We start from the raw sequence: 130,414 nt of genomic DNA on the forward strand, positions 1-130,414 counted from the left end.
CCCACCAAGCCGTGATGACCCCAGATATCTCCAGATGTTACCGAATATCTCCCGGGGAGGAAAACTGCCCCTGTTAAGAATCACTGAGATTATCAGGCAGGGTGGTCTGAGGTGCTTTAACACACCAGGTGGGTTAACGTGGGATCCTATTGTTTGCCTCATGGGATGGTGGGGAGGCTGGGGTCCAGGGCCACACAGCAGGTAGAGATGGGCCCGGACTCCAGGGCTCTTGTGCCTGTCGCCTCTCCACAGGTCCCTCAGAACAGGTGGGCAGAGCCCAGGGGACAACCAAGCTGGGGCTCAGGATGCCTGGAGTGTCCCCGCTTCCCCCATTGGGGTCTACTTCCTCGACCACTGCCACACGCCTGGCAGTGCCCGTCAGAGTCTGGGCTCACCTTTCCAGAAGCTCCAGGGTGGCCAAACCAAGCAGGCACCTGGTGCCAGGTGCCACTGAAGTGGGCATCTAAGAATGCAGCCAGGGCTGGGGTTGTCAGTGTGGAGCTCGCCATGGCCCTGTGGGGGAGGGGGGCATCAGCGGAGTGGACTGTCAGCCCGCCCGCCGGGGCCATAAAGCTGCCACCAGAGGTGAAAGATGGGTCCCCCTGCCACTGGGATGCAGAGAGCTGTGGAGACGTGGTGACAGGGCTGATTTAGCGGGGGAGGAGGGAGGATGAGAGACAGTCAGAGATAAAGAGCCAGAAACAGAGGCAGAGAGACAGGGTGACGAGAAGCAGAGAACAAGATGAGACAAAGACGGGAGAGAAGGACGTAAAGACGCAAAAAATGCAAGAAAACAGATCAGAGACGCACAGAGAGATGCAGTTAGAGACGCAGATCCAAAAATAGAGGGAAAGAGGAGAGTCAGAAACAGACACAAAGATGAGAGGGAGCTGCAGAGGAGGCCGGAGTCACAGAGAGGGAGGAAAGAGAGCTAGAGACTTGGACGCAGAGAAAAGAGGCTGTGAGGGAGACACGTTCAGCCAGAGGAGACAGGACGGAGACATCCAGAGACGCTCAAGGGGCTGACCTCTGCCTCTTCTCTGTGACTCATGTCCTCTGGGCATGTGTGTGTATCTCTGCCCACGTGCACATTCACGTCTGTGCTCATGTGTCACACCTCCCGTGGGAGCCATCTGTGTCTGAGAGCCCGGCAGTGCTTGGGTGCGTTCATCTGCTAATTCACCACTGGCTGCCTGTGGGGTGCAGGGCAGTGGGTATCAGTGAACAAGGCCCCTCATGGAGATGCTTGCTTATTCATAGAAAAAGTACACACACAAATACCAGAGCTGTGCAGAGATGTGAAACGGAGTCATGTATTAGAGGACGACTCAGGGCTCCTCTATATGTGGTGGTCAGGGAAGGTCACTGAGGAGGTGACTGGTGAGGTGAGACCTGGATGTCAAAGAGCCAACCTGGCAAAGATCAGGGGCAAATCCTTCCAGAAGGATGACTTGGTACAAAACTCCGAGGAGAAAACCAACTTGGTGAATGCAAGACTGAGAAAGGAGGTTGGTGGGGCCACAGCTTCAGGGGGTGAGGTGGCTGGACAGGAAAGCAGAGGGCAGATCATGAAGGATTTGGTAAGGCCAGGGGAAAGATGTCGGGGCTCTTCTAGGTGAAATAAAAGCTGGAAGATTGAAGCCGGAGAGTGATGCCAACAGATACAGGTTTGGAAAGCTCTCTCTGGCTGCTGGGTGGGAAGTAGGGGGTTGCGAGGCTCCTGCAGTAGTCTAGGCAAAAGAGGTGGGTGGCTTGGGTGAGACTGGGGAGAAGTGGGTAGATGCGGGCTGTGTTTTGGGTGTAGAATCAACAAGATAGTGGGATCGCAGGGAGAAAGGAAGGAGCCAAGGATGACTCCTGGGTGGTTTGCCTGAGCATCTGAATGAATTATGGTGGTGTTTACCAGCATGAGGAAGACACGGAGAGGCGGCTCTGGGGGACCAGTGCAGGAGTCTGTTTCGGATGAGTGATGTGCCTGTGTGTGTGTGCGCCTGTGTGCACATCTGCTAGGGCCCAGGTGTGCACGTGTGCCTGTGTGGGTTCAGACCACCTCTTGCTTGGCCATGTGGGGGCTCCTGGGCCTGACCTGGGACCAGGCCCTGTCTTGATTCTTCGCTTCCCCCAGCCCCAGGTGCTGCCCCTGCCAGATGGGGATTCCCCAAGGGCCAGCAGGAACAATGGGGTGGGCAGGCCCTTGGCGCTGCTGACATCTGGGCACACAACCCCAGGCCCAGGAGGCCCGGGAGCCCCGCCCGGCAGCAGCAGGCAGGCTCCGGGGCAGCTGGTGGCGATTAGCAGCGTTGATTACCTCGTGGCGATGCCATCTGGGGTGAGGGCACTGAGCCCAGCCCCACGGGATACCCTGCTTGCTGGCATGCAGGGCTTTCTGGGGCTGAATGCATGTAAATGTGTCAGTGTCGCGGCCTGTGTGTGTGTGGATGCCCGCTGGTGAGTACATATCTGAGCAGGGGTTTCCGTGGGAGCCGAGTCTGTGTGGCTCCCTGCGTCTGTGTCTGCATGTGTCTGTGCTGCAGGTCTGCAGGTTTCCCTGTGTGTGTATATGAAGAATGATACCTGTGGGCACGGGTGTGTGTTTCTACATGTATGTATGTGCACACACATCTGCATGTGTTTCTTTGTGCATATCCAAGTACATGAAGTACTGTATGTGTGCATTCTGAAAATGATGCACCTGTGTTTGAGTACACCCAGGGATGTATTTCTGTGGCTTCATCTGTGCTCACACGTGTGTCTCTGTGTATCTGCTTATGTGGAGGAGTATCGAGTGTATGCACGTGTCTGTGTAAACCTGTCTACATTTGCACATGGAGTCTATACACACGTGCTGTGAGCGAACATATCTAACTCTCTGCTTCTGCATGGGTGCATATATGTGTCCGGAGCAGGGAGGGGCACAGGCTCATTTCTAGACTGTGTCTGTGATAGTGTATCCAGGCATAGGGTGTGCCCCAGGCTTGGCTGTTCTTATGAGCACCCTTAAGGAGCAATGGAAAGGGATCTGGACTCCCCCTTCTCAGGTCCCTTCTGCTCTGGGTCCAGCCATCCCCTCCTGCCTAGGAGGGTCTGGGGTATGAGTGGGGGAAGGATTGGGGGTGCTCAGGGTGGCACAGTGGTTAAGAGCATGTGCAATGGGTCCAGGCTAGCTGACGTGGGCCCCTGCCCCACCACCCACTAACTATGCGACCTTGGGCAAGTTGAGTCACTCCTATGCTCCGGGTTTCTCCATCTGTAAAATGGGGTTAAGCATAGAATTCTCTTTCTGGGGCTGTTGTGAGGGTGAAAGGAGCTAGCCGGTGCGAAATGCTAAGCACAGAGCCTGGCCTCTGTCTGGGTGTTGTCTATTCATTCCCAAGTGCCTGCCGCTGGGGCAGCACCCTGTGGAGACGGAGCCTGTACCTACCTACTCCTCAGGCCAAAGCTCCCAGAAAGCCCCACCCCCTCCACTTCCCGCCTGCTGAGCTCAGCGCTTCCCAGGCCCTGCCACTGTCATCTGGGCCGGCTCTGCACAGGGACCACAGTGGTGCGCCTCTGTGGCCACGGCTTGGGTTTCCGCTGACTCAGCGCCTCAGGCTCTGGAGGCGGGAAATCCCAGTCCTGCCCACCTCCCCCTCCCACCTCAGGTTACATGGGGCCACAGGGCTATGGCTGTACAATGTTGCTTTTCCAGGAAGCCCCCCAGCCCCAAATCAGGAGACTCCAGTTGCTCCCCCCACAGGCATTTTTATGCTCAAGGACTTCTTGAACCTACTTCTCAATAGGTCGTTATCCTTGGGGCCCAGAAATTTGCTACCTCCCTTAGGAGGGTCACCTTGATCATCCCCCTGCCTCTGCACAGAACTAGACACTTTACCTGCTTCCTTCTCCTCGGAAGTCCAACCTTCTCCTCATCCAACCTCAATTCCCCTTGCTTCCTTGCATTCTGAGCATAAAGCAAAACCCTCTCCATTGCTGGGCTGGCCCAGTGTCACCCCCTCACCCCATCCTCCATCCTCAGATCCTGCCAGCATTCACCATAATAATGATAAAATAGCGAATATTTATTGAGCTCCTCTTTTGCGCCCTTGGTAAGCACTTTTACAGACTAATTTGTTTTCTGCTCACAAAGTATATGCAGTCATTATCCCATTTTACAGATGAGAAAGTAAAGTTATCATTAAATAGTAAGTTCACAACTCGAGGATAGGGATTTGAGCCCTTCTAACCTCAAGGAGTTAGGAGGAATAAGGGGACCCGCTGGGTTCCACTTGTCTGGAATTGAGTCCTGAGAAGAAGGGGTTAATTTAGCACCCTCCCCAACTCCTGGAGGGAGCCCCCCTTCCCCCAGTTCAGACGGTCAGAGAACAGAGTCACAGGGAATGTCAAGCTCAGAAACTGGAAAAAGCTGACCAAGGAGTCTTGGGCAGCAGCCACGTCACGGGTGCCGCGGAACTGGGGAGGAGGGTCTTCATTCCCCCTCCCCCAGCCCCACCCCCACCCCGGTTTCTGGAGGCCCAGCCGGGGAAGGGGAAGGTGATGGCAAAGGGGAGGCCTTTCAAGCTCCAGGCCTGGCTCTTAAAGGGCCGGACTCCTCCCCACCCCACCCGCCTGCAGCCAGAGCCCCCTTGCAGGGCAGCTCCGGGCACGCAGGGTCCCGCCTAGCTCGCTCGCTCACCTGGCGGGCAAATGGGAGGGGCGGGCCTGGGACCGCAGCCAGGCCAGCGGGGCCGCGCGTCCCGCCGCCTCTGCCACCGCTGGAGCCCCTTCCCGGTCCTCCCTCCCTCCTCCAGCCTGGCGGGCGGGTCCAGCTGTGTTCCATTAGCAGCCCTGGCAAGTCCCCAGCCCCCTGGAGCCGCCCCCTATTCCCCCACCCGGAGTAGCCGGCAGTCCCTGGCAGTCGCGCGCGCGGGCGCGCGAGCGGGACAGTCTTCAGCCCCCAAAGCTCGGGACCCGGGAACTTGGGCTCCCCGAAGCCGGCCAGAAGTGATCCAGGACCTTCCAGCGGGCTGAGGAACCCAGGCCCTGCTTTCTGGGGTTGGCTGCATTGGGCTGCCTGGATTACTCAGTGAGGTGGGGGCGAACCCCAGCCAAGGTAAGTGAGGGTGGAGGGGATTGCCTCCCGGCGCTGGGCTTGCTATGTGATCTGGGGCAAAAGGCGTTCCCCCTCTGGACTTCAGTCCTCTTCTTTCCAGCCGGATAAGCTCTACCTCCACGGCAGTTCTGACTCTCCCTGACCCCAAGTCTGTGCCTTCCTGTTGGGATGGGATCGTTTCCTCGCGGAAGCATCTCTCCTATCTCTGTAGTGCCCTGCTCTGGCTGGGGCTAGGTGAGTGGAGGCCAGAGGTCAGGAGCGGGAAGGGGACAGGGAGCACATGGACGTTCACGCCTCCACACGCACGCAGACGCCTCTCGCAGCTGGCAGTCCTTCCACTGACTGGCAGGAGGGGGAGGTCAGGAGAGGGTTGGAGGGATACCGGCAGAATGGGGGATGAGTAGGGTGGGGGAAACAGTGTCAGACTTTATTTTGGGGCTCCAAAATCACTGCAGATGGTGATTGCAGCCATGAAATTAAAAGACTCCTTGGAAGAAAAGTTATGACCAACCTAGATAGCATATTCAAAAGCAGAGACATTACTTTGCCGACTAAGGTCCGTCTAGTCAAGGCTATGGTTTTTCCTGTGGTCATCTATGGATGTGAGAGTTGGACTGTGAAGAAGGCTGAGCACTGAAGAATTGATGCTTCTGAACTGTGGTGTTGGAGAAGACTCTTGAGAGTCCCTTGGACTGCAAGGAGATCCAACCAGTCCATTCTGAAGGAGATCAACCCTGGGATTTCTTTGAAAAGAATGATGCTAAAGCTGAAACTCCAGTACTTTGGCCCCCTCATATGAAGAATTGACTCATTGGAAAAGACTCTGATGCTGGGAGGGATTGTGGGCAGGAGGAGAAGGGGACGACAGAGGATGAGATGGCTGGATGGCATCATGGACTCGATGGATGTGAGTCTGAGTGAACTCCGGGAGATGGTGATGGACAGGGAGGCCTGGCATGCTGCGATTCATGGGGTTGCAAAGAGTCAGACACGACTGAGCGACTGAACTGAACTGAGGGTGGGGGAACAGTTCTGCCTCAAGAAGAGGGAGATTGGGGTCCTATTTCCAAATATATGGAGGCGAGGGGTCCTTCCTGCTCTCGTTCCCCATCCAGAACTGAGGGAGGGGGAAACAGAATTCCTTTACAGCTGGAGAGAATGAGGTCAGGCTTGCATAAGAACTTCCCAACAGGAGGGCCTGCAGGAAGGGTAGTCATCGCCTGCCCTTGTGCACGTGTATGCGTACAAGCTGGTGTATCTGGGTGGCCCCTGAACACATGTCTCTGTGAGCCTGCCTGTGTGTAGGTAGGCTTGTGTGCACACAGTGCACAAATATGCCTGCGTGTATATATGCCTGTATATCTGTGTGTATCATGACTGTGTGCGCATGCGCGGGCTGCCTGTCTCAGGGGACGCCGGATGATGTATGGCTCGCCTGGCCGCTTGCTGAGCCCGCATTGATTTATCTGAGCCCATCCATCAGGGTTTAATAAAACTAAAAGACGAGCATCCATCAGCAGGGGAGATTGGCAACAAGGTCCTGAGCCCCGTGACCTGCTCTCCCTCCCACTGCACCCATGAGGGAAGCTTCCTTGGCCCCTGTGATGACTCTAGGAGACTCAGCTCAGTTGTCAGCCCCTTGTGGGTGCCAAAAAGGGCCAGCTGGCTGAGCTGGGTGCAGCTAGCCAGGTACCAGATTAGCATATACCTATACAGTGCACAGGTTGATAAAATATTGAAATACTTCCAACTGTCTTGGCAGATAGCATCTGCTTCAAACTTCCGCGCTATCCCCAGTGACCTGGCCTTTTAGGACCCTCTCGATCTCTCTTCAGTCCAGCAACTGTCCACTAGCACAGCCCGATGCTGCCTGGACCTGGTTTCACTGCTCTGGCCAGCATTCTGCGCTGGCTGCTGGATGTCCGTGCCATACCGGTGGTTAAATATTTTGAATATCACCACAGCCCAAATCCTAGCCCAAGACCTGCGGTTGGGCCTCTGAGAGGGACTGATGCCTGGCCAGACCTCCTGCCACCCCAGGACCAGCACCTGGGCCCCACGGGCTGGCTGCTGCTTGCCCACGTGAGAAATTGTTCTCTGTGAGCTCTGGAATCCACCCTCCCCCTCCCTGTGGTTTTCAGGTGCTGTGGCTGCAGTCGACTTCTCTGGACCGGGATGTGGGCATCTTGGGCCCCTGGCTTGTGGCTGCTCAGTCTCTGTGTCACCTACAGCCATGGGGCAGATGCAGGTGAGATGATGTGAGGATCGGAGTGCCATAGGCCTGCCACTGGCTCTCTGAGGTGTGGGGCCCTATGCAGGTATGTGCTCATGGACCTCAGTCACGTGGGCATTTATAGGAGAGTCCAGAGGCTGGGCTCAGGGTGGCCTGAGCTGTTTGCACACATGAGCCAGCATGAGGCGAGCTAGAGCAGGGGTTCCCGACCTCCAGGATCTAACACCTAATGATCTGAGGTGGAGGTGATGTAACAATAATAGAAATAAAGTGCACAGTAAATGTAACCATCCTGAACCCATCCCTCTCAGACCCCAGTCCTTGGAAAAATTGTCTTCCACGACACTGGTGCCTGGTGCCGAAAAAGTTGGGAGACCGCTGAGCTAGAGAGTGTGTGTATTTCTGTCTACATATCTGTGTGTCTCTGGGCCTCTCTGTTTTTACATCTCAGAGCTGCTCTGTGCTTCTGTACATATTCCTATGTCTCTGTGTGTGAGAAGAACCCCCTTCCCCAATACATAAACCCAACCTGTGCCCCAAGGGCTGGTGAGGCCAGCGTGGTGGGGAGGAGCCGGCAGAAAGCTCTCCTTGCAGACAGGCCAGGACTCTCCAGTCCTTTCCATGTGGAGGATCCATTCTCCAGCCCACGTGCTCCTCCTCCTCCCTGGCAATCTTGGATAAAGGGCCTGTCTCAAGGCCCAGACGCTGGATAAGACAGAAGGGTGTAGCTTTCCAGGGCCCAAAGCCAGAGGAAGTTGACCGGGCAGCTTGCCCTGCCCTGCTGGGTGCCCTCTGGCCATGTAGTTGAGCAGAAATAGAACTCCTAGAACCCCCCAATCCAGCCAAAAGAGGCAGAAAAACCCAGGGACAGATGTGAGAGGGTGTATGTGGCAACCTGTGGGTTGTGTGTCTACATATGTGTTTTTGCATGTTCCCACGTATGCTTTACTCTCCTCTCCCTCACTGGGTCCCCTGGGGATTGGGGCAGAAAATTTCAACATCTGTAAGGAATTTGGGCCCATTGCCAAGGGGTGAGTCACCCCTTGCTGCTGCTGCTGCTAAAGACGGTGATAGCTTTTCTGGCCAGACCTGCGGCAGAAGGATTCCGTGAGGGGGGTTGGTCACTGAGCCTAGGGATCCAGGATCCCTTCTCCTAGCAAGGGATCCAAGGAGTCCAGTGTCCTGGCCTCTGGGAGCTATATCCATCGCCTGGTCCTAGCTACCCTATCTGCATTGATGAAAAAGCTCTCTCTTTTTAAAAATTCTAACCTCTGTCTCTTCTGTTGTAGTACCTCTCTCAAAACTTCTGTTCAATCAGCCCTAGAGAAGAGGCAGGCCCATGGCTGCTTACCTGGTCCCTTTAAGGTTTTGGAGACCTGAATAAGCTATCCCCTTCTGCTGGAGCCTCTACCCCCTTCATATAGCCTGTCTGGAGCCCTAAAATTCTGGTGGTTCCCTTGAGCTTGTGGTCCACTCAGGCCCTCAGCCTTTCCGCACAGTTTCATAAGGTGGCTCTCCAGGTGAAAAGTCAGTCTGTTGACTCAGACTTGTGTCTGGCCTGCTTTGTTTTGGCTGCGGAGCGGAACCCCACCCATTGCTGAGAGCACGTGTACCGGCGGCACATGGCATTCCTGGTGGCACAGGCATCTGCAACTCACACATGTGCAGACCCGCGTGTGCATAGATGTATAACACAGTGTGCACGGATCTGACATCTCCTTGCCCTTGAAGTGCTCCTTTGTCCCCCACTCAGGTGTGTGTCGTGGGATATGTGAGCTGTCTAGAATTTCTTTCATTCTCTAGAATGAAAGCAGCCTGGCCCCTGTCCTGGGGCTCTAGGAGATCTTGCTCAGCTATGAACTCACTTAGTAGCCTTAGGCCAGGCCTCAGTCTTCCCATCTGTGCCCTGACTCCCAGGGTGGGTAGGTAGGATTAGTTGCTAGGTCATGTCTGATTCTTGTGACCCCAGCAGGCTCTTCTGTCCATGGGATTTCCCAGGAAAGAATACTGGAGTAGGTTGCCATTTCCTTCTCCAGGGGATCTTCCTGACCTAGGGATCGAACCTGGGTCTCCTGCATTGCAGGCAGATTCTTTACCGACTGAGCCACCACCAGGGTCAGAAGGCAAAAGCTGAGAGGAGCCCAATGCAGAGCCTGGCTGAAGATCCAGAGTAGGGAACATGAACTGGCTCTGTCCTAGGTTCCCCAAGAGCTATGCCTCCACCTCAGCCTGAGCCCCTCCAGATGCCCTCACTGCCAATTCTTTTGCAGGGGAGCAGTGCCCACCTTCACAGCAAGAAGGACTCAAGTTGGAACACAGAAGTGACTTATCGACCAACGTGACTGGTGAGCACCCAGCTCAGCCTGTTGTCCCCCCTCCGCCATCTTCCTGGAGTGGCCTGTACCCCACTCACCTGCCCAGCTGAACTCGTCATCTGGTGTCTCCCCTAAAGGCTTCAACCTCATCCACCGACTCAGCCTCGTGAAAACGTCTGCTATCAAGAAGATCCGAAATCCCAAGGGACCGCATATCCTGCGACTGGGAGCAATCTCAGTCACCCAGCCCACGCGGTAAAGGCCCCAGTGTGGCCACTGGGAATCAGTCTGAGCCACACTCCTCAGCAACTCTGGATGTGAAGCTAAGCTCAGGGGGACCGTGGGTCATTTATCTCACTCCTTGCCAGGAGTCAGCCTGGTCCCACTCCTGGGCCTGGCAGGGCAGGCAGCGAGGGGACTGGCAGGCCCACCCTCTGTCCTTTCCCCATCTCTGGCTAGCAGTAGGTGAGGACAGGTCTGCATCCCCTGGGCATGGTGAGGACCCCAGGATGGAGGAGGGAGCCTGAAAGAGTCGGGTGTGTTTGTGTGTGTGCGTGTGTGTATTCACATGCGTTGATGCGTGTCAAGTTCAAGCTCCTATAAGTTTCTGAGTGTTCTGGCCTCTGCTTACCTCTCCAGCCTCATCTTCCAGAACGTTCCTCTTTCTTTCCTGATTCTCTAGTCATGCTCAATCTAGTCATCTCTTTTCAGTATGTCTTCCCTTCCCCCAGGCCTGGTCATCTTCCCCATGGCATGCTGGTTTCCTTGGAATCCTCGTGAAAGAGTGAAGCAGTCATTCTGAGGATTCTTTGTTTATGGCCTTACCGCCCCCATCATCCCGTCAGACTTGCAGGCTGCCTGAGGACAGACCTCTTCTCTGTCTTTTCACCTGTTACCTGCAGCAACCAGACCACCCCTGACGCATAGTAGGCCCTCAAGAAATGTCTGTAGAATGAATGGGTGTGTATATGTATATGTGTGTCCATGGGACGTTGAATGCCTATCTATGTCTCATGTAGGTCCAACAGTGCTGAGGGCCCAGAGTGGGCAGTGGATGGTCTCTTACCTGAGCCTCAGGGTACCCTCCCTCTTCTACCCACAGACGTGTGTTCCCTCGGGGCCTCCCCAGTGAGTTTGCCCTGGTGCTGACACTATTGATGAAGAAACACACCCACCGGAACACGTGGTATTTGTTTCAAGTGACTGATGGAGACGGGTACCCGCAGGTGAGCCTGGTGCCCTGCTCGCTCCACCCGTGTTGCTCTTGGGTATCGAGCGGTACCAGTCCAGTCCAGCTTCTGTCCCAGCTTGTGATTCTGGAGCCTCCCTGCTCCACCCCATTGCCCACCCTTGAGGCCACCTGCAGCACACCTATCCCATTCTTTTAGAAGGTATTTCTCTGTGACCCCAGCCAGCTTTCCTTGCTTTGTGGGCTGAGTTTCCCCTCTTGTGAAATGAGCAGGAGGACCCTTACCTTTGTCAGGCTGTGGCTCACAGGGCTCTGATTCTCTGTCCCTGCCTTTCCCCTGCTGCACACAGATTTCCCTGGAAGTCAACAGTCAAGAGCAGAGCCTGGAGTTGAGGGCCCGCGGCCAAGATGGTGACTTTGTGTCCTGCATCTTCTCAGTGCCCCAGCTCTTCGACCTGCATTGGCACAAGCTGGTGCTGAGCATGGCCGAACGAGTGGCCTCCGTGCACGTGGACTGCATGTCAGCCTCCTCCCAGCCTCTAGGGCCCTGGCGATCCATACAGCCTGTGGGCCATGTCTTTCTGGGCTTGGATGCTGAGCAGGGCAAACCTGTCTCGGTGAGTGCTAGGTCAGGCTTGGACTCTGCTCCCACTTTCTGGGAGCCTGAGTGGGCTCCCCAGAACCTGTATCTCACCAGGGCTCAGAATCCCCTTATGCTTCCCTACTGACCTCCAGGTGCAGCCTGGCATTCAAGGCCTTTCGTGACTTGGGCCCTAAAATGTCTGCAGCATCACCTTCTACTCTGTCTGTCCATGCACCTTGGCTCTGGTTGATCCCATGCCGGCCATCCTTCTCACCTAATACTTTCACACCTCTAGCCTTTGCCTATGCTGTTACCTCCACCTGGAGTGCTTGTCCTTGCATACCTACCTGCCGAATACCTACTGGTCCTCACAGCTTAGCCTGAATGGAACCTCCTCTTCCCCGCTTCCTCTGGCCAAAGCGAACGTTTCTCCCGCCTCTCCCTCTATCTTGGGTGTATGGTTTTGCTTTGTATTTTGTGACTATATTCTTGATGATCTCCCAGGCCAGACTGGAAAGCCTCTGAGGGCAAACCCTGGGATGGAGCCATCTCTGTGCCTCCCTGGGGGCCAGGACACAGAGCTGTTTGCTAAAATGAAGTGACACTTGTGTGTCCCCTGCAGTTTGACCTTCAGCAGGCACACATCTACTGTGACCCGGAGCTCGTGCTGGAGGAGGGCTGCTGTGAGATTTTACCAGGAGGGGTGAGTGGCCGGGACCCAGCCCAGCTGGGAGAGGCTGGGGCACCGCCCTGGGGCACAATGTGCTGGAGGAGAAGGGCCGGGAAGGGGATGCCTAGACATCTTAGGATGCTAAGGCATCCTAAGGGTTAAGGGGGGTCCACCTTCTGTACTGACCCCAGCCCTTCCCCCACACTTGACAGTGTTCCCCAGAGACCTCCAAGGCCCGCCGGGACACCCAGAACAATGAGCTCATCGAGATCAATCCACAGACTGAGGGCAAGGTCTACACCCGCTGCTTCTGCCTGGAGGAGCCCCAAAACAGCAAGGTGTGTAGCCAGGGTAGGCAGACATGGGCACAGGCTCGAGTGGTCCTGTCCCTCCCCCGATCTGACTAAAGCCTGCCCCCAGGGTCAGTTGGTCACGTGTGCCGGGGCAGGGAGGTCACTGGAAGGCCTGCCTATTTGCTTCCTACCCCTACTGGATTCCAAGAGGCAGAGAGACAGCCCACTGTATGACCCTGTGCCTGCCTGCTTGCTGGCATTGAGAACTGTGCCTATCGAACTCTGACACTAACCAGAACTTCACTGGTACCATCCCAGACCCTGGTGAGGGAAGGATCAGGCTGGCACCCAAAGGCATTTTCTCCAGGACACAGATACCTAGGATTAGAGGCCAGGCGCCACACTGCTTGTCTTGGGGCTCACTCATTCTTCTGGGCTCAACCTGGGCCAATGCCAGACTGGTTCCATGCCCAGCACCATGGCCAGCTGCCCTGCCTGCTCCCAGATTCTTTAGGGGGTGGCAGGGAAACCCAGTTCCTCTTGTAGCCCCACCCCTGGCCCTGCAGCCTCCCTGCCCACCAGGCATCTTGCCCAGCCTTTGGCTCCAGGAACACAGGATCCCATTGATTCATGGTCTTGTTTTCTCCGACATCACGTGGGTGGGGGGAAAGAAGGGGGGTGGACTGTGGGGGTGCCAGGGGTCTGAGCAGGCTCTCGATACCCTGGGAGCTGCCAGATATCAGGCTGAGGGGGTCCCTGGGGTCCATGCCCCTGCCTAGGGGTCCCCAGAACTGTCTCCTTCTCAAGACTTGGCCCTTATTCTTTCTGCTCAGGTGGATGCCCAGCTGTCGGGAAGAATCAGCCAGAAGCCAGAAAGAGGAGCAAAGGTAGAGACAGGCAGTGGGCGGAGGAGCCTACGGCGTCCTCAGTCTGCCCTCCGCGTCCTCTGTAAACCCCTTGAGTAAGAGATTCTCTCCGCCCACGCTTGTCCCACCTGCCCCCACTCTTGGACAGAGCTTAGGGTTTGAAGATGCCAGCTCTGAGAAGGAAAGATGAAGAGGGAGAGGCAGAAAAGTACCTGGCTCTCTGTAGGGCCCCTGCTCCTGGTGGTTCTTGGGTAGGGGTCTTGGAAGCCGCGCTTTGTCCCCTCCATTCCCCGCCCGTTCTCATGCCCCCTCCTCTTCCCAGGCCCACCAGGAGACAGCAGCCGATGAGGTAAGCCTCCCATCTAGACTGGAGAAAATAGCTTGGTTGGGAGGGTGCCAGCCTGAGCCCTTTGGACAAGGCTTTGAGGCCCTGGAGGCTGGGCCTGGGATGGGATGACCACACAGCTCCCGGCATTTTGTCTGCCTGCTGCTTCTCCTTAGGAGGTGGCTGTTTAGCCCTGGACACTCCTGTTGAGTGGGCAGCAAATGGCCATGTGCGTCTTGGAGAGAGCCCAGGCCTTGCCCATGGGACCCCGGATTTGGGGGTCTCACTCTGCTCCAGTATGCTGTGTGATCCAGGGCCCACTGTTGTTCCTCTCTGGGCTTCAGTTTCCTCGTCTGAGAACTGGCTTGGCTCTGGGTTGGTGGGAGTTGGGGGACATGGCCTATTTGAAGGGATTTCGATCTTTATGCTCCTCAACTCCACCCAGACACCTGTGTACTTGGTGTGTGTATGGGGGCCAGTGGGGTGCAGGAGGCTGGCCCTAGGCTCTCAGACCTGGCCTCCAGGTCCATTCTTCCCTTTCAGTGCCCACCCTGTGTCCATGGTGCCCGGGAGAGCAACGTGAGTGGAGAGAGTGTGCTGGGTGGGGCGGGAGGAGGCTGGGAGTGGGCGCTGCCTAGAGGTTGGCTTGGCAGCGTCTTGATTCAGGACAAGGGGGTCTTTGTGCACTTTCACACTTTCTGCCCACCCATCCCCCAGAGCTGGGCCTGACCCTCACCCCCAGCCCCACCAGGCCAGGGCCTCATGGACGGAAGCCTCATGCTCTGCGATCCCGGCAATGCACTGGGCTCCAGGGTGGAAGGGGGGTGGGGTGGCAGCCTGCAGGGTCAGGGCCTCAGTACTGATCCCAGCACTCCCCACAGGGACTCACGCCTGCTTTGCTTGGAAGGCTTCCCATGTCATTCTAGAGACAGAGAAGGGGAAGGGCTGGCTCAGGGTGACACAGCCCAGCATGGCCCCCTAAGCCACATGTTGACTCGGGGCCTCCCCTCTAATCCCTCTCCAGGTGGTCCTGGCCCATTCTCCCTCTGGGGGGCCAAAAGAACAAGGGAAAGGGGCTCACTTGTGAGCCCAGCTGGTACCCAACTGTGCCTCTTCCGTGGGCAGTATGAGTCACCACTTTCCCACAGCCTGACATTCTGAGTTGACATTCTGCATTGATCCACAAAGGACACAACCCTCTCCCCTCAGCTCTAAGCCCCTGGCCTTTGGGGATGTCAGGAAGTACCCCTCTACTGCCCACCCCTTTTTTCATCCTGTCACCCACCAAATCCAGTAAGGCTGATCATCCCCAGATATGCAGGGGTTACCATGGCAACTGAGCAGCCATGTTATCCTAGCAACTAGGGGGTGGAGCTAGCCAAAGCCGGGCAGGTTAGAGAAGATAGGTCAAACCCCTCTAAGTTTGACAGCTTTAGTATATAAAATCAGCATGCTGGTTGGCCTGGGAGGCAGAGCAGGGGCTGGGATACAGGATGTTGGTTCAGCCACTCCTGTGTGACCCTGACTAAACTGCTTGCCCTCTCTGGGCCCCTGGTTTCCCCTTCCTCCCTAAGATGATTCTGTCCTCTCTCCTCTGTCCTTTCAGGTCACAACTGGTCCCTCTGGCCCCCAGGTGAGTCCCAGATGGAGAACAGGACACCCCTGCCCTCTTCAGTGGTGCTAGCCCATCTCATGGCGTGTGGCCTCCTGGTTGTGTGTTTATATCAGGGCTACCCAAGCCTACCTGGGCTTCCCAGGTGGCGCTAGTGGTAAAGGACCCACCTGCCAGCGCAGGAGATGGAAGAGATACATGTCGGGCAGATCCCCTGGAGGGAGGCATGGCGACCCACTCCAGCGTTCTTGCCTGGAGAATCCCATGGGCAGAGGAGCCTGGCGGGCTACAATCCTACAGGCTACAGCTCCCTACCGCTAGGTCTCACAGAGTTGGACATGACTGAAGTGATTTAGCGTGCATGCATGCACCCAAGTCTGCATAAGGGTGGGGCTGATTAGATGTATGTTTGCGTGTGTGTGTGTGTGTGTGTGTGTTTGTTAGAGAGAGTAAGGGGTGTGTGAATCTAAAGATGTAAAGAACTGTGCGCATCTAAGGGTCTATTGTGCGTCAGGCCCTGGGCTACCATTGGCAGTATGACCTTCTTAAACTGCCTCAGGCACAGGTACTGTCATTTTATTTCAAGGCCAGCTATGCCCACATGTGTGACTGGTGTGATTTTGTGTGTGTGTGACTGTGCATTTCTGAACATGTGTTTGCATGTGCAGGGGGTGAACCTGTATACCTGTGGGCCTGACAAGACCATAGAACTGTGTGATGGGCTAGGCAGCATGTGCAAATGTGAGATTGCACTCTTGGGTGTGCCCGTGAATAAATAATGTTATTCTTGGGGCCACCTCCGTGTGTGTGCTAAGTGGCACTGAGCAGTTTACCTGCAGGGTTACATTTCTTCTGCATTATAGCCCCTTAGCCCCTTGAGGTAAGTGCGGACATGAATCCCATTTTCTTGATGAAGAAACTGAGGTTCAAACAAGTCGCATGACTTGCCCTAAGTCATATACTAATAAGGTGTGGAGGTAGGATTTGAACTTGGGCAGCCTGAGACTCATCGTTATGGGTGTCTGCCATTCCACATGTGTGTGTCCAAGCACGTGTGTCCCTAAGCCCCTGGGTGTGAGCTAGCATGCTTGGAAAGGGGTGTGGGGAAGAGATGCTTTCTGCGTGAGACTATAGATCTACCAAATATAGCCTTTTGGGGTGGGAGGGACAGGCGGATGGATGCGTATGGGATCCATATGCTGTGTGCGTGGTGGTGGGGGTTGGGGTAGGGCTGTGCTCATTTACACACCCATATGTGGTGGATGCATGGAAAAGATCAGACTGAGGAGAGCTTCTTCAAGGCTCTCATGTGCTTCTCTGGTCCCAGCCCTTGTCTTGGTCTCATCCACAGGGAGGGAAAGGTGAGCGGGGCCTGCCTGGTCCATCAGGACCCAAGGGAGAGAAGGGAGCCCGGGTAAGTGCTCCATCCATGCCCACAGCAGGATCTTCCCAGTGTGCCCTGGGGTTGGTCTGGAATGTGAGCCATCATCATCCCATCATCTTAGCTGGAAATCTGCAGCCTGGTCTAAATAGAGGAGGAGGGCCAGGGTCTTTCAAGGGGTTAGTGTGTAGAAACCTCTATTTTCTAGGGGCACCTGGGATGATGGGATTCCTGGGCCCTTCCTTCTCAAAATAGGTCTAGGGCAGCTCCCCTAGGAAGCTGATTCCTTGCTCCCCACTTCTAGGGCAGTGACTGTGTTAGACTCTCCCCGGATGCCCCGCTTCAGGTAAGACCTGGAGGAGAGGCCTGCTTTAGGGCCAATATGTGGTGACTCCTGGGGAAGGGGGCTGTGCCCTCCGAGCCCTGGGGGTGACCCTGGGCCCCTCTCAACACCTTATCTCCCTGCTCAGTGTGCAGAAGGCCCGAAGGGAGAGAAGGGGGAGTTGGGAGCCTTGGTGAGTATGCGACCAGGGCCAGGGCAGGGCAGTGGGGTCGTGCCAGTCTCCCCATCCTTTCCTCACCTCTCTTGTGTGTCCCCTTCTCATCTCAGGGACCCTCAGGACTCCCCGGCTCCACAGGCCAGAAGGTAATGGGCCTGGATTCTGAGGGGATGGGTACCGGGGAGGTCTGCGAACCCTACAGACAGGAAGAGGGAGGTGTCCAAAGTCATCCTAGAGGATGATGTCGTTGGGCCCAGAGTGGGTGGCACCCCCCCCAACACCCCCAGTCATCCTGCCTTGTCCACATTCCCACCAAAACCGGGAGGAAAAAAGCCACAGACTCCCTGAGTGAGTGGCCTGGCTAGTTGGGCAGTTCTTTCTGTTGTCTACCCTCCTGTGAAGCCATTTAATCTCTGGGGAGGCTGAGACTGGCTCTCGGGAGCAGATGAAGCTGTCCTGGTTCTTCCAGCCCCTTCTCTCAGCCCCCGTCATTCTGCCTCTTCCTCCTTCAGGGCCAGAAAGGCGAGAAGGGAGACGGAGGCGTGAAGGGCTCGCCGGGAAAGCCAGGCCGAGATGTACGGTGCTGGGACCCTTCCCCCCACAACCCCCTCGTCCCTCAGCATGTGGTCTTGAAGTGCCGAACTGTAACCTTTGGAATCCAACCCACTGCCCTTGTTCAGACAGAATGGAGACTCAGGGAGGGGAGGGCTGTGCCCCAGGAGGGGGCAGAAAAGGGCCTGACTGACTCCCAGCTTCCCAGGTGGCACTAAGGGTAAAGAACCCGCTTGTCAATGCAAGAGATGCAAGAGATGTGGGTTCGATCCCTGGGTGGGGAAGATTCCCTGGAGGAGGGCGTGGCAACCCACTGCAGTATTCTTACCTGGAGAATCTCATGGTGGGCTGCAGTGAAGCGACTCAGCGCAACATGACTCCCAGTCCAGGAGCCCGTGACCTCTAGGCCCTGAGCTGACATCTCATGGCCTTGGGCACTGGCTGGAGTCTGGCTTTGAGACAGGGCAGTGAGGGTGGGCATTTCCACATCCCAGTGGGGCTGCTGTCCTGGGAGGCGCCAGGCCTCAGCCATTCTCACAGCTTGCCCCCCCCACCGCCCACAGGGCCGGCCAGGAGAGATCTGTGTCATAGGGCCCAAAGGGCAGAAGGTGAGCTGCAGCCCTCTGACGGGGAGGAGGGGGTGGGGGGCGCAGAGGCAGTGGTTCGCTCACACCCACCTTGTCTGTGCTAGGGAGACCCTGGCTTTGTTGGGCCTGAGGGGCTGGCAGGAGAGCCTGGGCCCCCAGGCCTCCCTGGGCCCCCTGGCATAGGACTTCCGGGGACCCCGGTGAGTACCCCTTGCTCCTCCAGCCGTTTTCCCCTCAGAGACCCTTCTCCCTCCCGGCCGGGGTGGGGAGGTGGGGCTGGGTCCCAGGGAGCCAGGCTGGGGGAAAGGGCCAGTGTGGACCTCACTGTAATGGGAGGCCCCTGGCTGACCCACCCTGTTTCTGCCCTCAGGGGGACCCAGGTGGCCCTCCAGGCCCCAAAGGAGACAAGGTAAGCACAGACAAGAGTGGGGGCCCATGTGGGAACCCCCTGCTTGGTGAAAGGAGAGAGGAAAATGGGGCCGAGGGGGCCGGGGCAGCAGGAGGCAGGCAGCGGGCAGGTTGGGGAAGGGGCTGGGGGGCTGGGCCCCTCAGTGGGCAGTGTCCCCTGCCAGTGCTTGCTGATGTGAAGGCCTTGGCCTCGGTTCACAGGCCTAAGTCTGGTTAATGACCGCAGTGGTCCAACTGGAGGACCCAAGCTCATGTGAGGGCCTTGTGCCTCAAAGAGCAGAAGCCCTGGAAATGTCTGTCTGCCGCGGTTCCTCTGGGCTCACTCAGGTCACCTCCCAACCTGCTGCCCTGGGGCAGGGACACACATAGGCCTCGTGATCCCCCTTCCTGTGCAAGCAGAAGGACTCGGGTTAGACACAGAGAAGGACAGGCAACAGGAAGGGAGTGTTTGTTGACAAAACTGACCAAGAGGAGACAAGAGATTTGGCAAGATTGTCCTGCCATCCAGAGGGGACTGGAGGGTGACGGGGTGGATGGGCTGAGGCCACAGCCAGCACCCTTCTCCTTAACCCTTCTTCTGACCGCAGGGCAGCTCCGGGGTGCCTGGAAAGGAAGGTCCTGGCGGGAAACCTGTGAGTGGCCCAGTGGGAGCACAGCTGCCCACCATGCCCAGACCTCCTCTACCAAGGCCCCCAGAGGGAGGGGGTTCTGTCCTCCAGCCCTCTCGGCCATGGCTAACACCTGCTGCTTCTCCAACAGGGCAAACCAGGGGTGCCCGGGCTGAAGGGAGAGAAGGTGAGTCCCAGGCCTGGTTGCACTGGGGTCAGGTGGGAGGTCAAGCCAATCTCTGAAGGTGACAGTGAGCATCAAGGGTGCTAAACCTGAGACCTTCCTTGGGGGACCCCCACCCCTCCTTTGTTCCAATAGCATGCCTTTGACTACTAAATAAAGGGCCTGGCTTTGGAGTTACAGAGCCAAGTTCAAATCCCACCTTTGCCACATACATGAATGTGTCAAGTCAGTTAGCTTCTCTTTTTTGCCCAAGTTTCCACACCCCTAAATGGGACACAATGATTTCTTATGGCTTGTTGTGAGGAGGTAGTTTTTGATGTCCAGGAATTGTACTCTGAGTGAATGAGTCAGGTGAACAGAAAGCACCCTCTGCCCCCCTAGTGTTCCTGCTGCCCACTTTGCCCTGGCTCACCCCTTGTCTTCCCCAGGGTTTCAGCCCCACCCTGTCCGCTCATGGTCTTTCCCTTCTGCTAGGGTGACCCCTGTGAAGTGTGCCCAACACTGCCTGAAGGGTTCCAGAACTTTGTGGGGCTCCCTGGAAAGCCAGGACCCAAGGGAGAACCAGGTGATCCTGCACCAGCCAGGGTGAGTGCCTAGGGTGGTCTACAGGACTCCATCAAAAAGCCTGGGGGCATAATCATGGAGAGGAGTTGGGCAGAGGGGCTGGAAACTTCCCATGGCCATAGAGACCTCGTGAGCAGAGAGTCTAGGATCTTAGTTGCATGGGGGTAGGGACTGAACCATAGAGTTTAGGGCTGGGCTAGAAGGCTGCCCCAGGTCTCCTTAGCAACCAAAGAGGGTTCTTTAAGCCAAGGCTTAAGATGCCTTTTGGGCATGCTGGGGTGGAGCCAACCCTCATAGTGAGTGAGGCTGTGCCCTCCTCCTGGGATTGGATGCTGGTTGAGGGTGGAAGAAATGAGTGGGCAGGTGCGGTTAGGGTCCTGGCTTGGACTGTGTGCTCCACTCCCTCACAGATGCTTTTTTTCAGGAGGGTCTGGGAGCTGTGGGACAAAAAGGTGATCGGGTATGTACAGGCAGCTTCCAGTGGGGTAGGTTAGCCTGGCCTTCCTTCCTCTCTGTCTGTCACCTGGGTTGATGAGCCCCAACTCTGGGATGCTGACCTTGAACTCCCTGGGACTCCTGGCTGTTTGAAGGGTTTGTGGTATGTGACATGGCTGTCCTCATAGATGGCTGGGAAATTTGGGGTGCCCCAACATACCCAGTCTCTCAGCCCATAAACCTCTTCTCCCTGCAGGGAGACCCTGGCATCCAAGGCCTCAAAGGAGAGAAGGTGAGGGACCCCGTCCTCTGGCTGCACCCCTCTGATCACTGCGAGCCTTTCTGATCCCTTCTCTTCCTTCCCCAGGGGGAGTCCTGCTCGTCCTGCAGCTTTGCTGTAGCAGCCCAGCATCTCCAGCCTTCTGCAGGGGCCAAAGGAGACATGGGCCCTCCTGGCCTCGGTTTGCCAGGGCTTCCGGTAAGTCACTGCTTCTCCCAGCCAGGCCAAGGCAGCCCATCTTTGCCACACTGGGAGCCTCCCTGGCTCCTTAGGCCTAGTGTCCCAAGCAAGGCAGAGGCCAGGAGGGAGGCCCTGAGGTAGGGGCCCCAGGCCTGTAGCCCAGTGTCTCCCTTCACCCCTGCATCTCCCCAGGACTCCCTCTTAGAACCTCTGAGTGCCAATCTGTGTAACAGCTGTAGTTGTCCAAACACTGTGGGGTTGTGGGATTTGTAGTTCTGGGCTGGCCTTTCTCTTTCTGGGTGGACACTGGGACTCTTGGAATCTTGGAGGGATTGGGAGTCGGGGGCATGCAGTGACTGTGACTTGATTGTTTTTTTCAGGGGAAAGCTGGGGCCCCAGGGCCAACAGGGCTGAAAGGAGAGAAGGTGAGCTCTGGTTAGATATCAGGAAAACTGGGATCTTCTTGACAAGGAGGCAGGAGAGGGGGCCCCTGGGTGGGGCATAGGGACAACATGGACAAGAGACCAAACTGTAAATCCACAGAGAAATAAATTCATCAATGTTTTGCAGACTGGAGTCAAAGAATTTATTTCTGAGAGCCCACATGCTCTCCAAGAGAGTTCTTTTAGTATTGTATTTTTAATTTATTGATGATCCAAAACAATTGAGTAACTTCATAAAATAACAATAACAGCCCTTCCTTACCACTTACTTTGTGCCAAGTAGCATTCTAAAGGCTTATAGATGTATTGACTTGTTTCCTCCTCCCAAAACCTCATGGAGTAGGTACTCCATTCTTTCCATTTTGTGGATGAGGAAACAGAGGTCCAAAAAGACCAAGTAAATTTGCCCAAAGTCACATGGGTGTTCGGGTGCAGACCTGGGATTTGAGCACAGGGAACCTGGCTCCAGCGTCTAGAGCCTTGCTACTCGGCTGGGTCGCTCAGTTTCAGTGCCCTGTGAATGTATGTATTTGTGGTTGTGTTGGAGACAAATGACACCATTGAACTGGTAAAGCAGCTACTCCAGTGAGGGGTTTGCTGGGTGCACGGGGGTTCAAGTGTGAGAAACCCTGGAATATACGTTCAGACTCCGCTCTACCAGGCAGATCATTTGTCAGATTTCTCAGATGGAGCTTTGCACCCTCCCCCTCACCTGTTTCTTCTTCCAGCCCTCCTGATCGCCATAAATGGCATATACCCAGTTCTTCAAGCCTCCTCAAACCCCAAACCCGTCTCCACCTCATCTCCTCCATCTGACAGGTCTCTCCCAATCCTCCCTCTCCCCCTGCTTGGCTCACCTCCACGGCTGCACATCGTCTTGGTCCCACCAGCCTCTTACTTGGATGGAGGTGGCAGCCCTGTAGCTCGCCTGCCTGCAGCCACTGCAGCTCTTCAACATGCTCACCCAGTAGCTATTGTGGCTTTGTTAAAACAAACACATGCTCAAGTTACACTGTTTCCCTGCTGAAAATCCTTCTGGGACTGGACATTGTCTCAGAGGCTGGTTGTGCCTCGCAAGACCCCGGACGCCCAGCCCTGCCCACCTTTGCAGCTCCATCTGGTTCTTCTCTCCCCATTTCCTGTGCTTTAGCTGTGCCGCCTCCTTCCTTTCTGGAATATGTCAAGAATGTTCCCACCTCTTAGATTTTGTCTTTGTGGCTCCCACTGTCTGGAACGTTTTCCCCCTCTTGCTCCCCCTGCTCTTTCATTGACTGGGCCTTAGTCTCCTCTTTCTGACAACAATTGTTAGAATATAATAATAAACAGTTCTCTGACCATCCTATCTAAAACGGCCTGCCCTGCCTACTTTGTCTCACCACCCTGCTTACTTCCTTCAGAGCACTCCTGGCCATCCAGTTACAATTACTTAAATGTTATTGGTGTCCCCCACAAAGGTGTAAGCTCCACAGACGTTTTTGTCTGTGCTGTTCACTGCTACTGACTGGCACCTTGCCCAATGCACAGCACGTCCAGGTGTCCAGCGAGTGACTGTTGGATAAACGAATTCCTGATCTTTGTGTGCTGGGCCAGGGCTGAGGGTGGGTCTGGGATTCTGCAGCCTGCGCCTGAGGACAGAAACAGGCTGGCCACAGTCTCCCCTGGGGACCTTGGCAGAAATCCCTTCGCTTTCTGGGTCTCAGTTTCCTAGCCAGGAAATGGGAGTGGGGATGGTTAGGGGTCCCCGGGGGCCTCTCTTGTGGCTTGGGGTTTTGGAATGACCTAACACTTGTGTGCCTCCCCATTTTGACGCTGTGTTCTCTGCTTTGCTCTCAGGGTAATTTCGGGGAGGTAGGGCCAGCTGGCAGTCCGGTAAGTGAGCTTTGGATGACAACAGCTCGAGGGAGCAGGACGAAGTGGGAGGTGGACAGACGTTAGGCCCCAGCATGGCCCAGGCAGATGCCGGGCATCACACGTGGCTTCTTATCACACAGGGGCCACCAGGGCCTGCGGGACCCACAGGCATCAAAGGGGAGAAGGTGAGTCCGAAGACCTTCCCCATGCAGTCAGGGCCAGCATCCCAAACACACTCCTCCTGTCCTACTTCAAACCCTCCCAGGCTGCCCACTGCCTGAGGGTAACATCGGATCCCTTACCATGATGTTCAGAACTCCTGAGGCTTGGCCCCACCTCCTTTTTTAATCTGGTTTTCCACAATGTCTCCTGAGAGACCTGTCCCCCCTGCCCAGTCCAGGTACTAGGTCAGGCCCGGCTACATTCCCAGCCCCAGATTCCAAGCCTGGGCTGGGGTCCCCCAACCCTGTATCCGTGCTCGGCAGGGGGAGCCTTGTGAGCCATGCAGAGCCCTGACCGAACATCAGGATGAAGACAGCCATGTGGTAGCCTTGCCGGGGCCCCGCGGAGAGAAGGGGGAGCCCGGGCCTCCAGGTTTCGGTCTGCCAGGAAAACAGGTGAGTTCTGGGGCCTGTGGAGGTGGGATACAGGCAGGGCTGCCTGGGTCTCTAGGCTCCTGGTGCAGTGGAGGGGTAGGTGGGAGCGTGGAGGGGCCAGTGCCTCTGTCCCCAGAGGGAGCGGGCCTGACGGACCTCTGCCCTTCGTCCTGGGACACAGCATGGCTGAGTGTGCAGAAAGACCACCAACCTGGCACCAGACAGACCTGGGTTCAAAGCCCGCCTCTGCCTTTTACGAGCCCTTTGATTTGAGCCAGTTACCTCCCTTCTCTGTGTCTCTGTTTCCTACAAATAGTGTTGCTGTAAAGTCTAGGAACAATGTGTGTGAAGCATTGGTGGCACGCAATAGGCATTCAAGAATGACAATTACGAAAGAAAAGAGTGACGGTTACCACTGGGGCGATTGTTGCTGTTACTGCTTCACTCATAGCAGTGAACGCTACCATAGAGCATATCATGGGCCATTCACAGCCTCATATATATCAACTTGTCTAATCTCACAAGGGCTCTGTGGGATAGAAGGCTGTGCCCTTTTTATCGTCCCCATTTGATAGATAAAGAAACTGAGGCACAGAGAGGTTAAGTAGCTTGCCAGGGTCACCCAGGCAGGAAGTCTGACTCAAGGCTCTTAATCTACACAAATTCACTAGAAGGAGAGCAGAGGTTTTGGTTTGTCTGTGTGTTGTCTTTTCCTCGGATCTAACACACTGCCGGATACGTAAGGGTGTCTAGTATGAGGGAACGGACGCTGGAAATGATTTCTTCTCAGGGCAAGGCCGGAGAGCGTGGACTGAAAGGGCAAAAGGTGAGAGGAAACTCGGTGGGCATGGGTGGGCACCACTTTCTCTCAGATGCCGTCCCCACCTCCTATTCCTGAATTGCACTGTGCCCGCTCTCCACTCCCTGTCCAGCCCCCAACCCCAGTGAAGGGCTCAAGGTCCCAAGAGGCCACCATGCCCTGAGCTGGGTCATCCCTGCCCTCCTTGAATCTTACTCCATACAGGGTGATGCTGGGAATCCTGGAGACCCTGGAACGCCAGGCACCACGGGGCGGCCAGGACTGTCGGGAGAGCCAGGGGTTCGGGGCCCGGTGGGGCCAAAAGGAGAAAAGGTCAGTCAGGCAGGCGGCAGGTTGCCCCACGAGCAGAAGGAGATCAGGCCGAGAGCTAATAAGGGGAAGGACTTTGGGGTCAGGCCATGACCCTCATGAGATGCTGCCGGCACCAGGGGGAGGCGCCCTGGCTCTTTTCCAATATTGATATCCCGGGCTGAGGAGGGGTGGGCGGAGGGGCGGAGCTCCCCGAAGGGCACAGGGACCCCCGTTTCCAGTGCCTCCTCTCTTGGCGGCGGGCCTGGCTCACGGGTTTCTGGCTGTGCCCATCTCTGACCAGGGTGATGGCTGCACCGCCTGCCCCGGCCTGCAGGGGGCGCTGACAGACAGAGCAGGGCTGCCTGGGAAGCCAGGCCCGAAAGGAGATCCTGGGCCAGAAGGAGTGGGCCGGCCTGGTAAACCGGTGAGTTCTGGCTACCTGCCTTCTCGTCCTTCCCTCCCTGGGCTTTCTTTCTCTCCCTCCTGCCCCCTTGTCCTGGTGGGAGCCCTGGCTCACCTGTGTCTTTTAGGGCCAGCCTGGTCTACCAGGAGTTCAAGGACCCCCAGGACTGAAGGGCATACAGGTGTGTGTGAGTGTGGGGGGCCTGGGCTGCAGCCCTGTCGGGGTGGGGAGAAACTGGGGGCAAGTGGGCCTGGAGCGGGGAAGGGAGATCAGCCACTGAGCAGGGGGAGGGGGAGGGGGAGGAGGTTCAGGAGGAGGGGCTGGGGAAGGGGTGAAGGATGAAGACGGAATCTCAAGCTCAAGCTTGTCCTTCTGCCTATTTAGGGAGAGCCCGGCCCTCCAGGAGTGGGAGTCCAGGGGCCCCAGGTGAGCCTCTAGCCTTCCCTTTGCCTGCTTGCCTCCCAGCACTTACTCTCAGTTCAGTTCAGTTGCTCAGTATTGTCCCACTCTTTGCGACCCCATGGACTGCAGCACACCAGGCTTCCCTGTCCATCACCAACTCCCGGAGCCTACTCAGACTCATGTCCCATTAAGTCAACGATGCCATCCAACCATCTCATCCTCTGTCGTCCCCTTCTCCTCCTGCCTTCAATCTTTCCCAGCATCAGGGTCTTTTCAAATGAGTCAGTTCTTTGCATCAGGTGGCCAAAATATTGGAGTTTCAGCTTTAGCATCAGTCCTTCCAATGAACACTTACTTAGCCAACTGCTTACTCCCATCTGCCCCTCCAAACCTCAGCCTCCTCCCCGCCCCCAGAGGCTCCAGGGCACAACCCTGGCCTGCTGTTGCTTCTCTCTGGGACTTTGGTTTGGACCCCCTGCCCCTCTTTGACCCTCCAAGTCTCCTTGTGGAACCCTCCTGAGTTTGGGCTGGCAGATACCCCACCCTAGACCAGGTCTGCCAGTGGGACAGGTTGGCTTGAGCAGCTGTGATCCAGGCTGCCTTTTTCTGACTTGCAGGGGGATCCTGGAGCCCAGGGTTTGCCTGGCATTCAGGTACGTCTGCCTCGGGCCTTGGAGGAGCCTGGCAGGGGAAGGGGCCACCCAGGGATAGAGATAACTAAGTGTGCTTCCATCTGCAGGGGCTTCTGGGCCCTCGGGGACCACCTGGTCCTGCTGGAGAGAAGGGTGCCAAGGTGAGCCTCTGCGTCCTTGGGCTCTTGACTAGTAACGTTTCAGAATGTCCTGGCGGTGGGCACAGGGGACGTGGGAACTGAGGGATACTCATCAGATGGCTGCCCAAGGCCTGGTCTCACCTGCTGGATTGTCGCGAGCTTCAGACTTGGGCCCTGCAAACTTGGTACCCTCTCTTCCACAGGGATCTCCAGGAGTGAAAGGAGCCACTGGGCCTATGGGACCTCCTGGTGCCAGTGTCTCTGGGCCTCCGGTAAGGGCCCCTTCTGTATTCCACACTGGGGATGTTGCTGGGACTAAGGGCATTGCTGCCAGGAAGAGGGCACGGGGCTGACCTTGCCTGTGGGGGATGGGAGGCGAGAGGCCTCAGCTCAGCCCAGGGTGGGAGTAGGAAGACCACACTGTTTGGGGAGAGTCCCTGAAGAATGACAGTATTGACCACCACCAGTTTTTGAGCAGTGACCACGCTGAGGCCCATGCTAAAACAGATTAACTTAATCCTCACAACAGCCCTGTAAGGGAACAGCTATGATTATTCCCATTTCACAGATGAGGACAATGAAAGCCTGAGAGTGAGGAGACAGAGCCAGGACTTGAACCCAGTTCTGTCCGACTCAAAGCCCATATGTTCAGCCCCCCACCCCACTTCAAAACTTGGAGTCATTCTGGATGATCTAAAACAGAGCTGACCAGTAGAACTCTCTGCCCCACCTGAGCTACAGCCACCAGCCCCATGTCGCTCTTGAGTATTCAAAATATAGCTAGTGTGACTGAAGAATGAAATTTTACATTTAATTTAATTATTTTAAATTTAAGTAGCCACATGTGGCTGTTGGCTACCATGCTGGCCAGCACAGCTCCATCTAGACCAGCAACACTTTCCGTCTCATTACCCTCAAGGACCTCCCTTGATTACTGTCCCACCAATGATTCCCATATTCTGAAAGATGTATCTATTGAACAAATTGCACGGATTAGGTAATAATAAGTGCATTTCCTCATTTTTATTCATCAAAGACCTATATAACAGCTAGCTTCAGCTCCACATGAACCCACTAGAATTTTTCAAGACGATATAATTCTAGCCTGAATCAAAGAAATGCTACCCTGCAGCCAACTGGTGCTGTGCCAGGTCGTGGGCAAATGTATAATTTTTCTTAAGCTTTTGGTAACGTTGAAAATAGCTCAGTGAACCATATCTTTTCTATCTTTATCGATCCCTAGAGAAAGTCCAGACCCAGTTTGGGAATCACTGATTCTCATGAGGGGGCTACGGCCTTGCCCAAGTCCCCACTGTCGGTCTGGGTCGTCATGGTCCCTGCCTGAGCCGAGGAGCACCCCCTGCCCGGCCCCCGGTAAAGGCATATGTGAAGGTGAAGGAGGCCCTGGTCCTCAGGGAGCTCTGAGTCCCATGTGGGAAGGTGGCCTGTCCGGCAGGAGGCAGCTGTCTGCATGTGCCCTGGCTGGTCTCTCCAGACCAGCTTCCCTCAAGCTGAATCCCAGCCGCAAGGCTCCACAGTCCCTAGCTGAGTGATCTTCAGCACATGACAGCCTCTCGGAGCCTTTAATTCCCTTTAATAAGAGCCCAAATCCCTATCTCCTCCTTAAGTCAACTGAGAGAACTTTTATGACGGAGAGACTGTGTCTCAGGCACCGAAGAGAGAGAGGATAGAGCAGGGACCTTGGGATAGAGCGCAGACCGGGGTGCAGCCGTCCTGTTGGGCCTATTAGAAAATCTCATTAAGCCTTAGTTTCCTCCCCTGTGGGCTTCCCTTGTGGCTCAGCTCTTAAAGAATTCACCTGCAATGTGGGAAACCTGGGCTTGACCCATGGGTTGGAAAGATCCCCTGGAGAAGGGAAAGGCTACCCACTCCAGTATTCTGGCCTGGAGAATTCCATGGACTGTACAGTCCATGGGGTCGCAAAGAGTTGGACACGACTGAGTGACTTTCACTTCCTCTCCTGGAAGTGGAACAATACCATCCTACAGGGCTAGGAGCAGGGGGGTTCCGTCCACTGCCCTCTGACAGGCACTTGGCCCAGTGTCTGACACCCAGAAAGTGCTCGAGAAATGCCAGTCTTCCTCCTTCCTCCTCTCCTTGTCTCGTGGGCCTCAGTCTCCTCCTCTGGACATGGTCACTGAGATGTGGGTTCCAGGGAGCCTGGTGCTGCTTCCATTTGTCCCGTCACCCTCCCCTCCAAGCAGCCCAGCTGGCTGGCTGTTGTTCAGCCCCGCCCACTGACCTTGGGCTCTCTCCCTGCAGGGCCCTGATGGGCACCAAGGACAGACTGGACTTCCAGGAGCCAGAGGGATGCCGGTGAGTGCTGTGTCTCAGGGCAGCAGGAAGCCACCGCTGGCCTTGATTCTGCACCGCTATCTCCTCACCCACCTGTGTTTCTTCCCTGCAGGGTGAGAAGGGATCACAGGGAGAGAAGGTAAGTGCCAGGGACCTGTGACCAGTACCTCCAGGGAAATTAGCAGCCCCTAGAACCCTGCCACTCGGGGGATTCTCTGCACTTGGTCGTGACCCTGGACTGGAGGATGAGTGCTGAGGAGTCATCCTGGTCTTCTTGCCACCCACCAGCTCCCTGGTTCCAGGTTGCAGGGGGCCCCAAACACTTCCCACCTCACCTGGTTGCCAGCCCACGGCTCAACCAGGTTCCTAGGAGACCCAGAGAGCTCCAGGTCTCCCTACAGTGGGCAGCTGCATTTTCAGATGAGTGCCGAGTCACAGACAGGGGAAGGAACTGGGTTCAAAAGAACTAGTGAGAGGACAGGGATGTGAGGGACCAGGAGAGAAGGGCATGGAAGGTGGGCTGGGCCAAGGGGAATGAGCCCAAAAACCTGTGCAGTTGCAGATGGTGATGAAGCTGAAAAGGCAGTAATGGGAAGAGCTGTTGTTTGCTGAGTGCTTGGCACGTGGCAGGAACTCTGTATACATTCATCCAGTCCATCCTCATGACAGTCTATGCAGTGGGCATTATTATCCCCATTGTACAGATGAAGAGACTGAGGTTCAGAGAGGTTGAACAGATTACTCAAGGGCATAGTCATAAGAGGCAGATCCTGGATTTAAACCCTGCCCTCTCCATCTCTGGAGCCCGCCCTGCCTCCCAGCTGTCAGTTTCCAGAGGGTACTCCATCCTTGTCCCTCTGCCACTGACAAAGGCTCTTCTCTTTTCAGGGCGAGCCGGGGGAGTGCTCCTGCCCCTCCCGAGGGGACCCCATCTTCTCTGGCATGCCGGTAAGTGGTGCCAAGAGCCTTCCCCCCGAACCTGGGGGAGAGGCCTGGCTTTCTGCCCCGTGCCCATGATGCACGGGCCCCCGTGCCCTGGCCAGCTGCCTCCCCACGCAGCCCTGCGCTTGGTGTGGACGTTGCCTATAACCTCTCCCCTTCTTTTGCGACCCCCACTCCCACCCAGGGTGCTCCGGGACTTTGGATGGGCAGCTCCTGGCAGCCGGGCCCGCAGGTGTGTCGCTTGTCTCCTCTGCGTCTCCTCTTGTCCGCCAGCACCCCAAGGCTTGCCCGTCCTCACACCACTGCCCCAGCGATGGGGCAGAACTTTCTTCTGGATCTGATGATTTCTTCTCTCCCTCAGGGTCCTCCGGGTGTTCCTGGACCACCAGGCCCTCCTGGAATGCCTGGGCTGCAGGTAAAGAGGGAGAGTGAAGGGAGGGCAGGGCGACAGGGTGCATGCTGTGTGCTTGACCCCGGGTGTGCCGCTCCCTGGCCCCAACACCTGTACGTGTCATTTCTCACTCCTTGTCTCCTGCTTTCCAGAGTGGTACCCAGGGCCCGCTGGTCCCTGAGGGCAGGCTGTGTGTACTCCCAGCTCCTTTCTGAGGCATGTCCCGTTGAGTGTAGCCCAGGCATCGCACTGACACCCGTGCCAGCTCGGGCCTTGGTCAGCTGGCGGGAACCCAGAATCTAGGTCGACTAACAATCCTTGACACTGGTACAGAGCTCACCGTTTTGGAGCAGCATTGACCATTCACTCATGCAACATATGTTTCTGTGCATCTAGCACTTTCCAGGCACTGCTTTAGGTGCCAGCAATACAGCAGTGGACAGAAAGAGATCTCTGCTCTCTGGGAGCTTGCATTGTAGTAGGAGAGACAGATGATAAGCCAGAGAAAGAAATAAAATATAGTATGTTAGAAAGTGATACGCCCTGATGAGAAAGCTAAAACAGGGAGTGAAGATAGGAAATGGGAGGAGCCCAGGGCAGATATTTGAGAAAAGTGTTGAAAAGAAGGGAATGCCTAAATCAAGACCTAAAGGAAAAAAGAGAAAAATAAAAAGACTCAAAGGAAATGGAGAGTGAGCCTGCAAAAGAGAATATTCGTGACGGACAAAGCAGTAGGTGCAAAGGCCCGGGGGTGGGGACATGCCTGCCATGCCTGGGGAGCAGGAAGGAGGCCACGGAGCAGGGAAGAGGAGCAGGCGGCATCGGGAGAGCCACGTGGCATTGTGATTAGAGTGTGCGTTCTGGAACCAAGCAGCTTTGAATCCCACGTCTGCATGTGTTAGCTTTGTGATGCTGGGTATGTTACTTACCCTCTCTGTGTCTCAGTTCCTTCATCTGTTAAGGGGAAATAATTACCAGACCTACCTCATGGGGCTTTTGTGAGTATTGTTAAACAAGTTTAGTTCAGTTCAGTCGCTCAGTCGTGTCCGACTCTTTGCGACCCCATGAATTGCAGCACACCAGGCCTCCCTGTCCGTCACCATCTCCCGGAGTTTACTCAAACTCACGTCCATCGAGTCGGTGATGCCATCCAGCCATCTCATCCTCTGTCGTCCCCTTCTCCTCCTGCCCCCAATCCCTTCCAGCATGAGGGTCTTTTCCAGTGAGTCAACTCTTCGCATGAGGTGGCCAAAATATTGGAGTTTCAGCCTCAGCATCAGTCCTTCCAATGAACACCCAGGACTGATCTCCTTTAGGATGGACTGGTTGGATCGCCTTGCAGTCCAAGGGACTCTCAAGAGTCTTCTCCAACACCACAGTTCAAAAGCATCAATTCTTTGGTGCTCAGCTTTCTTCACAGTCCAACTCTCACATCCATACATGACCACTGGAAAAACCATAGCCTTCACTAGACGGACCTTTGTTGGCAAAGTAATGTCTCTGCTTTTTAATATGCTATCTAGGTTGGTCATAACTTTTCTTCCAAGGAGTAAGCATCTTTTAATTTCATGGCTGCAATCACCATCTGCAGTGATTTTGGAGCCCAAAAAAATAAAGTCTGACACTGTTTCCACTGTTTCCCCATCTATTTCCCATGAAGTGATGGGACCAGATGCCATGATCTTAGTTTTCTGAAATGTTGAGGTTTAAGCCAACTTTTTCACTCTCCTTTTTCACTTTCATCAGGAGGGTTTTTAGTTCCTCCACTTTCTACCATAAGGGTGGTGTCATCTGCATATCTGAGGTTATTGATATTTCTTCCGGCAATCTTGATCCCAGCTCGTGCTTCTTCCAGCCCAGCGTTTCTCATGATGTAGTCTGCATATAAGTTAAATAAGCAGAGTGACAATATACAGCCTTGATGTACTCCTTTTCCTATTTGGAACCCGTCCATTGTTCCATGTCCAGTTCTAACTGTTGCTTCCTGACCTGCATATAGGTTTCTCAAGAGGCAGGTCAGGTGGTCTGGTATTCCCATCTCTTTCAGAATTTTCCACAGTTTATTGTGATCCACACAGTCAAAGGCTTTGGCATAGTCGATAAAGCAGAATTAGATGTTTTTCTGGAACTCTCTTGCTTTTTCAATGATCCAGCGGATGTTGGCAATTTGATCTCTGGTTCCTCTGCCTTTTCTAAAACCATCTTGAACATCTGGAAGTTCACGGTTCACATATTGCTGAAGCCTGGCTTGGAGAATTTTGAGCAATACTTTGCTAGCGTGTGAGATGCGTGCAATTGTGTGGTAGTTTGAGCATGCTTTGGCATTGCCTTTCTTTGGGATTGGAATGAAAACTGACCTTTTCCAGTCCTGTGGCCACTGCTGAGTTTTCCAAATTTGCTGGCATATTGAGTGCAGCACCCTCACAGCATCACCTTTCAGGATTTGAAACAGCTCAACTGCAATTCCATCATCTCCACTAGCTTTGTTCATAGTGATGCTTTCTAAGGCCCACTTGATTTCACATTCCAGGATGTCTGGCTCTAGGTGAGTGATCACACCATCGTGATTATCTTGGTCTTGAAGATCTTTTTTGTACAGTTCTTCCGTGTATTCTTGCCACCTTTTCTTAATATCTTCTGCTTCTGTTAGGTCCAGACCATTTCTGTCCTTTATCGAGACCATCTTTGCATGACGTGTTCCCCTGGTATCTCTAACTTTCTTGAAGAGATCTCTAGTCTTTCCCATTCTGTTGTTTTCCTCTATTTCTTTGCACTGATCACTGAAGAAGGCTTTCTTATCTCTCCTTGCTATTCTTTGGAACTCTGCATTCAGATGCTTTTCTCCTTTGCTTTTCGCGTCTCTTCTTTTCACAGCTATTTGTAAGGCTTCCTCAGACAGCTCTTTTGCTTTTTTGCATTTCTTTTTCTTGGGGATGGTCTTGATCCCTGTCTCCTGTACAATGTCACGAACCTCCATCTATAGTTCATCAGGCACTCTGTCCATCAGATCTAGTCCCTTAAATCTATTTCTCACTTCCACTGTACAATCATAAGGGATTTGATTTAGGTCATACCTAAATGGTCTAGTGGTTTCTCCTACTTTCTTCAATTTAAGTCTGAATGTGGCAATAAGGGGTTCATGATCTGAGCCACAGTCCACTCCTGGTCTTGTTTTTGCTGACTGTATAGAGCTTCTCCATCTTTGACTGCAAAGAATATGATCAATCTGATTTCAGTGTTGACCATCTGATGAAGTCCATGTGTAGAATCTTTTCTTGTGTTGTTGGAAGAGGGTGTTTGCTATGACCAGTGCATTCTCTTGGCAAAACTCTATTAGCCTTTGCCCTGCTTCATTCTGTACTCCAAGGCCAAATTTGCCTGTTACTCCAGGTATTTCTTGACTTCCTACTTTTGCATTGCAGTCCCCTGTAATGAAAAGGACATCTTTTTGGGGTGTTAGTTCTAAAAGGTCTTGTAGGTCTTCATAGAACCGTTCAACTTCAGCTTCTTCAGCGTTACTGGTTGGGGCACAGACTTGGATTACCATGATATTGAATGGTTTGCCTTGGAAATGAACAAAGATCGTTCTGTTGTTTTTGAGATTGCATCCAAGTACTGCATTTCAGACTCTTATTGACCATGATGGCTACTCTATTTCTTCTGAGGGATTCCTGCCCACAGTAGTAGATATAATGGTCATCTGAGTTAAATTCACCCATTCCAGTCCATTTTAGTTTGCTGATTCCTAGAATGTCGACGTTCACTCTTGCCATCTCCTGTTTGACCACTTCCAATTTGCTTTGATTCATGGACCTAACATTCCAGGTTCCTATGCAATATTGCTCTTTACAGCATCAGACCTTGTTTCTATCACCAGTCCCATCCACAACTGGGTATCATTTTTGCTTTGGCTCCATCCCTTCATTCTTTCTGGAGTTATTTCTCCACTGATCTCCAGTAGCATATTGGGCACCTACTGACCTGGGGAGTTCCTCTTTCAGTATCCTATCCCTTTGCCTTTTCATACTGTTCATGGGGTTCTGAAGGCAAGAATACTGAAGTCGTTTGCCATTCCCTTCTCCACTGGACCACAATCTGTCAGACCTCTCCACCATGACCCATCCGTCTTGGGTGGCCCCACACGGCATGGCTTAGTTTCATTGAGTTAGACAAGGCTGTGGTCCATGTGATCAGATTGGCTAGTTTCAGTGCGTCTGCCCTCTGATGCCCTGTCGCAACACCTACCGTCTTACTTGGGTTTCTCTTACTTTAAACGTGGGGTATCTCTTTATGGCTGCTCCAGCAAAGCACAGCCGCTGCTCCTTACCTTGGACAAGGGGTATCTCCTCACGGCTGTATAGAACCTTGCCTGATATATAGTAAACACACAGAAGACATTAGCCATCATTATGACAACTACTGTTATGATTTTACATCCGTTCTCTTGCATTCATCTGGGCCTTACATCAACTCCAATAGGAGGGCAGCATTATCCCCCAAGTCACAGCTGAACACACTGAGGCTCTGGGAGGTGAAATATCTTGTCTAAAGTCATCGGCTAGGAATTGGCAGCACTGGACTGGGGCTTTCCCGAGCAGGGCACTTTTGTCTGACCTCCACTGCCCTCCAGGGTGGCTCCCCCAGGCTTGCATGCCAGGCCACACTTCCCAGAGACCCTAGGAGGCACAGACAGTGGCTTCTGCAAGTCTGGCTCCCAGTTCTTGAACGAGTGAGTCTCACCTGAAAAAGCAAAGGAGAATCACATGGAAGATTTTTACAAACTACTCGCTCTGCCCTGATGATCTATTATACACCGGCTTCCACCCTGGCCTGAGAATTGGCTCTGGGGACCCCCTTTGCTGATGGGAGCCTCTGTCAAGATTCCAGTTCTCTGTCTCTTCAGAGCCAACTTTGGGTCCCCCACAGGCCAGCCTCACCTTTACCAAGTGTCCAGGCTTCCTGCCACATGGCCAGGAAACAGGAATCAGTCTGCAGGGGGCTTGCGGTTTGCCAGGAGAAGCGTGAGAGTCATTTCAAAGTGACCCATTAACAAGCACACGCTGATGTCATGTGAACCTGGCCAAGACACGCTGGGGGAATGAGGCAGAAAGAATGACTGCCACCAAGTCTGGGCCCAGGCACCAGAGTCCCTGTCTGGCACCAGTGCTGGAGACCCAGCTGAGGATGCTGCCAGTGGGCACCTGCCCCATGCTAGGCCAGGGCAGGTCCCCATGCCTGTGGTCTCCTGCAGTCCTTCCAAGGAAGAGAGAGCCCAGCAGTAACTCTCTTCAGGCACAGGAACAGGCTCAGAGATACACAGCATCCCAACTCCAGTAATGACATCCATTCCTACAGACATTAAGAAATGTGCGGTTCTATAGCTAGTGGACAGTGCGTAGGTAGCTCTTCAGTCTACAGTAGAACCAAGTGGGAGGTGGGGTGCTGGGAGGGCAGGACAAGAAATTCAGTCTCAGACTTGAACGAACACATGGGCAATGAAGAAGGGAGCAGGGGTGACTGATACTTTAGGGGCATGATTAGAATGAATATGGTCAGGTGCTATTCTAAATACTTTACCTTCTTAACTCACTGAGGGCTCGGAATGAGCAGGGCTGGGTGACGGCACGTGGGGTGCAGGAGGGGCCGGGGGAGACTGGCTCTAGGTCCATCTCAGGCCTGGTGGAGCCTGGCCTGAAGTCAGGTGGGCTGCCAGGGAGGATGCCAGGTTCTATTGCTGGGCACTGTGCCTTAAAGGGAGGCCGGCTATCAGAGTAGACCAAGGGAACCCCGTTGGGGGGAGCAGCAGTGCATTCACGCGGCACACAGTTGATGCGTGCCTCCTCCAGGGCACTGGGGATTCAAAACTGAACACACGCCTAGCCTTCATGGAGTATTTAATATGCAAATGTAGGGGAACAGAGTCTGGGTGGCAAACATTTAACATGAGCATCGCAGGTGCCAGGCTCTGTACGAAGCTCCTTATAGCCATGATCTCCTTTACGCCGTCCCGTAAACTACAGAAAAGGAAACGGAGGCAGAGATTTTTTTTCCCCTCCCAAGCAACCTGCCAAAAGCTGTGCAGGTGGTCAGTTAGGATCTGCACCTGGATGGGTCTGACTCCTGGCCTCCACCCTGTGTGTGCATGAGCGTTCTGGGAGATGCTTTTTGAGGAATGATGCTGAAATAGTCGTTAAGAGGGGAGTTGAAGTCAATGGTCCTCAGTCTGTGTCTCGCCTCTGTGCCTTGCTCATCCTGTGACCTTTAGCAAGTTACTTGCCTCCCCGAGTTCTTCGTCTTGTTTTTACGCTGGAGATAACACCCAACACACCGAAACAATTGTGGTGACTAAATGAGAAAATACAGTGAGAAAATATAGGAAAAGTACTTAGGACAGAAAGAAACCATAGTTATTTACTACAGAGAAGACCCTCTGCCCCTAACGTGCAGGGGAAGAACTCTTGGACTGTTTTATTGGGGGCGGGGGGGTGTTGCCCCTCTGGGCCTACCTCAACTACCCCTACAAACCGTCTGGAGACTTTCGAGCTAAGAATAGACATCAGCTTTGTGCCAGCCCAGGCTCTCATCTCTGCAGGATAAAGGGAAGGGGCAGTGATGGTGAGGATGAATCAGAGGGACCTGCAGGCTAAAGAGAGGTGTCCACTCACCCGTGTCTCTTCTTGGCTGCAGGGGGTGCCCGGGCACAACGGTTTGCCAGGACAGCCCGGGCTGACTGCAGAACTGGTAGGTACTGGCCAGATCTCACCACCCACCACCTCCCCTGCTCTTCTCAGGGCTGAATTTGCCATGCCAGCACCCTTAGTCTCAGTGCGGGTCCCTCTTCCCTCTCTCTTCCGAGGCTGGGAGAAGACTGGATCCCACATGGCTTCCCAAGGCTTCACGTGGTGCCCTAAGTCCCCATGCTCCTTCTGAGACCTCGTGTCTGTCTCTTGCAGGGATCCTTGCCCATTGAACAGCACCTCCTGAAGGTAAGAGTGTCAGAGGAAGAGCATGGGAACTGGCAAGGCTTCCCCTAAGGGGATCATCGTAGTCAGCGCTCAGCTGCACGGCGCTGCTCACAGAGCGCTGCAGATGGAGCTGTTTGTGGGGACCAGGCATGCCACACATCTGTATAAGGGGGCCTAACACAGTGCCGGCTCAGAACAGACCCCCCAGTCGGTGTTTGCTGAACGAGTGTTTGAAGGAATCCTGCAAAGGCACCCACATGGCCACGGGTGCTCTTGTCAATTGCACCTGTGAGACCTGCCCGCAGCTGCCGCTGGTGAGGTCACACTGGGGCGGAGCGGGGAGGGGAAAAGTGCCCTCTTCCAGCTGCCTCGCAGGGGCCTGCGAGGGTTATGCGCTACGGTTAAGACTGGGTGAGGGCCTGGAAGAAGCCTCCGCTGTCCCCTGGTCAATTCAGAAAGAATCCAGGAAGGAGCAGGGTTGGAGAGGCAATTCTAGTGGTGCAAGAACCAGGAGCTGGGGCCTGGTGGGAGGGCTGGCCTGAGCCAGGGCTGTCAGCAGCATTAAGTCCACACCCCTGGGCTGTGGTCTGGTCTGACCTCCCACGCTGGGCACCACGGGTGACACAGCCTTTCATTGCTCAATCACCTCTAAAGACCAGATCAGGACTCTTCCTCCTCCAGCTCAGCAGCCCTAGGGGTCCCTCCCAGGCCCTAGCCTCCGGAGCACCCCTGTCCTGGTCACCCCCTTCTAGCACTGGCTGGTAAGTGCTCTGGACCTCCCATGAGTCCAGCGGTTCTGCTCAGAACAGAGCATGGGGTGCTCCACCCTGCTGTGGACAGCAGTCGTTGTCAGAAGCAGCTTGAGGTTGGGCTAACCTGGCGACAGTTATAGGTTGGATCACGGTGAGGCTGTGGCAGCGAACCCCTGCTCTTCCACCCTAGGCCTCTGGCAAGCCGAGGTTCCCCAAGGTCTGCCCCCGGGCAAGTGATGGTATGACTCCAAAGGTAGCATTCTCTGTGTAACATGTCATTTGACAGCTTCGTGATCAAGTGCTCCACGGAGGGCCCCCAACAGGAACCGAGTGTGGTCTGGAGAAGGGGTCCGATGGCGCCCCAGGGGGTGCTGACTCTCACAGGCCCCCACAGCCCAGGGAAAGCCTGAGTCTGTGGACAGAGCGCTCGTTACACCCTCAGATCAAACTCCAATCCAGGGTCCCACTTAACTTATCTAAAGTGAAGTCTCTTTGAGCCTTGGCTTTCTCATCTCCAGAGGTCTTGTAAGATGACCTGCCTCACTGCACTGTCTGGGTTGATCGCGGTCATGTGCAGAGGCTTGTCACCACGCCTGGTGTCATGAGTGCTGAGTCAATGACAGCCATTATCACTGAGCTGCACAGCGAACAGTGGCGATGGAGCGGCAGCTCCTCTAGAGGCCCACGGACGCCCCCCCACCCCACCAGGCTGTGGGTAGACGCCCGGCTCCTGAGTCCTCTGAAACTGTAGTCTAGTTTTCTCTAGTAGGTTTCATTTTGAGGGGGAGCGAGGACTCATAGCCTCCATCAAACTCTCAGAGAGGTCTGTGACCCCAAGAGGTTAAGGCCTCCAGGAAAGAGGAGGACCTTTCTCATCACAGGAAGACTTCAGGCCTGCACACTGGGGAGCCCGTGACAGCTGGGACCTGCCGTCCCATCCCCAAGGCTGCGAAGGGCCAGCAGCTGTTTCCTTGGCTCCCTTGGGCAGAGGAGCTGCTGTGTGGAGCTGGCCTTTTCAGGCTGAATCCTGGTGGCATGTCCTCACAGTGGGCGCAGGTTGCAGGAACAGCCGGGACAGATGGTCCTCCCTCCGGCGGGCCCCTCCGCCTCCTCCCACACGGCTCTCTGCAAAGTGGCATTGGCTTGGCCCCACTCGAGCTTCTTCCTGGAGGAAACTCAAAGCCAGTGTTGGGACCGGGTTCCCCAAGGAGGCAGCCAAGCTGCCGCAGGGATGTGGCTGGGGAGGAAGAGAACGGTGGCTGAGGAGGTCTTGAGTGCGGATGGGGGCCTAGTCTGCAGGGCACCCCGGGCTGGGTTCGGAGCAGGGATTCCCCCCATCCAGCCCATCCTGGCCCTTCTCCGGCTCTGGCCCCACCGCCTTCCCCTTCTCCTCATCAGAGCATCTGCAGGGACTGTATCCAGGGCAAGATGGCCCACGAGGTGGCCCTCCTGGAAAGCGGAGAGAAGGGAGACCAGGGCATCCCCGGCGTGCCAGGCCTCGACAGCTGTGCCCAGGTAGGAGGCAGGGGCGGGGGGTGGGGGGCTCGGGGTGGCCCTGGTGGGGGGCGAGCTCCCCAGCTGACCCCCGACGCTGACTGGGCCTCTGGCTGTCGTCCGCAGTGCTTCATGGAGCGGGAGCGCCCGAGAGCCGAGGAGGCCCGGGTGAGTGGGCCTCCGTCTTCTCCTCGCCTCCTGCCCCGTGTCCCACGGGGCTGCTCACACTCACTGTCCATCCCACTCCAGGGGGACAACCACGAGGGAGACCCGGGCTGTGCAGGGAGCCCTGGGCTGCCGGGTCCTCCGGGACTGCCTGGCCAGAGAGGAGAAGAGGTAAGAGCCTGGGCTGGGCCCCGAGGCGGCTGGTGTCTGCACCTCAATGAGCCTCGGTTCCTGAGGGCAGTCTCATCCTGCCAGTGGTCTCCTTGGACCTTCTGGTGGCTCCTCGTCTCCCCCTGGGAGTCCCTCAGGGGGCACTGAGGCGTCAGGCCACCCCGCACCCCTCACTGCACTGGCTTCATCTGCCCGCCTGGCGCCCGGGGCCTCTGCGCAGTGCTGGGCCCCTGGCCACTCTTCCTCCCTCGGCCTGCAGCTCTTTCTTCTCCAGGGCCCGCGCCCTCACCCCTTCGGGCCCCTCCCTTTTTTTTTTTTTTCCAAAGATCACCTTCTCAGTGAGATATTCCCTGTTGTTCAATCACTAAGTCACGTCTGACTCTTTGCTGGACCATGGCACGCCAGGCTTCCCTGTCCCTCCCCATCTCCCAGAGACCTTCCCTGACCATCCTCTAGAAGGGAGACCCCACACACCCCATATCCCTCGAGCCCCAGGCCCTCTCCCTGCCCCATGCGCCTCGCCCTCTGGCGTCCTGTGTTCCCTTCCCTCGGGAGCACACTACAGGTATCTGCTGAGCACCGCCTGCGTGCCAGCCCCTGTTCTATTCTTTCCTGTCCACCTCTTCCCAGAACGTAACCGCCACAAGGCAGGGATTTTAATGTCCCGATTACTGTTGTGTCTTCAGCACCTGGGTTGGTGCTCAGTACGTAACAGTTGCTCGATAAATGTTAGTTGGATGATTGAACGGACCGAATGAAAGCTTTACCATGCAGCGCTGACAGCAGCTGCCTCTTGACTCTGTGGCAGGCTTGCAGAGGGGGCTGTGGAGAGCCCCGGCGCTGCAAGCTCTGAGCCTCTTCATTTATTTCCGTGGCTTCCTTCGCAGGGTCCACCCGGTATGAGGGGCTCCCCGGGTCCTCCAGGCCCTATTGTGAGTATCCGTGGTCTTCTGGGCTGCTTGAGAGGCTCTCAAAGGAGACGTAAAACCCAGACACCATTCTGCTGCCTTGTCCCAGGAAGCTGGGCAGGACAGAAAGGGGAACGTCTTCTGCCTTTCCCCTCGTCACAGCATCTGCGGGGACTGTGGTCTCCCACCTCCGAATCCCCCAGAGCCGGCCTGCTCCACCATGATCTGCCTGTGGAGGAGGCCTCGGGGCATATCTGTGTTTCCCACTCCCCACCACCCCCCATCCCTGCTATGTTTTGCACGACGGCTCATGGTCTGGATTGCCAGGAAAGCGTGTGGCAACCTGCAGGCAGGGGCCGGAAGCTAAGGTGGAGCCGCCCTCCATGGCTCTGTAGGGCCAGTCTCTAGGACAAGCCTGCAGAGGCCAGCCTAGGAGCGTCTCCCCTGGTGTTGACATGGCAGGGACGTAGAAGTGACTAGGAAAACCTGGAAGAACCGATAATGCTTCCTTTGGAGGAAAAAAAAAAATTGGCCGGTGGGAGCCATCTTAGAACCAGGGAGCCCCGACCTGGGGGCCCGTGGAGGTCAGGTAACAGGCACCATGGGCTTCCACTCTGGCACTGGGGTTCACCTGGACGTGGGAAGATGTGGGCCAGTGGTCTGACTCCGGGGGCTGTTGCGCGTCTCCGCCGTCAGCAGAGCCATTCATTCTTCCTGGAGCCGAGGCGAGGAGCAGGTGGCTTCTGGGCCAAGACTCGGGACGAGTCTCTTTTCTAGCTGCCTTGATAATACCCCCATGACTTCCTTTCCCCGTGAGCCCTCAGCCCCAGATCGTGACCCAGGGTTACTGTGCTTGTGAGATGTGACCTGCCTGTTTCTCCCACCAGGGCCCCCCAGGTTTTCCTGGTGCTGTTGGCTCCCCCGGATTGCCTGTAAGAACCTAGCGCTGCTCGACCTCCCCTCCCCTGCCAGCCAGGTCTCTGTGGCTTTTGCTCGTCTCCCTTCCTGCCGTGCCCTGGCCTCCCTCCTCCTTGTGTGTGTGTGTGTGTGTGTGTGTGTCATCGTCGTCATACCCTGCAGGCTCGGTAGCTAACGACACAGGTTCCCTGAGGTCCCAGCAGCTTGGACAGCCTCCCAGTCTTTGGTTCTCTTTCCATTTTTCCCTTCTCCCTCTTCTGCTTTCTCTCTCTTTCTCTCATCGTCTGTCTTCTCCCCCCTTCCGTTTCCCTTTTTTCTCTCCCACAATCACACATCACTCCCCCCTAAATCCTCCGGAGCTATTTTACCTTCTTATTTTAAGCTGGTGCCTCTAGGGGCCTCTTTATCCCCTCCCTTCTCACTCTGCCTCCTGCTTCTCCCACCTTTGGTGTTGACTGAAGATTTGCTGAAAGTAGTTCTTGGGGCCCTGCCAGGGGCCTGGCACAGAGCCCGGCAGAGATGCCAAAGCTTTAGGGCTTCACACTGCAGGCTGGCACGGGTTCGCTGCCCTGCTGCTTGGCGGGGCTGGTCCAGAGGCGCCCCGGGGGTTTCAAGGCGGCCACGCTTGCAACCTTTCCCATCATCCTAGAGGAAGCTTCCTCCTCTTCCCTTCTTCTTCTTTGGCTCTCGGCTAAGTCTGCTCTGAAGCTGGGCATGTGATGCCAGCAGTAGGGTTTCTGGGTGTCACGGGGCCCTGCCCCTCCTGCCCAGTGTCTTGGCCACCTCCTTCTGCCCGGTGTCGTTAATTGCTCTGCCTTCGTCATCATCACAAGTACGTTTAAGTCATTCTCATCCTCACTGTTGCTCCCTCCTGGGTCATGGAAACTAACCTCCTGTTTTGTCGGACTTCATGTTCCCGGGGTCGGCTCCTCTCCTCCCAGGGCTGGTGATGGTGGCTCAGGGAGCAGGGCCCCTCCTTGTCCCAGCTCCATCTGTCCCCACGTCCTCATCCTGGCCGGACCTTGTCTGTTTCTGCTTGCTTGGGTGGAGGGGCCATCTGTCCGTCTAGCCATCTGTCTTGTGTCGTGGAAAGGTTTGGGCGCCGCGTCTCTGGAAGGCATGAGGGAGAAGGGGCAGACACGGCCCCTTAACGGTGTGCGTTGCATCTATGAAGTCCAGGTTGAGGATGAGGGATGGGGACTCTACTTTGCAACGGGTATCCCCAAAGAGACAGGGACTGCTCTGGAGGGAGCCTTCCTGAGTCCTCCCCCAGCATCCCTAAAGGAAGTTGATTTTTGCCTGGGGTGGGGGGGGGGGCTTGGACAGGTAAGTGTTGGGCATCGGGTAAAACATCTCGGTGGGGAGCACTCTCGGGACACCTCTGCTGACAGTCGCCCCCTGGAGGGAGCACGTGTATTGCCCTCCTAAAGGTGCACCCCAGACACTGGTCACAGTAGGGCCCACCGGTGACCGTCACCCGCCTGGGCGGGGGTATCTCTCTGGTGGCCCGTCGTGGGGGTCCCCGCTCCTGAGAGGCACCCATATGTGGGAATTTATACCTCTGACAGTGTTGCCCTTCTGGGTCCACCCCCTATGGTCACTTTGCTGGGGACACTCTGGGGGCCATCAGCAGCCACCTCCCCCCCCACCTTTGCCTAGAATGGGAACAGAGGGCTGCGGGGCCGTGGGGAGGAGGCAGGGGCTGGGTGGGGACTTCCCTCCCCTGCAGTTTCTCATGATTTTTCTCTCCAAGGGTCTTCAAGGAGAGCGAGGCCTCAGGGGCCTGACGGGAGAGAAGGGGGAGCCGGTAAGAGGGGGTGGCAGGGGGGTGGTGATACATGAAGATCCCTGGGTAGACAGGTTGGGCCCCTGGGACGGCTGTCAAGTAGAAGACGGGAGGTGAAACTCTTTGCCCCTCAGCCCTGATCCCCTCAGCACTGGGATCTTCACAACCCCTCAGGATCCAAGGAAGCCAATCTCCTGGTGCCCTCACTCCTGTTAGGGGCAGACACCCCCATCCCCGGGGGCTTTCTCTCTCCCTCTTCCTGCAGCGTTTAGCCTGCCCCTTCCACTCCCCAGCCCCAGTCCTCATCATCCCCTGCCCGGGGGTCTCCTCCTTCAGCTTGAACCCCCAGGGTCCAGACCTCTGATGGTGGTCTCCACTGAGGGAAGCTGGCCTAAGGGACACGGCCTGAGGTGGTGGCTATTCCGGGGGGTGGACTAGTGGCTGTCCCCGGGGTGGACTGGGCCTGCTGAGGGGCAGCTGCAGGCCGGCTGGCCTTGGCTGCCCTCTTACCCAGGGAAGGTGACAGAAATGTTGAAGGGCTGGCCCATCACGTCTCCCTTTCTTTGCAGGGTCCTCCAGGGCAACCTGGTTACCCAGGCGCCATGGGCCCCCCAGGACTGCCTGTGAGTAAGCAGGCCTAGGTCGGGGGCAGGGTGGGGTGGGGCGGAGGTTGGGGTTGGGGTTGGGGTGAGGGGGGTGTGGGTGCCCAGGGGTGGTGGTCAGAACAGGGCCAGGCTTGAGCAGCCTCAGTGGGCTTCCTCCTTTATAAGCATTTCAGCTAGTGTTTTCTGCCAGGCTGTCCATTCAGAGACCAACCTCCCCTCCCCTCCCCTGGCCATATAAGCCCCCTTGGGAGTGGGACTTGGCCCACCTCTCTGCTTTGGGGGGAGCCCACAGCAGTTGCTATACATCAGGGGCCAGCAGCTCAGAGCACCCGGAGCCTCCCAGACGGGAGAGGACTGAAGGCTGTCTGGTGGGGAGGGGGAGGGAAAGATGGGGAGACCCCAGGGAGGCTGAGTTCGGTAGACATGACTACCCCCCTCCCCTTTCCACCGAATGGTGGTGGGAGACCGGGAGCCGCGCTCCCCGCTCCGAGAGCACCCCACCCCACTGGTTCCCAGCCTCTTCCTAGGAGCCATCTGCACCCAAGTGCCAGTCTGGGTGCCAGCTGCAGTCTCCACCCCTCTCATCGTGCCGCGCCAGGCGGCCGCGGGGCTAATTCCCTCTCTCTTTGCTGCCTGTCAGGGCATCAAGGGGGAGCGAGGCTACGCGGGTTCCCCGGGAGAGAAGGGAGAATCGGTGAGTGTCTGAGTGCTGCTCTCCGGCGCAGGGACGGGAGGAAGGGCTTCAAATGGCTGGTCCCTGTCCGCCCACCTCCTCCTCCTCCGCTGCTGCCGCCTGGAGAGCTTCCCAGCCGCCCCATGAACGCGAGATGTGACCCCTGCTTCCCAACCCCCTGAATCCTCCAGCTGCGTCTCGGCGCTGCCGGCTGGTTGCTGCGGGGGCGGCAGCTGAGGATCGCGCCAGGTTTAGTGGAGATGGCTGGAGGGGCTGCCTGGAAGAGGGGACCTCCTCCCACCCCCTCGCCTACAGGCTGGAGAGCCAGCCCGACATCTGGACCCCGCTGCCTCCAGGCCTGTCTCAGGCCACCCAGAGCCAATGGTGGCGCAGCCAGTGTCCCAGACCCACCCTGAGCTCAGGTCATCAGTGGGAGCCTCCGCAGTGACAGGGCTCACCCGGGGTCCTCATTCACCTAGTTAGTGAATGACGGTGGAGGCTGGACTTGAACCCAACCCTGTTTGTTTCCAGCCTCCCCAAACCTTTGTCTTCCCTTCCCCATCACTCATGCCGCCCACCCACAGCCGTTGGTGAGGCCAGGTAGGATGCCATAAACCCCAGCTGTGCCTTTATTCAATAACACATCTTTCTCCCGGGGCCTTCTAGGTGCCAGGCTCTGTTCTGAAGATGCCTTGATGGATAAAATAGGCAGTTGGGCCCCTGGCCCTCAGGAAACTAAGTCCCAGTGGGACAAGCAGATAACAGATGAATAAACAGATACATATAAATTAGGAGAGATGGGACTGGTGGAAAAAATCAAGCTGGAGCCATGAATAAGATGTGTAGACAGAGGGTTAGGGAGGCCTCTCTAAGGGGGTGGCATTGGAGCTGAGGCTTGAATGGAGCTTCAGGGTCAAGGGTGGGGAAGGACATATGGTTGTCCATGCTGGGGAATCCCAGAGGGAGAAGCCGTGGGTTGGGGCACCCCTGGAACAGATTGGCACCATCGATGGTTTGATAAGGTTTCAAGAGACCTGGAAAGGATAAGGGATGACAGACATTCTAGGTAGAGGGGGCAGTCAGCGGTATGAATGTATAATATTCAGGGAACGGCAGTCTGACCAAGCCAGGCAGAAGATAAGAAAAGGAGAAGGAAGTGAAGCAGGAATCAGAAGTTGGTATCAGATCACAGGATGCCTCAAAACTCAGCGTTCAGTTGGCAGAGGGGAGCCATGGAGGGTGTTGGAGCAAGAGGGGGTTATAATCAGAGCTGTGTTGAAGAAGAGGAGCTGGCTCTTAGAGTGAACTCAGAAGTGGCAGAACTAGTTAAGAGGCTGGTTCAGTAGCTCAGGCAAGGGAAGGGGCGGCCAAACAGACCAGGGAGAGGAGCCCTGCAGCTTGGAAGCGCCTCCGCCACATCCCTGCCTCTGCTCTGCGCCGATCCCCTGCCTCAAGCCCGGATCTCCCCCCTCCCCCAGCCAGAGGGGCTGATTCTGCTCCTTTGTGCCACCAGGGCCCACCAGGATCTGAAGGCCTCCCAGGTCCCCCAGGCCCAGCGGTGAGTGAGGAAGGGGGCAGGGGGCTGTGGACATGAGAGTCCCTGATCCTGCCCTGGAGTCTGGGGACAGGACGGTTGCCAGAGAAGGTTGCATTGTTCTCTGTGGTGACAGGGTCCCCGAGGAGAGCGAGGACCCCAAGGAAGCTCGGGTGAGAAAGGAGACCAGGTGAGTGGTGACAGGGACCTAGCTGGTTGTTCTGACCACTGTGAAGGGCTGGGGGGAGGCAGGGAAGGGGGCCTCTCCCTGGTGGTCACTCTTATGTATGGGAGTGGGGACCAGCTGTAGCCTCCCAGCCTCCACCATCCTTGAGCTGTAACCTCTCACCTCCTGCCCAGAGCCTCGCCTGCTGGCCTTTGGGGGCAGAGTAGAGGACAAGGCCCCATGACTCGAAGCAGCCTCACCGTGTCACTCCACCTGGGCAGCCAGGCTGGAGAGAGACGGTGGTGCAGCACACTGCCCGTTGCTTTCTTCCCCTAGGGATTCCAAGGGCAGCCCGGCTTTCCAGGTCCCCCGGTGAGTGCAGACACAAAGCCAGCTCTGTCGCGGTGCTCCCAGTCTGGCAGGGGCAGGCCTGGTGAGGCCAGGCCGCATGAGGGTGGGCCTGGGGAGGGGAGGGAGGAAGGCCTGGAAGGAGGAACAGCCTGGGTGGTCAGGCCTGATTCCAGGAACAGAGACCTGGAGAGCAAGGCCTCCTGGGTGGGCCTCAGCAGCCCGGAAGTCAAAAAAACACATCACATTAACACAACGCGAAGGACATCCAAGAGGAAGAAGGAAGCGGAGCTCTTTTCCAGCCCTGAGTTCATCCCTGCCTGCTCCTTTGTTGGTTTAGGGTCCCCCTGGATTCCCAGGCAAAGCTGGAGCACCTGGCCCACCCGGCCCCCCAGCGGAGAAGGTGAGCAGGACCCCCAAGTTGGCCACACTCAGAGATCTGAGCCATGCAGCTCCTAGCCCGTCTGCCCCCTCCCACCCCCCCACCCCTAGTATCAGGCCTTCAGAAAGTCAAGGACTGACTCGTTTACAGCAGGGATGGGCAAAGAGACTCGAGAATGGGCCCAGCAACTTCTATAGGGCAACAGAGCTGGACCAGTGGGTCTGCTGGGTCCAGGATGCCTGCTGGCCTCTGTGCCGCCAATCTCTGCACCTCTCCCAGTGGGAGAGGGTGGCTGGGGAAAAGGCAGAGGGGTGTGGTGAGAGGTGGCCCAGTAGAATGTGACAGGGTGGCCCGGGCCAGCTTGCAGCTCCTCCAGGGCAGGGCAAGGAGTTGAGAGAAGCACATCCAAGACTGGGAACCCCCCGCCCAGCAGTGAGAGGAGCTCTGGGCATTTGCCTTCTGGGTCTGACAACAGAAGGAAAGGGGAATGGGGCTCCTGGGGAGCCAGGCTCAGGGTGTCCCCAAGGGCCAAAGAGGGCAGGCATGGCCTGTGACCTGGTGACAAGGGGGGGAAGGAGCAGCAGTCGGGGAGCCCCCGCACCGGCCATCCCTGGGTGTGGCTTTGGGACTAGCTCTGCTTTTGGTTTTGGTCTTTAGGGCTCCCCTCGTAGCTAAGCGGGTAAAGAACCTGCCTGCAATGCAGGAGACCTGGGTTTCATCCCTGGGTCTGGAAGGTCCTCTGGAGAAGGAAATGGCAACCCACTCCAGTATTCTTGCCATGGAGAATCCCACGGACAGAAGAGTCTGGCAGGCTACAGACCATGGGGTTGCAAGAATCGGACACAACTTAGCATCTAAACCACCGCTGCTTTGGTCTGGAGGCTGACGTCCCTGACTCAGCCCGCCCTCTGGGCTTCTCCAGATGTGACAGGCGGGTAGTGTCAGGAGGTGTCAGGAGGCCCGTAATCGTAATGGACCTGTGAGCTTGGGGTGGGAGGATCACGGCCCAGAGGGAGGGCCAGGAGGTCTGTAGCCTCGTGGGGAGCCTCTTTCCTCTGAAAGCGGGAAAGGACTCCTAGAAGGGGCCACCTTGGTCTAGGTTCTCACTGTTCAGGTGAAGAAATGAGGCCTAGAGAATGCTGGAAGGCCCTGGAATGCTGGCAGCATTCCAGGACACACAGCAAGATAGCAAAAGAGCTAAGATTTGTCCCCCGATACCCAGCCCCACACCCTTGCTGCCTCCCCGATCAGCCATGGTTGAGACAGTGGCGGGTGCCACCTCCCTTCACCTGGGTGGCGGCCCCTGCCAGAGTCTTCTGTGCTGGCTCTGTATCCAGGGCTGCCTGCTCTCCTTAGGCCAGTCATTGCTGACTCGCCAACCTCTGGCCAGCGGTTCTCCAGCTTGACTCCCTGCGGGGCCGCCATTTCCTGGGGTTGTGCTGACCCCTCCTGGTAACTGGTGGCATTGCAGTACCACCCGAAGCTCTCTCCCCCTGACCCCTCCCATGGGGTCTCTGGCGGGAGCCCTTCCCCTTGGCGAGCCCCACAACCACTGACTGCTCCAGGGCAGCCAGCCTCTTCCCCCAGGGGAAATGCTGCCACCTCCCCTACTTCGCTGCCTGCCTCGCCCTCCCTTCCCCGATAAACATTCTAATTCACTCGTTCGCTCCCACCTTTTCCCCTGCTCTGAACTGTCAGTGGCGCCCCAGTGCCTGTAGCGGTGTTTTTTGGGCTTTATTTTGTAGTCCCCAAGGCTTTTCCCTCATAGCTCAGTTGACAAAGAATCTGCCTGCAATGCAGGAAGCCTGCGTTCGATTCCTGGGTGGGAAAGATCCCCCGGAGAAGGAAACGGCAGCCCTCTCCAGTATTTTTGCCTGGAGAGTCTCATGGACAGAGGAGCCCCGCAGGCTGCAGTCCATGGGGCGGGGGCCACAAGAATTGGACATGACTTAGCGACTAAACCACCATCACAGGGCTTTTTGCCACACAGAATCTCATGTGAATGCTCAATCTATAAAGCAGACTTGCCCGGCAGTCCAATGGTTAAGACTTCGCCTTCCGACGCAGGGGGTGTGGGTTCGATTCCTGGTGGCAGAGCTAAGATCCTACATGCCTTGGGCCCCCCAAAAAAACACAAAAAAATAAAGCAGAAGCAACATTGTAACAAATTCAATAAAGACTTTAAAAATGGTCCATATTAAAAAATAAATCTTAATAAACAAATATGCAAGTGGAGCTGCTCTGGCTAAGCAAGGGGTAGGGGTCTGGAGTCCCACCCCTGGGTCTCCACTCTGTGCCCCCAGCTCCTCCAGAGTCCTCCAGGAGCCCCCAGACTCTGAGAGGTAGTTTGAAAGCCACTAGTCCATTTGATAAAGTCTAGTATAGGGTTCAGGATCCTCTCCCAGTCTAACTCTTCCAGCCTCCCCCACCCCGCACCATACAGGCTCCCCAGACACCCTGGCTAGACCAGGCATGTCTCCCCCTCCAAACCTCTATCCTTCTCTGAAGTCCCCAGTGGCACATCCTTTCCGCCCTCTCCATCTGCCCAAATCCCAGCCGCCCTTCAGAGCCCAGTGCCTGCGGACTCCTCTGTGACACTTTCCCTGACCGCACCCCCCCATCCCCCACCATACTCCCAGCAGAGTGAGCTGCACTCTGTTCTGAATGCCCAGGGCCCCTGACTCACAGAGCACAGGGACTGTTGCACTGCCCTTGGTTGTTGTGGGTCTGTGACTCTCACTGGACTGTGAGCTCCTTGGGGACAGGAGACACCCTTGTTCCATCTGGGGGACCAGAGGCCCAGCCTGCATTACCGAGCACCTGCCAGGCCAGTCCCCGGTCAGCCCTGGGGAAGGTGCTGGGCTGAGCAGGCTCTGTCCCTTCCTCGTGGAGCAGGGCAGAAAGGGGATGCTCTGCAGATGAAGACAGATCTTCTTGGGCAAGTGGTATGTGGGATATCAGTTAGACCAGAACTGAACTGGGATTTGAAGCCAGCTGTCCTGACTTCCAGTAGCCACCAGCCCCTGTGGCCCAGGGTCCCTTCTCCTGCTGGTGTGTCCAGGGGAGGGAGAGGGACAAGGTCGTGCTGACTTTGTTGGGGGGCTCGTTTCCAGGGCAGTGAAGGGATTCGAGGCCCATCAGGTCTGCCTGGTCCCCCTGGACCACCAGGATCTCCCGGGATTCAGGTAAGTGTGTCATAGCCTGACCGATGGTGTGTGTGTGTGTGTCTGTGTGTGTGTGTGTGTGTGTGTGTTAGGGGTGGGAGTGGGATGAGCGGTGGATGGGGTGGAGAGGGAGGCAGGGCTGGTCAGGCTCCCGCCTCCGAGGGCTGCAGCGCAACATGCAGACGCGCCTTTTCCTCGTGTCCAGGGCCCCGCCGGTCTGGATGGTCTGGATGGGAAGGACGGCAAACCTGGCATGAGGGTGAGACGTGGGCCCAGGAGGGCACCCCCTTCCTTCTCCTTCCTTCCCCAAGAGCCAACGCCAAGGGAACCCTGATGAAGGGAGTTGAATCGCATCCCCCACACGGCTTTCAGGAGGTGCCCCCCTTCCCTCAGTCTGCCTCTCACTGCACCCCACTTCTCTAAAGGTCCAGAGCCCCCCGGTTTCTCCATTCTCCCGGTCGGCCTTAACCAGGTTGGATGTGCTAGCAGGCAGCAAAGGCAGTAAATTTATACCCAGAAGCTCAATCAACTAAGAAACTAGGCTGGGCATCAGAACAGGCTGCAGACGTGGAAGGACCTGGGCAGCCCTGGCTCCTTGTGCCTGGTTTTACTGGGGTGTCTGAAAAGGAGGGGACCATGACGAAGGGCAGAACATCAAGGTCAACTGCCTTCTGTGCCCAAAAGAAGGAAAACAGGTTCAGAGAGGGGCCAGGATTCAACTCAGGGTGCACAGCCAAGTCGGAGGCCAAGCCCCATGTGACAAATCCTCCACCCTGGGAGAGCTGGGGGAGGGGCTGAGAAAAGGGGGAGACAGTGGTGAACGAGTGGGTGCAAGCTGGACAAAGCTCCTGTCTCCGTGCCCCCGGTCTCTTTCCCTAGGGGGACCCCGGTCCTGCTGGCCCTCCTGGACTTATGGGACCCCCGGTAAGCTGAGCTGCAGGGAGGGGCTGGGAATTGGGAGGTTCCAAGGCTGGGCAGGTGCCTTGGGCGGGGCAGCTCGCATCCACGTCCCCTGGGGACTGAGTTACGACTTTGGGTGGGTTTGACTTGTTTGACCCTGGGGGAGAAGAGTGAGAAGTGGCCTCTGCTTGAGGCGAGGGACGTGGCAGCTCCTGCTTTTACTTCCAGGGCTTCAAGGGAAAACCCGGCCATCCTGGCCTCCCAGGACCAAAGGTAAGGACCTGGTGACTTCCGCCCACCAGGTTTTCTAGGCTCTTCTCAAGGCTTGACCCCAGGCAGATGGATCAGCCTAGCTGGAGTGGACAGGCTGCCTGACCCTTGACTGAGACGCCATTCCAGCATCCAGGTCTTCTGAGTCCACTGGTGCCTGGCAGACCGGGTCAGGGCTTTGCCATCTGCCAGCTTAAGGGCATCAGGGGGCCACTGGCATGTGGCAAGACCCCTCTGATGTGGAGTCCATTGGGGTGGCAGAGCCAAGTGGCGATCTGGTGAGCCCCAGCTGCCCGTCTCTCCTCCAGGGTGACTGTGGAAAGCCAGGCCCCCCGGGCAGCAGTGGCCGGCCCGGAGCAGAGGTAAGGGCCTGGGGTCTACGCGTGCTGCCTTTAGACAGCCCTGGGTTCTGCTGAGTCCTGAATGCTGCCCCTTCCTCCCTCCTCCCTGGCAAGGTGGCCACCTCCTCTGCTTGGGCTTCTAGGGGAGGTTTTCCCAACTCTGCACATCTTGACCTTCCCCTCTTAAGGCTTATAACTGGCTCCTCCCTCTATGGGCTGCTGGGTCACTAACCTACAAAGGCCTGGTCTCTGCTTCCCCCTCCAGCCGTACTCACGGGTAGGGCTGGTCCCCTAGGGCTTAGACCTAGAGGCCAGGGCTCAGCGAGGTTCCTCTGGCCGTCAGTGTGTCCCATCTGCTCTGCTCAGCCCTCTCCTGCCTAACAGCCTGCGTGTGTGCGTCTGTGTCTGCATCATCTCTCCCTCTCTCTGGCCCCTGCAGGGTGAGCCTGGTGCCATGGGACCCCAGGGAAGACCCGGCCCCCCTGGCCATGTTGTGAGTTGACCTGTTTTAGTCTCCGTCTCTTGAAGGGTTCGGACTGCATTGGGCTGGGTGGCGGGGGTGGTAGGCAAGCTGATGATGACCTGAAAGAACTGGCTGCAGGGAGCAGCATCAGCCATGCAGAGCCAGAGGTAAGGGCCTGGGGTCTACGCGTGCTGCCTTTAGACAGCCCTGGGTTCTGCTGAGTCCTGAATGCTGCCCCTTCCTCCCTCCTCCCTGGCAAGGTGGCCACCCCATCCAGCAGTTCCCCGGCTCTGTGCCATTTTCGTATTTTCTGGGCACATTCGAGTTTGCTTATCAAACAAAGATCATTCGGCTATTCAACAAATAATTATTGAGCACCTGCTTCATGCCAGGCACTGTTCCAAGCCCTGGGCTACGGCGACGAGTGAGGTAGAGAGGTCCCCCGATCCCAGAACTTCCACAACATGTTGATGAGTGCGGAGAGACCAGGCGGCGATGTGATGTCCTGGGGAGGGCGGGGAGGCGACTTCCCTGGAGAAGTGGTCTCTGAGCAGGGGCCCAAATAACACGCAGGAGCTGGCTATCGAGCCGACTGGGGGAGGAGTGTCCAGGCAGGGGTGTAGCTGCTGCAGAGAGCCTGAGACAGGCAGGGCACGGGGTGGGGGTGGGGGGGTGTGGAGTGTGAGGAGGGTGTGAGTGGGGATGGGAAGGCTGAGCTGGGAGAGGTTGTGGCGCAGATGGTGGAGGACCTCAGGGCAGGAGGGGGAGGACATGCAAGTGGAGGGAGAGATGTCAGAGGACGGAGGGTAGCGGTGGAGCGGGTGGCAGTGGGCCCATCCCACAAGTGTTTGGGGGTAGAGGGCTTGCTAATGACCCAGATGGCAAAGGGGCAGGAGGCGGCAGGCGCGGGATTGAGGATGACTCCTGTTTGGCTCGGGCAGCCGGGTGAGTGGGTGGTGTGTTTACTGACAAAGGGTGACTTGGAGAGGAGGTTTATGAAATAATGGCTTTCCCTTCTCCTTGACGCATCTGTAACGCAGATGACTGCCAATGGGTGCCTTTGATCAGTGTGACAGCTCTGAGCTGGTGGGGTTCCAGAGAGAAGGGAATACACTGAAGGCTTTTGGAAATGTTAAAAATAGATCAGGACCCCACAACAAGAACTCCTGGGGCCTCATCACTGTTTTTATGGCTCTCAAGGGGTCCAGAGACCTTGCATTGGGGACCCCAGGTCTAACCCTCTCTGCCCTGGCTCCACATCAGAGATGAAAGAAAGAATCACACACTCTGAATTGTGGAGACTCACTGGGGGGCTGGGGTGTGCAGGGCTCCTCTTCCCACCTCCATCCATCCAGCTCAGCCCCCTGCTGAGGGCTGGCCACTCCTGCCCTGGGAGGCTTCAGATGAGTAGAACACAGCCCGTGCCTCCAGAACTTTCCATCTGTGAGTACAGAGGGAGGTGCTCCGAGAGAGACCTATGTGCCCCACTCGGTTCAGAGGAAGTGTCGCTCTGACCAGGGAGGTGGCGTGTGAACTGGGCCTCCAGGGCAGGATGTGGAGAGATGGGGCAGGTGGGAGCCCTCCTGTGCAGTTGAGGTTCGTCACCCCCCAGTGATGGGTGAGTGGCAGGGGACCAGGGAGCTTGGGGCTTATCTGCAAGGATGTTGGGGTTGGAGCTGAGCCCCTGTCCTTCACCTGCCTCCGCACAGAGACAAGCTCCTCGTCTCTGCTCCCCTCAACAGAACAGAAGGAAGGCGGCAGGGTGGGGGTCCTCAGAAGACATCCAGGCCCAGGTGCCATGTACTGAATTCACTCCCTTGCGCTTGGCTCTGGCTCCCAGATCATCCCCTCTGTGCAGGCCCCAGTTGTACCACTTGGCAAGCAGCAGGTGTGAGCATCTTGTGTGCCCAGGGATCCCCAGGCACAGATCAAATGCAAGAGTAGAGGGAAGAAAGGCTCAGGGAAGAGGATGGAGCTTCCATAACCAAGTTCAGGGCTTGTTCCTGCAGTTGGTCCCTCACCACCTCCCGGGGCCTTGTTGCCCGAGCCTCTTTCCAACCCACTGACTTCGTCTCCCTTTAGGGGCCGCCGGGGCCTCCAGGCCAGCCAGGCCCAGCTGGGATCTCTGCGGTGGTGAGTGCCGTGCTCCTCCTCGCGTCCCTCCCTCCCCGGTGTTTGTCCCTGCGTGTCCCCATCCCCCCTCCTTCCCTCTTGTAAGCCTCTCCTGCCTCCAGTCAATCTCCCTAACTGGCTTGGGGTGAAGACCTTCGGAGAGGCCCGGAGGCTACCCCGGGGTCCTTCCCCAAGTTCAGGCAGCGCCACCTCCCCCTCTGAGGCCTTGGAATTGGGGGCTAGAGTCCCTCAAGTTCAGTGTCTGCCTCTGGCTGTGTGGGGTTCACTCTTCCCTCCCTTCATCTCCATCTTTTTCTCTAGGGCCCAAAAGGAGACCGTGGAGCCACTGGAGAAAGGGGCCTTTTAGGTCTTCCAGGCCAACCTGGCCCCCCTGGACACCCTGGTCCCCCGGTAAGACCCCACCTCTCAGGGCTCAGCCCCGGGGGAAAGGGCCAGTGGACTTTGTCAGTTGCACATGGCCCTGCACCTCAGGGGTCTCTGGGGAGGGAGGGGTATTCAGAACCACAATGGCAGCTTGGAGCTTGTGCCCAAGGATTGCATCCTATTTGGAATAAAGGACAAGCTGTACAAGCCAGCACTGGGCCAGCCATGCAGCAGATAGCTGCCTCTGACCTAGCACTCACGTGCACATCCCTCCTCGAGGTGTCGGATAGGGAAACTGCTCCCTGTTCCACCCCTGTCCCCTCCCCAGGGGAGCTTGTTGGTCACAGAGAAAACCTGTAAACGTCAGGCACCCAAACGCAGTGTTACTGCTGGAGCTCTCTCAGCAACTCTGAAACCACGCCTTAGTGTCAGTTAGCGTGTATACCCAGAGCTGTGATACGCGGATCCCTGACGCTGGGCTGAATGGTGACCTACATGCCTGACATGTTGTCATTCAGTCTGTACTGCAACCCTATTAACTGCAACCCTATTTAGTAGGTCTGATTGTCCCTGTTTTACAGATGAAGGAACCAAGGCTTAGCAAGGCTGAGTAGGGTGCCCAGAGTCACACAGCTATTAAGTATTAAGAGGCTGCCTGACTCCATAACTTGGGTCCTGAGCCACTCTGCGATACTCCCTCTTTCAGAGGTTCCAGACAGGTGGACCACATCAGGCGGAACTGACTGCCAGGCTCAGGGATGAGAAATCTCCCAGGGGACTGAGGCAGGGACCCAGGTCTCCTAGCCTGCAGGCTGGGGTGCTTTCTACCCAAGCGGACTTCCTTCTGGGGAGGCAAGAGCAATGCCCCTGGGGCTAATGCCCTGGAATGGAGTGGATGACTCCAGCCAATCTGCCAAGAGGCTCGAGTCTTGCCGCCCACTCCTCTGATTCTTGCCATGGGCCCTGGGCAGGCAGGTCCCATCAGTCCTCCGTCCCTCCTGCCTATAGCCTAAGAACCTCCAGAGTCCCCTGACGAATCCGCCAGCTGCCATGCAAGCATAGATTGCTCTTCCCCCGTGTTTCACTAGAAGTGAGCAGGTCCCAGGGGGCAGCCTCTCCTGTCTTGGGGAAGGAGTGGACACTGAGGCTGCCCTGGCCAAACTCTGGGACTTCATCAAGGTCAGAGGTTCACAGGTTCACAACCTTCATTCAGCAAACACTGAACATACACTCAGAGCCAGGAAATGTGCGAGATGCCAGGATCTCAAGCAAAAAGCAGGGCAGGTGCAGTCTGCTCTTCCCTCCCAGAGCTCAGTTGGGGTGTGGCCGGGGCCAGGCTGGAGCATGGCATGGGGTCGGAGTGTCTGCAGCCTGTGCCTAGAGTGTCCGGGGGAGGTGGGGAGGATTGTGGCTCCCAGGTGGAATGGGGGCTGGCCACGCCTAGTGGGCGAGGTGAGGCATGAAATGCCAAGCTGGGTTGGGGCTCATCACAAGCTCCGTTGCTCTCTGCTCCCCAGGGTGAACCCGGCATGGATGGCGCAGCTGGCAAAGAGGTACCATTGTGCTGGGCTTCTCATTTTCTCTCGGGGATGCTTCTTTTAGCTCCTGGCTTTGCCCTGACCCCTCTTCATTCACTCGGTAGATGCTCCCTGTATGTACAGACTGTCTCTGGACGGGTATACAGGCAACTGGTGCCCTTGTTATCACAGGAGAGGAACTGGGGACCAGGAAGAAGGATGAGAGTGAGCCTTGCTTTTCACTCTTCTTTTTTCTTTAAACCATATACCTGGTCCAAAAAAAGCCAACGATAATAATAAAGTCCAAATAAACATCTCCTGGGGACCAGCTCTTGCCAGGCACTCCCTTTCATTCTGACTTCTCACCTCTGTCTGTGACAAGGAACCCATCTAACACAATCATATGAGGCCACATCCTGGAAACATAATTCTCCCTTCCCGCTGTCCACACTCTTGGCAGGGAGGTTCTCATCCTTTCTCGCACAGAACCCAGTAGGACACGGTTTGGGGGCCTAATGCTTTGGAAGGTCCTTTCATGACACCTGTTTCCCCTGGATGGTTTGGAGATGCTGCCCAGACTTCACCCCTGACTTCTGCTTTCTTCTAGGGACCCCCTGGAAAACAGGGACTCTATGGACCCCCAGGTCCAAAGGTGAGTTGGGCACTGGCTGGGTTTGAGAGGAGCAGCTCATGAGTTGATGGAGCCCAGCCCGAAGCTCTGACTTTAGCCGTGGAGAGGAGACACAGCAAGGCTAGTGGGCAGGGAAGAGAAGTGGGCAGAACTGGGAGCAACCTCGTCTCTGAAGACTTCTCATGTGGGGCTGTTCCAAGATTCTTAGCTATGGTGGGAAGAATGGAACCCTCGTGTCCATTCACTCCTGATCGATTCATGCATTCTTTCTGCGAGCATCTGCTTGGCTTTACTCACCTGCCAGGCCCTCTGTCCTAGCCTTGGGCCCGGTGCCCACTTAGTCCAGTCACACTTACACTGGAGCCTGTTGGGTTTAGATGCAGTGCTATGGAATCAGAGGGAGGGAGTGATCCACTCAGCCTGGGGCGCCAGAGAGGCCGCACAGGGAACAGGGACCTTATAGCCGAGTGGGAGGACACTGGAGAGAGGGAAGGCATTCCAGACAGGAGGGACTAAGACACATGGCTGAGTCAGAACTACAACCAGCAAGGTGTGGCTGGAAGCACATGGGCAGGAAAACGAGGCTGGAGAAGACATAGTTGGGACCCCATCGTGATGGCGTGGAATGCCTGGCCGAGGAATTGAACCTTTATGCTGAGGGCAATTGGGAGACATGGAAATTTCTCAGCAGGGAAGTAAGAACATGAAAACCATCCTTTAAAAGGACTGCTTTGTGGGCAGAGCAGACACGGGGCAGCCTGTCAAGATGCTGTGGTCCAGAGGGAGATGCTGGGGGCGGGGTGCGGCACTGAGGCCAGGGGCAGACCACTTAGACCCCGTGAGAGAAACTTGACAGCACTTGGCAATGCTGGACTGTGTGACTTCCTGTCCTCCTAGGGTGACCCGGGACCTTCAGGACAGAAGGGCCAGGCAGGAGAGAAGGGAAGAGCTGGCACGCCTGGCGGGCCCGGCAAGAGTGGCTCCATGGGACCCGTGGGGCCGCCGGGCCCTGCAGGAGAGAGAGGCCACCCTGGATCTCCAGGGCCTGCGGGGAGCCCCGGACTGCCCGGGGTGCCTGGCTCCATGGTAAGGAGGAGGCTGGCCACCAGGGGCGCTGGTCCCACAGAGCAGGTGTGCGAGGTAGAGCGCACACCGTTTTAGAAGCTCCTATTGCTGCTCTACAGAAGAAGAGCGTGACTCCCATATGGGTGGTTCTTAACTATGGGAGAGTGGAGAGGGTGGAGACCCTTTCCCTGGGAAGATGCACAAAATGTTTTCTTCCACTTTAGGGGGGTTAGGACATTGGCTTCAGTGTCTATGGGAGGCTTCTGGGACCTTTGTTCCCCAGCGAGAACCCATCCTTTATTCCCATGAAATCTATTCCCAGGAGAGATGAGCCCCAGACTTGAAAGTGTGATTGAGGCAGGTTTCTTCTCTTTCCTCAGGGAGACATGGTGAATTATGATGAAATCAAGAGGTTCATCAGACAAGAGATCATTAAAATGTTTGATGGTAATTGGCAGCTGAACTGGCTGGCAGTGGGTGCTGTTTACCCTTCCCAGCTGCTTCTCCACCCCACCCCAGCCTCCTTTCCCTTAAAGTATCCACCCTACTACTTACCTCACTCCCCCACTTACGGGCATCTGTTCAGTTAGACTTCAGCCTTTCCTCTCACCTGCTCTGTTCAGAGACAAAATGATTCCCTCGTGCCCCCCGCCCCAAGCCCCCACTGAAGGAGAGGAGACAGACAAGAAAATTGATATCAAATGAGTCTGCAGAGAGTGAGCTCTAAATAGAGGGGCACGCAGCAGCCTTAAGATGGCTGGCATGGTTTCATTTTCAGCTTTTTTTCCTGTCGATTTGTTCATCCAACATCAATAAGCCAGGGACTGGGGAAAACATGGGCCCTTCCAGAAGGGGGCTAGGCATCTTGCTTGGGAAGCAGATCTTGAATGCCAAGCAAGGAGCCTGGACTTTATTCTGAAGCTGGTGATGGATTAATGAAGGCTGCTAGAGAAGGGAGATGCTGGAATCAGACCTGAGCTTCAGGAAGATCACTGTGGGGAGCAATGTGGGGGAGACCCACCTGTGTGTTCCTTGCTCTGACGTCCCTCTGAAGAAAGGCTGTCTTGGACTCTCCGTCGGCAGCCTGTCGTTCTGAGTCCCCAGGGTGCCCTGTGACCTGTCCCTGCCCTTTCTTACAGAGAGGATGGCTTACTACACCTCCAGGATGCGGTTTCCCATGGAGATGGTAGCAGCTCCAGGACGACCAGGGCCCCCAGGGAAGGACGGTCCCCCAGGCCGGCCAGGCTCCCCGGGGTCACCGGGACTCCCCGGTCAGATTGGCAGAGAAGGACGGCAGGGCTTGCCTGGGATGAGAGGTAGGTCTGCCCTCCGGTTACACGCCTAGTTCTCGGGGGCACACAGAAGCATTGCACGAGGTCCGTTGCGAATATAGCATTTGCGCGTATATGTGTGTTTCAAATAATCTGACCCAGGTAGATCATTTTTCTACTCCAGGATGGGACGTCTTATTTCTTTTGTTTCAGGATTGCCTGGTACTAAAGGTGAAAAGGGAGACATTGGTGTTGGCATCGCAGGAGAAATTGGTCTCCCCGGCCCCCCAGGTAGGAAAAGTCAGTCTTGGAGACTGTGAATCCGGAACAGCTGAGAGCTCCTTTCTTGATGTTCTTTCCATAACATAGTTGTGTAGCGTCTCAAATAACCATAGGCCTATCAACCAACATCTATAGTAATGACACTGAGTATGAGACTCTACTAGGGCATGGGTGTGTATGTGTGTGTGTGTTGGTGGGGCAGGAGTGTTAAGGATTAGGTGGGAGATCCCGTGCCTGTTCTCAAGTCCTAACCTGGCCGAGCATGACAGAGTGGAAGAGAGTCGGATGTGGTGGGGCCAGGGAATGCAAGCTTAGGTCCCGCTCATCATCTTACTGGCTAGATTACCTCGACGAGCCTAAGAGAGAAGTGACTGAAGTTTGATAGCCTGGTTCTGAGGTGTAGCTTCACCACATGGCAGGTGTGTGACCTCTCTGAGCCTGTGTCCTCATCTCCAAAATGAGATCATAGCTTCTTTCTCATGGAATCGTTGCGACAATTCAATGAATAATGTGGAGAAAGCACTTGGCTTCTGCTTGGCAGGTGGAAACTCTGAATAAAATTAGCCAGTGGTATTATTGTCACTGTTCAGTTAATGTCAGGATCAGATCAAGTCTTCATGAAAATATGGTGTGGCTGGAGAAATAGTCATCAGATGTAAGGTATTCCTATTATTTACCATGACTGATATTTCTTCTTTTCTTATGACCTGGGTTTCCTGATCCCCCTTCTCTGACTCCTTCCTGCCTTAGGTCCCCAGGGTCCTCCAGGCTATGGCAAGATGGGCGCGACTGGGCCGATGGGCCAGCAAGGCATTCCTGGCATCCCTGGTCCCCCAGGCCCCATGGGCCCGCCGGGCAAGACCGGCCACTGTAACCCCTCTGACTGCTTTGGGGCCATGCCGATGGAGCAACAGTACCCGCCCATGAAAAACATGAAGGGGCCTTTCGGCTGAAATCACCATTTCCATCAGATGAAGAACTCCACTGGGAACAAATGGCTCAAACTTTATAGGACTCTGGACGGGTTGTGAATGTTTGGGATTTTTTAATTGCTATTAATATTTTTTTATCAATAAATAAAGAAATAAAACTATCTGCAATCTCAGTGCCGCTGGGGTTTCTCTGGGGCTGCAGCTGTCATCTCTGTCATCTTCTTCTTATTATTTGGTCCCGGGATCAAAAGGGGGCATCTCCTTCATTGCCTGTGGTCAACCAGTAAAGCTGTGGAATGCTGCTGTAGAGAGGGTCCCCAGCTCAGCTCTCCTCTCTGATACTTCTGAGTCATCCTTTGGTCCTTTGAACCACGTGTTCTCTCCTTCATGGCACACTTCTCCAAGTCAGAGAGAGGGCATTGCTCAACCCCTTCTCATGAATGAACCAAAAGCAGTTTGAAGACCTCTTTCCAGCTCATAAAGGCCACTCCCTATTTTCTTCCCTAAAAGAGATGGGTGTCTGGCACCCCCACCCACCCTTTGGGGTGTGACCCAAAGCCCCATCCAGGATGCACATTGAGAAATGCCACTTGATGCTGAGGTACATTCATCTATCTGCCTGACAGCTCTTCCAAGCAAGCACACTCTCTTCTTGCCGCTCCAGTAATTCCATGATTAGAAAAGTCTGTGCAAACAGGAGGAAAAGATAAGGTGGCAGCCCCTGGCCCAGGGAAGCAGGGAGTGCTTCTCCAGGAAATGACATGGAAATTCCTTCCTGTACCGATGGAGGGCCTTCTCTGGACTGCACATGGCATCTTTTGTTATTCTTTGTTAATCTAGCATGTGGAGTGGTTTTTTTGTACATCTTTAGCCCTAGGCCTTCAGAAAGAGGTTATATCAGTGCAAAGGGATCACAGGCAAGCCACAATAAGATCTGAGTTCATAGGCCTCCAAGTCCACTGGGACTTTGGTGATCCATCTGCTGCCTCCTTCTCCATTTGTAAAAAGGCTCAGAAGAAGAACAAAAAAAGAGAGATGAATATTATAGAAACATTCTATCTCAGACTTCTTCCTTTTCTGCTTTTCAGATCTCTTGATCCTGATGGGATGCCTACCTTGTGAGAAAGCAATAGGGCACATCCATGGGGACTTCCAGAGAAAGCCTTTTTACTGGCTCCAGCTTTCTGGACGGTTTATTCAAGTTGGATAAACTTCAAAGGGATCACAGAGCAGGCTGAGAAATGTACCCGAAGTCCAGATGCTTATCCAAACTGCCTGAAGCTTTCAAACTGGCTGTCAAATCTCTCCAGAGCTGGCATTTCCGGCACGGTTTTGAAAATGCTCTTCCCCTGTTGAGCCCCAAATGCCAAGAGCTTTTCAGAACCTTTGACCTATTTTTTTTCCTGCCAGGAGCAGAAAGGTGTGCCAGTGATGAGAGAAATGAAATAAGGCAAACTCTTGAGGCTGCCAAGTGTCTCACATGATACTTTTAGATAAAGGAGGAGCCAGTTCTTATTTGATCTCTCACCAGCAATTCTCAGTTAACCCTGATTCCAACATAAAACATGAAAAAGCAAACTCATCCTCTTCGAATGGAAGTAGCAGCCAGCTTTTGACAGTGGATGAGGACAGATGTTAAAGTGCTCCCATCAGAAGGCCAGCTTCTTTTCAACCCAATCTGTGAAGCACTAACTGATGACGGCCTTCACAATAAGAAGCACGTTGGCACGAGTAGAAAGAAAGAGAAGCAAGGACCAGCTGTTAAACTGAGCAGGTTGGCTTTGAAGGCCAGAGGGGGGAACCCGCTATGAGGAAACATCAAACCCATCCCCTCTGAGGACCACCAGGGAATCGATCCTTACAGAGTAAATGATGCTTTCTTCTCTTTTCTCCTCGAGTCAAATTCATTCTACTCTTCAGGGGATCCTACAACAGGCTAGGTTTAAGCTTTCATGATTTGAGTGCTTGTCTCCCTGGAGTTGGACATTGCTGTATTTTCTTGGACCATGAAGAACCAGATGGGAAGCTGAATTTTATAGTCTCTTCTGTTACTGTGGTCAGCAAAAAAAAAAAAAAAAAAAAAATCATGGATTTTGCTCATAAGTAGGAGCTGGGTATGGAAAAGGCACTGGCAACCCACTCTAGTACTCTTGCCTGGAAAATCCCATGGACGGAGGAGCCTGGTAGGCTGCAGTCCATGGGGTCGCTTTGAGTCGGACACGACTGAGTGACTTCACTTTCACTTTTCACTTTCATGCATTGGAGAAGGAAATGGCATTCCACTCTAGTGTTCTTGCCTGGAGGATCCCAGGGTCAGGGGAGCCTGGTGGGCTGCCATCTATGGGGTCGCACAGAGTCGGACATGACTGAAGCGACTTAGCAGCAGCAGCAGCAGCAACAGCAGCAGCAGGAGCTGGGTAAGCTTTTAGGGAAAAGCAGGAGCAGCGTGCACCTTCCCCTTCCTCCAGGGAGCTTGCTCACATTCCTGCCTGTCTTCATTTCTTAGTGTATTTATTTCAGGTTTTGAAGGCAACACACAGGTCATTCGGATTGGCAATTGATGAGTCCATTTCCACTTTCTATTTTGTGCCGGGAAGAGTATCAGGCTCTGGGGATTCAGAGGCAACCTAGACAGATAGGGCCGCGCCCCCACAGTGTCTGGGTGGGGGCAGCAGAGTTAAACAAATAGCTGCAATAACATGGGGTGATGGGGCAGTACCAGGCACCAGGGGAGCACAGAGCTGAGAGACCTAACCCTGTCTAGACAGATCGATGTAGGCAGAGGGAACGTCGTGTGCCAAGGTCCAGAGATGACTGGGGCAGCACACTGAGTGATGAGAGACAGGGTGTGTGGTTGGAATGGGGAGTGTGATGGAGGGAGGGAGGCAACGGGAAGCCAGGGTTTCATACGAGGCTGCGTCGAGTCAGGTTTGCATAACAGGGAATCCTTAATTTGAGAACCCCTCTCAAATTTGAGTGAGAGGGAGAAAAGGCTGCTGCCTGTTTATTCTGCAGAGAAAAATCCCCAAATCTGATGTCTTCTGGAACTGAAATCTTTTCTGTCATAATATTTTCCATTGACACCCGAATTTAACAGAGTCTGTTTAGACTCTTCACATGTGGTCCATTAACCCGCTCCAAGACTAAATCTTTTTGCATTGTCCTGAATAGTTTGTGGGAATAGGACGTATCAATGTAGCCTCCGTATGATCTCATAATGAAAGGGGTGTGTGGCTAAATTCCCGTGCCTGCTGTTCTCATTTTCCTGTTGGTTCTGTGGAAAGCTACAAATCACCCTCTGCTCCAAGGCATGCAACTGGAATTTAAATTCTGGAACTGGATCTAGTCAGAATCAAAGAGAATTAATTCCATAATAATTAAGTGGGTATTGGTATTCCTTCTCAGTAAGCAATACTGGAGCTTGGTGCTGAACCAGGATGCCTAGAGGGAATGACATGTCTCCAGGGGTGGTGATATTTTCGTGAATGGTCCTTCCATTACCAAGCTCTGCCTCACCTCTCATGGGTCAATCATGGGGCTTCCATGAACTTAGGAAAGTACTCTGTGCTCCAAAAAAGGGCTGGAATCCAAGTTTCCCCCTTTGGCTAAAGCTGAAACAAAAACAGGAACTTCTCCACCCACCTCCGTCTGCCTCAGGTAGCTGAGGTTTTGGAAACGAGTTGATTGTTTTCCAGTCTTTGGAAGCTCCTGACCTCCATTTTACCCAGCCCTCTCCAAAATAAACGCACCTGGGCCTGCTGCAGGTCCTCAGAGGCGTAGCCCTGGACTTGGCTTTGGCTGGTCTCCAACTGCCTGAGGGATGATTTGGATACCCTTGCCCCCAGATAGCACAGACATCCAATAGAACGTCCTCCTATGAGCCCTTTGCTGGGCAGAGGGAGCTGGGGTGCGAAATTCTCATAGCTAATCCTCAGCACCTAGACCACAGCCTGACAAGTGGTGGGAGTGCAACAGGTTGTTATGCTTGTGGAACAAAATTAGTGCATCTCACACTGCCCCAGTTTGCAGGCCAGGTGTCACTATTCTCTCTCCCTTCACCTTCAGCCCAGACTGCAGGGCTTCCTTCTTTGGGAGATTTTGCAGTTCGACTCTACTAATTGTTTTGGACTGCACATGTAGGGGGCGGTGGCAAAGGCAAAGGGTGGCAATTTACAAAGGCAATGAAGACCAACTAACTACTAAGTACTGATGAGTTAATTTGCGGACCTGGCTTCAAATCTGCCTTCTCCATTTCCTTTTGATAGTTGGGAAGTAACTTAGCTCCTGTCAGCCTCAGCTCCTCATTATAAAAGGGTAACAGTATGTCAAAGGATTGTGGTGAAAATTGAGGCAATATATTGTACTTAGCACAAAGTTTGACATGTAGCAAGCATTCAGTACAGGATACTACTACTACTGATAACTATTAATAGTCATTGAACTCATCCCAGGCACTATTTAGGCACTGGGGATAGAAGAGTGGATAAGGAAAAGGACACTCCTGCAGTATACATGTAAACTTTACAGAGGACAACTCAAGTAGTGCCAAGTGTTATGAGAAAATAAGACATAGTGGTATTATAGATGACTAGAATGGGTGTGGGGGGCACTGTTACTTTAAGATTTATCTATTTATTGGCTATGCTGGGTCTTCATTGCTGTAAGCGGGCTTTCTCTAGTTGCAGTGAGTTGGGGGCTGCTCTCCAGTTGGGGTGTGCAGGCTTCTCATTGCTGGGGCTTCTGTTGCGGAGCACAGCTTCAAGGCACGTGGGCTTCAGTTGTGGCTCCTGGGCTCTGGAGGGCGGGCTCAGCAGTTATGGCGCACGGGCTTAGTTCCTCCACAGCACGTGGTATCTTCCCAGGCTGGGGAATCGAACCCATGTCCCCTGCATTGGCAGGCAGAGTCTTAACCACAGGACCACAAGAGAAGCCCCAGTGCTACTTTAGATCTGGGGTCAGTGTCCCCACCCCCACCACCCAAAGTGAGATTTGAACTGAGACCCAGATGGCAAGGAGAAGCTAGCCAGCGAAGAGCCAGTGGAAGACCATTCCAGGCAGACGGAACTGCTAATCCAAAATCTAGAGGTGCGAATGAGCTTGGTACGTTCCAGGGGTGGAGACCAAGCCAGCACAGTTGGGAGTGACCTGAGGACCACAGTGGTGGGAAGAGGGGCTGAAGACACAGGCAGGGTCTTCGCTACAGAGGGCCATAAACGCTATCAGGATGAGTACAGTTACAGATGTTCCTGTAAGAGTTATTGGAAGCCTCTGGAGAAGTTTAAGCCTAGGAATGACATGATCTTATTTACATTTAAGACAATCATTCTGGCTGCCCTGTGAAAAACAGAGTGTGGGGGAAGGAGTGAAAGCAGGGACGTTGATCAGGAAGCTATGGTCATGGTCCAGGGTGAACGTGCCAACTTGGTCTATTTTTGAGCTACAGCACATGGAAGTGGGAGGGCGTGTGGAGAAACAGAGGTCGCACAAGAGTGATCCTCGGTTTCAGGCCTGAGAGACTGGGTGGATTTTCAGAGATGAAGGGGAGGAATGAGTTTGGGGAAAATTATCAAAGAGAACTCTGAAGCAGGAAGGCTGAATACAGCACAGTGACAGCACCAAGGGCAAAGGGAGGCAGGCAAGCGGGTAACTCTGGAGCTGGTGGGGATGTGGGTTACGTGAAGGATGGCATTGGAACTGAGTTGTTGTTTTTAAAAAAAACTTACCTATTTAATTAACTGTGTCAGGTCTTAGTTGTGGCATGCAGGCTCAGTAGTTGCTGCACACTGGCTTAGTTACCCCACGGGGTGTGGGGGACCTTAGTTTCTCGACCAGGGATAGAACCTGTGTCTCCTGCATCGGAAGGTAGATTCTTAACCACTGGACCACCAGGGAAGTCTCTGGAACTGAGCTTTGAAGGACTGGACTTGGGAGGGCTGCTGGTTGGGTGAAAGGACTGGTCTGAACACAAGTCTTGTCTGAACACAAGTCTGGGCATGAATAGGTGCCATAAACTCATTATTTCAGATCTCTTTATATACTCGTTTCTGACAGCAGAGGAAACTGAGACTCAGAAATTAAATGACCTGCCTGAGGTCATAGAGTTAGAAAGTGGTAGAATCAAGATTCCCCATTCCAAAGAAAGGGGGCTGAATGGTGGAACTGAACATACAACAGCAGACAAACGGGGGCTGTAAGACATAAGATGTAAAGGTGAGGCTGGGTCAGATTGTGAAGGGTCTAGAGCGCTGCAATGAAGAGGTTGGACCTTATTTTGTACATGTAGATGAAGAAAGCCATTGTACTTTCTCCAGGGGGCTAGGAGCATGATCAGCACTGTGATTTTGGGAAGTGCTGGCTGTCGACTGAAAAAAAAAGGCAAAACATGAGCGCTGTGAGTTGTTTTATTTGGGGCAAAATGAGGACAATAGTCTGGGAAAAAGCATTTCAGATATTTCTGAGAAACTGCTCGGAAGTGGTAGGAGGCAGGTCAGTATATATGTGATTTTGGTGAAAGGGGAATACATGTAATCAAGCCCCTATTTTTTGCAGAACATGTCTGCCAGTGATGAGAGGCAGATGTCACCATGGAGGATTTTAGTTCTTTTATAGGTACGAGGCAATGCAAGAATGGGGCTCTTAACACTGTCTCCTGAAAATACCTAACTGAAGACCTATTCTGCCAGTTTTCCCCAGAGCACAGAATGCCTCATTCCGAATCTCCACATTTAAATCCTTTCAGGCGGTGTTGAAGGTCAGCAGCAACAGTGGCTCATAGTTTGATCCTTTGTAGAGATAGATGGCAAATGCCAAGTTGCAGGTGACAATGGCTAGATGGCCAAAAGTGACACCACCTCGTAACACTATTAATTATTTTTAAAAATACAGGTTCTGGAGATACAATGACAAGCAAAATCAGACACAAGCTGTGCCATACAGAACTAACAAATTAATCAAATAAGCATGCAAACAAGTGGAGAGTCTAAACCACAAAGAAGCAAATATATGACTGTGAGGTCTTTGTCAACTAAAAAAATGTTTAGAGTCGCGAGTCAAGTTTTATTTGGGGGCAAAATGAGGACTGCAGCCTAGGAGAGAGCACCTCAGATAGCTCTGAAAGACTGCTCCCAAGAGGCAGTGGGGAGAGGTCAATACGTAAGATTGTGGTAAAGGGGGAGTTCAATGCACTCATGAGCTTACTTCACAAAAGATTTTCTGCTAATCAAGAGGAACTGATGTCACCATCGAGGGATTTAGCGCCTTTCTAGATATGAGGAGATGTAAGGATTGGCATCATAAAATCAGTTCCTGAAAATATCTAACTGTCTAAAGACCTGTTTCATCAGTTTCCCTGGAGCACAGAGTGCCTCTCTCTCCACTCTGAATTCCCTTTGGGGAGTGTTGAAGGTCAGCAGCTGCTGCAGCACAGGCAGACAGCAAGGGCCCTTGTTGGTGCATTTCAGTTGCTGGCAAAAGCTCTTGGCAAGTGCCAACTTGTAGTTGACATCTCTTAATAACCAGGATCTTACTTACATTGGGGATCAGTCCTCAACCCTTCCCTGATGAGACCTGGGGTATCCATTGACCCCAGTTCTAGGCTACACTCTGCCCCTAAGCCATAGTGAACTAGGGCAGGTCATTGGACCTATTTCTCCATTTATGAAACAAGTTAGCCTTATGTAACTCAATGAAACTATGAGCCATACCATGCAGGGCCATCCAAAGCAGACGGGTCACAGTGGAGCGTTCTGACAAAACATGGTCGACTGGAGAAGGGAATGGCAATCACTTCAGTATTTCTGCCTCAAGAACCCCATGAACAGTATGAAAAAGCAAAAAGATAGGATACCGAAAGATAAGCCCCCAGGCAGATAGATGTCCAGTATCCTACTGGGGAAGAGAGGAGAAATAACTCCAGAAGAAATGAAAGTGTTGCTCAGTCCTATTGGACTCTTTGCAACCCGAAGGACTGTAGCCCACAAGGCTCCTCTGTCCAAGGGAATATTGGAATGGGTACACATTTTCTTACCCAGGGGTCGAACCCGTGTCTCCTGCATTGCAGGCAGATTCTTAACCCTTTAAGCCATCAGGAGAGCCTGAACGAATGAAAAGGCTGGGCCAAAGTAGAAACAAGGCTCAGCTGTGGATGTGTTTGGTGGTGAAAGTAAAGCCCGAAGAGACCTCAGACGATCCAATTTCCCTCCCATTCTGACGGCTTGGAATTTTCCTGTCCAAATACCATAGATCCCACTCCAAGTTACTGACATATGGTGTCCTGACGTTAGAACGAAGTACTTCTAGCCCTAGCCTCTGTCCTTCCCAGGATGCCTCTGTGCCCCGTTGTCAGGGTAACCGCCTTGGCCTTCCCCTGGTGGAAACTTGGACTGAGGACAGCAACTACGCCACTTTCATGCGTCCTTTTTGCCAGGTTAAAACATGGCCACTGCTGCAACACCCTACCCAAGTTTCTCTCTAAATACCCAGGCCGACCAGCCCCGGGACCTACTCTAGAGCAAGAAAGGGAGGAAGAGCTGCGCCAGGATAACAATCAAGTTTTCCGGAATCGGTCTCCTGACCCTTAGCTCCGCTGGCCTCTCTCTGCTGCTACTGCTGCTGCTAAGTCGCCTCAGTCGTGTCCGACTCTATGCGACCCCATAGACGGGAGCCCACCTCTCTAGGAGGCACCAAACCCCCGCCCTAGAGCGTCAGTTCCGTCAACCCATGCGTCCAGGATGGACAGTCTCATACATCCAATTAGAATAGGGCCCGCCCCCAGGCCCAGAAGGAGGCAGGTTTGACGCCTGGAAGCTCCGCCCCTCGCGGACGTGTGACGTCAGAGTCGCCATGGCCAGCTATCCTTACGGGCAGGTGAGTGTGAGGGGCGGGCGAATTCGAGTAGGGCCCTCGCTAAGTCCTGCCCGGACCCCGCTGGTTCGCTTTCTCCCCGCCTCCTCCGCGCCTTTTCCCACGCTGAGGTTGTCTTCCGCGAGGTTGCGCAGGAGAGAAGGGAAAAGAGATGGTCGGTCGCGCCTGGCTCACGTCACGTAGGCATGCACGTCTGGGAGGTCGTGTCGCGCCCCCTTTGACGTTGCGCATGGGAAGATTTGGGGCTCTTGGACCCCAGAGTCAGACTGCGCTTGGCCTGGGCCCTACAACTCTCCCAGGACTCCACCGGGGCCCGTAAGCGGGGTCAGCAACGACAGCAGAACGTTTAGAGCACTGGTTCTGTCGGTATCTTTTGGGGAGTCGATAAAAATACACCTCTGACGTACTGCATCTGAATAATCAGGAGAATCTGTGGTTTTAGCAGACTGCACAAGTGAGCTTGTCTGGCCACTGATTTAGTCCAGTACCTTCGTTTCACTCATAGAAAAAGTAAAACCCAAGAAGACATGGAATTTATTTGAAGTCGTTAGGCAGCAGAATCCGGAGCTGTCAGCAAATGCCTCTTCCCCAGCGCACCTTGATCCAGCCAAGAATGCCACAGCAAGGTGATTGTGTGGCCAGAATACGTTGTTGGATGACAGAATGGTTGAGTGATCAAGTGCAGTTTGGTGTCAGAGGAAGGTTCACATCTTGGCTCCATCACTTAGTTTAGAGCCCTTAAACAGGGTATTTTTGCCTTTCTGAGTTGAAGTTTCCTTCTCGGTAAAATAGGGCCATATAATAGGGTCTATTTCATAGAGCTGTTATGAAGAATAATGAAGTGATGCTCTTAAAACCTGTGGTACAAATAAGAGTGTAACGGGTGTTACCTTTTAGTATTTTGATTTTTCCTAGATTCCTAGGTCAGTGCTGGAAGAGCCCTCAAAAGAGTTCCTTCGTTTTATTAATTTACTTTAAAATGTCGTTTATTTGGCTGCCTCAGGTCTTAGTTCCAGCATGTGGGATCAAGTTCCCCAACCAAGGATGGAACCTGGGCCCGCTGCGTTGGGAGTGCTGAGTCCTAACTGGTGGACCACCTGAGAAGTGCCAGGTTCCTTCATTTTAAAAGGAGGAAACTGAAGCCCAGAGAGGGCTCCTGAGTTGCCCAAGATCACACTAATTTAGGAGATAAAACCCACACAGGAAAAATTGGCAAACAGGGTCACATGGGCTATTACTAAGCGCTGTGTGTAATCACATACCAAAAGATGCGGCAAGAGCCCTCTTTGGCAGTGCAGCCCTGTACACAGTATTTGGACATCCATATTCTCCGTCGTGAAGGCACTATAAGAAGGCTTGCAGGAATAATTGATTCAACTTATAACTCTGGAAAGAGCCCAAAGAGGTTAAGTGGCTTGCCCATGGTTGCACATAGCAAGTGAGGGAGCATCTATGCTAGAACTTAGAACTTTTGTTGCATACTTGGCAGAGGTAGGAAAGAGAGGCCCACTGGGGCTGAGGTTAGGAGGAAGTATAACCAAGCTTGGTTCCATTTGCTGAGGCTTGTGAGGTGTTAATAAGTATTGCTAATAAGGAAGTATGGGTAAATAAGTTTGTTAAATATAGTACGTTTTTCATCACAAAGCATCTCAGAATTCTTAATTTGTTAATAAACATTGTATATTTGCTAGAGAGGGACGGAATATGCAGTGTTTCTTAAACTTACTTAACCATGGAAAACTCCTCCTCCCCTGTTTTGAGTCTGGTCGTTTTTTTGGTGACACCAATATTATTCTTGAGGAATATAGTTTGGGAAAACATTGCCATGATGCATTGTTTCTCGGTGGGTGGTCTGCCTCAGAATCCCCTAGGAGGTTGTTAAAAAAGCACGGATTAGATTTCCACCTCAGACCTGTGCTGTACCCAGAAAAGGCCCAAGCGTCTGCATTTTAATAAGCTTTTGGAGATCATTGGTATGCATCCTAGAAGCAGTGACAGAAATTAGGAGCCTGAACTTCCAGGTTAGACCGAATTGGGCTAGAATCCTAATTCTGCTATTTAATATTTATACCCCTTTGGACAAATCATCTAAGGACTCTGAGTCTCAGTTTCCTTACTTGTAAAGAGGGAGGAATAATACTTCATAGGGCTGAAAAGAGGATGAAATGTGGTAAAGCCTGTAGGCAACCTGGTGCATTGCTAATGTGTAGTGTGTGCTGGCGGGTGGTGGCGTCGCTCTTGCTTCTGTGATCGCTGTCGTCATGCCGTGCTGCCTGGCCTTAGGCTCAGTGAGACAGTGAGAAGGAGCACAGAGAGAAATGTGCCTCAAGGAGAAGAAGAAATGCTCTTCCCTCACCATACCTTTGTTCCTCCTATCCAACTCCTGGTCCACTGTGTTGCAAGAAAGGAAGTGGGTTGTTTGAAAGCATCCAAAAAATTAGTACTGCCTGTCCTCCACTCAGTATGTAGCCCTGGAGGATTCCAGCCTCCTGTTAGGAATCAGAATTCCTGTAACTTTCCACTGCCTCCTGCCTGGGGGGTCCTCAAGCATGGACTGGATAAAACTCAAGTACCCTTTGGTCGTGTCAAGGGAGCCAACCTAATGGATTTCAGCACATAAGAGCTTGGTCTCTGAGACCAGAGAAATTTGGCTTCAAACCCCTCCACTGCCATTTCCTTGCAGATATTTCCCACCAAAGTCTGAGGCTTGGTATCCCCCTTTTTATAAATGGGATCATAGGCATACCTACCTCAAGAGTTACTGTAAAAATTAAATGAGATAATCCATGTTAAGTGAGTGATACGGTGTTTTGGCATGTAGTAAATACTCCAGGTGGAACAGTGATACAGACACATGAATTGTAGAATCAGCGTGATGAGTATTAAATGTGAGTAAGAATCAGGCCTGCACAAGAGAGATCCCTAACTCAGTCTTGAGGGAAGGAAGGCTTTTTAAAGGAGATGACATTTAAGCCAAAAGCTGAATATCTGGTAGGAGTTGGCTGCATGAAGAAAGTATTCCGGCGGAGAGAATAGTGTTCGCAAAGGCCAGGAAACAAGAGCCCAGTATTGTCGAAGAATTTAAGGAGATCAGTCTAGTTGTAGTGAAGAGGAGGGGGAAATGGTAAGAAATGAGACCAGAAAGGTAAGCAAGGACTAGATCTTAAAGGGCCTTATGTTCCGTTTTGAGGAGGGTGGACTTGTGAGAGATCTCCTAAAGAGTTTTATCCCATTTGTGTTTTGAAGCTGTTCCCGGGGGGCACTCTCAGGATGGGTTGAAGCAGGGAGACCAGTTTCAAAGCTGCTGAAGTAATCTAGGTGATTTGCAGCCAGTTGAGCTGACTGTGCTCTTCCACTGTGGGGGCCCCGTGTGCCGTGGCCACCAACAGCAGCCTCCTCTGAGGTATATACAGCCTGTTGCCCTAAGGGACCTTGGAGGCAGCCTTTTCCAGTGGACATTCATGACTGGCATGCTGTCCCTAGTCTAGACTCCAAGCAGGTTATGTGCAGTGCCTTTAGAAAGCGCCAGGGGAGAGTGGCCAGGTACACTGGCCAAGTCATACTGTCCATCCACACCAAGCCGTAGAACAAGGAGCTTGTGATTGAAGCCCTCCGCAGGGCCAAGTTCAAGTTCTCTGGCCACCAGAAGGTCCCCATCTCCAAGAAGTGGGCATTTACTGAAGTTTAATGAGGATGAATTTGAAAACATAGTGGCAGAAAAGTGGCTCATCCAGATAGCTGTGGGGTCAGATACACCCGTAGTCGTGGTCCTCTGGACAGGTCATGTGCCCTGCATTCTTGAGAGCCTTGGCGCTGATCCTTCCTTATTCTTGCCCACCAATAAATCCTACTTTCCTGTCCAAAAAAAAGTTATCTAGGTGAGAGAACAGTGGCCTGGTGAACATTGAGCTGGGAGGCAGAAGTGAGGAAACTTGGCGCCTAATTGAGGCAACAGAGAGGAAAGCGGAGGGCTCAGGGGGTGCACCAGCATGTCCCTTCCCTGCCATGGGCACACCGGGAGGAGCAGATTTGGATGTAGCGTCAGGAGGCTGTTGGATATGAAGGTCTGCAGCTCACAAGAGATGAAGCTGGAGAGAAAGATTTTAGAGTGTCAGCACAGAGGTGGTAATTGAAGTCTTGGGACAATTCTTGGCTCGTTGTTTATTGGCTGCAGGCTTCTAGCCTTTAAATATTTTAGGACGTTCTGCTGGTGAACGCCCAAACCACTCGTTCTGTAGTCTTGTGACTGTTTAACTCCTTAGAATGGGCTCTAGCCCCCGGCAGCGGGCTGGGGGTAGCTCCAGAGCACAGGTTTGTCTTTGCAACACAGCCAACTGTTCCCCGTCAGGCTCAGCATGGACCAACCTTTGACACCTCTGAGCTTTACTAGCATCTTCAGGGTAGAAGAATGAGCTCTCAGAGCCAAAGCAAAGTGTAGGACTTTCTGAGTGAGTTATTTAAGAGGGGGTGAGCTCCCCACTGGGGCTTCCTCAATTGCTCAATGGTAAAGAATCTGCCTGTGATGCAGGAGATGTGGGTTTGATCCCTGGATTGAGAAGATCCCCTGGAGGAGGGCATGGCAACCCGCTCCAGTATCCTTGCCTGGAGAATTGCATGGACAGAGGAGCCTGGCGGGTTACAGTCCACAGGGTTGTGAAGAGTTGAACACGACTGAAGCGACTTTGCATGTGTGAGCTCCCCACCACTTACAGGAATGTAAGCAGAGATTCCAGGTGGTGCTACAGAGATTCCATCATTGATTGAAAGGTTGGACCAGGAGGCCTCTGGGGTCTCTTAGAATACTGTGGCTCTTGAACTGGGTCTAAGTGCTGGAGTGAAAACAGGATAGAGTTCTTCTGAGTCTCCCTGATTTCTGGGTTTGAAGCCTCTGAAAGATCACCTAATCCAGCCTTTCCCCCTTCAACCCTGCCCACTGTAGAGACCCATTATATTTGACACATATATTTTGGACAATCCCTGCCACTGGCGTGTGGTAGACTCTCACCCATTTATCGCGAACACTTACTTAGAAGAGGGTCGAGTGGGTGGAGTCATGCAGACCCTGTTTTAAATTTCACTATTTCTAGCTGTGTCCTTCCAGGCACGTGATTGAACTTTCTGGTCCTTAATTTTCTCATTTGTGAAATGGGGATCATAGCCCTTACCTCATAGGACAGAGGGTCTGTGAGAGCCTTAATAAAATGTTAATTGCTCCCTTCCTCCATACAAACTTATCAAATGTATTTTTCTTGGAATCAGTAAAGACATAGGATTAGTTTGGAAAAGACCCTGATGCTGGGAAAGATTGAGGGCAGGAGGAAAAGAGGGCAACAAAGGACTCAATGGACATGAGTTTGAGCAAGCTCCAGGAGACAGTGAAGGACAGGGAGGCCTGGTGCACTGTAGTCCGTGGGGTCACAAAAAGTTGGACATGACTTAGCAACTGAAAAATGATAACAACAACAAAGGGTTAGTTTTCTGTAATGTTTTGGAAACCGTGGTTACTGAACTTTTCCTGTCTTTTTTTTTTCTCTTTTTTTTTATAATCTTGTGTTTATTATCAGCATGAAATGCTCTTGGAAAAACCTCTTAGAGGGGCTGGTAAGTGGCATGGAGTAGTATAAAAGAACATGGAGTCAAGGACTCTCACTCCTGTTTCATTTCTGGTTCTGACCTTTACTAATAACTCAGTGACCCTGGGAACCGTCTTCGCCAGCCTGGATTCTGCTGGTTTTACTCTCTTCATATGGTGCAGACTAGAAACCTGAGTCATCCTGAACACTTCCCCTTCTTCACTCCTCCTTCCATTGCTTCCTTAATCTCATTAGTTGCCAAGTCATGTCTAGTCTATCTCTGGAATAGCTCCGGAACCCATCCTGTTCTGAGTCTGCTGTCTGGTTCAGGCTCTGCTTGTCCTGAGCCTTGGCTGGTTCCTCCCCCGCAAGCTCATCCTCCACACCCTCTGCCGCTTAGTTCTCTAAACAAGGCTCTGATCACGTTTCTTCCCTGTTGGAAACCCTCCTATGGCACTCCGTTTCCCCTGGCATAAAGCTCCACATCTTCTGAGTGATATTCATTTGTTCACGTTTTTACGGAGGCTTGCCAGTGCCAGGCACTATGCTGGACACTGGGGTGCTATGATGAATGAGGCCCAGTGTCTGCCCCCAGGGAGCTCACTGTTGTGTGACAGAGAGAAATTCTAAGATGCAGCCCCCCACCAGCTAACCGAAACGCAGCAGGAGAGGTGCTGGGACAAGGAGCAGGGAAAGAGCCTGCCTTTCTGAGTTCACACTGCATTCTTGTGCCTGCCCCCAGGTTGTTGGCCCACTCCCTGACCACTCCATGCTCGCCCTCAGGTCTGTGCCTTTTTCTTTCTTCTCGCTTCTGTCTGGGATGTCCAGTTTCCTTTTGAAGAATTCCTGTGCGCCAGACTCTGCCTTCTCCAGGAAGCCTTCCTTGAGCCCCCGCCTGCGTGTGTTCCTTTGATTGCTTATTATTTGACATATGGAACCAATTCCTCGACTCATGCCTCTGAATAGCATTTAAGTCGATTTTTCTGATGACACTGGTCAGATTGTATCACAGTTACCCCGCGCTTCTCAAGGCCAGGCCCTGTTTTGTCTAGCACAACCTAATACAACATTATTGCTTTGTAAAGTCTTACTGAATGAATGAAGTCTTTTAACAGTTGTCCACCTCAGTTTCTGAAAATAGGCCTTCTACCACCTTCCCTTTTTTCTGTTAAAGGATTGTTGGTGGGATTTTGCCAGTAGTGTTTCAGTGTGTATGTGAAAGTGTTTTGTAAACTGTTCGTCTGAGGGCTTTAATGCAGGGCAGAAAGGAAAGAGTTTAGTTGCCATCAGCCCCCTGGATTGTGATAGCGCCAAGGTCAGAAGCCCTGCTGGGACAGCCCTCACTTGATTGTCGTGGGGGCATTTCCTGAGGTAAGGACTATGCCTCAGGTGTCCTCAGCCAGGAACAGTTTATGGCTTCACTCACAGGAGTTCTTGGGAGCAGCAGTCAACTCCCTGGCTTCTTGTCCAGCCTGTTCTTTGGTTTGAGCAGCCTCTGCAGAGTCCTATCCCCTCTTCGAGCCTACCATGGAATCCTGTGTCCTGTTGCTTAAGGAAAGAGCACTGTCGCAGGAGGTAGTGGGAGTCGCTGGGCTAGGGTGTGAACAAGGAGTGGTCTGCCTCCACGTCAGTGTTTCTTGAGCCAGTCCCTTCCCCTCACTGGGCCTTAGTTTCTTGTGTGTGAACTGGAGGGGATGGATTGAAGAAGTTCCCTGTGCATCTCTCCAACTCCATTGGGAATCTTTTAAAAATTTTATCGATTTATTTTTGGTTGTGCTAGGTATCTGTTGCTGTACCTGGGCTTTCTCTTGCTGTGGATGATGGGAGCTACTCTTCCTTGTGGTGCGCAGGTTTCCCACTGAGGTGGCTTCTTTTGCAGAACACAAGCTCTAGGACGTGTGGGTTTCAGTAGTTGTGTCCGCACAGGCTTAGTTGCCCTGAGGCACATGGAATCTTCCAGGACCATGGATCGAAGCTGGGTCCCTTGTATTGGCAGGCGGATTCTAAACCACTGGACCACCAGGAAAATCCCCCTTTTTTCATTCTTTGTTGGTCCCATGGCACCTGGCTTATGTGTCCATTTTAAACATCTCTTCCCTTATGCTGCTTTGTTAAATGCTGCAGAGAGAGTCTCCGTGCTCCTCTGAACATTTCCCTCTCCTTTATACACTGCACCGCGCCCCCTGCAACCCCTTGCCGCTCCCCTTCCCCCGCCCCTGGTTTAGGGCTTTGCTGATAGTAATAATAATAATATAACAATGGCAACTATGATTTATGCCAGACACTGTTGTAAGAACTGTTTGTCTTGTATTAGTGCTTTTCAAACTGCCTTTTGAATCACTGGGAGGGTTCTGCAGGGGCTCACTCACAAGCTCACAAGGGAGGGCTTGCGAGCCTGCCTGATTGAGGCTCTGGAATTGCCACCCCCAACCAGAGCAGCTTTCTGTTGTGAGTTTTTAGATTTGTATTTATCAAAAGGTTCTTTAGCTAAAATTTAACAAAAGCTGTATACATTTCTTGTAATCTGTGGAACAATTCAGTGAGAAAGGGATTATTATGTATTTTGCTTGTGAGAGAACAGGCTTAGAGAGATTAAGCCACTGGCACATGGTCATGGAGTCAGCTGATGGGAGCAGAGTATGGAACTGAGATTTGTCTGTGGCTTCATTATCTGTGAAGGAGGCTTGCTGTGAGCTCTGGGCAGCTTCCAGGGCAGAAGAGCACCCACAATGCTGAGTGGGGAAGGGCCCGCCACCCACCCTCCCTCAAGAAGCTTCTCTTCCTTGAGCAGGCAGTCCCTCTTTAGATCAAGAGTGAATTTGGCCTTAGCCTTGAAGGTAACTGTCCAGGAAGCCATCAAGCACAATTAAAAGAGAAAGTCCAGGTTCACACTGGCTAGGCTACTGGCGGTTGGTCTAGGATTCGTCTAGATGGTAGCATCCTCAATTTTTGGAGCTGGGCCCAGTTGCCCTCTGTGCCCTTGACCTCAGCCCACCTGCAGAGGCCTTGGCTGTCCTCCACTCGGCCTTTGGCCGGCCTGTTAGGGAGATGGAGCCGAACGCTCTGAGTCTCAGGGATCCCTGGCTAGTGGCGTGGGGACACGAACAAGAGTGGGAGTGCTCCCATGTAGGCGCTGCTGTTCCCATGGCCCAGGCTTAGCAGCCAGCAGACCTGCATTCTGGCCCCAGCCCTTCCATGTGGTTTTGTGTGATTTTTCTGGACTTGAGTTTCCTTCTCCTTAGGGGAGCGCTAATACTAATAGTTAATGTGCATTGAGTGCTTTGTGCTAGGGTCTCTGTCAGAACTCTTCATGCGATAGGCCTCATTTCATTCTCACACTAATTGGTAGGCAGGCACTTTTAAAGCAAAGAATATTGGGGTTTAGAGAGGCTAAGTCACTGGACCAGTTAGTAAATGGCAGAACCCCACCTTGAACTGGTCTTTTTCACTCCTAACCATTGTCCTGTATTGCTGTAGGAATAGGGTCTTGCCTGCCTGTCTCACAGAGCCGTGGGGTGAGTCCGGGGAAATGTTTTTGCATCATGAGCTAGAGTACATTAAGGGACGTGCTCTGGGTGAATCCATGCTGTAGATGCACCACTGGTGACTGGGAGGGTCAGGGGCATTACTGGAGATTGCGTTTGTGCTGTGAATTCTGCAAGTAGCGGTGGGGGTACCATGGAGTGTGGATTTTGAATTCGGTTCGATTCATTTGCCTGCTCACTGATACAGCCAATATTCACTGAGCATCCATTCTGCCCTGGGGGCTGGGGGTAAAGTAGCAAACCAGTCAGGATACCAGCCCTTGTGGAGCCCCTTGGTGGGCAGGGAAGGGCAGGTTTCCAGGGGAGCCAGGAGAGCAGGTTTCCAGCCCTGCCTCTGCAGGTCATGGGCAGTGTGATTGGGTAAGCTGTATGTCTTCTGGACGCCACAGGTTCCCCATCTAAACCATGGGATCATGAGTCCAGCCCAGCCTGTAGGATCATTTGAAAGAAAGGCTGTGGCAGGGCTTTGTAACTGCAGAGTGCTGTGCCGTGGCCAGTTCCTGGCCTTGTCCTTCTGACTGATGTCTTGCTCTTCTTGCAGGGCTGCCCAGGAGCTGGGGGACAAGCACCCGGAGCCCCTCCGGGTAGCTACTACCCTGGACCCCCCCACAGTGGAGGGCAGTATGGGAGCGGGGTACCCCCTGGTGGCGGATATGGAGGAGGTCCTGCCCCTGGAGGGCCTTATGGACCACCAGCTGGTGGAGGACCCTATGGACATCCCCACCCTGGGGGGCTCCCTTCTGGAACTCCAGGAGGACCCTATGGTGGTGCAGCCCCAGGGGGCCCCTATGGTACACTACCTCCAAATTCCTACGGTGCCGGACCTTACGGACAGGGACCACCTCCTCCAGGTAAGTAGGGGTCTTGGACTCCAGGTGCCTTGAGCCTTGTTCCGAGTTATCCAGGGCCCTGTGTGCCCTTCTTGTGAATGCACAGGCAGTCTGCTCCCTGGCTTCTCAGCATCTTGTCTCTAGCTTTGCTTGCATTAGCAGAATGAGAAGTCTGTTAATTAGCTTTGCTGTGGTGACAACAATTCTGGAATCTCTGGCTTACAGCAACAAACGTTTATTTCTGTTCCTCACTCACACTTGTTTACTCTTGCTTACACGTCAGCAGCTGCAGGCTTGGCTGCTGAGGTTCTGCTCCACATGTCTTTTCTTTCCAGGATCTCGGCTAGAGGCACAGCCCCTTTTGGGGTATGCTCTTTCTCTGACAGACGGAAAGAGCAGGAGAGCTAGAAGGAATGCACAGTGCCTCCTAAGCTTCTGCTCTGAATGACTGTATGTCTCTTCCACTCAGGTTTATCCCCTGGTTCAAGCCTGACATCAGTAGGATGGGAGTGGATATTTCTCTCATTAGAGGGGGCTCTGCAGCCCCTAGGCAGTGGAGAGGATGTACCATGCTCTTGCCAGAAGTGGGGGAAGGAGTGGATTAGCCAGTCATTGGAGACAACAGCACTACCATCTGCTGTGGGAAGGAACCCCTTTTCTGTGTAAGGGCGACTGACTGCTTATATGCAGAAAGGCACGGTTGCCTAATTGCTGAAAGCTTGGCCTTTGGGATAAGATCACTTACAGATCTGACCACATTACTTCATCTCTCTAAGCCTCAGTAGCCACATCTGTAAAATGGGTAAATATCACTGCTTCACAGGCTCGTTAATAAAGATTAAGTGAGAAGTTGCAGGTAAACACTGGGCACAGTGTCTGGCACATGGGAGGGGCTTACTAGACAGTGTTCTGTTAGAGGGCTCGTTCTGGAACATTCTCAGCAGAGAAGTATTCAGCATTTAATGTGACAGCAGATGTGACGAGGGCTGTCCCACTGCAGAATGCCGAGGCAGGCAGGGGAGTGATGAGATGAGATGGGGAAGGATAAAGAGCAGAGGCAGTGAAGGTGGGCTGCTGGACAAATGGGCCTGGGGAGGGGGCTTGGCAACTTAGTGGATGTGGAGAAGCTTAGGTGGGGGCTTCAGGCTCAGTGAGGACTCCTGAGTGGCCTCAGACCAGCTGTCAGGAAAGGTGAGTGCCCAGACCCCTGCGCCTGCGCCCTCCCAAGTTCATCCAGTGAGCCTGTTCACAGCATACTTGTTCCGAGGAGTCCGCCCCGGCAGTGAGGCAGCCTGAAGCCACTCTGCTGCCCCTGAAGGGCCTCCAGGGAGCCGTAGTGCAGGGGAACTGCAGCATCTTAGTGTACAGACCGGCAGGTGGCCGAGGGAGAGCCTCAGACCTTGGGGGTTCTGAACACTGGGAGCCAGTGGCATTTATCTTGTCAGAGCCGGCACTGCTGGCTATTTGCTTTCAGCTCAGCAGCTTCCTGGTGGATTTCCTCCTCCTTATAAAATTTTGTTTCTGAGCCTGCATGAGGTCCCAGCAGGGGAATGGAACCCTGGCTGTGAAGCTCACTCCTCCAGGGCCTGAGGCCAGAGATACCTTCTGGGGCTGCAGAGGAGGCGAGAAACGTGCTTCAGACTGTTAACTGCTCACCCTCTGCAGCTGCCTCTCTCCAGCCACCATCACCTCCCCGCCAGCGCCGCCCGTGAACCCCTGGAGCAGTGCTTCTGAAGCATGATCCTTGCATCGCATGCCCTGGGGTCACCTGAGGGCCCATCTTAGCCCTGCTGAATCCAGGATCTAAAAGTTGAGCACCATGCTCGGCCAGAGAGGTTTGGCCCTTAAAGTTGCCCCCACTGCCCACAGGGAAGATCCTAGGGGCACTCGACTCCCAAAGGGCCTCTCCAGCTCCTCACCTGCCATTACCCCTCCCTCCCACCAACCCGAGACCCCGTGGAGTGCTCCGAACACACCCTGTGCCTTTGCCATACGGCTTTTCTTTTCCCCATTGCAACTCTCTTGTCACCCTTTCAGACCCAGTTTTAAAAGCCCTTCCTCTGTGAGAATGTGACTGCACACATTCCAGGCCCTTTGCAAAAATGTTATTTTGCCATTATGTCACTTAGTCATCACAGAAGCCCTGGGAAGTAGGTCCAATTTAGAAATGGAGGAATCAGTACTGAGGAAATGGAGCGGTTTCTCTAAAGTCACACAAGCGAGTACGGATCAGAGCTCTTTGCTTCCAGAGGCTGAGCTCGTCTCTGCTGATTGCAGAGACTTCGCCCGTGCCTATGGCCTCCTCCACGTCTGGCACAGCAGCTGTTTTTTTAGGAAAGAGGGTGGGGCCTGTCGGGATTTCCCATCCAAGGAGGTCAGCCTAGTCCCTCAGTCAGGCAAATCTTTCCTTCCGGCCTCGCTTTGGAGCCTGGGCGGTGGTTTCTGTGCAGTCTCTGATACTGCCTTGTGCCAGTGAGCCCTTTTTGTGGCCAGTCAACTCAGCAGGTTTACCAGTACTCTGGCTTTTTCCCAAGACAGTCTTCTGTGCTTCTCTGCTTTCATCTGCCACCCTCTCCCCTCACCCCCAGCCCACCCTGCAGTCACCTTTCCAAATGAATGATCCTTTCTCGCATCTTCTGACGTACGCACAAAGCTCTCAGACACCCAAAGCCGTTTGAACCCCGACAGCAACACTAATAATCAGCAGTTACACAGTACTTAGATGGTGCCAGGTGCTGACCTAAGGGCTTTCATGGATTCATTATATCTTCATAGTAACCTTATGAAGTAGATGCTATTGTGTCCTCATTTCACAGATAAGAAAACGAAACACAGAGGACTTTAAGAGCTTAGCCAAGGCCGCACCCGGGAGAGCTGAGGCTTGACCAGAAGCCGCCTCTGGCGGGGGCTGAGCACCTCCCTCTTCTGTGTCCTGCCGTGCCCCTGAGGATTCAGAGATGAGTTAGCCTTGGATCCTGCCCACAAGTTGCTCCAAGTACAACCTGGAAGAAGTCAGGAAAAACATGTACACAGAAGAGTGATCAGGGCTATAGAGTGAAGGGGTACAAAGGAGAGAGGAAGGAGGTCCGTCCAGGAATGGAAGAAGAAAGGCTTTAGGGAAGGAGCAGCATTTTCTTTGAGTTCTGAAGTGTGGATGGAAAACGGATGCAAAGAGATGAGGGAGAAGGGGCTGCAAAGCAGAGAGAACCCAGTGGGTCAGGGCTCCGCGGAAGGGCTGGGCAGCTCTGGGGAGGAGCAAGGGCCTTACTGCAGCTAGGCTGGCACAGAAGGGTGGGGAGACAGACCGACAGGTAGACAGGGGTGGACCACGTGGTGGGGAGGCTGGAATGCTGTTTTGGGGACGCTGGACTTCATTGTAGGCAGTGAGGCGCCTCTGAGGAGTTTTGAGTTGAGGGAGGGGGAAACTGGTGAGAACAGTGGGATTTTACAAAGGTTACTCAGCTACAAGTGCTGGGTGGTGGAGAGTTGCCATATGGGGGATTCGGTTAGGATTTGGGGTTTGTTCCACAGTCAGGTGAGAGGGGTCTGCATCAGGGCAGGTGCAGTAGGAACAGGGAAGAGTTGATAGCTGTGTGTGGAACTGCCAGCTTTGGGCAGCTCTTTGGATGTGTGGGGTGAGGAGGTGTCAGAGATGTCCGCGGGGAAGTTCCCAGATGAGGACCTCTGGAGGCCATGGGGAGGGAGGAATGATGGAGCTCTGTGGCCACCCACACTCTGGTAGGTCCGGATAGGATATGCCAGCTCTCATGGTGCCAGGGCAGTCAGAGATGGACCAGACCTGGTTCCCACCACAGAGAACTCCCTGCTGCCTGCTGCTCAAGATGCTTGTCTCTGGGCCATGCGTGTTAGGTGCTCAGCAAACAGTTTTAGGTCCCCAGTCTGGGGGGAGGGCAGAGATGATCCCCCTTCTCAGAAGATTCCTAATCTGACAGACGAGTCCCTGTTTCTCAGAAACTTAAAATCAAATAGAAGAGTGGCTGGAGCACTGTAGGAAAAGCCTGAAGGATTTGTGGAGTAGAATTCAACGCATTTACACAGAAGGTCCTCTTCCATTAGAAGAAAGGCGTTGTCTAGATGGAAGCCAGGGAGGGGGCAGACAGACCTGTAAGGCTCTCAGAGAAGGGAAAACCTGTAGCCAGGGAGGCGCCGAGGCTGGCCTTCCCAGCATTTCTGCGGATTGGTCTTGAGACCTGCATCTGACTGTCCTGGTTGGCACCCCTTCCTGTAGGTGGCGTCCCTCCCAATGTGGATCCCGAGGCTTACTCCTGGTTCCAGTCAGTGGACGCTGATCACAGTGGCTACATCTCCATCAAGGAGCTGAAGCAGGCCCTGGTCAACTCCAACTGGTCCTCATTCAATGACGAGACGTGCCTTATGATGATAAGTGAGTCCTAGCCTTTCCCCACGGGCTCGAGCTGGGGTTGAGCCACCTCCTGTCTGACGGGAGGCAAATGGAAGGCCATTCTGAGGAGAATTTTTTCAGCCAGGGAAGATTTCACAATGAGATGTCCCTTAAACTGAGAGCTCTTTTCCTTAGATCTTTTCTCAAGTTCTAGACATGGCTGAGTCACAGGCCAGCTTGGTTTCTTGTTCTGCAGGATGGGACTACTTGTCCTGGTGGGTGATGGCAGGGAGGGGGTCAGCCACCAAGCCTGGGGAGACGATGCAGTTCTGGCAGGGATGGGGCTGGTACAGCGCTTGCTGAGGGTGCATCTTGGGTACTAGCATCTGGGCCTCGGGCCTCGGGCCTTGGTTCTGTGGAGTCTCCTCCTCGAGCCTGGGGGGACGGGCTGCCTGAGTGGTACCTGAGGACCCTGGGCCTTCAGTTTTGAAGCCTTCTTTCTCTTCCCCCACAAGACATGTTTGACAAGACCAAGTCAGGCCGCATCGATGTCTACGGTTTCTCCGCTCTGTGGAAGTTCATCCAGCAGTGGAGGAACCTCTTCCAGCAGTATGACCGGGACTGCTCGGGCTCCATCAGCTGCACAGAGCTGCAGCAAGGTGAGGGCCTGGCGGGGACTCGGCGCACAGGCGCAGCGGACCTTTCTCTTTACTCCCTAGGACAGAGCAGGGGATGCGCTCTGCCTTCTGACCACCTCGTGTCCAACTGCACTACAAAACGCTACCCTCAGCACAGGCCCCCTCCCCACCCTGTCTGTGACCTGGCTGGACAGTGAGCCAAATCCTGGGCAAGGACATGAGCAGGGCTGGACTCTGACAATGAAATTCCTGGCAGCGCTGGGTCAGACAGATCCAGCTGGCAGGGAGCCTTGGGGATGGAAACTCAGCAGCCCAGGGCACTTTAAGGCTGGTATGTGTGGCTTGTGTGGCTCTTTCCTTTTGAGTTTCTAGTGTGCAGAATGGAAAGAGCCCTGTAGAGGGGCTCAGAAAGATGGCTTCTGTTGTTGGCTCTGCTGGAAGGCAGTTTCCTTCCCAGAGTATTCTAAACGTAGTTGGGTAAGATGATGTGAGGTCACAGCTCCAGGTCTCATTCCAGGTCTGACTGTAGAGGACAGTTGGTTAGTGTGGTTGATGAGAACTGGCCGGGGAGCTCTGCCGGCTGAGAGGGCAAAAGGGCTCCCCAGAGAACCCAGCCCATCACCCTGGCCATGGATTTACTCAGACCAAGGAGCTTGGAGGCAGGGGGAGAGGGGAGCTCCCTGGTGGAAGAGAAAGGAGATTTGTCCTGAGCACCTACCCTGTTGTCAGGTGGTGATCTGGTGATGGATGTTTGTAAGGGTGATATCATCACAGGAAAGCTAGTACTTATTGAATCTTTGCTATGGGCCAGGCACTGGAATAAGTTTTTCTCCTGTGTTACATCATTCTGTCTCCGCACGTGATAGGTACTGTTTCTTATTCCCCACCCTTAGATGAAGGATCTCTTATTATTACCCTTTTACAGATGAGAAAACTGAGGCTTAGTCTAGGAAACTTGCCCAAGGGCCACATGGCAAAAGGGAAGCTGAGATAGTAGCCTGAGGGGGTAGATTATACAGAGAGGAGGAAGGGAGCATCCCAGCTGGGATAGGGGGATATGGGGAGCAGTGTGGAGGCTGCTACCTTGGAACTGTCCTGCAGCCTCACCTGGGGGAGATGGGATGATTTTATTACTTTTAACACTTATTCTGAGTGTTTATTATGTGCCAGGCAGTATGCCAAGTCCTTTGCATGATCACCTCCTCTAATCCTTAATAGAACCTACAAGGTAAGTATTATCCCCATTTTAGAGATTGTGAGACAGAGGATTAGCAAGGTTAATAAACTACTTGCAGAGGGGCTGTCTTGACTCCAGAGCAGGCCCTCATAGGCTCAGCTGAGCTGCCTCTGATGTCTGTCAGCTTGGAGCAGGGAAGCTCAGGCTTCCGTCTGTAATACAGACAAATCAGAGATGAGCATGTACAGACTGGTGTCATTCTGGGACCCTGCGGGCCCCTAACTAAACAGACAGTAGAGACCTTGAGAGCAAGCAATGGGGGCCTTCCAGCTCAGGGGAGGACCCAGAGCTCCTGCTGTACTCCTGACATCTCGGACATCTGTCCCGTTTTCGCCTGGGTGCCAGTCCCCTTGACGTTCCTGAACTGCCGTGCTCCGTGGAGCTGGTCGATGGCAGTGCTCATGGCAGGTTTTTGTGTCTGCTCTGTGTGCCCCTCCTCTCCAGCTCTGTCCCAGATGGGCTACAACCTGAGTCCCCAGTTCACCCAGCTCCTGGTCTCCCGCTACTGCCCACGCTCCGCCAATCCCGCCATGCAGCTGGATCGCTTCATCCAGGTCTGCACCCAGCTGCAGGTGCTGACCGAGGCCTTCCGGGAGAAGGACACAGCTGTGCAGGGCAGCATTCGGCTCAGCTTCGAGGACTTCGTCACCATGACAGCATCTCGGATGCTATGACCAGCCCATCCGCAGAGTGGGGAGCGTGCCAGGCGACGACGTTTCCTGGCTCCTAGGGTGGGAGAAGCATGTGGGCCTCTCTTCCTTTCCTGCCCCTTCTAGAAAAAGAGTCCTCCCTTGCATGATGCAGCAGTGTTCCCAAAGAGTGCTGGGAGTCTGTGTCGTGGCGTCTGAGTCGCAGGGCCTCAGCTAAGGCCACACGGGTAGGGCCTGACCAAGGAGAGGACTGGAAGTTGAATGTCCTTACATCCCTGAGCGTTTAAGTGGCACGTCCTTGTGCCAGTTGCAAGAGATGCGAGTCACAGCTGTGGAGTTAGTGTCCAGTTGGCTGGCTGCAGCCTCTAGCTTTTCCTTCTGTGCCCTGACGCCAGTGGTAAGTATTCGTCAGCCTCTTCCCATTAGCAGCTGCATTCCCTTGCCCGTGCTGCCTTGTCAAACAGACCCCATTTCTCCAAAGCAGAATCTGACTGGGGTAGGGGTGAGAGATCTGCCCATGGGACCTGTGGCTTGGATTTCACCCCCACAAGGCCGTATATGGTTGACTTGTAGCTGCCAAGGGGTTGTCCCTGCTCAGGGAACTTGGGCTGTCTGCTCTCTGGACGCCTTTGGCCAGGCTCCCCCTCTGCAGCTTGGACCCCTCACTTGCCTGTGTCTTCTGCTTGACTTCAGTCCCCAGGGAACAAGTTGCCACCTCCCACTGCCAATGCTTGTTTTATTTGTGTTTATTTTTCCATTTGGGGCCAAAAAGTTCAGTGACACCATAAGCTTCAATATAAGAATAAAATTCTGGAGTTCATGTTTTTCACCACACCTTCCCTGTTAAAGGTCCATGCATGTATCCATTTAGTTACTCATTTACTTCATTCAACAAATATTTAAGTACATATTATATCCGGGGGTCCCCAGCCTCTTTGGCACCAGAGACTGGTCTGGTGGAAGACAATTTTCTCATGAATAGGGGAGTGGGGAGGGAATGGTTTCAGGACGATTAAAGTGCATTACATTTATTGTGCACTTTATTATTATTGGGCTTCCCTGGTGGTTCAGAGGGTAAAGCGTCTGCCTGCAATGCAGGAGACCCAGGTTCAATCCCTCAGTTGGGAAGATTCCCTAGAGAAGGAAATGGCAACCCAGTATTCTTGCCTGGAGAATCCCAAGGACAGAGGAGCCTAGTAGGCTACAGTCTACAAGGTCACAAAGAGTTGGACACGACTGAGCGACTTCGCTTTGACTTTCTCATTATTATTCCATCAGCTTCACCCCAGGTCATCAGGCATTAGATCCTGGAGCTTGGGGACCCCTGCTGTGTACCATGCTATGCAGAAAGAAACAACTCAGAGGGCATGGCCTTCACGGTGCAGCTGTCACTTACCTGAGTGAAGTTAAGTGTCAGGGCCTGCCTGGTTCAGTCCCAGGGGCTGACTGTGTGTTTTATAAGAGTTTTAGGCCGGCATTCTGGGCTAGAAGCCCACCACCCCAGACTTCCCACAGCATGGCCTTTTATCATCTTAAGCCCTAGTTTTATCTTCCAGACAAATTGCATTTATGAAGTCATAACTTTCCCCCCATTTTTATTAAGCACAAACATCTGTACTTACCAGCTGGGTCTTCAGCATGATAATCGGCCTACGCCAAACGTCTGTAGTGATCTGACAAGACCTCAATCAAAAGCCAAGACACCAGACTTTCTGGCTTGCCAGGGAACCTTGATGATGGGCAGTGGCAAGGCAACCCTCTCACTCGGGGGGTGAAGGTCAGCGAGCCAGGCCCTCCTCCAGGCGTGGCTGGGGAAGCGGCTCAGTGAGGCCAGCGGGTGTGTCAGGCTGAGCGAGCTCAGCCCCGCTCTCTTCTGGCCGCTGCTGTGCTGGGACCCTCAGGCCAAACGGGGCCCAGTCCCCAGAGGCCAGCCCCCACCCGGAGCTAGGGCCTCCGTCTGCTCCACTGTCGGTCTGGCCTCTGCTTGCCAACCCCCAGGGACAATTCAGTGCCTCTCCAGGCAGCCCATTTCCTCCTTGACTAACAGGGACTCCTTCCGATGTGGATCCCAAATCCCACCACGTTGGAAATATCGCCCGTTGGCTATGGTTTTCTCTCTCGGGCCACCTAGAACCTGTTTCGCCCTCAGCATGCCAGCCCCCTAAGCTGAAACCTGTCACTGCGTTTCCCCCCAGGGCCTCCCTTCCCTAGGTCACATAGTCCTGGGCTCCTCAGAAGCTTGTCACTGAGCTTCATCCCTGGTGACCTCTGAATTATCTGAGTCCCCCAAAACGGAGGCCCGAGGCCCACCATGATGCTGGGCTCAACCAGCAGAGAGTCGGGTAGAAATGCAGACGTTAGGGGAAGCTTCTCTTGTTTCTTTGCTCCACTGAGCCATGTGTCCACTGAAACCCACGTGTAGAACAGTGCCAGTCATGTGCTGGGACTGAGGAGCCCGGGACCTGGCTGCGTCCTTACGGTCATGGCTGCTTCTAGGCTTGGGGGCCAGCCGTCGCACCTCATTCTACCACACGGCACCCCCAAGCCTGGCTACAAACTTGACAAACAACTTTGGGTCCCAAGGCCAGAGGGAGGCGAGTGGAGAATGGGTGGGACACCCCATCCAGCCTGGCAACGACTCACAGGAGCTGGGCTGGCGAGTCCTCTGAGAGGGATGACAAGTGCAGACCACTCCTTCCACCTGCTCTGCCCACGAGGAGAGGTGCTGATGCATTCCTGGGCTGGGTCCCTGGCAGGAGCTGCATTTTGCCCCATTTTCTGACTGGCGAGGTCATTAATCAGGTTAAGCAGAGCTGGCAGTGCACAGGGCCGAGCCAGCCTCTGCCAGCTGTCTGCCGCTCCTCCCAGCAGAGAGCCCTTCAGAAGGCATCCCACCTCCTGCTCTGGCCGTGAGGATCAGGGCCTCCAGCTGCCCTCTAATCATCTGGTAGCAGATGGAGCCTGTCGAGCCCAGTCCCTGGCTTTCTCTTTTTATTCGGTAAGTTCACAGAAAAGAAATGCAAGCCCTGATCTCCAAGAAAGTGAAGATAACAGTAAACCGGTTAACCCTGCTTTCTGCCCACCCCCTCACCTTCCACAGGCTCCTGGGCCCAGGAGCTGACAGGTGTGGCCACGACTGAGGTCCTGGCACCAGGATCTTGCCACGTGAGGGGCAGCAGCCTGTGAGCCCCAAGGCCTGGCCCAGGAGCCACCTGGGGTTCAGTGTGTCGGGGGCAAGACGTGGGAGGGGTCAGCAGAGAGCTGCCTTCCAATGCTGCCTTGACCCCCCCTCCTCCCCAGCTTCTCACTCCCTACCTTCTCCCTCCTAACCTAAGAAGCCCAGATTTTGTGCAATGACAAGGAAAGAGAATCATCAGTGCCAGGCTTTTAATGACAGTTGCTTCAGGCTGCTAGCCTCCTTGCCAGACGGCCACATGGAGAGTGTTCTGTGACACCACCAATCAGCAGGGTCCAGTCTGTGGTGTGTGCACTTGGCACCTGGTGAGGGGCGGGTGGGGGGGGCTCTTTTCCCACCAGAGAGGGACTGGGCTCAGATGAGTTCACACAGGCCTCAAGGAGCGGCCGCCAAGTGCAGCCTGGGCTTTAGGGAGCCCCTGGACCAGATGGAAATGCCTGCTGGGACCCTTAAAGCAGACTCCAGGGAAGACCTGTAATTGGGTAGGAGAAGGTCTCTGGGAGGCGGGCCAAATTCTGGAAGGATGATGGCGATGGATGGTACCATGGGGTATGGCCAAGTGAGAGGAGCGAGATGATAATCTTGTCTGTAATGCTTTGCAGTTTACAGAGAGCTTTCCATTTATCCTGAGCGTGCTTAATCCTCGCAACCTGTGTCCCTACTGGGGACACAGTTGAGAGAAGGAAAGTGACACTGCTCGGAGGCAAACAGGCAGAAAACCAGGAGTGGCGCCCCAGACGGTCTCACACTGCAACCAGCAGTCTTTCCACAAGGCGTGGGGGTGGGCCCCCCAGGAGCCAGAGGAGCAGCCCAGGCAGAGGACAGGTTGCACACCCCCCTAGAGCCACCAGCACGAGCCTCGCTCAGGGCAGCACCGTGGTGACGCTGGTGAGCAGCACATGCTCCGAGACTTTGGAGACGGAGCACCGGCTCTGCAAGGACAAGGACTTGTGGCTGGCAGAGGAGCGAGGGCTGGGGACCTTCAGAGAGACGCAGGGACCCAGGCTGGGCAGGCAGCAGGAGAAGGCAGCCTTAAACTGCTCCCGGAATTTGCCTTGGTTGAGAGACAGAAGACGCAGCCATAAGCAGACAGAGGTGGCCTTCGGCCCAGGAACACCGACATAGCTCCAGCCAAGCTGCCTGTGAATGGGGGCGGAGGGTGGAGGGAGGAAGGGTAGCCCCGGGCAGGAGACAGCCCCAAGGTGACCTCGCCCCTGCCAGGTAGAGAGAGGATAGGCCCTGGAGCAGATTCCCAAGGAGAAATGCAATTTTCTCCTGATTCCTTGACAGCGACCTGGCTCAGGCCGGCTCAAAGCGTGGTGTCTGGCTCAGGGACCTTAGGTCACCTCCGCCCCGGCCGGCGTGTAGGTGAAGGGGCTCAGGGCTCACCATCTGTGGCTAGGCTTTGCCCACCTCTGCCCTGTGGTGGTGAAGATGACTGCAGCAGTGGCTCAAATGAGGCGCTGTGTCCGGTGCCTGGGCTCGTCCAGCTCACCCCAGCACCCTGAGGGGCCCGAGTCCTTCATCCTCACTCCACCGATGAGACACCCTGGCCCGGTGGCCTGTTACCATGCAGAATTTGGACCCCGTTCTAAAGCGCTTTGCTTAAAGTTTGGGAGAGTGGGGGGACAGTGGGGAAGGAAGGACCACCACGGCCACCTGTTCAGCCAGAGGACCCCAGGCAATAGACAGTGCTGTAACTGAACAACCATGTTTCATCACCGGCAAGCCGCGCTGGTGCCCAGCAGAGGGCTGAGCACACAGTGCTGTGCTTAGACACGCAGCTGTGTCCGACTCTTTGCAACCCCATAGATTGTAGCCTGCCAGACTCCTCTGTCCATGGGGATTCTCCAGGCAGGAATAATGGAGTGGGCTGCCATGCCCTCCTCCAGGGGACCATCCCAACTCAGGGATCAAACCCAGGTCTCCTGCGTCGCAGGCAGATTTTTTTACTGTCTGAGCCACCAGGGAAGCCCCCAACCCAGAGTGGGCGCTCAGTAAATGTAGTCAGTGAAGGAATGCTCTCCATCACATGGTCGTTTCTGTTCTCCGAGCCGGAAACCAGTGGCTAGCCTTTGTTAAGTGATTCTTTAGTCTCGGTGAAAGCTAAGTTATTGACCCCGGCCCCTCCTTTAACTTTTCAACGTTTTTGCAAAAATCGTTTTGTGTCCAGGCTTGAAGAGTCATCTGGTTCTCAGGCCTGGTCCAAGTCAGAGGTCTGGTGAGTCACACTCTGCTGAGCCCAGGCGGGGGCCGGGGTGGGGCCTTTCCGCCCTGAGGCTGGGAGGTAGTGGAAGGGGGTGGGGGCTGTGGGACAGCTGGGAGAGGAGACCTGCAGGGAGAGGGGCCCACAGATGCCTGGAGAGTGACAGGGCTGGTGCTGGAGGCAGGTGGATTCAGGGGTAGCCCCTCCAGATCCTGGCCATACTGCCAGTATGTGTCTAGCTGGGCATGGGGAAGCCACTTCCTGGCTCTGGGCTGCCCCTGCTGGTGGCCCTCCTTCCTTCCATGCCTTCATTATGCAGTCACCTTTTCACACAGGGGCTCCATCTGGAGCCTGTGTCAACCAGACTGGCTGATCCGTGCTGCTCTGCATGTGTCAGGCAGGGGTGGAGGGGAGCTGGCCCACCCCCAGCGCTCCCGCCCACCCACTGGTCTGCATCATCTGCAAAACTGGACCCAGGTGCTGGACACCTTCTTTGGCCACTACTGGGAGTGTGGCCTGTCTCCCACTCCTCATCGCCCACCCCCCCTGAGTGGGGGTGCCCAGAGCAGGGTCACAGTCTCCAGGAGGGAGCAGGCTTTATTCAGCCTGGATTGGAGATGCGGAGACTGCTGTCCTAGGGACTGTTGCCACCCTCTGTTACTCTGCGTCTCCAGTCCACTCACCACTGAGGAAGTTGTAGATGATGGGGTTGGCAGCGCTGTTGGCATACACCAGCCAGTGGGAGAAAGTGAAGCAGGCATAGACAGCTTCCCGGTCGCTGGCTTGGCGGAACATCCCAAACACCCTAGGACCAGGGGGCAGGACACTCAGAAACCGGGTGTGTGTGTGTGTGTTTTGTCGAGCAGGAGTCACCATCCTCATCTAGCATATAGGAAAACCAAGACTCGGAAAGTGAGTTGGCCATGGTCACACAGCTCATGAATGGCTGTAAAGTACAGGAGTCCCACGGTCCCTCCTGTTCACCAGATGGCCTTTTCCTGAGCCTCTGGTCTAGGTTCCTGACCACAGTTTGGGGTTCCTGAGCACAGAGTGTGCGGCCGAAGTGGGCCTAGGGGCAGGAGCCAGGGCACCTCTGCTCAGTCACTGGCCGTCTGATCCCCTAGGGCTCCCCTTCCCCTTTATCATCTGTCTTCACAGCAGCATGGTGAGTCATAGACATCATCCGACCTTCAAATAGAGAAACAGATTCAAAGAAGCAAAGTGATGTGCCCAAGACCACACAGCTGGGAAGAGGCGGAGCACAAACTCACGCTCAGATTGTCTCACATTGTGGAACGGCCCGGTGTTTGGCCCTCCCCACCCCCACCCCACCACGGCCTCTCTGCTCTTCCAGACACCCGTGGGCGTGGTCCCTCCCTTCATTTGGGCTCGTCATCCAGCTCACCCCAGCACCCCGAAGGGCCCAAGTCCTTCATCCTCCTCACTCCACCGATGAGACACCCAGGTCTGGTGGCCTGTCACCATGCAGAATTTGGACCCCGTTCTAGTTCTAAAGCCCTTTGCTTAAAGTTGAGGAGAGTGGGGGGACAGTGGGGAAGGAAGGACCACCACGGCCACCCGTTCAGCCAGAGGACCCCAGGCAATCACTGGCAAGCCGCGCTGGTGCCCAGCAGAGGGCTGAGCACACAGTGCTGTGCTTAGGCACGCAGCTGTGTCCGACTCTTTGCGACCCCATAGATTGTAGCCTGCCAGACTCCTCTGTCCATGGGGATTCTCCAGGCAGGAATAATGGAGTGGGCTGCCATCCCCTCCTCCAGGGGACCGTCCCAACTCAGGGATCAAACCCAGGTCTGCTGCATTGCAGGCAGATTTTTTTTAACGTCTGAGCCACCAGGGAAACCCCCTGTCACTTTCTCAGGCTTTTTTTAAAAACCATTACATCTTAAAAAAAAAAAAGATTTTTAGAAACCGCCACCAATCTCAGTAATTGTCACTTTCTACCCCCTTTCCCCATTTTTTTCTTCCTAGCAGTTATCGCTGGCTGACATTGTAATATATTAATATGTCCATTCATGCCCACCAGGTGTCATTTCCACCACGGCAGGACATTGTACCCTGCACTTGTTCACTCTGTTCCCGCCCCTACAACCTGATGACTGAGTGAACAGATGAGAGGATTTTCACGATAGCCTCAGGAGGCAGGCGGGTTATTCCCATTTTACAGATCAGGAGATTGAGGCTCAAAAAAGAGAAACAACTGCCCCAAGCTCACACAGTGAATGAGCAGTGGGCCAGTCCTTTCTCTAAAGCCGAGAAATCTCCTCTCTCTTGACTCTACCACCTCTCCCCACCCCTAATCGCTCCCCATGTGCTCTCACCTCTTGAGGACATTGAGGACACTGATGGGCAGGTAGCAGAGGGCAAAGACCAGCAGCACCACCATCAGCATCTTGGCTGTCTTCCTCCGAGCTCGCATCTGCTTCACCTCAGCCAGGAAAGCGCGGGCCCGAGGCTGGGGCTCTGCACCCAGGCCTTGCCCCTGGTCCTCCAGCTGGACTGAGGGCCGCTTCCAGTTCCTGACCAGGGCTGACGTGGTGCCAGGGATCTGTCCAGCACACAGCAGTTGTGGGTACAGCCCCTTGGGAGGGGTGTTCTGCTTTGCTGGGCTGGACTCTGGGGCAGGGCAGAAGTGAGCAAGAGTACAAACCCCTGCAGTAGGAAGGAGCTAATAATCATGATAAAGACCAATATTCTGGACTTGAGTATACTTCCGTTTTTCCATTAGCTCATTGTGAGCCCTCCCACAATATACCTCTTGGGAACATGTTATTGGCCTTTAGTTGTAGAAGAGGTAGGGGACCCTCGATGAGTCCCCAGGTCACAGCCTGGGGCCTGAACATCCTCCTAGCTACCCAACCATCTTTCCTCAGTGGTGATGAGTTGTGCCTTCCCTGGCCTGTGCCTGACTCTAGGAGGCCCAAGCAAGGGGTGAACAGGTGGCAGCATGGAATGGCCTGGGCCTCAGACCACAGGTCCCAGCCTAGGTCGGTGCCTATAGGCCTATGATGATTCTGGGCTCCTGGAGCAGCACAGATGCTTTCACAGCCTCTCCCACACTAGACACCCGGATCACCCTACAGCAAAGGGCATGGGGCTAGAGTTCAGGCAACTTGAGGCCCAGGGCCAGCTCAGCACTCATGAGCTATGTGACCTTGGTATGTGACTCACTTTTCTTTTCTGAGCCTTGGTTTTTCCTGTTGGTCGGACAGGACTGAGCAACTTTCACTTTGCACAATGTTTGAGAATCTATATCAGAACTGGAGAAGGGAAAGGCTACCCACTCCAGTATTCTGACCTGGAGAATTCCATGAACTGTACGTCCATGGGGTCACAAAGAGTCGAACACAACTGAGTGACTTTCCCTCACGCTGCACTTTTTCCTGTTGGTAAGGATAGTTACCCCTGCCATCTTGACTGGGGGACTGAGAGGAGCAGATGGCAAGTGTTGGTGGACCACAGGCCTGCTCGTGTTCAGGCTGGCATCCTCTCCCTGTCCAGGCACTGATCCAGGACTCACCCCCACAAGTGCCAGTGCCAAGGGCCACAGAGCACCCCCTCCCTTGGCAAACGCCACACCCCACCCCATGGAACTTGCTGTCGGTCAGTTCGTAATAGAGGAGAGAAGGAAGGCTCTGGAACCAGGAAGGCTGTTACTTGTTGGCTGTGGCAAACTGGTTGCCCTTACTCAGTGTTTGTATTGTGGGTAATACTGCTTCTTTGGTTAAATATTAATCGTTGTGAAGACACCGCAAGCCAAGTGCCTAACTGGGAAGCAGCACAGAGGTACAATTCTTGTTGCTGAGGCCCTGAACCAAGCATTGGAACCCCCAGGCCTGGGTTTTAGCCCCTGATCTTCCACTCACTGTGAAGGATTTGGGAGAAGTTGCTTTGCCTCTCTGGGTCTCAGTTCTCTCATATATGGAGGTGGGGATAATGTTTGGTGGTGGAGAGGATACAAGACTGGCTGGGAGTGCCCGATAACTGTTGACACTAGGGCAGTGGCAGGCAGCTGCTGCTACTAGAACAGTGTCAATCACTACTTGGTTCCAGGGCCGACCCTCACACTTCTGGCCTGGAGTTTGTCCCTAGGCCTTGCCTCTCTGGTTGCAGCCAGAACAGCATGTTCTGCAGGCAGAGGACTGTGTACTCCCTCAGATGAGGACCCTTGTGCCCTCCCAGACCAGACAGTGACACCAGAGTGGGCCTCACCTGGCGGCCCCAGAGCTTGCGGAAGATCTGGAAATAGGCCATGGCCATGAGGCCCAGCGGGGCCAGGTAGGTGACAACGAAGAAGCAGCTGTGGTAGATCTTGGGGTAGAGGTCGTCTGCAGGGGCCAAGAGATGGAATGGTTGGGCCCCCAGCCTGCCCCACTTAGCAACACCACCCAGCCGCGACTAGAGCCAAAGCCAGCAGCTCAGCCCCATGCAGGAGCCCTGGCAGAGAGACCCTGGAGTTACCCAGCCCACGGGTGTCCATCCTGGAGGAACCCTGGCACAGATGTCCACCCTAGAGGAGGTACCCACCCTGGAGGTAACCCTGGTGGATGCCTGTTCTAGAGTCCTCCCAAGAGAGCCACACCCAGGGGTGCCCACTGCAAAAGTGCCCTGGGAGATGTCTACCGCTGGGTATGTGTCCCAGAGGTGCCCGCCTCAGGTGCCCTCCCAAGGCTCCCGCTCTTACCAGCCCAGCGTTCGTCACAGACGGAGAAGAGCCGGGTGCGGTTGGCTAGCTCGGGCAGCACACTGCTGCATTCCATGACCGCAGCCTGGGGCACCATGACGGCCAGCGACACAGCCCAGATACCCAGGATGGAGCCCTGGGCACGCCGGGCAGTGCTCTTGAACAGCAGAGGGTGGCAGATGGCATACCAGCGGTCCAAGGCGATGAAGCTGAGGGTCAGCACTGCCACGGACACAGACACGGCCTGCCCCATGGGGACACAATGTCCATCATTTTGGGGGCCGCCCGGAGACATGGGGTGAGTGATGGAGCTCACAGCCCAGAAATACCAGGCGTCCAGGTGCAGCGCTGATCCTGACTCCACCACTTAGGCCTGGGTGCTGTGCTGTGCTTACTCAGTCATGTCCGAATCTTTGGGATCCCATGGACTGTGGCCTGCCAGGCTCCTCTGTCCATGGGATTCTCCACAGCAAGAATACTCCGGTGAATGCCATGCCCTCCTCCAGGGGATCTTCCCAGCCCCGGGATCGAACCCAGGTCTCCCTCATTGCAGGCAGATTCTTCGCCATCTGAACCACAGGGGAAGCCTTACTGCCAGGGTAGATTTGGTCAAATCACTTACTCTCTCTGAGCCTCATCTGCAGAGTGAGAATATATCATCCTCCTGGCAGGATTCTTTTTAGAATAAATGAAATTATGGGTGGAGAATATCCAGCCTGAGATCTGGCACATAGCAGGTGTAAAAACTTACACTTTTGGAAATAACTACGTGCCAGACACTGTTCTCAGGATCCTCACAATGACCCATGAGGTGAGTACTCTTACCTCCAAGGTACAGATGAGGAAACTGAAGAACAGAAAGGTTAAATAACTTGCCTTAGGTGAATTTCCTCACCTGCCTGTCTTTATTTTCAGGGCGGCTGGAGTTAATCAATTGAGTGGAAAACCTCAATATAATGGGAAAACCAAGAGGCATTCTCTCTGCCCTGGGATTTCATCCCTTTCCCCAGGCTGTAAGGGAAAAGAGTCCTCATTCTGGGAGGCAGAGATGAACCAAGGCCAGAGATGCAGATGAGCACTGGCTCCAGGAGTGCCCCCTGCCCTCTGGGGTATAGGGAGGTGAGGCAAGGGATGAAACCCTGGCCTCTGGCCAATCCTCCTTCCATCCCGGCAACCCCACTGGGTATTCTGATTCCCACCACTGGGAAAGGGAAGGCCCTGGCCAGGGGTGGGAGGGGAGGGAAGGGGAGCAGACTCTTTCCAGCAGACCCCCTCAAATCTGCCCTACCTCCGGATCAGGGAGCAGGCCCAGCACTCTGTCACTGCAAGCTTGTGCCTGTCTCCTCCACCGTGTGCCCGACTGTACATGTGTCCCCAAATGACTGTGTGTGTGTCTGCGGGTGTGACCTGGAGGGGATCTCTGTATCCATACGTGGGGCTGTGTCTGTGTCCTTAAGTGTCAGGCCTGGTAGCCTGCCCTTGCTGACAGTAGAGCATGACCCTGTCGAGGTACTGAGCCACCATCTGAAAGTCAAGACTAAGGGTCCCTGAGACCTAGCAAGGCCATGGTTGTTGTGCTTGGTGTGTCAGAGGGATCACGAGGGTCACCCAGGCGGAGCTCACCTGTAGATAGGGGATGACCTTGCAGAGGGCATGGCCGAAGAGCCAGGATTCAGTGATGTCTACTAACAAGCTAGCCGGCAGGCAGATGGCCGTCACCAGCACGTCGGCCAGGGACAGGTTGACAATGAAGTAGTTGGTGACTGTCCTCATGTGGTGGTTGCGCCACACGGCCAGGCACACTGCAGGGTGAGCGGGGGAAGAGATGAGGCTGGAGGCAGAGCCACGCCCAGTCCAGCTGGGCACCAGCAGCAAGACCCTTCCCCACACTACTCGGTAGGGACTGGGGAGAGAAGTGAGGCCCAAGACCCCTCCCAGTCCCCAGGGGGATCCCGCAGCACCCCCAGAGACCTAGAGACCTACCCAGCGTGTTGCCCACCAGGGCTACGAAGAACACAGCCACGTAGGCTGCGATGAGGACCCACTCGTACTGCTTCGGGTACAGATAGTCACGCCACAGATAGCGGAGAAACTCGTCTTCGTAGTCTGGAGGCTCCGGGGACCGTTCCCTGCCCTCAGTGGGGACCCCCATCTGGGACCCTGGGGTAGCTGAGGGCTCCATGAGCTCAGGAGCCACTAAGGCTGACGGGCATCCCAGGCTCTCCCCAGGGAGGGGTGCACCTGGGCCAGGCTTCAGCCCACTTCCCTTGGGGCGGGGGGGCCCAGTCTTGCGCTCAGGTGTTTAGGGTCCCAGCCCCAAACCTTCTGAAGGAAGGAAGGAAGAAAGGGAACATTAGGGAGTGTGCTGGGTTACGCGCAGATAAGCTCTGTCTTAATTCTCCCAATCATGTGGGTTAGGATGAGCCTGAAATGGTTGGAGAAAGCCTTGCATCCCCATTTCATACCAGTTGGTCAACTCACCTCTCAGCCTTGGTTTCCCCATCTATCTCGTAGAGTAATAACTGAACCTGCCTCACAGGGCCAGTGAGGAGAAATTACCTCTAATGAACGCCAAGGGTTTTACCCAGAAACTGGCTGGCTTCCTCGCCATTGCGGGTTACCACTATTAAGAGCTCCTCTTTGTAGAAGAGACAGAAGCTCAGAGAGGTTGAGCCCCTTGCTCAAGGTCACAAGGCCACTATGGTCTGTCTGAGTCCACCAAACACCACAGCTTAGGAAGGAGAAGCCATCCTGGTTGCAAACACCTTCTCTCCTGAGTCAGTTCGCGGGCCTGAATTTCGGGGTTGTAAAAAAAATGATCAAGGGAGGCTTTCAGAGACCCAGGCCCCGCCCACCAGACCTGCCAGACCCTCCTAAGTGAACACACACCCACACAGACACACGGTGTGGGTGGAGGTGCAGGGTGGAGCTGACAGCCTCCCTGAAAGCGAGGGGAGAGCCACAGGCCCAGGGGCTGAGCGGATCAGCACCCCCGGCCCCAGATAGTCCTCACTTTGAATCCCTCGACCGCGATGAGCCCCAGCGGCCGCTAGGGGTCGCTGGACGGCGCGCCGGCCGCCCTCTTCATTCATAAATCTGGCCTCGCACCCCGCTGCTCCTCCCTCGCTCAGACCCCTCCTCCCACCAAGCTGGGCCTGGAAGACCCCAGATGTGTGTAGAAGGGTTGCGGATCCCTGGAGACTCCCGAAAGAGCACTAGGGGTTCTCCTTTAGATCCCCACCTGGCGCCGACGGACTTGCTTCCCCAGCGGGACCTCACTGCGTCTCGGGGGCTGTGGGCGCGAAAGGTTCTTTAGGAACCTGCCGGAAAGAGGTCAGAGCCTGCTGAGGACCCAGCCTCCCAGCACCCAGGTCACAGCTCCCGAGACCCTTGGCTCCCGCCGAGGGTCCTCTGGAACCGCCCACCCCGGGCCCAGGGTCCCCCAAGCCCCTCACCTGTTGGCTTCGGGACCTCGGCGTCCTCGGCTGCTGATCCCCCGACCGTGTAACGGGACTTCGTCTCCCCTCCCGGAAGGCCGGTCTCCGGGGCCCGGGGCTGGGGGAGGGCACCGGGCTGGGGCAGCCCCCTCCCTAGGCTGCGCTGTCTGGGCTCGCTCGGCTGGGCGCGAGCGCCGGCTCAGACGCGGGCTGTGGCTGGGCGCCGGCTCCGCGGAGCTGCGCGCTGCGGGGAGGGGGGGTCGGGGCGGGAGGGGCAGGGCGGGGAGGGGGCCCCCAGCCTGTCTCGGCTGCAGGTCTCCCAATCCCCGAGTCTCAGAGGGTGGAGGGAGAGGCTCGTCCTTCCCAGCTCACGACTTCACGCGTCCATCCCACCTTCATTCATGTGTCCATCCGTTCATTCATTACGTTCGCATGCATTCAACATTCCTGCCTCCGCCTACGCTGCATTCAGAGCGCACCTACTGTGTGCCCGCGGGCCCTCGGGCACCTTCGGAGAGCCACAGTGCCGGAAGTGGGTCCCAGCTCCACCTCTGCCCGCTGCCTCACCTAGCTGACGAGGATGATGGCACAGGTGGGTGACCAGGGCGAGAGCGTCGCCAGCACGGTCTCCTGCCAGGCTCCAGCTGTTGCTGGAGCAGTGAGCTCCCAGAGGTGCCTGGAGACCCTGCTCGCCCATCTCCCAGCCACTGATTCTGCCTGCCCTCCAGTCCTTTCTGTTCATGACTGCTTCACCCCTCCCAAGACAGGGAGGATAGATAGGGGCAGCACGCAGTGGAGCAGAGGGGGCTGATGAATTCAACAAACATTTTCTCAGCTGTGTGTCAGGCAATGAGCTAGAATATTACAGCTGCCATTTGCACAGTCCCCGCCATGCATGATCCCATTTAATCTTCACATCAACCCAGTGAGGCAGCTGCTCACCACCTCCATTGCACAGATAAGGACCCTGGACTCATGTGGTTCAGTGACTTGTCCAGAGTCACACAGCAGAGACTGAGCTGGGATTCAAACCTGCCCAGTTCTCCAGGTCTATCCTCCTCCTCTGCCAGACAGAGGTGCCCAGGCTGGCTGGAGGCAGGTGGACTCACAGCAGGCAAGTCCTCTACAATGTGACAGAGCTGCTGGGGCACAGAAGGACAGATTGATTCAACCAGGACATCAGGACAGTCTCCTAGAGCAGGGACATAGAGACTTAATGAGAAGGAAGCCCTGCGGTGGGGGCGGGGGGCAGGGGTGGTGGATTCAAGGCAGAAGAAGAAACAGGGACAGAAGTATGGCGGTTGGGCCTTCCGGGAGCCACAAGCCAGTGAAGGGTGACCCCTTAGGCATCGAGCCGTCACCTTGACCTTCCTCTGTGTCCGGACAGGACCTTCCTAACCCATCAGATTCACCCTCTCCTCTGACCCTCAGAGACTCACACCCCTTCCCTCCTGGGAGGGGATTCCTGACCTGGAACTTCCATCTTCCCTGTTGCAGCCAAAGGCTTTTTTCCGAAGGAGCTAGAGATGCACATTAGGCGTGGAGGGTGTGGGAGGGAAGCTGGGGGCAGGTCAGGGACTTGCTTCACCTGTCCAGGGCCGGAAGGAGGACCGAGGCTGGTTCTTACGTAGCACTCTGTCCCTGGGTGGCATCTGCACAGTAAGTGATCGTTCAGAGTATCCATGAGGTTCCAAGGCTCTGAACCAGCCCCGCCCAACTAGAGCCACCCGAAGTGCCTGCCTGCTATAGGGAATGGATGAGGGTGTGTGTGGGGGGGGGGGGGGCAGGGGGAAGAGAGAGTTTGAGTGTCTGTATTTAGAAGTAAGGGTTGTGACTACATGTCTGGGGAATCCAGTGTGTGGCTCTGTGTGTGTGTGTGTGTGTGTGTGTGTGTGTGTGTGTGTGTGTGTGTGTGTGTGTGTGTGTGTCTGAGCATGCATGGGGGTAGGGGACAGGCTCTGGGTTGATGACTAGAGTCACCCAGGGTGGGATGTGTCTGTATGATGCGTGTCTTGATTTGTCTCTGTGCATACTGGTGTCTGGGTCTATGAAGAGTGTGTGTGTGTGTGTGTTGGGGGTGTCTGTCTCTCGGTGTGTCTGGATGTGTGATTATAGCTTTGACTAGCATGGCCTCCCAGTTCGTTCCCCTGTGAGTGTGGGAATGTGAGAGTGGTGTGCCTTTGTGTCCATGGCTCTGTGAGTGCGCCTGCATGGAACTGGGTACGTCTGCCCCCACAGCGATGACTCATCTAATCTCCCAAGTGAACCACCCCCCCCCCCCCGTCCCCGGCCCATCTAGAGCTGTGACTGTTTGCTAGGTAGGGGCTGGGGAGTGGGCTGCGGCACATGTGGGGATGGGAGGCAGATCCCCCGCGGACACTCAGCTGCCAGCCACAGCAAACAAAGTACAGGCGGTGATGTGAAAGGGACAGACCCCTCTGTGCCTGTGTGGGTGATGGGCACCGGCTGAGCACAGCACAGCCTGGCTTAGAACCCAGCGTACAGCTCAGAATGCCGTGATTCAGGGCCTCCCAGACACCCTGGGTTGGAGTGAACAAGGAGCTTCCCAGGTCCCCCAAATCATTGTACTGGGGATGCACGTGTCTGTGCGGGGAAGAGTCAGGCTGAGAATCCACCCCCACACCCACAATATCCAGTTTCACAGAGCCTGTCCCATCTCCCCTTAAGAGGGATCCTTCTTCATTCCTGGGGACCCCAGAGGCTGCTCCCCAGGACAAGGATCCTGGGTGATTCCTTCTAACCTGAAGCAGCAGATCTTTCTTCCTCCCCTACCAGACCCTGGCCAGGGAGGAGGCTCTGGGTCCCCAGGTCCGTCTAGCCTGGAGTCTGGCTCCCTTAGCCATGGCTTGAGGGTGGGAGAGGCCAGTTATTTGGCCTCTAGGGGCATGGAGTAGAGACCCTGGGGTATCTTGCTCAGAGAAAATTCTGGGGCCCCCAAGGGGGCCACTGATGCTCTAGGAGACCCACCAGGAGCTGTAGTGGTTTGGTCCTTGGGCTCAACAGAACTGTCCTCTGGGCGTGCCTGCTAAGTCACTACTCTCCGTCAGGCTACTCGGTCCATGGGATTCTCCAGGCAAGAATATGGGACGAGGTTGCCATACCCTCCTCCAGGGGATCTTCCTGACCCAGGGACTGAACCCAAGTCTCCTGCATTGGCAGGAAGGTTCTTTACCACTAGTGCCCCCCAGGAAGTCCTCTGGGAGCCCTTGGCTTCTGGCAAAGCACCTGTGCCCAGGGACCTCATATCCTCCATCTCCAGGCTGGGCGCTCAACCTGATGCCTCCTCCTCCCAGGGAGGGCCAGCCTGAAGCCTTTGCTTTGCCCGAGCTGTCAGTCAACCTTTGGCCACGCGACCTCTTTCCTGGAACCAGCCAGCTCCAGCCTTGTTGATCTAATTCTGAGCCTCTGAGCCACAGGGCCCGGTCACATCCGTCTTCAAGTGTCAGCCTGGGCACTGCCCCCAGGTGCTACCTCCCTCTCCCTCCCAATTCCAGCGTGACTTACAGTAACCTCTGTCTGGCTGGGACTAGAATAATCAAAATGTAATTGCATTTTCAACTCGCTAATGCTGCCACGGGCCCAGGATGGGGATGGGAACACTCTGGGCGAGGAGGGCAGAGGTGCTTGTCAGAACAGAGATCAGAAAACAGCAGAGGTTTGGGGTGGAGGCAGGGGAAGGCCAGCAGTGAGTGGGCTGTGGGCCCGGGAAAGGGGAATTCTTTCAGAGGGCTGAGTCCAGACAGGCCATGGAGGTGGCCAGGGTGCTGTGGTCCTTGGGCCCAAAAGTACTGACCACTGGAAGTTCCTGACAAAGCGTCATACCCACAGGAGGGACCGAGAGACCTCAGGTCCTCCATCTCCAGGCCAGGCGCTCAGGTTTTGTGCCCCTTCTCCCTGGGGAGGGCCAGTCTTTTTCCAGGGTTTGAGTGATTGGAAAGGACCCACCATCCACCAGGAGAACCAGGGGCCCAGGGCCGAAAGTCAGGCATCCTCAGTGGCTTCACCAGGTGGGGAGCATCTTCACGCCGGGGCAGGAGCTAGAGAAAAGGGGCTGGAGACAGCAGTCTTCTGTCTGCTCACTCACTCATAGACCCACTCAACAAACAGACACTGGTGGGAGGTAGGCTGCAGAGCTGGGGGGGGGGGTCCTCCTGCTTAGGCTGCGGAGGCCCCATGTAAACGTGGGTGGAACGGGTATCAAACGCATCAGGGTGGGAGCTGTGGAGTCAGGCCTGGGGCTGGGCGGGGCCCGGACCAACAATGGGTAGTGCGTGTGGATCCAAAGGGACACAAACTACCCCCCTCAGCTTGTTGATTCTGGTGCTGAAAGGAGGTGAGGAGGACTGGCTCTAGGGCCAGAGAGGCCTGGGTTAGAGTCGTGGCTCTGTCGCTTTCTACTGTGTGATCTTGGACTAGTCACTTCACCTCGCTGATGGACTGGGTCATGGCCGTCAAACGTGTCCGTGTCCAAATCCCCAGAATCTGGAAATAAGTTACAAGGCCAAAGAGGCTTTGCAGATGGGACTAAGTTAAAGATCTTGAGATGGAGCAGCCTAAGTTAACCAGGTGGGCCCAATGTAGTATAATGAGCACAGGTCCTCGTAAGGAGGCAGGCGGGTGAGAAAGAGGAGATGCGACGGCAGAAGCGAGGGGAGAGCGATGCCAGCCCTGGAAGCGGCCACGGACCAAGGCATGAGAGCAACCTCTAGAAGCCGGAAAAGATAGGCAACAGAGTCTTTCCTGAAGTCTCCAGAAGACACGCAGCCCTGCCAGTTCCTTGATTTTTAGCCTCATAAGACACATTTGGACTTCTAAACTCCAGAAACATGAGAGAGAAAATTTCATGTGGTTTTAAGTCACTTAGTTAGAGGTAATATGTTACAGCCCAATAGGGAATAATACAACCTCTCTGTGTCTAAGTTCACTGGTTGGGAGACCAACAGGAACCTTCAGCACATTGTTGTGTATTCACTGTGAACAGAGCAAGTGTACAGAGCAGCGAGCGCTGGGCACCAGAAAGACAGACAACCAGACGTTCATTCTCATGATATTTTTAAAATAATATTTTTAAAAATCAGGGTGATCTTCAAGGGAGGGATCCACACTTTGCCAGACATCCTTAGGCTTAGCCTGTCATTTGTTTTGTTGTTGTTGTTTGTTTGCTTTCAATGTGGGTCATTTTTAAAGTCTTCATTGACTTTGTTACAATATTGCTTCTGTTTTATGTTTTGTTCTTCTTCTTCTTTTTTTTGGCCACGAGGCATACAGGATCTTAGCTCCCTGACCAGGGATTGAACTTCCGCATTAGAAGGGAAAGTCTTCACCACTGGGTCACCAGTGAAGTCCCTAGCAGTGTTTTTGTTTCTTGTATTGGTGCTGGAGGCTGTTAAAGATCCAGATCCTAACATAATAAGAAATATTAGTAGTAAACAATGATCATAGGAAACGTGTACTGGTTTGGCTATTTCGATGCAGGAACATATGAACGGAAGCAAAAGAAGGAGAGGCCTGATCTTCCTGGGAGGTGTGTGTGTGAGTCTGTGTGTGTGTGTGTGTGTGTGTGTGTGTGTAGACTAGAGGTGAAGAGCGTGTTCACTATGACTTGGATCACTATTCATATGAGGAAAATCTTTTAACAGGACAGAGAAAACCAAGATAAACAAAAAACTCCAGGGGCAATTGGGGCTAGGTCTTGAGGGATGAATAGAAGTTCTCAGATGGGCTTTGAGTGAAACATGCTGGGCAGAAGGGAGAGAGGAAAAGGGGGCAGGATTCCAGGCAGAGGGGACAGCATGAGGGGTGGGCATGGCCACGGGTCTGTTCTGGGGCCCCGGTAAATGCTAGTTTGGCCTGAGGGTGCTTCCACAGAGGGAAGCAATGAGAAATAGAAAGATGGATGAAGGGCTGGCCTTGAGTCTAGGCTGAGGAGCTTGGGCTCCATCCAAGAGGCAGTAGAGTTCCTGAAGGGTGTAAGTGAGGGTGTGATGTAGACTGATTGGCAGCCATATCCTCTGACTGAAACACATTTGAAATGAATAAAGAGTACACTTTCCTTGTGAAAGATTCTAAACATTCAGAATAAAATAACATAAAATCATTATTTTTAATTATGTAGAGTAGCTATTGATTTCTATATAAGAAGCTATTCTAACAAAGATTCCCCCAGTCACAGTGACTTAGAAAGATGGATGTTGATTTTTCTCGCCAGGACATCCAGGGCTGGTGAGGTGGCTCAACAGTCATCAGAAAGCCAGAACTCTGCTGGGACAGAAAACTACCTGTTTTAAGCACTGGTTCTGGCACCAAATTGGCCAGGTTTAAATCATGGATCTGCCACTTATGAGCTGTGTGTCTGTGAGCATACTACTTAACTTCTCTGTGCTTGAATTTCATCATCTGTTAAATGGGCATGATATAGTTCCAACCTAAGATAGAAAGAAGAATGTTCCCCCAAAGATGTTAGCCTAGTAGGCCATGGGGTCGCATAGAGTTGGATACAACTGAATGACTAACACTCTCACTTTCTAAAGATATCTATGTCCTAACCCCTAGAAACTTAAATGGCAAAAACAGGGGGACTTTGCAGAAATGATTATGTTAAGAATCTTGAGATGTTATCCTGAGTGGCCCAGGTTGGTCCAATGTAATCACTAGGGCCCTTATAAGAGGGAGGCGGGAAATCAAAATAATAATAGGAGCTGTAATGATGGAAGCAAGAAACTGTAGTGATATGAGGACAGGATCGTGAACTGAGGAATTACAGGTGGCCACTAGGAGCTGAAAAAGGCAAAGTGATGGATTCTTCCCTGAGTCTCCAAAAGGGAGAAGGCTGGCTGACACGCTGTTTTTAGACTTCTGACCTCCAGAATGGTAAGAGAGCATTTTTTTTTTTAATCACTACTGTAGGGACTTCCCTGGGGGTCCAGTGGTTGAGAATCCAACTTGCAATGCAGGGTACGTGGGTTTGCTCCCTGGTCAAGGAACTAAGATCCCACATGCTGCAGAGCAACTAAGCCCGAAAGCCCCAGCTACCAAGGGCTCTTAGTCTAGGGCCCGTGCCCTGCAACGCAGAAGCCTGTGTGCCACAACAAAGAGCCAACACGTCCAAAATCGATAATAATAATTTTAAAAAATCAGCGCTGTAATTTTTATAGCAGCAATAGGAAATACACACCCTCGTTAGGTTAAAATGAGTTGATACATTCAAAGCACTTAGAAAATTACCTGACACATAGCTTACATATAAGTCTTAGCTAAAACTCTTGTCCTGGGTCAGAGGTGGCCGGCTCCACCCATATTTCAGCTAGTGGGAGGCACGTCTCTTCTGTTACATCCAGTTGGCCTGAATTTGGTCACCTGGTCACACGTAACTGCAAAGGAAGCTGAGGAATATAATGTTTTTCTGAGTAGCCCATGTGCCTCCCTGAGATATATGGGTTCTAAGGGAAGGAGGGGAGGTGGCTGTTGAGGGGCTAACAGTGTCCTGCTATGAAAGACAAGAAGTTGAGCAAAGGTACTTTGCCCTCAGAGTTCGGTTAGAGACACACTTTCCAGCTTCTTTTTCTTGTGCCCCTAATTTCATGTAACATCTCTTGACTCCTGGCTAAGATGAGACATCCTCCTGAATCACTCTTGCCTCCCTCTTCCTGTTAAGCCATTGCATTTGCATCTGGTCTGTACCCACAATTAAAATGCTCTGGTTTTGTATGTTGCATATCTCTGAACTTCAAAGTTGAAAAATCAATAAAATGTCTAAAAAACTTTGTGACTATGCAAACATCATTCCCTGTAGAACTAACTAGCATTCTGGTACCTCTGAAGAAGGAACTATGATCTTATAGTTTAAATGCTCTTGAGCAGGAAATGCTCCAGGCTCCAAATTCAAATATATTTTTCTACATTCCTTTAGATACTCAAAGTCATGTTACATTTTAATCGCTTCGTATCTGGGCCACGACTTTCTTATACAACTTTTTGTTCTCCGGGAGTTTTTCATTGCTTTTCTCTTCTCTTCTTGAGAAAAGAAACATGCCTTTTAAATCAGGTTATTAAAATCTTCCAGCTTCTTAATTACATTATGTTTTGAATGAAGCCCATTTTTTTCTTAAGGACATTCTTCTCCAAACCCTCTGACTTCCTGTTCTAATTTTGACTGATGGTTTTATAGACCTCTGGTATTTCATTTCATTGTACTCCTGGGTTAATTCCACACTTTTGTGAATCTCTTAGCTTTCTCTTTCTGGAGTTTTGCCTCTATTTTGCTGAAGTACATCTTCAAATGACATTTTAAAAAGGAGTGCATGGGAGAAAAGCTTCATTGCATGTCTGAAAATGACTTTAATTTGTTGTATGCTTACTGAGTCAGGAGGTCAACCAGCAGGCTTCACTTTATGGGATGTGGAAAGCGGGGACCGATAGGCCATCAGACATGAGTTCCCACCCTGGGCCAAATAAGAAGTGATCTACTCTAGACCCCAGCACTCTGAGTAGGAACCCTGGTCCTTTTGAAAAAGATTACTCAGTTTTTTTAGAAAGTACTTCTTTCTCATTTTTTTCTTTTTTAAAATATTTTTACTTTTGAAAAATTGAGATATAGTCGATGTACAGGCTTCCGTGCTAGCTTAGCTGATAAAGAATCCACCTGCAATGAGGGAGACCTGGTTTCCCTGGATTGGGAAGATCCCCTGCAGGAGGGCATGGCAACCCACTCCAATATTCTTGCCTGGACATTCCTCATGGACAGAGGAGGCTGGCAGGCTACAGTCCCTGGGGTCGCAAAGAGTCAGACACAACTGAGTGACTGAGCACAGCTCACAGTCGACATACAGTGTTACAAGCTACCAGGGTACAGCATGAAGAAGCGAAGTTGCTCAGTTGTGTCCGACTCTTTGCGACCCCGTGGACTGTAGCCTGCCAGGCTCCTCTGTCCATGGGGTTTTCCAGGCAAGAGTACTGGAATGGGTTGCCATTTCCTTCTCCAGGGGATCTTCACAACTCAGGGATCAAACCCAGGTCTCCCGCACTGTAGGCAGATGCTTTTACCATCTGAGCCACAGTGAACAGCATAGTGATTCACAATTTTTAAATGTTCTATTCCACTTGTAGCTATTATAAAACATTGGCTATATTCTCTGTTATATAATGTATCCTTGTGGCTTATTTATTTTACACTTAATAGTTTGTGCCTTTTAACCCCCTACTCCTATTTTGCCCCTTCCTCTCCCCACTGGTAACCACTAGTTTGTTATCTGTGTCTGTGAATCTGCTTCCTTTCGTTATATTCTCTAGTTTGGCTTGTTTTAGATTCCACATATAAATGGTACTGCGCAGTATTTTTTTTTCTCTGTCTTATTTCACTGAACACAATACCCTCCAAATCCATTCATGTTGTTGTAAATGGAAATTTTTCATTCTTTGTTGTGGCTGAATAATAACATCCTGTCCATTCTTCTGTTGATGGACACAGGTTGCTTCCACATCAATCATAAACGCTGCTATGAACATTGAGGTGCATTATCTTTTTGAATTAGTATTTTCTTTTCTTTTCTTTTTTGGATATATACCCAGGAGTGGAATTGCTGGGTCTTATGGTAGTTGTATTTTTAGTTTTTTGAGAATCTACTGTTATTTTCCACAGTGGCTGCACCAATTTACATTCCCACCAATAATGTACAAGGGTTCAGCTTTCTCCATGTCCTCACCGACATTTGCTATTCCTGGTCTTTCTTACAATAGCCTTCCTAATAGGTGTGAAGTAATATCTCACTGTGGTTTTAATTTGTATTTCTTTGACGATGAATGACGTTGAGGATCTTTTCATGCGCCTGTTGGCCATCTGTATGTCTTCTTTCTTACTTTTTAACCTGTCTGTCTCTGTGTATGTTCCTGATGTGAGTGTATTTGTAAGGGAGAGTTGGTGGCTGATACTGGCTTGTTATTTGCTAAACAGGCCTTTTCTTGAATATTTTCTAAACTTTGGTTTTTCACATACCACTATTTAATTTTTTGCCATATCTTCTTACTACCTGCATTACTGTTTACTCATGGTATTATTTTTCTTTGAATTGACTGTCTTAGTCCTACCTTGCTGCTGCTGATAAGTTGCTTCAGTCATGTCCGACTCTGTGCGACCCCATAGACGGCAGCCCACCAGGCTCCCCCATCCCTGGGATTCTCCAGGCAAGAACACTGGAGTGGGTTGCCATTTCCTTCTCCAATGCATGAAAGTGAAAAGTGAAAGTGAAGTAGCTCAGTCGTGTCTGACTCTAGCGACCCCATGGACTACAGCCCATCAGGCTCCTCCATCCATGGGATTTTCCAGACAGGAGTACTGGAGTGGGGTGCCATTGCCTTCTCTAGTCCTACATTATACCTATAAAATTACAAGTGTGTTGTTAAAATTATCTCTCTTATTATTTGTAATTATACAGTTATATCTTATAATCTATGGGAAAACAAACACAAAACTCTTAAGATAGCAGAGGTTTACTTAATGTAAAATAATATGAACATGAATACATATATAAAAAACTGAATTACTTTTATGTATACCAGAAAATAACACAACATTGTAAATCAACTATACTTGACTAAGTAAGAGTAGGGACTTCCCTGGCATCCCAGTGGTCAAGGCTTTGCCTTCCAACACAGGGAGGGGATGGGTTCAATCCCTGGTTTGGGAGCTATGATCCCACATGCCTCAGGGCCAAAAAACTAAAAACGTGAAACAGAAGCAATATTGTAATAAACTCAGTCAACACTTAAAAAATGGTCCACCTCAAAAATGAAAAATAAAAGCTAAATAAAAGATAACAAAGGTTTATTTATTTACCACTAAATATTATCCACAGCAGTGGTTAATGTACTATACTTTGGGAAATATTGTATTTTCGGCTTCGTGGCAGGAAGGATCTTAGTTCCCCAATCAGGGATCAAATCTGCGGGGAGGCGGGGTGTCCTTTCTCTTCCTTGGTCTTTATTCTGGCACGCTGGGAAATAAAGTACAAGAGTAATTATAGGAGACAAAATATCACTTTCATTGCTGATGATGTAAAACGTGGGGCCTCAGCTTAGGATGAACTCACTGAGATGAGGGCTAGAGGAGCCCTGCTCACAGCCATCTCTGCCTGGTGAAACTATTTGACCTCCGTTTCACACGCCATGGGCTTGGAGTCTGAGTTCAGCTGCTCCCTTTCACTCTTCGTGGCACGCGACTATGACGGTCAAGTATCTTGAGCTCAGGGACATACTCAGAGAACAGAGTCCATAACTTATACCAATGGCTTCAAAAAATAAAACAGAAGCACAAATCAACCCTTCATACTTTATGTGGCTAGTACTCCAGTGTTCTTGCCTGGAGAATCCCAGGGACGGGGGAGCCTGGTGGGCTGCCGTCTATGGGGTCGAATAGAGTCGGACACGACTGAAGCGACTTAGCAGCAGTAGCAGCAGCAGAACCTTGGTACTCAACCCAGGCAAGGACAGTTTGAGATAGGAAGGTCCATCTCAATAATGGATATGGATACAAATACCCTAAACACAATATTATCAAACTAAATGCAGCAATATATTTAAAAAATACATAATGACCAAGTTGGGTTTATCCAAGAATGCAAGGCTATTTTAACATTTGAAAATCATCACTTTAAGTTGCAGCATTAACAGGTAAAAAGATATAAAAATCCCGTGATCGTATAAAACAGATAAAGAAAAAGCAACTTATTCAAACTCTTGGCAAACTAGGGACAGGAGGGGCTTCCTTTTTTAACTTTTGAAATATGTTTTATCCTAATTTTAAAGTTTTTATCCAGGGGAATAGTGACAGCTGATCCAAATAACCCAGGCCTATTAGAAACTGGAAATTCTTACACTGAGGTATTGTTTTTATATTATATTTTTAATTTCTAAGGGCTATTTTTGTTTGTTTTCTCAGTGTACTTTTATTTTTATTTCTTTATTTATTTTTGACTTGTGGGATCTCAGTTCCCTGACCAAGGATTGAACCCAGGATACAGCAATGAAAGCATCGACTCCTAACCAGGCCATCAGGTAACTTGCAGGAGGTAATTCCCTTAGTGTGAAAATTGTAAAGGATCTTTCTAAAACCTACAGTAAACATAACAATGATAAACCTTAAAAAAGCATTCATTTCAAAGTCAGAAACCTAAAAAAAGGGTGTTCACTATCCCTCTTTCTGTTCAAAGCTGTACTAGATTTTGTAGCTTGTATAGTAAGAAAAAGGGGGAGAAATGATATAAACCACTGAAAAGGAAGAAACAAAATGGTCATTATATATTTGTAGATTGATTGTCCACCCAGAAATTCTAAGAGTTTCCACAGACAAATTCTTAAAACTATTCAGGGGATTCATAGCAAGAGGCAATTTCCCATAGGTCTGTTGCATTCCTGGATGACCTGCAGAGGCACTAAATGACCTTTGGACTTTGTCTTGATACTCTCTTCAGGAATATCTGTATGACAACCATCTTTGGAATATAAAGTAAGTGTCTCCCTCCAGAGCAGAAGGCAGACTTGCTTACTGTCCAATATAATGAAGATAATGTCTGTCTGCAGCCGAGATCAGGCATTCGGGTCCCCTCAATGCAGGGTTCCTCAGCAATTAGGCCAACTCACTCAGTGCGTGGGCAGCAGCCCCTGGGACCTGAAGGGCAAGTGGAACCACTGACTCAAACAGGAAACTCATGCTGCTTGCTGAGCCACCAGTAATGAAGTTCTTTGTCTCTGACCCATGAGTCTCATCATCCAGGACACTCTGACAGCTAAAGGGTCTGAGTAGGGCAAAATCCCAGGCTCTTCACATTCTTGGCAATTCTGCCATCTCATTTCTAAATATTTGCAATAAATAGAAAATGCTGTTTATAAAAGATAACTTTCATAAAAGCACATAAAACTCTTAAGTGCCTAGGGATAAATCTAAGGGATGTGCAAGATTTTATGAAGAAAATTAGAAAACTTGACTGATGGTCATTCAAGAGACATAGGTACATAGAGAGTATACATCGCTTGTAGAAGGAAAGACTCAACTGTAAACTTGTCAGTTCTCCAATGAATCTAGAAATCTACTTCAGTTTCAAAGGGCTAAATATAGGTGTGTGTTTTTTTTTAATTATTGTTTTCAGGGGAAAAAAAAGTTTTCAGAAACATGTCAAGCTTTTCCTAAAGTCATATGAAAGAACAACCAAGAGTAGTCAAGGCAACTTTGAAGATATTGAACGAGGTGAGAATGATCCTCCAGGTAATAACACTTATTATCCAAGTGAAGCAGGTAAGACAAGGAGAGTTTGGCAGAAGGATATACAAATAAATAAACGGGGCAGAACTGAGAGCTCAGAGACAGAGACACGCAGATTGGAGTTTCAGCACATGTCAGAGGTGGTGTTTAAATCCACTCCCTCAAACAACTGGTGGGAAATTTGTTTTCCACGTGGGAAAAAAGAGAATTGCACCTCTCTATCACTCTGATCATCAAAGTCAATGCGGAAGGATGCTAAAGGTGAAAAAAAGAAAACTTTAAACTCTTAAATGAAAATCTTTTCTAGACATCATGATGTAAAGATTTCAAGCGACAAGAAGCATAAATAATAAAGAAAATACAGATAGATTTAACTACATTCAAATTCCAAAGTATTGTGTAGTAAAAATATAAACAAAGTTTAAAGCCAAGCCACATGGCTGGGAGATGATATGTACTGATATAAAACGCACACAACAGACAAAGCATCAGTATCCAGGCTACATAGACAGCTACAGATCAAAGACTTCCCTGGGTGTCCAGTGGTTAAGAATCTGCCTTCTAATGCAAGGGGTGTGGGTTTGTTTCCTGGTCCAGGAAGATCCCACATACCTCAGAGCAACTATGCCTGCGTGCTACAACTACTGAGCCTGTGTACCACAACTAGAGAATCCCTACGCTGCAATAAAGAGATCCTGCATGCTGCAACTAAGACCCAACACAGCCAAAATAATACATAAATACATATTTTTAAAAAGGACTACAGATCAATACAAAAATTAAAAACAACTTGAGAGAAAAGGGGACTTCCCTGGTGGTCCAGTGGTTAAGACTCTGCACTCACAGCGCAGGAAGGACAAGTTCAGTCCCTGGTTAGGGGAACTAAGATCCCATATGCTATAGCACAGAGCCAAAAAGTAAGAAAAAAGAGAGAGAGAAAAGCAAGTAAAAGATATGAAGAGGCAAACCATACAAATACATAAAATGATGTTTAACTTTACTTGAAATTATTGGAATACAAATCAAAGCAAAATGCAGTATAATTTTATGCCTCAAATTGGAAAAGATTAGCAACACTTTCGGGCTGAGTATATTATTAACAAGTGTGGGTTGAGTATGTGTGGAACCATGGGCATTCTTGTTAATGCTAAAGAGGGTTTAAACTATAACCACTTGGAAAACAATATGGCAAAATCTAGCAAATTTCAACATATGCATACCGTCTAATCTAGCAATTAACTCCTTGAAATAAACTCTAACTCTTGATAAGAAAAAAATGCTCATTACAACACTGTGTATAGTGAAAGATTGAAGACAATAGAATAATGCATAAATAAATCATGTTAGAGCTTAAAAACAGATGAAGATGAATACACTGAAGGTCTGTACATGTATTATTGACAGGCCTGCGCCTAACATATATGAGACCCAGGGCAAGAGTAATCTGGAGGCTCAGAGCCCATGCCTCATCTCTTCCTACTCTGGCTCCAGCCCACACAGTGAAGGACCTCACACATCAGCCTATTTGTCTTAATTCTGTCCACCAGAACCATCCCCCCAAAACAGCCACCCTGGACACCCTTTGGGCTTAGGGTGTGCATGGCCTCATAGTCAACCTCAGGAGAAAACTAGCAAAATTACTGCTCTGGCCTTGGAAACAGGTTCTGGGCCCTTGAGTCAAGGGAGTTCCAGGATCCTGTGTACCCAGATGTGGTTTAGAAGAGCAAGTGAATGGTCCTGGGTGATCCTTGGCACTTTAACCCATAGAGGAGGGCATGAAGCTAAGGGAGGTGTTACGTGCTGACACTGACAAATCTCACCTGTAATACTGAACATATAAGGTAGAACTATATGTACCAAATGAAAACTGTATATGAAGCTTAAAAATACGCAAAACAGGGACCTCCCTGGTGGTCCAGTAGTTAAGAATCTGCCTTGCAGTCTAGGAGGATGCAGGTTTGATTCCTGGTCTGAGAAGATCCCACATGCCACAGAGCAACTAAGCCCGTGAGCCACAACTGGAGAGCCCGCCTTCTGCAATGACGCAACAAAGATACTGGTGCTGCAACTCAGATCCAACACAGACAAACAAATCAATACTTTTTTAGAATAAGCAAAACAATACTATCAATTGCTCAAGGATACAAAGAAGGGGAGCAAAATAATAAAACTTTGAATGGGAAGGACATCTACTTCTGGCAGTTTGGTGAATTCAGTTCAGTTCAGTCACTCAGTTGTGTCCCACCCTTTGCGGCCCCATGGACGGCAGCATGCCAGGCCTCCCTGTCCATCACCAACTCCTGGAGTTTACTCAAACTCATGTCCATTGAGTCGGTGATGCCATCCAGCCATCTCTTCCTCTGTCGTCCCCTTCTCCTCCCACCTTCAATCTTTTCCAGCATCAGGGTCTTTTCCAATGAGTTAGTTCTTCGTATCAGGTGGCCAAAGTATTGGAGTTTCAGCTTCAGCATCAGTCCTTTCAATGAATATTCAGGACTGATTTCCTTTAGGATGGACTGGTTGGATCTCCTTTCAGTCCAAGGGACTCTCAAGAGTCTTCTCCAACACCACAGTTCAAAAGCATCAATTCTTTGGCACTCAGCTTTCTTCGTAGTCCAACTCTCATATCCATACATGACTACTGGAAAAATCATAGCTTTGACTAGATGAACCTTTGTTGGCAAAGTAATGTCTCTGCTTTTTAATATGCTATTTAGGTTGGTAATAACTTTCCTTCCAAGGAGTAAGCATCTTTTATTTTCATGGCTGCAATCACCATCTTCAGTGATTTTGGAGCCCAAAAACATAAAGTCTGACACTGTTTCCACTGTTTCCCCATCTATTTCCCGTGAAGTGATGGGACCGGATGCCATGATCTTAGTTTTCTGAATGCTGAGTTTTAAGCCAACTTTTTCACTCTCCTCTTTCACTTTCATCAAGAGGCTCTTTAGTTCTTCTTTACTTCTGACCTTAAGGTTGGTATCATCTGCATATCTGAGGTTATTGATATTTCTCCTGGCAATCTTGATTCCAGCTTGTGCTTCACCCAGCCCAGCATTTCTCATGATGTACTCTGCATAGAAGTTAAATAAGCAGGGTGACAATATATAGCCTTGACGTACTCCTTTCTCTATATGGAATCAGTCTGTTTTTCCATGTCCAGTTCTAACTGTTGCTTCCTGACCTGCATACAGATTTCTCAAGAGGTAGGGCCGGTGGTCTGGTATTCCCATCTCTTTCAGAATTTTCCGCAGTTTGTTGTAATCCACACAGTCAAAGGCTTTGGCATAGTCAATAAAGCAGAAATAGAGGTTTTTCTGGAACTCTCTTGCTTTTTCCATGATCCAGCAGATGTTGATTTCTGGTCCCTCTGCCTTTTCTAAATCTGGCTTGAAAATCTGGAAGTTTATGGTTCACATATTGTTGAAGCCTGGCTTGGAGAATTTTGAGCATTACTTTACTAGTGTGTGAGATGCGTGCAATTGTGCAGTAGTTTGAGCATTCTTTAGCATTGCTTTTCTTTGGGATTGGAATGAAAACTGACCTTTTCCAGTCCTGTGACCACTGCTGAGTTTTCCAAATTTGCTAGCATATTGACTGCAGCACTTTCACAACATCATCTTTTAGGATTTGAAATAGCTCCACTGGAATTCCATCACCTCCTCTAGCTTTGTTTGTAGTGATGCTTCCTAAGGCCCACTTGACTTCACATTCCAGGATGTCTGGCTCTAGGTGAGTGATCATACCATCATGATTATCTGGGTCATGAAGATCTTTTTTGTATAGTTCTTCTGTGTATTCTTGCCACCTCTCCTTAATATCTTCTGCTTCTGTTAGGTCCGTACCATTTCTGTCCTTTATTGTATCCATCTTTGCATGAAATGTTCCCTTGATATCTCTAATTTTCTTGAAGAGATCTCTAGTCTTTCCCATTCTATTGTTTTCCTCTATTTCTTTGCATTGATCACTGAGGAAGTTTGGTGAATTAGGTACTCTGAAAGGTCTTCCCACTTGAGAAGAACCAGATGTTGAAAAAAAAAAACAACAATAACTTTATATCTTATTACTGGTTTCCCAGGAAGTGAAATCTCTAAGGAGATGAAACAAAACACAATTGTGATCTATGAGGGGTACCTATTTAGGGAGGAGTGATGCATAAGAGTAAATGCCTATTTAGCACCACAGTCAGGAGTACAGATGAGGCCAGTAGCACCTGAGGGATCTGAATCTGAGATTCCAGCTTGAACAGGGACCCAGAAGTATATTAAAGTGATTACAGATCAGCAGCTCTCCCTAGTTCCCAGATACAATAATCTCACAATCAACAGCTTAAAAAAAAAAAAATCACCACCAACAGACCTGCATTAGACATATGAATGTCCAAGTATGTACTTTTTTTTGGCCATACTACATAGTTGCAGGATCTTAGTTCCTCAACCAGGCATCAAACCTGGGTCCACAGCAGTGAAAGCACTGAGCCCTAACCACTGGGCCACCAGGGAATTCCCTACATATGTACTTTAGAAAAAAGAAAATGATGGAAGAAGACAAACCTGAGATGCAAGGAGGATTGTTGAGGGAAAAAATGATAAATGTAAACAAATGTTGTATAAATATAAAGAGTATGATGGCAAATTCATGGGCTAAAAGAAAAAGAGGATAGAAATGAAACTTGATTGCTAGGAAGAAGGGTGCAGTCATCGGAATTAGAGTGTTCCAAGGTTCTTGCATTGTTTGGAAAGAGAGTTGGAATATTAAATTCATGCTTTGTTAAATGTGCAAGGTAAAAATTTAAAAATAACTACTCTAAGAATAGAAATAGAGTCAATGACTTCAAAGAAATGAGTTAATTTTCAAGCCAGTAGATGGAAAATGTGGAGTAAGGAAACAGAAATTCCGGGTATGGCCAAGATGATGGAGGAGGAAGACCCTGAGCTCACTTCCTTCCATGGGCACACCCAAATTGTAACTCTGTACAGAGCAACTATCTATGAGAACAACCTGAAAACTAGCAGAGGAGATTTTCCACACCTAAGGATGTTAAGAAGGAGCAACAGGAAGGGTGGACACAACGTACAGTCAAGACTCTCCGCCCCACTCCTGGTTAGGCAACCCACAAACAGGAGGCTAATCACAACTGCAGAGGTTTTCCCAAGAAGCAAGTGGTTCAAGCCCCAGACTGGGCTCCCTAACGCAGTGTTCTCACCAGGAAGATGAGCCCCTAGAACATCTGACTTTGAAGGCTAGTGGGTCTTGTGTACAGGGGAGCTTATAGGAAATAAATCTAGACTCTAAAAGTGTTAGTTGCTCAGTAACGTCTGACTCTTTGCAAATGGACTGAGGCCCACCAGGCTCCTCTGTCCATGGGATTTCCCAGGCAAGAATACTGTAGTGGATTGCCATTTCCTTCTCCAGGGGATCTTCCCAATCCAGGGATCGAACCTGGGTCTCCCATATTGCAGGCAGATTCTTTATTGTCTCAGCCACCAGGGAAGCACTCTTAAAGGGTTCACACAAAATCTCACATGCCTGAGACCCAGGACAGAGGCAGGAATTTGAAAGGAACCTGGATTGGGCCCACTTGCCGATCTTGGAGAACCTCCTGGAGAGATAGGAGGCAGCTAGGACCCCCCTTGAGGACACGGACACTGGCAGCAGTCGTTTGGGGGGAGCTTGTTGTACCACCAGGACACTGGTGCTGGCAAGCACCATTTTAGAATCTTCCCTCTAGTTTATTATCACCAAGATGCAACTCCACCCACTGGTGGACCAGCAACCTTCACACTAGGGCCTGGTAGCCAGCTGGGCCAGGGTCGACTACAGTGTGCCCACAGTAATCCATCTCACTACAACAGAAGTGCCCACGTAGAGCACATAGCTTGAATGACCAAGGGGAAGTGTGTTACTGGGCCCCATAGGATGCTTCCTACATAAGACCATTTCTCCAAAACCAGGAAATGTTACTGAACTATTAAATACACAGGAATAAAAATAGAGAATCAGGCAAAATGAGACAACAGAGGAGTATATTCCAAAGGAAAGAACAAGATAAAACCCCAGAAGAAGAGCTAGGCAAAGGGAAGATAAGCAATTTACCCAATAAAGAATTCAAGATAATGATCATAAAAATGCTCAGTAAATTCAGGGGAAGAATGGATGAACACAGTCAGAATTTTAACAAAGAGTTTAAAGATATAGAAAAGAACTAAACAGAGCTGACAAATACAATAACTGAAATGAAAAATACAATGGAAGGAATCAACTGTAGATTAGATGATACAGAAGAATAGATCAATGAACTAAAAGACAGTACTGGGAATCACTGAAGCTGAATGGGAAAAAAACGAAATCTTTGATGAGGATAATTTAAAAGAACTCTGAGACAACATCAAGTATGCAAACATCTGCATCACAGGGGTCCCAGATGGAAAAGAGAAAGAGACAAGAACTTATCTGAGGAAATAATAGCTGAAAGTTTTCTAACCTGGGAAAGAGAACAGATCCAGGAAGCAAAGAGTCACAAACAAGTTGAACCCAAAGAAATTCACACCAAGACACATTGTTATTAACATGGAAGAAATTAAAGATGAAGGGAGAATCTTAAAAGCAGCGAGGGAACTCCCATTGGCTATCAGTTGACTTTTTAGCAGAAACTTTGCAGGGCAGAGGGAATGGAATGGTGAAATATTTAAAATGGTGAAAGCAAGAATATTATACCCAGAAAATCATTCATTCAGATATGAAAGAGAGTTAAAGAGTTTTATAGACATAGCAAAAGCTAAGAGTTCAACACCATGTGTAAAACTGGCTTTATAAGAAATGTTATAGGGACTTCTCCAAGTAAAAAAGAAAAGACCACAACTAGAAATATGAAAATTACAAAAGGAAAAATTTCACTGGTAAAACGATCTATATTCACAATAAGCAGTTAAGGGATATACAAGATAAAAAGATGTAAAATATGATGTCCAAAACATTAAGGGGATGAGTAAAGATGGGAAACAGAAAACAGAAATTCAGTCTACTCTTGAAAAGATAAGAACAGAGAACAAGCAAACAAACAAACAAAAACAGAGCAAAAGTGGGATAAATAAAAATCAAATGGTAAAACTGTAGGAAAGGAAAGAAAGTCGCTCAGTCATGTCCGACTCTTTGTGACTCCATGGACTGTAGCCTACCAGGCTTCTCAGTCCATGGGATTTTCCAGGCAAGAGTACTGGAGTGGGTTGCCATTTCCTTCACCAGGGGATCTTCCCGACCCAGGGATCAAACCCGGGTCTCCCGCCTTGTAGGCAGACACTTTACCACTGAACCACCAGGGAAGCCAAAACTGTAGAGACAAGTCAAATACATTAGTAATAATAGTAAATCAACAGTACACAGTTTGAAGTGGGATAGTTCAAAACACTTTTCTCCATTATTGACTGACATTTGCAATCAGAAAAAATTGGTAAAGTAATGGAAGATCTAAGTAACACAACTAACTAGCTTGATTTATTGACCCAAAGTGACTCCAACACCCAACACTTATTTTACCAAGCATGCATAAAACATTTGCAAACATTGACCACATACCAGGCCATAAAGCAAGTCTTATTGTCAAGAATCAGTCATACGCACCATATTCTCTGACCAAAATGCAATTAAGTTAATGATTGATAATGATAAACGATTCCCACATGCTTGGAAATTTTAAAACACATTTCTGGGAACAACCTAAATGTTCATCAACAGTTGAATAGACAAATAAGTTGTATTATATTCATACAATGGGATGCTGTGCTGTGCTTAGTCTCTCAGCTATGTCTGACTCTTTGCCAGGCTCCTCTGTCCATGGGAAATCACCAGGCAAGAATGCTGGAGTGGGTTGCCATGCCCTCCTCCAGGGGATCTTTCCAACTCAAGGATTAAACCAAGGTCTCCCGAATTTCAGGTGGATTCTTTATGATCTGAGTCACCAGGGAAGCCCATGAACACTGGAGTGGATAGCCTACCCCTTCTCCAGGGGATCTTCCCAACCCAGGAATCCAACTGGGGTCTCCTGCACTGCAGGCAGATTCTTTACCAGCTGAGCTACCAGAGAAGCCCACAGTGGGATACTACACCCCTAAATAAATCACACACAAATCACTATTAAATAAGCAACGACATGAACAAACTTCACAGACAGAATGTTGAATGAAAGAAGTCAGAGAGAGTAAATACTCTGTAGTTCCATTTGCATAAAGTCCAAAAGCAAAATCAATTCTGACAGAAGTTAGAATAGTTTTACCTCTAGGATGTTGGGGATGATTATTGACTGAGATGTTGAAAATTCTATCTTGTTTTAGCTTAAAGGAAAAAACAAACAAACAATAGAATAAACCCAGTGAAAGTAGAACAAAGGAGGTAATGAATATAAGACCAAAACTTACTAAAACAGGAAAAAAAGACACAATTGAGAGGATTAACGAAACCCAACGTTGGTTTTTTGAAAGTATCAATAGAATAGTCAAACCTCTTAGGCTGATTTATGCTTTAAAAGGATTAAGAATGGAAAGGATATGATAAACACACATGCAGGAGTGATTTAAAAGAGAAAAAAAAACAATCTGAACAACCATTTCTTTAATGTTGTCATTTATTCCTCATTTCCATTTCTTAAATCAGTTCTGAAGTTATATTTTAAAGACACATCTATTACATCTACATTTTAAATTTATTCGCAAAAAGTTGTTTATTATGGTTTTAAAAAACCTTTCTATAGTTAATTCCCTCTGTTCATTATTTATTTCAGTTCAGTTCAGTCACTCAGTCGTGTCTGACTCTTTGCAACCCCATGAATCGCAGCACGCCAGGTCTCCCTGTCCATCACCAACTCCTGGGCCTTCTTTAATCAGCCTTTCCAGAAATGTATCTATTTTATAAGACACTTTTAAAACTAATCTGTAGTTTCTTTCTGTTCTTGATATTGATTTTTCTCTCATCTTTACTGTGTTCTGCTATTTGAGAAGGGTGTTATCATGTTGTTTTTTTTCTTTCTGATTTCCTAAGTTGGATGCTCAACTCATCAATATGAAATCTTTATTAATGTGAACTCCTTAATTAATTTATTTAAGAATATGCATGCCCCTCAGGATTGCTTTAGTAAAGGAAAGTAAAAGTTGCTCAATCGTGTCCGACTCTTTACGACCCCATGGACTGTAGCCTACCAGGTTCCTCCGTCCATGGGGTTTTCCAGGCAAGAATACTGGAGTGCATTGCCATTTCCTTCTCCAAGAGATCTTCCCAACCAGGGATCGAACCCAGGTCTCCCACGTTGTAGGCAGACCCTTTAGCGTCTGAGCCACCAGGGAAGTCATTGCTTTAGTTGTATTCAAATTTCAAAATGTAATGCTTTGGGGTTTCCCTGGTGGCTCAGTGGTAAAGAATCCACCTGCCAATGCTGGAGACACAGGTTCGATTCCTGGTCAGGGAGGATCTCAAATGCCGCCGAGCAACTAAGTTCGTGCCCCACAACTATTGAGCCTGTGCTCTAGTGCCCAGGAGCCACAAGTACTGGGTCCACGTGCCCAAGCTCCTGCGTTCTGCAACAAGAGAAGCCACCGCAGTGAGAAGCCTTCCCACTGCAACTAGAGCCCCTACTCACCACAGCTAGAGGAAAGCCCGCAGAGCAGTGAAGACCCAGAACGGTTCAAAATAAAGACAAATTGATTGATTTAAATTATTAAATTAAAAAAATGTAGTGCTTTCATTGTCAGCCAATTCCTAATTTTGTATTTTTTCTTTGTCCTGTTAAGTATTTGGCAGTAAGATCTTTCTTTTCAAGCTTAGTGTTATCTTTTTGTAATGGTTTTCTCACTTCATTTTATTGTAATCATAGAAGATGACCTATACAATATCAATTCTTCACTCTATGGGCAGACTTGCTTCATGACCTAGTGTGTAATCAATTGTTATAAAATTTCCCTTATTGTATGAGAAGAATGTCAGTTTTCCGATTGTTTGAACAAGCTTCTTAATTATGTTATTCAAATTTTCTGCATATCTATTAATCTTATGGCTGTTCGATTTAGTCCTTGGGATGAATTGTGAATCCATTCATCTTCAAAACTGTCTCAACTTTTGCTTTATGTCAGGAGTCATCAAACTATGGTAAATGGACCAAATTTGGCCCACTCCTTGTTTTTGTAAATGAAATTTAATTGGAACATGGCCGTGTTCTTTTCCTTGTGTGTTACCTATGATTGCATTATCATTACAATGGCAAAGATGAGAGGTTGAGATAGAGACTATATTACCTGCAAAGTCTGAAAGTTTTTACTATCTGTCCTTTTATGTTGCTATTGTTGTTCAGTTGCCAAGTCGTGTCCAACCCTTTGTGCTCCCATGTACCGCAGCATGCCGGGCCTTCCTGTCCCTCACCATCTCTCAGAGTTCGTGCAAGTTCATGTCCATTGAATCAGTGATGCCATCCAACCATCTCATTATGTTGCCCTCTTCTCCTTCTCCTTTTATAGGAAAAATATAATATGAGGACTATGCTATTAGGTTCAAACAAGTTCAGAATTATATCTCCCTGATAACAATTTCTTTGTTAACCATTATATAATGATTCTCTCATCCTCAAAAATCATGCCTTTTTACTTAAAGTGCATTTCATCTGATACTTCTAAAGCTACATCAGCTTCTTTTGGCTTAGCAGTCACCCAATGTGCCTGTTAGGAATGCATTTAGCTGCAAATAAAAAATCCCAACTATGATGATTGAAACAATTTACCCAATAAAAATACAGTGTTAGCCGCTCAGTCGCTTAGTTATGTCCAACTCTTTGTGACCCCACAGACTGTAGCCCACCAGGCTCCTCCATCCATAGGATTTTCCAGGCAGCAGTACTGGAACAGGTTGCCATTTCCTTCTGCAGGGGATCTTCCCAAGCCAGGGATCAAACCGGCGTCTCCCACATTGCAGGCAGACTCTTTACCACCTGAGTCACCAGGGAAACCACCTATAAAAATACAAAGTACTCAGTTAAATGTAAATTTCAGATAATAATTTCAATATTTGCATGGGATGTACTTATACTAAAAATAATCATTCATGCTTATTCAAAATTCAGATTTGACCGGATTCCTGAATTTTATGTGGCAACCCTATTTATAATCTGACCTTGGAAGAAAAACTGGCTGTGTAAATTGTGGAGCCCCTTATTTTAAAAATTGTTAGGAATTTCAAGTCAGCGAGTCAGATCATGAAACCAAGCATGGAGCTCTTCTGAGAAGATTACCCTACGTGAGAGTACAGGCTGTATTGACAGAAAGCCAGCCCTACTTGGAAGTGACATACCATCACTTTCACCACATTCTACTGAACAGAAACTAGTCATTAAGTCCAACCCACACATTATGGGAGAGAATTACACAAGGGTCCCAGGAGGCAGCAATCACTGGGGTCATCTTAGAAACTGACACACTTTGCTTCTCCTATTTGTCATTTCCTGCCTGGAGGTGGACTGATTGGGCTGTCTGTATTCCCTTTGTTTCCTCTCTACTGGTTAGAATATGTTCTATTTCTGGGCTTTCACTAGTCATCCTTAAATTTTAAACATGCATACCTCAGTTAACTAAGTCTACAGTTAATCAATTCTTTTAGAACACTCAGGGCTTCCTTGGGAGCTCAGCTGGTAAAGAATCCACCTGCAGTGCAGGAGACCCTGGTTTGATTTCTGGATTGGGAAGATCCCCTGGAGAAGGGATAGGCTACCCACTCCAGTATTCATGGGCTTCCCTGGTGGCTCAGATGGTAAAAAAAATCTGCCTGCAATGTGGGAGACCTGGGTTTGATCCCTGGGTTGGAAAGATCCTCTGAAGGAGGGCATGGCAGCCCACTCCAGCATTCTCGCCTGGAGAATCCCCATGGATAGAGGAGCCTGGTGGGCTATAGTTCATCGGGTTGCAAAGAGTCGGACACGACTGGGCGACTAAGCCAAAGGACCTTAGAATGCTTCAGAACTCTGATCATAGCTCCCTGTCTATGATTTGATTGTTTTCTAGTTTTTAGCCTATCTTGTTCATTTTATCCCTCAAATCAGCTAAAATTATTTTTGATTAATCAAAAATAAAATCATTTTTATTAAGTCCCTGCTTGTTTGAGTTTCCCACATTTAATCTTTTTTGGGCTTTTTGCTCCCCATTTTTTGTAATCTACTTCATCCTTTTGAGTTTACTTCCTGGATTTTTCATATTATCTTGATCTGTTATCGTGCCAGAACACTAGGTCCTCATGGTGTTTTTTAGTGATTTTTTTTTAAACCTTCATTGCATCTCTGGTCATAGCCTTCTTTTCATTCCCAGTACTGTGTATTTTGTGCTAATAATTTATTTTATTAAGGCTTTTAAAGAAATAGTTCAACTTTTTGTTGTTTTCCATATTATTAATTCCTGCTCTATTACACCCTTTTTTCCATTCTTTTTGAGTTTTCTGATGGTCTCTCCTAAAATCTTGAGTTGGATGTTTAATTCATTTGTTGCCAATCTTTTCTGTTTTTAATAAATGAATTTGAAGCTATAATTTTCCTTCAAAGTTTCACTTTACTTATTGTTACTCAGTTTTAAATATCTTATAATTTTTATTATTATGTTCTCATTGCATATAGAGATTATTATTTAAAATATGCTTTTAAGTTAACAAATATATTATATTTCCTTGGCCAACTTTTTATTGTATTGTTGGTTTCTAGTTTTGTCATATTGGAAACGTGACTGATATCAATTCTTGAAAAGAAATTTTAGACTTCCTTTATGGCCACAAATGTGGTATTTTTAAAAATGTTCCATGTGAGCTTGAAAACAATGGGTATTCTTTGTGTAAGGAGGAGTAAAGTTTATGTTTATCCAGCAGATGAAGTTCTTAATTACATTGTCCTAATTTCTGTATCCTTCCTAACGTTTTGCTATTTGATCTTCTGGTTTTAAGATAGTTTAATTAGAATTTCCCACTTTGAAACAGAAAATTTCCCACTTTGTTTATAGGTTCCTGGCTTTCTCCTTGTGGTTCTGCCAGATTTGCTTTATATGTTTCACCAAAACAAATACAAGTTTATGATCCACGTAAGTTCATGATTATTAGATCTTCTTGGCAGATGTTTCCTTTCATGTGTGTGTTGGTTAGGGCTAGACTGCTGCTACAAACGACCCTAAAAACAGTGGTTTAAATGAGACAGAAGAGCATTGCTTGTCCATGTGAAAGTCCACAGCCACGGTTCCTGTGGGGTTTAGCGAATGAGAAGCCAGCAGGAGAGAAGGGAGCAGAAAGTGAGGCTGACGTTTGTTCCCCTGCCTCCTCACTGTGAGGTCACCTCTGCTCTACATAACTCTCTGTATCAGAACTGGTCACTTCTTCCCTTCAACCCTGCTGACCTAAGGGAATGAAAGCTATGCTATCGCTAGCCTCAGAGCCCTGCAATTTCTCTCATGACTCCCCCACACCCTACTTTGTCATGAGTCCTTTTGAAAATAAACTCTGCCCAAGTTCTCTTAATTAGAGCACGCCATCTGTTTCCTGTTGGGACCCTGAGCAATGCAGGCTGGCATCATGTGTTTAAAAGTCATTGATTCTGAATGCCTTTAGGCAAGCGTGAACTCTCTAATACATGCTGGACACAGGCCCCATGATTCCCTGTTCTGACACTCCTAGCTCACTCGCGTAACTGCTTAGACCCAAAGGCATTTGAGGCTGAGACCCTGGGTTACTGGCCCCCGTCTAAGACCACCCCTACATCCAAATCTCTAAAGTACCACCCTGTCTCTGGGGAAGGAACTCCTCAAAACCCATCAATAACACCCTCCTTTATCCATCTTAACACAGGCTCAGCTTGGCCACCGGTCTGATGGCCAGAGTGGCCTCTTCCTGGACAGTCTCAGCGTCTCAGAATCACAGGGACTTACCTTTGTCTGAGGATGCTTTTCTACTTTGAGTGAAGTCGCACAGTCGTGTCCGACTCTTTGCGACCCCATGGACTGTAGCCTACCAGGCTCCTCTGTCCATGGGATTTTCCAGGCAATAGTACTGGAGTGGATTGCCATTTCCTTCTCCAGGGGATCTTCCCGACCCAGGGATCTAACCCGGGTCTCCTGCATTGTAGACAGACGCTTTACCGTCTGAGCCACAAGTGACTGTCAAATTTCGCAGGACCCAGAGCCAGCCTGTCCCTTTATGGTGACCTTGTATATCTCTGCTCTGATTCATTAGGTACCAATTTCTCCAGTCTGGCTCTCAGTGGGCCCAACTTGTTTCCCTCATTTCCTCATTTTCAGGAAAACATTCAATCTTGGCCAGCTCCCACACAGAGACAGTAGAGATCACTGTTCCCATTTTACAGACTAGGAAACCAAGGTTCAGAGTGGAAAGCGAGCTTTGAGGAGTACAGAAGAGCTGGGCTTTGAGCCTAGGTCTGTTGGGCTCTGAATTAGAAGCTTTCCAAGGGAAGTTGTGTGTGTTGAGGTGAGGAAAGGGAACCTGAGTGGAGGACAGAGCCCCAGATGAGGGGAACCTCAAAGCCTTATCCTGACTGGGCTGGCTCATCATCTGGGTGAGAGGCACAGAGTGAGGGGGCCCTGGATTCCAACAGACTGAGATGATTCCCTGTTCTGCCCCCATCTGATTGTCTCCTCAGGCTGGTCTCCAAGCTTCACAAAGTTATGAGGACTCACCCGGGGAATGTCTGTGAAACATGCAGGTGGGCAACTGCTCGGTTCTGAGAGTCACCCAGATCCATGCTCTTCACTTCTCCAGGTTGCGGCGGGTGCGGATTCAGCCAGCAGGGGGCCCTGCTGTCAACTTGACCATGCCCCTGGGCCCTGCCTGTGTGCGTCCATTCTTTCCCTCATACCTCTGGTCTCCCAGCAAACAGCTCCCGCTCAACCATCTCATCACATCCCATGATGGGGACCACGCTCTTCCCCCGGGATCAGAAAGCAGGATGCTCTCCTGGAAGGCCTGCTCAGACTCAGTCTTGCTTTCCTTTGGGAAAACTACCCTGGGTGTTAATGTCAGAGCCACAGAATTTTCATGAAATGGATGGAATTCTAGACACGTTATCTCCCAGGGCTCAGGAATGAGTCCTCAGGGAGAAGCTGGGGAAGGAATCTCTCACCCTTTGACCTACACAGTCATCTCTTTGGGTTGATCTATAAATCGAGTGGTAGGCAATGTGGGTTGTATCCAGCGGCACCACTTAACAGCTAAGTGAGCTGACCAATCCCACGTTCCCCTGAGCCTCTATCTCTTTATCTGTCCAATGACGGTGACAGTAACCCCTGGCTGCTGTGGACTGCTTTGGTCATCTGGTCAGCTTCTCTTCTTTCCCCTGGAACAGCAGTCCTCCCCTTCTTTAGGGTTTCCACCTCCAAACACTCATCCAGGGTGGTCGTGGCATCTGTGATCCTGTCCTTTGGCTATAGATTAGAGCTGGGCCAATCAGAAGCCTTCCCTGTTCCGTTCTGTTTTGAGTTAGAACTGAGAAGACAGCTGTGAAAATGTGAAAAGCTCAAGAGTTGTCATTGGTCAAATGTCCTTCCTAATAGCAGAGTTAGTCTAGAGAGGGAGACAGAATGTGAGTCCCGGCCAGGTTTGCATTCCTAGTTCTGGCTGTGCTTGGGCCCACTAGCCCTGCTCACACTCTGGAAGTTCACTCCTCCCTTAGATTCCCAGAGTTGCCTCACTGGTTGGCTTTGGTTTCTAAAGATATCTTTCTCACAGGGTTGTGTGTAGGATCAAATGAGCTGAAGTGTACGCAGTGCTCAGCCCAAGGCCTGGTGCACTGCAGGCTCAGGGGGCACGGATTCCTTTCCCTTAATGGGCACCAGGCAAGGATGGGATTTGGCAAGATACCAGGAAGATGTGAGATCAGCACTAGTGAAGGGATGTAAGTCAGCAGCTCACAGAAAACGAAAGTCAGGTGCCTGGGGACCCCGCGGAGCACCACAGGAGACCAGAATGAATTCCCAAGAGGAACATTGGTGCATAGGAAAGATGGGACTAAGGAAAAAAAAAAACTCCTGCCACAATGATTTATGGGAGGAAATGTTGCCCCTCTGTACTAGGAATTTGGGCTTTCCAGGTGGATCAGTGGTGAAGAATCCACCTGCCAATGCAGAGACAAGGTGACATGGGTTCCATCCCTGGATCGGGAAGATCCGCTGGAGAAGGACATAGCAACACACTCTAGTATTCCTGCCCAGAAAATCCCACGGACAAAGGAGCTTGATGGGCTACGGTCCCTGGGGTCGTGAAGAGTCAAGCACGACTGAGCAACTGAGACACACATGCACCAGGGATGGACGCTAGAGTCTCTGGAGGTCTAGAAGGTGGATACTACGAAAGGCTTTCCAGAGGAGGGATGTTTGAGCTGGATTTTGAAGGATGACTAAGAGTTTGTCATGCAGGGAAAGGACTTAGGGAAATTGGATTAACACTACCAAACAACCACTATTAGTACAGAGCTGATTAGTATGAGAATTTAGGCAGCCTGACTTTAATCCTGCCTCAACTATCTGCATAAAAAGGAAGTAGAAGTTTATTTTTAGTATTAAATGAGATGTTGTTCAGTCACTAAGTTGTGTCCGACTCTTTGCAACCCCATGGACTGTAGCCTGCCAGGCTTTCCTGACCATTAAATGAGATAATATATGCAAAACAATCAGAACAACATGCTGTCAGAGGCTATGGTTAAGCATTAAAAAAAGTTTAGCTCATTACAAAAAGCCTTTACATTACCCCTTTTAAAAGATTAGCGCTGTTACCATTTAATACTTTCCAAGTATGCTGCTAAATGTTTAGCATGTTTTGTCTCTTTTAATCCTCCCAGCAACTCCAGGAGGTGAGTACTATTATATTATCCCCATTAAAGATAGAAACCAAGACAGCACATTAAAAAGCAGTAAAAAGCTATAGTTCCATATAGTCAAAGCTATGGTTTTTCCAATAGTCATGTATGGTTATGAGAGTTGGACCATAAAGAAGGCTGAGCACTGAAGAATTGATGCTTTCAAACTGTGGTGCTGGAGAAGAGTCCCTTGGACAGCAACGAGATCAAATCAATCAATCCTAAAGGAAATCAACCCTGAATATTCCTTGGGAGGACTGATACTAAAGCTCCAACACTTTGGCCACCTGATGTGAAGAGCCATCTCGTTGGAAAGACCCTGATACTGGGAAAGACTGAAGGCAGGAGGAGAAAGGGGCACCAGAGGATGAGCTGGTTGGATGGCATCATCGACTCAATGGACATGAGTTTGAGCAAACACCGGGAGATAGTGAAGGACAGGGAAGCCCGGCATGCTGCAGTCCATGGGGTCACAAAGAGTCGGACACAGCTGAGTGACTGACAACAACAACAAAAGATAGAAAAACAGAGCCTCTGAAAGGTCAAGATTACATAGCCAGGGCAGAACAAGCAGAGCAGGGGTTCAAACCCAGGTTTGTCTAAGGACTCGTGCCCGTGGCCCCGAGAGGGTAAAGGACTAGCCTCAGGACACAGAGCAGGGTGCTGGGCTGCCAGGATTTCTTTATGGACAGACACAAGGGCGGTAATCTGGTTGGAAGTCCTTGGTTTGTCTCTCTCTTTACAACCACATGTCCATG

The 130,414-nt window shown here is 52.2% G+C and overlaps 3 protein-coding genes and 1 pseudogene across 12 annotated transcripts; 3 read left to right on the top strand and 1 right to left on the bottom strand.

Annotated features, from left to right (window-relative positions):
- Positions 1–4,886: 4,886 nt before the first annotated feature.
- Positions 4,887–60,448, top strand: COL16A1 (collagen type XVI alpha 1 chain). 3 transcript variants are annotated; one of them, XM_069574776.1, is made up of 72 exons: positions 4,887–5,089; positions 7,231–7,337; positions 9,593–9,667; positions 9,775–9,892; positions 10,740–10,863; positions 11,177–11,443; positions 12,032–12,112; positions 12,292–12,417; positions 13,206–13,259; positions 13,561–13,587; positions 14,107–14,142; positions 15,170–15,196; positions 16,527–16,589; positions 16,861–16,902; positions 17,027–17,071; positions 17,167–17,202; positions 17,569–17,631; positions 18,172–18,216; positions 18,300–18,395; positions 18,566–18,604; positions 19,191–19,235; positions 19,363–19,398; positions 19,870–19,980; positions 20,384–20,419; positions 20,651–20,686; positions 20,762–20,872; positions 21,235–21,279; positions 23,131–23,166; positions 23,289–23,333; positions 23,634–23,765; positions 24,535–24,570; positions 24,769–24,876; positions 25,157–25,279; positions 25,386–25,439; positions 25,643–25,684; positions 26,278–26,313; positions 26,400–26,453; positions 26,636–26,704; positions 28,716–28,769; positions 28,861–28,887; positions 29,637–29,696; positions 29,875–29,922; positions 30,052–30,105; positions 36,769–36,822; positions 37,035–37,067; positions 39,197–39,313; positions 39,419–39,460; positions 39,542–39,628; positions 40,516–40,560; positions 41,424–41,468; positions 43,208–43,261; positions 43,810–43,863; positions 44,486–44,539; positions 46,032–46,076; positions 46,189–46,242; positions 46,555–46,590; positions 46,907–46,969; positions 50,062–50,133; positions 50,318–50,371; positions 50,992–51,036; positions 51,241–51,285; positions 51,591–51,644; positions 52,063–52,116; positions 54,169–54,219; positions 54,520–54,609; positions 56,100–56,135; positions 56,707–56,751; positions 57,628–57,816; positions 58,176–58,242; positions 58,935–59,111; positions 59,280–59,357; positions 60,099–60,448. In XM_069574776.1, the coding sequence occupies exons 2-72, from the start codon at positions 7,265–7,267 to the stop codon at positions 60,299–60,301; spliced, it is 4,878 nt and encodes a 1,625-aa protein (XP_069430877.1). In that variant the 5' UTR covers positions 4,887–5,089; positions 7,231–7,264; the 3' UTR covers positions 60,302–60,448. The 3 variants fall into 3 exon arrangements, with proteins under 3 accessions (XP_069430877.1, XP_069430878.1, XP_069430879.1); XM_069574777.1 differs by lacking the exon at positions 41,424–41,468; XM_069574778.1 differs by lacking the exon at positions 29,875–29,922.
- Positions 60,449–68,647: 8,199 nt separating this feature from the next.
- On the top strand, positions 68,648–86,812 carry PEF1 (penta-EF-hand domain containing 1). The gene is made up of 5 exons (XM_069574788.1): positions 68,648–69,145; positions 78,802–79,111; positions 83,340–83,495; positions 83,969–84,112; positions 85,773–86,812. Exons 1-5 carry the CDS (start codon positions 69,122–69,124, stop codon positions 86,000–86,002), a joined length of 864 nt encoding a protein of 287 aa, XP_069430889.1. The 5' UTR covers positions 68,648–69,121; the 3' UTR covers positions 86,003–86,812.
- Positions 72,466–72,586, top strand: LOC138434876 (small nucleolar RNA SNORA70; annotated as a pseudogene).
- Positions 86,813–89,350: 2,538 nt separating the features above from the next.
- HCRTR1 (hypocretin receptor 1) lies at positions 89,351–100,039 on the bottom strand. 8 transcript variants are annotated; one of them, XM_069574779.1, is made up of 10 exons: positions 99,538–100,039; positions 99,324–99,402; positions 98,642–98,873; positions 98,066–98,407; positions 97,706–97,884; positions 96,083–96,326; positions 95,611–95,726; positions 93,720–93,946; positions 92,064–92,185; positions 89,351–90,228 (listed from the first exon to the last, which is right to left on the bottom strand). In XM_069574779.1, the coding sequence occupies exons 4-10, from the start codon at positions 98,262–98,264 to the stop codon at positions 90,038–90,040; spliced, it is 1,278 nt and encodes a 425-aa protein (XP_069430880.1). In that variant the 5' UTR covers positions 98,265–98,407; positions 98,642–98,873; positions 99,324–99,402; positions 99,538–100,039; the 3' UTR covers positions 89,351–90,037. The 8 variants fall into 8 exon arrangements, with proteins under 8 accessions (XP_069430880.1, XP_069430883.1, XP_069430881.1 ...); XM_069574782.1 differs by having other exon boundaries at positions 99,324–99,374; positions 99,538–99,859; XM_069574780.1 differs by having other exon boundaries at positions 98,564–98,873; positions 99,538–99,770.
- Between the last annotated feature and the right edge of the window lie 30,375 nt (positions 100,040–130,414).

This window comes from Ovis canadensis, chromosome 2 (assembly GCF_042477335.2).
Source record: "Ovis canadensis isolate MfBH-ARS-UI-01 breed Bighorn chromosome 2, ARS-UI_OviCan_v2, whole genome shotgun sequence".
NCBI classification, from domain to species: Eukaryota; Metazoa; Chordata; class Mammalia; order Artiodactyla; family Bovidae; genus Ovis; species Ovis canadensis.

Bases quoted from the DNA above. Each gene is read 5' to 3' on its own strand.
- COL16A1 (XM_069574776.1), top strand. From the start codon at position 7,265: ATGTGGGCATCTTGGGCCCCTGGCTTGTGGCTGCTCAGTCTCTGTGTC. The intron at 20,420-20,650 runs GTATGTACAGGC...TTCTCCCTGCAG, and splicing joins TGGGACAAAAAGGTGATCGG to GGAGACCCTGGCATCCAAGG. The intron at 25,440-25,642 runs GTGTGTGTGAGT...CTGCCTATTTAG, and splicing joins CAGGACTGAAGGGCATACAG to GGAGAGCCCGGCCCTCCAGG.
- PEF1 (XM_069574788.1), top strand. From the start codon at position 69,122: ATGGCCAGCTATCCTTACGGGCAG. The intron at 69,146-78,801 runs GTGAGTGTGAGG...CTCTTCTTGCAG, and splicing joins CCAGCTATCCTTACGGGCAG to GGCTGCCCAGGAGCTGGGGG. The intron at 84,113-85,772 runs GTGAGGGCCTGG...CCTCCTCTCCAG, and splicing joins CTGCACAGAGCTGCAGCAAG to CTCTGTCCCAGATGGGCTAC.
- HCRTR1 (XM_069574779.1), bottom strand. From the start codon at position 98,264: ATGGAGCCCTCAGCTACCCCAGGGTCCCAGATGGGGGTCCCCACTGAG. The intron at 97,885-98,065 runs GTAGGTCTCTAG...CTCACCCTGCAG, and splicing joins CCTGGTGGGCAACACGCTGG to TGTGCCTGGCCGTGTGGCGC. The intron at 90,229-92,063 runs GTGAGTGGACTG...CTCTCAACCAAG, and splicing joins CATCTACAACTTCCTCAGTG to GCAAATTCCGGGAGCAGTTT.